Source organism: Oncorhynchus tshawytscha, linkage group LG16, assembly GCF_018296145.1.
Source record: "Oncorhynchus tshawytscha isolate Ot180627B linkage group LG16, Otsh_v2.0, whole genome shotgun sequence".
In the NCBI taxonomy this organism is placed as follows: Eukaryota; Metazoa; Chordata; class Actinopteri; order Salmoniformes; family Salmonidae; genus Oncorhynchus; species Oncorhynchus tshawytscha.
In genome coordinates this window covers 14,761,889-14,906,067 of record NC_056444.1, presented here as the reverse complement: position 1 = coordinate 14,906,067, position 144,179 = coordinate 14,761,889, and the positions used below count along the sequence as shown (strand labels likewise).

The 144,179-nt window shown below is 42.0% G+C and overlaps 4 protein-coding genes across 10 annotated transcripts; 2 read left to right on the top strand and 2 right to left on the bottom strand.

Moving 5' to 3' along the window:
* The first annotated feature begins 35,168 nt into the window (after positions 1-35,168).
* Positions 35,169-81,351, top strand: prkdc (protein kinase, DNA-activated, catalytic subunit). Its single transcript, XM_024374334.2, has 86 exons — positions 35,169-35,416; positions 36,384-36,460; positions 36,576-36,680; positions 36,786-36,860; positions 36,966-37,074; positions 37,340-37,452; positions 38,566-38,665; positions 38,833-38,888; positions 39,010-39,040; positions 39,188-39,345; positions 40,387-40,533; positions 40,735-40,899; positions 41,083-41,251; positions 41,607-41,656; positions 41,945-42,088; positions 42,521-42,670; positions 42,847-42,965; positions 43,207-43,366; positions 43,676-43,741; positions 43,838-43,957; positions 44,121-44,280; positions 44,448-44,554; positions 44,644-44,734; positions 45,106-45,269; positions 45,525-45,677; positions 47,681-47,788; positions 48,012-48,238; positions 48,372-48,466; positions 48,623-48,725; positions 48,851-48,984; positions 50,464-50,694; positions 50,871-51,097; positions 51,449-51,657; positions 51,881-52,013; positions 52,219-52,377; positions 52,701-52,904; positions 53,101-53,289; positions 53,438-53,542; positions 53,897-54,064; positions 54,614-54,741; positions 54,835-55,042; positions 55,415-55,596; positions 55,790-55,958; positions 56,569-56,634; positions 56,731-56,794; positions 56,922-57,061; positions 57,374-57,514; positions 57,819-57,938; positions 58,099-58,242; positions 60,879-61,030; positions 61,162-61,296; positions 61,868-61,979; positions 62,071-62,198; positions 62,726-62,875; positions 63,037-63,210; positions 63,401-63,499; positions 63,583-63,793; positions 64,098-64,281; positions 64,476-64,670; positions 64,892-65,007; positions 65,687-65,818; positions 66,020-66,202; positions 68,548-68,759; positions 68,949-69,087; positions 69,454-69,639; positions 73,356-73,580; positions 73,777-73,885; positions 74,068-74,170; positions 74,278-74,443; positions 74,606-74,780; positions 74,996-75,189; positions 75,285-75,465; positions 75,759-75,919; positions 76,035-76,246; positions 76,593-76,680; positions 76,807-76,950; positions 77,127-77,337; positions 77,466-77,533; positions 77,735-77,955; positions 78,182-78,274; positions 78,375-78,467; positions 78,640-78,711; positions 79,129-79,330; positions 79,694-79,882; positions 79,983-80,122; positions 80,565-81,351. Exons 1-86 carry the CDS (start codon positions 35,248-35,250, stop codon positions 80,767-80,769), a joined length of 12,372 nt encoding a protein of 4,123 aa, XP_024230102.1. The 5' UTR covers positions 35,169-35,247; the 3' UTR covers positions 80,770-81,351.
* Positions 81,352-81,394: 43 nt separating this feature from the next.
* Positions 81,395-88,898, bottom strand: LOC112234057 (GRB2-associated and regulator of MAPK protein 1-like). Of its 5 annotated transcripts, XM_042298810.1 has the most exons (7): positions 88,462-88,640; positions 88,176-88,277; positions 86,542-86,682; positions 85,556-85,686; positions 84,198-85,367; positions 83,767-83,927; positions 81,395-83,431 (listed from the first exon to the last, which is right to left on the bottom strand). In XM_042298810.1, the coding sequence occupies exons 4-7, from the start codon at positions 85,580-85,582 to the stop codon at positions 82,576-82,578; spliced, it is 2,214 nt and encodes a 737-aa protein (XP_042154744.1). In that variant the 5' UTR covers positions 85,583-85,686; positions 86,542-86,682; positions 88,176-88,277; positions 88,462-88,640; the 3' UTR covers positions 81,395-82,575. The 5 variants fall into 5 exon arrangements, with proteins under 5 accessions (XP_042154744.1, XP_042154745.1, XP_024257792.1 ...); XM_042298811.1 differs by lacking the exons at positions 88,176-88,277; positions 88,462-88,640 and adding an exon at positions 88,758-88,898; XM_024402024.2 differs by lacking the exons at positions 88,176-88,277; positions 88,462-88,640 and adding an exon at positions 87,680-88,070 and having other exon boundaries at positions 81,395-83,428.
* Positions 88,899-95,368: 6,470 nt separating this feature from the next.
* LOC112234054 (neutrophil cytosol factor 2-like) lies at positions 95,369-100,920 on the top strand. 2 transcript variants are annotated; one of them, XM_024402021.2, is made up of 15 exons: positions 95,369-95,596; positions 95,831-95,913; positions 96,291-96,399; positions 96,635-96,769; positions 97,036-97,143; positions 97,386-97,445; positions 97,573-97,616; positions 98,049-98,190; positions 98,346-98,411; positions 98,571-98,643; positions 98,760-98,803; positions 98,937-99,097; positions 99,189-99,300; positions 99,459-99,576; positions 100,233-100,920. In XM_024402021.2, the coding sequence occupies exons 1-15, from the start codon at positions 95,423-95,425 to the stop codon at positions 100,322-100,324; spliced, it is 1,521 nt and encodes a 506-aa protein (XP_024257789.1). In that variant the 5' UTR covers positions 95,369-95,422; the 3' UTR covers positions 100,325-100,920. The 2 variants fall into 2 exon arrangements, with proteins under 2 accessions (XP_024257789.1, XP_024257788.1); XM_024402020.2 differs by having other exon boundaries at positions 95,371-95,596; positions 98,757-98,803; positions 100,233-100,919.
* Positions 100,921-110,935: 10,015 nt separating this feature from the next.
* On the bottom strand, positions 110,936-119,140 carry mcur1 (mitochondrial calcium uniporter regulator 1). Of its 2 annotated transcripts, none has more exons than XM_024402019.2 (9): positions 119,068-119,140; positions 118,081-118,191; positions 117,878-117,981; positions 113,469-113,570; positions 112,691-112,732; positions 112,247-112,318; positions 112,035-112,088; positions 111,736-111,850; positions 110,936-111,327 (listed from the first exon to the last, which is right to left on the bottom strand). In XM_024402019.2, the coding sequence occupies exons 2-9, from the start codon at positions 118,148-118,150 to the stop codon at positions 111,272-111,274; spliced, it is 615 nt and encodes a 204-aa protein (XP_024257787.1). In that variant the 5' UTR covers positions 118,151-118,191; positions 119,068-119,140; the 3' UTR covers positions 110,936-111,271. The 2 variants fall into 2 exon arrangements, with proteins under 2 accessions (XP_024257787.1, XP_024257786.1); XM_024402018.2 differs by having other exon boundaries at positions 118,756-119,123.
* Positions 119,141-144,179: the final 25,039 nt, after the last annotated feature.

Here is a 144,179-nt window from a genome sequence, read left to right as displayed (position 1 = left end):
TAATGTATTTTTTATTTTATTTCAGACTACTGTGTATAAAACTGCTTCAGTTCTTAACATATCATAAACTTCCAAGACATTTAGATGTTGCAGCTATAACTTCCAGGATCTCTGACTATGTTTACAGGAAATCACAGCGAGGATACAGCAGAAAGCAAAGTGACCTGTTGACATCATGAATCATGTGAAAGTAGGTGCAGTATCTAGTGAATGGCTCATCTCCTGAATGTAAAGACTGCAATCAGCTTGAATGGATGGCTGTTTCATCAGCTTCACATTAGTAATGCAGGATTTTAAGAGCACTGTCGAGGCAATTTACATTTGAAGCACCATCCAAGTCATGGAGATGGAAATTGTAAGCCTGTAAATTGCCCGTTGCTTCATCCAATATACGCACATTTCACAGCTATGGCTCTTATTGGGGCTGTGCTCAAACAAAAAAAGGCACCTCAAATGGTCACAGGCTCCTTGAGCAATTACACTGAACAGAAATATAAACGCAACTTGCAAAAAATTAAAGATTTTACTGAATTATAGTTCATTTAAGGATATCGGTCCTTTTAAATAAATTCATTAGGCCCTAATCTATAGATTTCACTTGACTGGGAATACAGATATATGCATCCGTTGGTCACAGATACCTCAACAAAAATAGGAGTGTGGATCAGAAAACCAGTCAGTATCTGGTGTGACCACCATTTGGCTCATGAAGCACAACACCTCTCCTTCACAGAGTTGATCAGGCTGTTGATTTTTACTTGTGGAGTGTTGTCCCACTCTTCAATATACTGTGCGAAGTTGCTGGATATTAGCGGGAACTGGAACACGCTGTCGTACATGCCGATGCAAAGCATCCAAAACATGCTCAAAAGGGTGACATGTTTGGTGAGTATGCAGGCCATGGAAGAACTGGGACATTTTCAGTTTATAGGAGTTATGTACAGATCCTTGCGACATGGGGCCGTGCATTAGCATGCTGAAACGTGAGGTGATGGCGGTGGTTAAATGGCATGACAATGGGCCTCAAGATCTCGTCAAGGTATCTCTGTGCACTTTTTGACCCCTGAGGCCACGACACAAAACTTGCCACGAACATGCACGCACAATTGCTGCGTAAATGTAGAGTAGTCTGTCATTATAGCCATAAATGATGATGCATTTTCAAAATACAAGAAGATACAATACACCTGCACTTGGAGCTGAAAATCTGCGAATAATATCGTCTAGGGATATATATCATGTCACTTCTCTGGAGTCCAGAGCAAGCTAAATCATATAGCCTACTTGTAGCAGAGGTTGCAAGAATGTATGTTCTGTCTGCACCACACCATCAATTTGGAGGGCAGCCTGGCTGGAGAGTGCTCGTTGCTAGCCAGGTAGCCCTGTTCTTCTTAATAAATATCGTAATAAATTTCCAAAATGTTACATCTTCATTCCATAACACTGAAGGGAGCGCGATGTTACAGCTGCTTATCTTTAGACACATAGCCAGTAGGCACACAAACTAGGCCTATCTGAAATGTGAAAATAATCAATCAAATTGCCAGGTTGCCTATTATTTTTCTGCCAAAGATGAGTCAGTAGTAGAACTGTATTTTATATGGAGGTTAAATGTAGGCCTACTCCGTTTTTGCCTGGCAAGACTGGGGGAAAGTAAGCAAGTTCTTTCTGGTCACTAATCTGGATATGCGCTCCCACCTTTGGGTTCTGAACCATAGATGAGAATTTAATGACAACTTGTGGCCAGTGGGTTCAGAACAACAACGACAAAACATTTATTTAAAAAAAAACATATTTTGGTGGGGAATGATACTACCACCGAAAAGGGCACTTTGCAGACTGGAAGGACAAAGGTGCGTGTGCTCTGAACAGGTAGAGCCGTATCTTGGCATGTGTCTGGTGCCTCTCGCTTGGGTGGTGCCCTCGCTTGGGTGGTGCCCTCGCTTGGGTGGTGCCCTCGCTTGGGTGGTTCCCTCGCTTGGGTGGTTCCCACACTTGGGTGGTGCCCCCACTTGGGTGGTGCCCCCACTTGGGTGGTGTCCTCAAATGGGTGGTGTCCTCAAATGGGTGGTGCCCTATTACAAAAGTTTTTAATTCAACCTTGAGATAGAGATGGTATACAGTATGAAAAGTCACTTTTTTCTCTTCTAAAGTTATAAAATAGCAAGATATTTTATAAGTAAGGCAAAAGTAGTATAGGTATATCATCCAAACAAGAAGGCCTACATTAAATTGCAAAAAAAATGTTCACACAATAATTATCTTAATAATGATCCCCATGTTCTGACTATCAATGACTTCTTGGTCAAAATAGAGTAAAAATACTAGTCATTAAATTATACATGGACGGGCTATAATGCGGAAGAATAATGAACCCAAAAATAACTTCATATCATAGACTATTTCTTCTCCGACTACCAGTATTGCAGAAATAACACAACATTGAAAGAGCATGAAAAATCCAAACAATGGGGTGTTATTAATCAAACCATTAATCAACATATCAAACCACATGGATGTCCTTCATATGGAACAATAACGGACCTTTGATATGGGTTCCGTGCCAAAGGTGGAGCATTCCAGGATAAAGCCACTCCAGTATTTATTTTATATTTAACTAGGTTAAGAACAATGATAGCCTACCTCGGGCCAAACCCTAACCCGGACGATACTGGGCCAATTTTGCACCGCCCTATGGGACTCCCAATCACGGCTGGTTGTGATACAGCCTGGAATCAAACCAGGGTCTGTAATGACACCTCTAGCACTGAGATGCAGTGCCATAGACCACTGCGCCACTCGGGAGCCCGTGGTGTGTAGTCAATATTAGGACTTCATATTAGGAGTCACACAGCCATGGAGGTTGTCAAACTGTCCTAATATGGACACTGTAATCAGACCCAGCTGTAGTGGGAAGAGGAAGCATCTGTTCCTCGTGTCGCTGGTGCACCGACTACCACTCCAAATCGCTGCTTCCCACCACTTTAATCATCACTGAGTAGCCACTTTATTTAGACAACAGCTTTGGAGAGCTCAGACCTAGTGGGGGGCCCCGCAAAACTGCGGTACTCCACATCTTAATCTTAGCTAGACAGACTTGGGGATGGATATCTAATCAATCATTCAGGATAATATATTCGTACACCATATAGCCTACCATGGTGGCTTTACTGGTTTGCATCACACAATCCCAGACAATGTGTTTTTTTCAAGAGAGATGAATGCACTCTTATCAATGTATTCTGATGAAGGCCAAGATAACTGAAAAGTCAACGATTATAATCTCTTCAATGTAGAGGAGTTTTGGACTTCGAGAGTGAGAGCTGTACCTGTTTCTTCCCTGTTCTAATCACTCTACAAATAATAGCTGTGTAACGGCTACTTCAGTGAAAATGTGGGATTTGTTTGGATTCAATTCATTATAGTCGGAAGCATAAAGGGCTAGCTTAATGACTGTCCTTCTTTGTGTTGTGCCCTTTTTGAAATTAATTATGCTAATTAAAAACAAGGCACCATTGCACTTTTAAGAAGTGCAAATAGCAGCTGGCCATATTGAGCCCTAACACTAATACTAAACCATGTATTAATCCAAGTGGATTTCATTGTGGTAATAAGAACAAAACAATTCCCTTGCCATGGAGAAGTACTAAAAGAGGTGGTAAAACCCATGAGACATGTTCTTATTCTTCCTGGGGGTACTTTGTGATGCCGTGGCACATACAAGGACATTCAAAATTCAAAAGGCAATTGCACATCTGAGCTATCTTTGTTGCAGGAGCATGGTAACAGTTGAATAAGATGAGAAAAAGAAGAAACCCACACACTGCTCTTGCTAGTATCACTGCTCTTACTAGTATCACTGCTCTTGCTAGGATCACTGCTCTTGCTAAGACCACTGCTCTTACTAAGACCACTGCTCTTGCTAAGACCACTGCTCTTACTAGGATCACTGCTCTTACTAGTATCACTGCTCTTGCTAGGACCACTGCTCTTGCTAGGACCACTGCTCTTGCTAAGACCACTGCTCTTGCTAGGATCACTGCTCTTGCTAGGATCACTGCTCTTACTAGGATCACTGCTCTTGCTAGGACCACTGCTCTTGCTAGGATCACTGCTCTTGCTAGGACCACTGCTCTTGCTAGGACCACTGCTCTTGCTAGGATCACTGCTCTTGCTAGGACCACTGCTCTTGCTAAGACCACTGCTCTTGCTAGGATCACTGCTCTTGCTAGGATCACTGATTTTTATTAAGCTTGACTTATCATCCTCAAGGCCTTCGTCAGAGCTTTTACGAGGCCAATACGTAAAGCTTAATAAAAGCAGATATACAATGATATTAAAATAATGAAAAGCACACATAAGTGTATTACATTCAAATACTAGTTAACAACAATATAAGCCCAATACAATAGTGTATGTGGGTGAGTTGATGATTAGGTCATTGTATAACTCATTACACAGGATACTTTCGACTAATTCATACGATAAACACACTTTTCAGAAGGTGGATTTAGGCAAAAATATTGGAGGGCTTTAGTGTATTCAGAGACATACAAAGCACAGGCTATTTTTAGGACAGTGATTCTGTCCTTTCTGTGCTGTTGAGGAAATGAATCTATAAAACTCATATCAGTTTATGCTGTTAAGATTCTGTCAGCAATATTTATTGGGAAAGGGCCAAACAAACGGAGAGCCAACTAGTGGTTCAAGTAATTACTGTGGGTGTTTACAGAACGCACTCTGAATGTAATTTAGTGAGATATGTTTAACTAGATGGCTACTTATTTGAAATTCACCAAATTGCTGATATTGGGCAACCAAAAAGATCTCTGCATTATTGCTATCCATGTGTCCTATATCCTAATTGACTACTGAGCAAACATATAAACACAACATGTAATGTATTGGTCCCATGTTTCCTGAGCTGAAATAGAAGATCTCAGAAATGTTCCATACACACAAAAAGCTAATTTCTCTAAAATGTTATGCAGAAATTTGTTTACATCACTGTAAGTGAACATTTCTCCTTTGCCAAGATAATCCATCCACCTGACAGGTGTGACATATCAAGACTCTGATTAAAAAGCATGATCATTACACAGGTGCACCTTGTGCTGGTGACAACAAAAGGCCACTAAAATGTGCAGTTGTCACACAACACAATGCCACAGATGTCTCAAGTTCTGAGGGAGTGTGCAAAAGGCATCCTGACTGCAGGAATGTCCACCAGAGCTGTTAACTTTTCTCTACCATAAGCAGCCTCTAAAGTCATTTTAGAGAATTTGGCAAAAACAAACACCAAAATATAGTTTTTGGGTGGAGTTTTCCTTTAAGTCCCCTGCTCAAGGGCACTTCAACAGATAATTAGTTTGGGGATTTGAACCAGCAACCTTTCAGTTGCTGGCCTAACCCTCTTATCCACTAGGCTACCTGCCGCCACAAATACAAAATCTTACACTAATTGCAATATACTGTGCCTGTGAGATTTGATATGGGTTTATTGTACAAATGTATATTGCGAATCATTAATTGTCTTCAGAATAATTGCTTTAGAGAACAACAATTCTCTTAGGTCCTTAATCAAGCGAACATGGGTTATCTTCTACCTCTAATCTCAAATCAAATTTTCAGACCAGTACAAACATCAATGTGAATGGGCATAGAGCAGTTAAAAAAACAACAACATAAAAATAGTTTAAAAAGCAGTTTCTCCATTTTGAGACATGGCTGATGACATTTAGTGATGACACAGTCTGCGAAAAGGCTTCCTAAACAATTAATGTGAAGGAATAGTCCCCAATGAAAATGTTTCCCAGGAAGTATCTGTCAGACATCGCCCCAATTGTCCTCATTGTCTGTCTGAGAGCTTATTAGAATAGCTGTTAAATGCCCCCTAATTGGAAATCAACTCTGCACCCTCTTGTTTCTGTTGGTGAAACAAGACGTCCACAGCGTCCCTTATTATCCCTCACATTTGAATTAATTACTGGAATTAGGGGCTTCCCGTTTCAGAGGATTGACTCAATGCTGAAAGCTCAATGTAGCCCACATCCAAATATGAAATGTGAATATGCACCATTCAAATGAATAGGTGTAACTCTGTTTTGCTCCTAAAATGCTGTGGCAACAAGACACTCATTGGAAATGTTCCGTAGCAGAGTTAAAAATTGGAGATAGATTGTGGAGCTGCCAAATTCAATAAGCTACAACTACATTGATTTTCAAACGGCATGAATGTCAAGGATGAAGCTACAAATAGTTTAAACTGGTTATAAACCGTAGGTGATTCAGTGCTTGTTTATTTGATTGGATCTTGAGGTGGAGGTGAGGGGTAGATCAACCTACAGGTGATTTACTTATCACTTTGCCTAGGATATCAAACAAGAGCTGAATTCCTAGAGGGCACAGTGACAGGCCCTCTGAGTTATTATCTTCTGTACACATCCTGAATAATGACACAAGCGCTTCATTCCAACGTTCCAATATTGACGCATTTACGCTCCATTCTAACGGTCCAATATTGACATTTAAGCTCCATTCTAACATTCCAATATTGACACGTTTACGCTCCATTCTAACGTTCCAATATTGACACGTTTACGCTCCATTCTAACGTTCCAATATTGACATTTAAGCTCCATTCTAACATTCCAATAGACACGCTTGCGCTCCATTCTAACATTCCAATATTGACACATTTACGCTCCATTCTAACATTCCAATATTGAAACAACTGCTCCTTTCCAACGTTCCAATAGACACAAATGTTCCATCCCAACGTTCCAATATTGACAGAAATGCTCCATTCTAACGTTCCAATATGGACACAAATGTTCCATTCTAAAGTGATGATATTGACACAAACGCTCCATTCTAACGTTCCAATATGGACACAAATGTTCCATTCTAACGTTCCAATATTGACACGTTTACACTCCATTCTAATGTTCCAATGTTGACACTTCTGCTTGCTCCTTGTGGTCTAGGCCGGCTTACTGTTGCAAAGGACTTTGAATACATTTGATTGATTGGTTTACACATCTGCTCCACGTGGAACACAGACCTGCGACACTAAAGACTCACAGAATACTGAGGCGGTTACTCATCTAGACCTGCATTGAGGCTATGACCAGATCGATATCTGTGCTGTAGACGGCTTTGTGGTAGACTAGCTCCTTCAGTAGCCTGTCTCCATGATGAATGAGTCTAAGACCGAACAGACAACTGAAATTAGACAGTGTTATCAATGCCCCAAGTCTTTTCATAAAGTGGTGTTGAGCAAAGAAATTAAAACAGAGTACTATGAAAAGTTTTAGAGGACAATGCTATGACTGAGAATGTCATTTAAAAGGCTAGGGGGCAGTATTTTGACGTCCGGATGAAAAGCGTTCCCAAAGTAAACTGCCTGTTACTCAGGCCCAGAAGCTAGGATATGCATATATAATAATGTCGGTGAGTATAACAGAACTGATTTGGCAGCCGAAACCCCGAGGACAAACCATCCAGGGAAATTGAGGTCATAGGATTTCCCAATGGTTTCTATGGGATACCCTTATTATTAGGAACCTGGTTAGTGTTCCTATGGCTTCCACTAGATGTCAACTATCTTTAGAAATTGGTCAATGTTTTTCTTTTGAGAAATTAAGAAGTAGTGCTATTCATTCCATGTGTCACTCTGAAGGTCCCTACTATTCTTGTGCGCGTGAACAGGAGCGCGCTCCGTGTTATTTTTCTTCGGTATTCGGTATAACTCTTAAATTTTATCGATTATTTACATTTTAGGATACCTGAGGTTGGATAAGGAACGTTGTTTGAAATGTTTGGACCAAGTTTACAGGTAACTTAGATACTTTGTAGTATTTCTGAATAAAAACCGACAAATAAATTGACATTTTGGGGGTATAAAGAAGGAATTTATCAAACAAAACGACCATTCACTGAGACACTTGGGATTGCAAAAAGAAAAAAATCTTCAAAGGTAAGGCATTTATTATATTGTTATTTCTGACTTGTGTCGCACCTTCCTGGTTGAAAAATGATTTTCATGTGTTTGTATGCAGGGCGCTGTCCTTAGATAATCACATGGTCTGCTTTCGCTGTAAAGCCTTTTTGAAATCTGACAGTGTTTGGATTAAAATAATTTAATAGTGGATCAATTAAAAATCGAAATACATTTAAGGTGATTTTACAATATGATAAAATCCTAAATACATTTAAGGTGATTTTACAATATGATAAAATCCTAAATATCAGCAAGTATGTAGCCTATATGGAAAACATTCAGCTTGCCGCTCACATCTCTCGCCATAACCGCAGGTCAATAGAGGATAAAGATATAAAGCTGTATGTCTCCTCCTCCTCATCCCTCTACTGATACACATGAATCATTTAGGTCTTGGTAGACAGCACAGCGACCCCCTTTGAAAGAGAATGAACGCATTGTATATTTCACCCGTTCATTATGCTGTAAATGGAATCTCCCCAGGTATACCGAAGACTTTGAATTCACAAACATGTAACATCAGTCTGGTATAGTAACCCTTCAATGAGTTCACATAACCATGAATAACGGAGAGAAGAGTTAACGCCTTCATACAACACCCACCATTTTGTCCAAAGCCAACCAGCCCTACCGATTACATTTTTTTACATCATTATTTGCTATTAACATGCTCTTTGGATTAAAAATATTCCTTACAAATGTACAAAAGGTAGACAAGATAGGTTAATAAGAGATAGGTGAAAACAACGGTAGCTTTGCACACACTCAAAGGGACACATGAGCGGCACATTTATTCATGAGTGAAGTCAATGCTCCTGGGTTCTGTAATGAACACGAGGGAGACGAGGGAGCTGGTTTCAAGTGCAGAGCGCAGCAGATGTTTAATGCAAGGGACCATAGGAGGAGGCAGGTAGCTGGGTCCAGGGGCAGGCAGAAAGTCATACATGGTAGGTCCAAAAATGGCAACAGTACAGGCAGGAAATAGGCAAAAGGCGTTGTGAGTGAGGCAGGCAAAAACTATCATACACGGGAGGCGAGAAGGATGGGGCGGGGAAAACAGCACTCCAAAAACATGTCTCAAAAACAAACAATACCTCACAGTGATAGGGTGCAAGGAACTGAACTAAATAGTGTGGGATGATGACATGTAGGTGTGTGAACAGGTGATTAGAATTCTGGTGATAGCCAAGCAAGTTCCCATCTGCTGCTATGGTTGGTTGGCTATAGCTAAAGCAGTGGTCTGTGATCCATTCCTCTCAATAAATGCATAAACTAAATATAGTTTGTCATTCAGGGTCCACATTGCATTAAAATGGACCTTTCTAGCTAGCCAGCTCCTCATTTAAACTAGCCAACCCTTCATTTGACCCATTATTTTTAACATTAGTAATTTAGCAGACGCTCTTATCCTGAGCGACTTACACAGAGGGGCAGCTGCTCGGGACAGAGGGGCAGCTGCTCGGGACAGAGGGGCTCTGGCGCCTCTGGGCTGACTGGCGGCTCCTGGCAGACTGGCGGCTCCTGGCAGACTGGCGGCTCCTGGCAGACTGGCGGCACTGGCGGCGCTGGGCAGACGGGCGGCGCTGGGCAGACGGGCGGCGCTGGGCAGACGGGCGGCGCTGGGCAGACGGGAGGCGCTGGGCAGACGGTGGCACTGGCGGCGCTGGGCAGACGGGTGGCACTGGAGGCGCTGGACTGAGTAGCTCTCGTAGCGCCGAACAGGCGGGAGACTCTGGTTGCGCTGGATTAGCGGGAGACTCCGGCAGCGCTGGAGAGGCGAGGCGCACTGTAGGCTGCGTGGTGCTGGCACTGGTGGTACTGGGCCAAGGACACGCACAGGAAGCCTGGTGGGGGGAGCTGCTACCGGAGGGCTGGGGTGTGGAGGTGGTACTGGATAGACCGGACCGTGCAGGCGCACTGGAGCTCTTGAGCAACGAGCCTGCCCAACCTTACCCGGTTGAATGGTCCCGGTCGCCCTGCCAGTGCGGCGAGGTGGAATAGCCCGCACTGGGCTATGCAGGCGAACCGGGGACACCTTGCGCAAAGCTGGTGCCATGTAAGCCGGGACAAGGAGACGCACTGGAGACCAGCTGCGTAGAACCGGCGTCATGGCACTTGGCTCAATGCTCACTCTAGCCCGGCCGATACACGGAGCTGGAATGTACCGCACCGGGCTATGCACCTGCACTGGGGACACTGTGCGCTTCACAGCATAACAAGGTGCCTGTCCGGTCTCGCTTCCGTCCACCCGCCGTGCTTGCTTCACCAACTCCATTTTCCGATAACCTTCCGCGCACTGCTCCATCGAATCCCAGGCGGGCTCCGGCACTCTCCCTGGGTCGACCACCCACTTGTCTATCTCTACCCAAGAAGTATAGTCCATACTCTTGCAGTCCAAACCGTACTCCCATGTCCATTCCTGTTTGCGTTGCTGTTGCCCGTTACCACGCCGCTTGGTCCTGTTGTGGTGGGTGATTCTGTAACGGTTCTCTTTAGCTGAAGGAGAGGCGGACCAAAATGCGGCGTGATGATGATTCATGTTTGTTTAATAAAGGAAAACTATACATGAATAAACTACAAAACAATGAAATGTGAGCACTCAAAACAGCCCTATCTGGTGCAAAACACAGAGACAGGAACAATCACCCACAAACACACAGTGAAACCCAGGCTACCTAAATATGGTTCCCAATCAGAGACAATGACGAACACCTGCCTCTGATTGAGAACCATATCAGGCCAAACATAGAACTAGACAAACTAGACAATAAACATAGAATGCCCAACCAGATCACACCCTGACCAACCAAAACATAGAAACATACAAAGCAAACTATGGTCAGGGTGTGACAATAGGGCTATATGAGCCCAAGCACGAAAAAAAAAAACGGAATTAAAATAATGGTTGTGCGTTATACAATACATAGCCTACCACATATTACATGGCAGAAAAAAATAAGAAAAAATACAGATTTAAGATATCTTTGGTACATAATTAGTCTAGCCTAAATTAAACAAATTCAGAGTTAGCCTACAATTATAGTGAATTTGTATTTTTTGATTTTGAATAGCCTAGTAATAGGGCATTTTGTATATTTTCATAATTAATAGGCTGACACATAACCTTTAGCTACAGAATATCTCACCACCATATGTTTCCATCTCCTCCCCTCTCTCCTTCATTCCTTTCTCAAGTGCACAGAGAGAGGGCCTGTCAACAGTTTCATGAAATATGTTGTGAAATATCATTGTGAAAGCATGTTACTATCCAAATTCCCCAACAGATTTAACTTGGTTTCCCAAATTAAGCACTGGGTAGCTGCAGGAACAGGGTTAGAGAGCCCATGACATACAGAGTTTGGGCAGAATATCACTTGTCGCGCTATTCAATGGCATATGAATGCCATTTAAAAAATATAGATATATTATCTTACCCATTTGATAATGTGCCATTCTAAATTAAATTGAGAATGTAAGGTCATATTTGGCGCATGTGACACATACAATTTGATTTGAATAGTCTGATGGGTGAAAATATGATCACTTGATGAGAGAACAACGCAGCCCGAGGCAAGGAATAGAGCACAAGCTTTTTTCCCGACTTTCTCAAATTATCAACAGCCTATAGTCACATCACGCACCCCATCTATCTTTTTTTTTTTCACAACTCAAGTTTCCAAATAACTCTAAATCTAGCATATAGGACCTGTTTCAAATGATCATGATTTATGCTCAACATAGCCACTTCATATGCACACTCTCGCTCCAGAATGGGAAAAATAACCTTTCTACTATATTCAATATTATTCTTACTATAAAATCACATAATATAAAATAATGGCAGGAACTTATAAGCAAATATTGTCTGCTAAATGAACAAACCTACAGCCTATGGCATGAAGCATAGACAGAACATACAGTAGGCCAACTCATATTCTGTTCTTCTGAAATACATTTTCTTCATATCATGTTTCTTTAGACCTGCCTAAAATAAATAATGGATTTATTGTGATGGTGTATATTCAATTGATTTATTAGACTTTTTAAAGTGTACATGTTCTTAAAGAGCACATCAGAGGCTTGTATGTGTGGAGGCCTGGAGATGCTAAATGTGTTTTGTTAATTAACAGTTAATTACTGTGAGACCGGCAATATTTTGCATGACAATAACCGTCTGTCAAAATGTCATGACCGCCACAGCCCTAGGTTTGGCTTTGGCTTTTTCATTAGCTTTGATATTCCGATTGATTTGAGATTATCCAATCGCTGATTAAATTGTTTTGGACAATGCCCATCATTTTGACGTCAGTAAAAAAACATTTCTAGGATGGCAGTTTCAGGCAATGTTTAGAGCGATCGATAGAGCAGGGGAATTCAATTCAGGATCAGTCGTCAGGCAAACACACCTCCCCATAATAATAATGACATTTCATGTATGCATATTAACTATGGCAAATATTGAAGCTGACATTTGAGGTAAACAATTAGTAGCTAATTAAACTTTAAAATAAGTCTCTGAAGCTGCATGCATGCGCAAATATCCAACTTTGGATTGAAATCCTAATTATTGGTGGACAGCATACACATGAGTAGTGAGACTAATATTAGCAGGCTAACCCTACTTAACCTTTTCTGCAACACACATTCATATTGTTTGGCCTATTGACCAATTGTAATGACACATGGTATTTTATTTCTATAGGGCATAAGACAAATACAGCAATAACGTATAGCCTAATACAATATACTGCAGTGGGCTAAATCCGGGTCAAACGGAGTGTTTCTTGGTAATCTTAAACTAATCTACTTTGAAACAAAAGTACAGTCGTGGACAAAAGTTTTGAGAATGACACAAATATTAATTTTCACAGTCTGCTGCCTCAGTTTGTATGATGGCAATTTTCATATATTCCAGAATGTTATGAAGAGTGATCAGATGAATTGCAATTAATTGCAAAGTCCCTCTTTGCCATGCAAATGAACTGAATCCACGAAAAACATTTCCACTGCATTTCAGCCCTGCCACAAAAGGACCAGCTGACATCATGTCAGTGATTCTCTCGTTAACACAGGTGTGAGTGTTGACGAGGACAAGGCTGGAGATCACTCTGTCATGCTGATTGAGTTCGAATAACAGACTGGAAGCTTCAAAAGGAGGGTGGTGATTGGAATCATTGTTCTTCCTCTGTCAACCATGGTTTCCTGCAAGGAAACACATGCCGTCATCATTGCTTTTGCACAAAAAGGGCTTCACAGGCAAGGATATTGCTGCCAGTAAGATTGCACCTAAAACAACCATTTATCGGATCATCAAGAACTTCAAGGAGAGTGGTTCAATTGTTGTGAAGAAGGCTTCAGGGTGCCCAAGAAAGTCCAGCAAGCGCCAGTATCGTCACCTAAAGTTGATTCAGCTGCGGGATCGGGGCAACACCCGTACAGAGCTTGCTCAGGAATGGCAGCAGACAGATGTGAGTGCATCTGCATGCACAGTGAGGCGAAGACTTTTGGAGTATGGCCTGGTGTCAAGAAGGGCAGCAAAGAAGCCACTTCTCTCCAGGAAAAACATCAGGGACAGACCGATATTCTGCAAAAGGTACAGGGATTGGACTGCTGAGGACTGGGGTAAAGTCATTTTCTCTGATGAATTCCCTTTCTGATTGTTTGGGGCATCCGGAAAAAAGCTTGTCCGGAGAAGACAAGGTGAGAGCTACCATCAGTCCTGTGTCATGCCAACAGTAAAGCATCCTGAGACCATTCATATGTGGGGTTGCTTCTCGCCCAAGGGAGTGGGCTCACTCACAATTTTGCCTAAGAACACAGCCATGAATAAAGAATGGTACCAACACATCCTCTGAGAGCAACTTCTCCCAACCATCCAGGAACAGTTTGGTGACAAAACAATTCCTTTTCTAGCATGATGGAGCACCTTGCCGTAAGGCAAAAGTGATAACTAAGTGACTCGGGGAACAAAACATCAATGTTTTGGGTCCATGGCCAGGAAACTCCCCAGACCTCAATCCCATTGAGAACTTGTGGTCAATCCTCAAGAGGAGGGTGGAAATACAAAAACCCACAAATTCTGACAAACTCCAAGCATTGATTATGCAAGAATGGGCTGCCATCAGTCAGGATGTGGCCCAGAAGTTAATTGACAGCATGCCAGGGCGGATTACAGAGGTCTTGAAAAAAAAGGGTCAACACTGCAAATATTGACTCTTTGCATCAACTTCATGTAATTGTCAATAAAAGCCTTTGACACTTATGAAATGCTTCTAATTTTACTTCAATATTCCATAGTAACATCTGACAAAAAATATCTAAGGACACTGAGGCAGCAGACTTTGTGAAAATTAATTTGTGTCATTCTCCAAACTTTTGGCCATGACTGTATACACCTCACACACATGGTTATGGGCATAAGAAGAAGACACCTGTACTCAGATATAAGAGTTGAAATGTTTTACATTTATAGTTTGCATTACACTTTATATACACATCACAGAAGACTGAAATATAACAAAACACTTTGACATAGAAACATCAGATTTAATGTGTTAAATTATTGAATGGAATGTTTATTTTTTTATTATAAATTTGCAACAAATTCTAAAAACCTGTTTTAGCTTTGTCATTATGGGGTATTGTGTGTAGATTGATAATAATATTTTTTTTAAATGACATTTTAGGATAAGGGTATCGTATCAACATGGAACGTATCAAACGCATCAACATGTGAAATAAGTCAGGTGGTCTGAATTCTTTCAGAATGCACTCTAATGTTTTGTTTTATCAAAAAATGTCATTTTCTGAGAAAAGTGGTGGAAAATATGATATTCTTAATATAAAAACAAAATTAGGTATGATATAAACTCCAGACTGCCCTTCACCGTCACACTCAGCTCTGAAGCATCCTGGGGTGTTGCTTCCGTTTTTTGTAGAGTAAATGATCGTACATTTATAGACAGGGAACATTCTTGCCATGACCTTTAAAACCCCTAGTTTTTAATGCAATGGTGTGTTGTTATTACCCAGCCTATTTCTCATGTAATAATTTTGTTGAATTAAATCTATGTATAAATATGTAATTAAAGAAATTGCTGCAAGCAAAGGCTGCACTTCAGATGCTGGTAAATTGGCTTCTTAAAATCAAGTGATTTGTTTATTTTATTTCCATGACATAACATCTGGCAGATTTTTTGACAAGTCTGCCACCTCTCTTTGACACCCTAGTCCCTCCTGCTGAAGTTTCTGTGACAAGGAGCTCTGCAATTCTGTAACATCTGTCATGTAGACATAATTAAAGCCGCCAAGTTTCCCCAACAAGCTGCACAGCACACAGGTCCGAACAGAATGACAGACACTGGAGACACTTGAAATATCAACATGTATTATTATCTGCTAGCCAGCCAGAGCAACAAGAGACAGAGGAGCTTTCAGTGTTGCTCTGTTGACAGTAGTCCTCTGATACAACCATTTAGCATAATTACTTCAACTCATTTATATTTGTCTGTGGGGAAACTAAATCAAATGACTGACAGACTGGAGAAAATGGTTCAGTTTTGTAATTAATGGCGCATGTCCAGGGGAGTAGCCTAAATGTTTGCAACCAACAATGGAACAGATTGTGGCAGACTGAGCTTCATATTGTGTTTTGTGCTTCTTGTCACTTTCTTTCCAACTTTCCAATCTTGTCAGTTTCTTGAAAGCTGGCAATGTAAACACAGTGAAGGCAGTTGGCAAAAAAATCACAGATTCCCTCAAGAGCTAAGTACAAATCTCCTCCCTTTCGTTTTTGCTGTCTTCGTGAGGTGAAATTAGATGGAAAGTGTTATGGGACAGCAGTGAGAGAACAACTGAGAACGTTAGTCAAAAGGTGAATTATGTTTGAATTACAGGTTCAGACTGACTGTCTTGCCACCTAACAGTTTTCTGTTCCTGTGACTTGCTGAGCTGAACATGAAGGGAGATATTATTTTCTGTTGACTTTAGAGATGAGGTTTAAAGGCTTTAGGGGCCTTGTAAAGATTTGCCTGATCGTTGTTTACTATTCCTGTTCCACTTCACATATCAGTCTGGCTTTCCTATTCATTCAAACCGCTTGAGCATACATCTGTAATGAAGTGCATTATTTAATATTGATTTGTCAGCAATTGGATCACCTTCAACCAATCAGAGGATGACCTAATTCAAAGCATAGTGTGTTTGGCTATAATATTTCAATATTATTATTGTTAGCAAGTTACTCACTATGACTGACGTAGCCAGCTATAGACCCAATGATTCAACTGTTGACACCATGTTTGTCTGATTTTTACACCAAGTCCAGTGAAGCAAACTCTGGATGAGAGATGTTTGTATGAGTTCAACACAACTTCCAACTTCTATGTGATGCTGACCTAAAATGGATGCTGTTCTCATACGGAGCCATGTGGATGTCGATACTTTATGCCAGTGTTGGATGACAGGTACAGCAGGACATAATTATGCGGCAACCAATGTCAGAATGAGCTGTGGGAGCCAACGTATTGACAGTAATCCTGCATCCGTATCCTGGGCACGGTGTCTCCTGAATGTTGTGCCGGGACGAGGGGGAAAGAGGGGGAGGAAGGGAAAGAGGGGGAGGAAATTACAGAACGTGTCATCGAAGTTGCAGATGCTGGAGGTTAATGACATATCAGTGATGATTGCTATGTGTGATAATACTTTCCACTTTTTCTCATGAGCCTCAATCAACTCAACACAAACCTTGGGAGAATATCTGTCCCTCAGTGAAAAAGCCATGATCACAAAGACAAGGGAATTTCCCCAATAATACATTTGAAAGCTCCTGCACCTGTTCCTGACTGTCACATCGCGGCCAGAAAAACAGAGAGCCTCAGTGGGCTTTTAGGATCCAGACCCCGATTCCCCCCGGCTTCACGTCTCCGTTCTACTCAAAATCCTCAGCAAAGGTTCAATTTAGGACACAGAATTCTTGGCAGTGTTGAAGACTACTGTCAAAAAACTATTATCTGCTGCGCACTATCTGTTATAATACATTAGGTCCAATGACTACTTATAGAAAACAAAAGCCCTTTTTATGTTGTTTTTCCTCCTACTCAAACTCATTTATCTAAGACAACGTGCTGATAATTAATGTTCTGTTTAGCAAACAAAATGCATCAAATACATTCAATCTGTCACAATGCCAGTGAAAATAGAACAGTTCATTTGTCCAAAATTGCGTGCGCTGTGCATTGTTCATTTCAGTGAGTTTATTTTTGTTTTGATGAGCCAGAGTGCTAGAAGTTGAAACGCACATCGTAAAGTGCTGCTAGTGTGTTCTCTTGTTGATTTTGTCTGTTCGCAGAATCTATCAGAAGAAGGAGACGCATTTAACATGTGCTTCTATTTCCACCTTCAGAGTCTTCTCTACCAAAGGAAAGGAATTAGATTGTGAAATAAGTGCATAGAAAAAACACATGAACAAATGTGAGTTGGACTCTCCCTCAAATGTGAGTTGGACTCTCCCTCAAATGTGAGTTGGATTCTCCCTCAAATGTGAGTTGGATTCTCCCTCAAATGTGAGTTGGATTCTCCCTCAAATGTGAGTTGGATTCTCCCTCAAATGTGAGTTGGATTCTCCCTCAAATGTGAGTTGGACTCTCCCTCAAATGTGAGTTGGATTCTCCCTCAAATGTGAGTTGGATTCTCCCTCAAATGTGAGTTGGACTCTCCCTCAAATGTGAGTTGGATTCTCCCTCAAATGTGAGTTCTCCCTCAAATGTGAGTTGGACTCTCCCTCCTCAAATGTGAGTTGGATTCTCCCTCAAATGTGAGTTGGACTCTCCCTCAAATGTGAGTTGGATTCTCCCTCAAATGTGAGTTGGACTCTCCCTCAAATGTGAGTTGGATTCTCCCTCAAATGTGAGTTGGACTCTCCCTCAAATGTGAGTTGGATTCTCCCTCAAATGTTGAGTTGGATTCTCCCTCAAATGTGAGTTGGAGTGAGTTGGATTCTCCCTCCCCTCAAATGTGAGTTGGATTCTCCCTCAAATGTGAGTTGGATTCTCCCTCAAAGGTGAGTTGGATTCTCCCTCAAATGTGAGTTGGATTCTCCCTCAAAGGAGAGTTGGATTCTCCCTCAAAGGTGAGTTGGATTCTCCCTCAAAGGAGAGTTGGATTCTCCCTCAAAGGTGAGTTGGATTCTCCCTCAAAGATGAGTTGGATTCTCCCTCAAAGATGAGTTGGATTCTCCCTCAAATGTAAATTGGATTCTCACTCAAATGTGTGTTGGCTCATCCCCAAAATAACATTAAAGATTATCACCGCAAATCTGGAAATTATATGGTGCTCTTTTCCACTCTTTTTCTATTGTGGCATATAGCCGGAGCAACAGAATTGATGGCCAGGGATGTTGACTTTGGTTTGTGATGTCGCTTTAAGACAACAGAACTTCTGTCTGTGACATTCAGGACACCTTGCCACAGAGTTCAGGAGAAAGTAGGGCACAGACTGGTAAAGAAGAAAGAAAAAAGAGATCAAATCCTATTGGTCACATACACAGTTTAGCAGATGTTATAGCGGGTGCAGTGAAATGCTTATGTTACTAGCTCCTAACAATGCCGTAAAATGTCAAACAAGCACACAAATATTTACACAAAAAAATAACAACACAAAAAAGGTCGGAACGAATCCAAATAACAACCCAAATAGCACTGTAACAGTAAACCAAATGCAATCTATATGTATATACCAGATGAATAAATGAAAGAGACAGAGAGAGAGAGAGAGAGAGTGAGAGATGGGCACAGCAGCAAAGGGTTGAAAATGAAGCACTATATTCCACTCCTTGCGACAGTTTCATTAGCAGAAACCTTTGTCCCAGGAATCAGATCACACCATTCCCAGCAATACCACCGCCCACCCCGCCATGACTTTCAGATGCCTGAAAAGTTTGAGCAGAGACAGTGCGAGAGCACGGGAGCACCTCTATTAGGTTGAGGTATGTTTATTGTGCTAGGTATTGATTAAGGCCTAACTCTTTTTCCTTGAGCTTGTGAACTCATTTGAATCAGTCTTTCTTTTGGCCTTTGTGCCTACCAAAAAGAAAATCGAACTGAGGTGAGATTGAGAAGACTACTGCACTGTTGTATCAAATCTGCCATTATGATATATAGCGACTGAGGCTGTGCTTCTGGTGTTCTGGAGGTTGCAATGTGACCCAAAGAACAGAGCAGTCAGAGAACAGTACAGAAAACAAATTACCCAAGATACAGTGCATACGGAAAGTATTCAGACCCCTTGACTTTTTCCACATTTTGATAAGTTACAGCCTTATTCTAAAGTTGATTCAACTGTTTTTTCCCCTCATCAATCTACACACAATACCCCATAATGATGAAACAAAAACAGGTTTAGACATTTTTGCTAATTTAGAACAAATAAAAAACGGAAATATTACATTTACATAAGTATTCAGACCCTTTACTCAGTACTTTGTTGAAGCACCTTTGGCAGCCTCAAGTCTTATTGGGTATAAGGCTGAATACCTTCCAAATGGACTGTGCTGTACACTCTACTAGACTGATCACAGAGGCTCTGATGTCATGTCACCCCGTCCCAAGCGTCTTGGTAATGACAGACATGTCCAATTGGCTGGCACCTCTCCCCTGGTCACACCTGACATGCTTCAGTGACCTCTGGGCGAACTCCACCACCACGTAACTCCTCCTCCTTTATTCTGACAGCACAGAGCTGGGTCATGTTCATTAGACTAGCAACAGAAAACATGTCAAAGTATTTTGCGACGGGTAACTAAAATGGTAGTGCCTCCATGTTTCAGTAAAATGTTTCCTGTTCAAATCAGATTGTATATGTCATACACTTCATAAACAACAGGTATAGAGCAGGGATCTCCAACCCTGTCTCTAGAGAGCTACCATCCAGTAGGTTTTGTAACTAACCTGATTTAGTTTATCAGTCAGCTAATTATTAGAATCGTTAGATTGGGGTTGGAGTGAAAACTTACAGGACGTTAGCTCTCCAGGAACAGGGTTGGAGAGCCCTGGTGTAGGCTAACAGTGAAACACTTACCTATGGGCCCTTCACAACAATGCAGAGTGAAAAATTATATAAAAAATTATAACACAAGGAATAAATACACAATGAGTAATGATAACTTGGCTGTATACCATAGCTGTGGTACCAGTACAGAGTTGATGTGCAATGGCGAAATTCTATCCAGGAAGAGCGGTCGGCGGTGCACGTGCCGTGGAAGCCGCTCAGCCGAGGAGGAGAAAAGTATAGTTGTTGACCAATCACAGTAGAAAACATAGTCTGCGTGGTGATACGTCCAACAGCAGGACCAGCTAACTTGCCCACTCTTGCTAGCTAACACTATCAGTTTAGAGTCACGTTTGGGTGACTGGAGTCTTTGAATTTCTAGGACCTTCCTCTGACACCGCCTGGTATAGAGGTCCTGGATGGCAGAGAGCTCGGACCCAGTGATGTCCTGGGCCGTACACACTACCCTCTGTTGCGCCTTGCGGACGGATGACAAGCAGTTTCCATACCAAGCAGCTGTAGAACTTTTTGAGGATCTGAGGGCCCATGACAAATCTTATCAGCCTCCTGAGGGGGAAGTATTTCCGTGCCTTCTTCATGACTGTGTCGGTGTGTATGAACCATGTTAATTCCTTAGTGAAGTGGACACCGAGGAACTTGAGGCTCTCGACCAGCTCCGTCGATGGGGGCATCGTGTCGTGAGCAAACTTAATGATAGTGCTGGAGTCGTGCACGGCCACACAGTTGTGGGTGAATAGGGAGCACAGGAGAGAACAAAGCACATATCCCTGAGGGGCCCCCGTGGCAGATGTGTTGCCTAGCCCCACTGCCTGGGGGACAGCTCATCACATTGGTAACTTATTTTTAAAATGTATTTTACCAGGTAAGTTGACTGAGAACACGTTCTCATTTAGAGCAACAACCTGGGGAATAGTTACAGTGGAGAGGAGGGGGATGAATGAGCCACTTGTAAACTGGGGATTATTAGGTGACCGTGATTGTTTGAGGGCCAGATTGGGAATTTAGCCAGGACACCAGAGTTAACACCCCTATGATAAGTGCCATGGGATCTTTAATGACCTCAGAGAGTCAGGACACCTGTTTAACTTCCCATCCAAAAAACAGCACCCTACACAGGGCAGTGTCCCCATTCACTGCCCTGGGGAATTGGGATATTTTTTAGACCAGAGGAAAGAGTGCCTCCTACTGGCCCTCCAACACCACTTCCAGTAGCATCTGGTCTCCCATCCAGGGACTGACCAGCCCCAACCCTGCTTAGCTTCAGAAGCAAGCCAGCAGTGGTATGCTGTTGCTTTAATGAACATCCATTCACTGTACTGGGCCTCGCCACATAAGGTTTGCAGGCATGTTTATAACCGAGAGAGGGATGGACACTGATGTCAGGGACCATGGCAAAACAAACATAATAGAGGAGTGATGATGGTTGCCATTAGAGTTCTTACTGATACAAGTAAAAAGACCCTATCTGGAAAAGAACAGGAGAGCTCTATGCCTTTAGGCTTCACGATACAGTAGTATCAATCGATGTGAGTTTTTAATTTTCTAAATGGCTTTTTATAGTGATATTGCTGGGGTCTAGGAGCCTTGGCCTCAGCGACTGGTGATATTGCTGGGGTCTAGGAGCCTTGGCCTCAGCGACTGGTGATATTGCTGGGGTCTAGGAGCCTTGGCCTCAGAGAGTGGTAAATATTGCTGGGGTCTAAAAGTACGTTTTTGACTACTCCTACTGTTTTGCGAAGGTGTTGCAGTGTAACTGACGCCCGGCCCAGAAAACAATTTCCATAGATGGCCACAGAGAAGTCCTAAAATTCCTAATAAGATACTTTAGTCATCACCTTTGTGCAGAAGACATCCATTTTTTTCCTCCCATCACTCACAGCCGAAGATATTAACATTTTATATTCATCCAACGTCTGCCATGTGTTTGGATGATGTGATGACTTTGTTGCTACTCGCGCTTCTCCCTGTGCGCACTGAATGCTAGTGTGCATGTGATGTTGGTCCGTATAAACCGGATGCAACCCGGATATAGACGTGAATGAATCGGCATATGCGAAAGTGAGTAGATTATCTTGAAAACAATGGTCGGACATCTTGGACGCAGTCTCCAGTTCTTCTGATATCCCAGTGGTGCTCACTAGTCTCTCTGGTGGCCCTCATCTCTAAGGTGAAACCTCACCTTTTTTTTGGGACAAAATGTTATGTTCTTTTTTTGAGGTTACAGGTACATTATTAATTTCAAATTATATGTTTATAAAACATGTACACATAGGCTGCCACTCAAAAATAAATAAAGAAGAAATACAGAGTAAGTGATAATAAATGCAATATAAAGAGTGGCCCTCCACCCCCAACCTTCCATCCCATTCCCCCCAACCATGTCTCAATCTAACGATCTTAATGTCAAGTAATCCAACACTCTACTCTGTCTCTGTTTTGATCGCTATTCAATGAATTATAATCACATCCAGGAGGTGTTCCCTCTTCTTTTCCATTGATCTTCTCTGCATGCTCTGCTAGAAAGTCACCTCAATATAGTCCCACAGTGTTATCTCCTAACTCCAAATGTGTATGTGAAGGGCATCACATCTCTGATGGTAGAGTTGATAAAGACAGAGGCTTGGTTGGGCCTAACTGTTTAAATCAGATTAAATGTAGGCCCGGCTGAATGCCCTGGCTACACAGACACTCTTTCCTGAGGGCTAAAAACAAAAGTCATCCATTGAAAACATATCCCGATACAGTATCCCAACAAAGGCAAGCTAACCAACGAGAAAGATCATGGTTATGGCGTGTATATTGAACATGTTATCCTTAATTCAAGACACAAGCAACAGCCATTATATCTCATGATTTAGCCCCTTGCATCCAATGACTACCATTTTTGATCCATTGTGATACCATTATAATTTAATTGAGTAGCACTTCATATTCTCTTTTACAAGCTAATGATTGCACTGCTCAGGATTTACTAGACATGACCGAGTAAAATGGAAAGCAATCATGCTTACTCATGATCAAGCTGAACATGAGACAGTTTATTGTTTAATGGGATAACCTGTCAAAACAACAAAGATGTATATTAACATCTCCTTTAATTGAACTTAGGAGTAACATTTAGCATCAACTGTGTATTTTTCGCTTCATAATCAGTCACATAACTGAAATGGTGTTCTGTAGGATGGTGAATGATTTCATTCCGAGGGTTCTTAAAATTCAGAGCTGATCTTGAAGAATGTCTCAGGACCGAAGCTAATTAAAGATGAATGAGCCTCCGAACTTTAAAGGGGCAATCTGCAGTTCGAACAATAACGTGGTCAACCCCGCCTCTGTTTTGGTAAAAAGCTGAGGGATGAAGAAAAGAGTGATAGAAAGAGCTATGGATGTAAGGACTGATTATCTGTCAGGCCCTGGCCATAAAGAGGCTTTTATTCTCTATTTTGATTAGGCCAGGGTGTGACTAGGGTGGGCATTCTATGTTCATTTTCTATGTTTTGGATTTCTGTGTTGTTTGGCCAGTATGGTTCTCAATCAGAGGCAGCTGTCTATCGTTGTCTCTGATTGAGAACCATACTTAGGTACCCTGTTTCCACCTGTGTGTTGTGGGTAGTTCATTTCTGTTTTAGTGTGGTTTGCAACTGACGGAGCTGTTTCTGTTGTTGCTTCTTGTATAGTGTTCAGCTTTACCATTAAAATGACCAACACGTGCTGTGCTTTGGTCCTCACCTTACATTATCCATTACATTTTTTATTTTTAACCATGTTTTGAGTCTATAGAGTGTTCGTTTACATTTGCTTTGTTTACAAACAATAGAGTAAAATAAGCTTTATATTTTGGGTTCTGATGGGGTACGACAGTTGAACAAAGCTCCTGATACATTTACAAGTTATACTGTATATTTTTAAGAATCAATGGGTATATATCATTCATTTAAAAGTCCAAAAATGAATGTAGTAATCACAGATTGCCTCGAGTTGTGTACTAAAATAATATTGTAAAAAAGCTCTGATTATGAAGGAGGTTTCTTGACAATCACTGTTAGACTGTATGGAGATTAGTAAGAAATAGCTTTACAATATGGGTTACAATAATTTCAATGTGATAGTCAATAGATACTTTGGCCTCATTATACGGAAGATGAAATTACATAGTAGGTTAGTGCATGCATGCTTCCAAAGCCTGCGTGCCTTCACTGATAAAACATGCCTTCTTATAGTCAAAGATGAGGGGTAGTTTAGATTAAAATGGCACCGAGGAAGAAGGCAGATGTTTGTCCCCAACTGATTGTGTTTTTTGTTTGTTTATTTGCAACTTATATTTTTACTTATTTTGTACATAATGTTAGCACCACCGTCTCATATCAAGTTCATTTGTCTCGTGCGCCGAATACAACAGGTGTAGTAGACCTTACAGTGAAATGCTTACAGGCTCTAACCAATATTCCAAAAAAGGTGTTAGGTGAACAATAGGTAAGTAAAGAAATTAAGCAACAGTAAAAAGACAGGCTATATACAGTAGCGAGGCTATAAAAGTAGCGAGGCTACGTACAGACACCGGTTAGTCAGGCTGATTGAGGTCGTATGTACATGTAGATATGGTTAAAGTTACTATGCATATATGATGAACAGAGAGTAGCAGTGGTGTAAAAGAGGGGTTGGCGGGTTGTGGGTGGCGGGACACAATGCAGATAGCCCGGTTAGCCAATGTGAAGGAGCACTGGTTGGTCGGCCCAATTGAGGTAGTATGTACATGAATGTATAGGTAAAGTGACTATACATATATGATAAACAGAGAGTAGCAGCAGCGTAAAAGAGGGGTTGGGGGGGGACACACAATGCAAATAGTCCGGGTAGCCATTTGATTACCTGTTCAGGAGTCTTATGGCTTGGGGGTAAAAACTGTTGAGAAGCCTTTTTGTCCTAGACTTGGCAATCCGGTACCGCTTGCCATGCGTTAGTAGAGGGAACAGTCTATGACTGGGGTGGCTGAGGTCTTTGACAATTTTCAGGGCCTTCCTCTGACACCGCCTGGTGTAGAGGTCCTGGATGGCAGGCAGCTTAGCCCCAGTGATTTACTGGGCCGTACACACTACCCTCTGTGGTGCCTTGCGGTCAGAGGCCGAGCAATTGCCGTACCAGGCAGTGATGCAACCAGTCTCTCGATGTTGCAGCTGTAGAACCTTTTGAGGATCTCAGGACACATGCCAAATATTTTTAGTTTCCTAAGGGGGAATAGGCTTTGTCATACCCTCTTCATGACTGTCTTGGTGTGTTTCGACCATTCTAGTTTGTTGTTGATGTGGACACCAAGGAACTTGAAGCTCTCAACCTGCTCCACTACAGCCCTGTCAATGAGAATGGGGGTGTGCTCGGTCCTGTTTTTCCTGTAGTCCACAATCATCTCCTTTGTCTTGATCGCTTTGAGGGAGAGGTTGATGTCCTGGCACCACACAGCCAGGTCTCTGACCTCCTCCCTGTAGGCTGTCTTGTCGGTGATCAGGCCTATTACTGTTATATCATTGGCAAACTTAATGGTGTTGGAATCGTGCCTGGCTGTGCAGTTATCAGTGAACAGGGAGTACAGGAGGGGACTGAGCACACACCCCTGAGGGGCCCTTGTGTTGAGGATCAGCGTGGCAGATGTGTTGTTACCTACCCTTACCACCTGGGGGTGGCCCGTCAGGAAGTCCAGGATCCAGTTGCAGAGGGAGGTGTTGAGTCCTAGGGTTCTTAGCTTATTGATGAGCTTTGAGGGCACTATGGTGTTGATTGCTGAGCTGTAGTCCATGAATAGCATTCTCACATAGGTGTTCCATTTGCCAAGTAGTGGGAGAGGGCAGTGTGAGGTGCAATAGAGATTGCATCATCTGTGGATCTGTTTGTGCGGTATGCAAATTGGAGTAGGTCTAGGGTTAAACAGCTTCTACCCCCAAGCCATAAGACTCCTGAACACCTAATCAAATGGCTACCCAGACTATTTGCATTGGCCCCCACCACTCTTTTACAACGCTGCTACTCTCTGTTGTTATTGTCTATGCATAGTCACTTTAATAACTCTACCTACATGTACACATTACCTCAACTAACTGGTGCCCCAGCACATTGACTCTGTACCGGTACCCGCCTATAAATAGTCTTGTTATTGTTATTTTACTGCTGCTCTTTAATTACTTGTTACTTTTATTTCTTATTCTTATCCATATTTTTTAAAACTGCATTTTTGGCAAGGGGCTCGTATGTATGCATTTCACTGTAAGGTCTACAGCTGTTGTATTCAGCGCATGTGACTAATAAAATTTGATTTGGATTTGATAATCTGTCATTCCTGAGTCTTGGACATCAGTGACTTCCCATGGATTTACAGAGGCTACCCTGCTGTGAAAATGTCAATACTTTACCGCCCTCTGCTGTTCTTTGTGTGAATTTACCATTTGCCTTTTTGTAGCGAGAGGCTACATTCATACAAAACAGCGGAAATCTCGTTGTAACATTTAAAAGCAAAGTTTTGAAAAGCATTGCTGGAGAAGTATCACTTGTGTTATAGTGTATAACTTTAAAAGCAACAATTTCATAGCCTTCCTCATATTAAATAAAGGTAAAATAAATGTCAGCAATGTCTAGAAACTTCCTGTTGTCCACATCTATCTCAACGTTATCCTGATGGTAAGTGAGTGAAATACCCAGAGATATAACTTCCTGTGTAAATGACAATATCTGTAATGATAAGAAAATCTGACACCAAGCGAAAGATGTTCACTAATGTTCTCACAGCCGTAGCCAAATCCCGTACTTACTGAAGCAAGCCATTTATCCCAAAATGTATATGGAAATGCATACCGACTAAGATGAAACTGTGATCAGGGATGAGGAACATTCTCTAGAGCCACAGAGTATGAAATGACCAAGATCTTGTAGATAAAGCTTTATTTTGTTTTTCCTACTGTGCAAAACCAAGTCTTTACGATCCCATAAATAATCTTGGGTCTTTGCTTGCAGCAGTGACAGATGTGGCTTGGCTGCTACATCAAGGTGGCAGCACAGAAGCCAGCGCACCAGTGATTGATACACCCCTTTAGCTTAGTGTGGAGGAGAATGGTAATATATGCACAGTTGACATATATTGTCTAACTCAGAATGTGACGGAGGCTTAGAGACATTTCAACACCAGTTCTATATCTCACACACACAAAGCAATACTTGTTTAGAGGGGCGATGGTAAACAACATATTCAATTGTGAAACATGGATGGTAAGCACCTCTTTCCTTTCTCTTAAAACCAATACTTTAGATAAGGGATTCTCAAGAACACTGTTGTTCATGATTGATTTGTCATCACTGCCTGTTGCCAGATCCAAGTCTTTTGATTTACAGTCAACAAAAGGCTGAATCAACTTCAGGTCTAAAGCCACACACATTGTCAAAGTAATATTCCCATGACTGTCAAATGAAGAGTTTAGATTTGTTTTTGTTTTCAAATTAGTTTAATTTAGTTTGCAAATAATACTCATTATAACCTTATAATAACATTATAACCAACATGTATGGCTGTGCTTTCTCATACTCCCAGGAACAAAATAATCAACATGTTGTGAAATTAATCTAATGAGGAAACACTAATTTCACCCTCTCCAAAATGAACTGCGCAGTGATTCAGTCATTTAAATCAGAGTCAGCTAAAGTGTGAAGTGGGAAAAAGACTTTAACAGCCTTCCCTGTTTTTCATAGAGAGAGAGAGTGAGGTAGAGAGAGAGAGAGAGGTAGAGAGAGAGAGAGAGGTAGAGAGAGAGAGAGAGGTAGAGAGAGAGAGGTAGAGAGAGAGAGATAGAGAGAGAGAGAGAGAGGTAGAGATAGAGAGAGAGAGGTAGAGAGAGAGAGAGAGAGAGAGGTAGAGGTAGAGGTAGAGAGAGAGAGAGGTAGAGGTAGAGGTAGAGGTAGAGAGAGAGAGAGAGAGAGAGAGAGAGAGAGAGAGAGAGAGAGAGTGAGAGAGAGAGAGAGTGAGTGTGAGAGAGAGAGAGAGAGAGAGTGAGTGTGAGAGAGAGAGTGGGAGAAAAAGGTTCTCTTTCTCTCTCTGTGTCTCTCTCTCAAATTTTCTCACAAAGTGTATGAACTGATCCCCCAGTCTCATGCCCTGACCTAAGAGAGCCTTTTAATGTCTCTATTTGGTTTGGTCAGGGTGTGATTCTATGTTTTGTTATCTATGATTTCGTATTTCTATGTTTTGGCCGGGTATGGTTCTCAATCAGGGACAGCTGTCTATCGTTGTCTCTGATTGAGAACCATACTTAGGTAGCCCTTTTCCCACCTGTCTTTGTGGGAAGTTGACTTTGTTTAGGGTACATAGCGGTTAGCGTCACGGTTTCTTTTTGTAGTGTTTATTGTTTTGTTCGGCGTCCTTTTCCAAATAAAGAGAAAATTTACACTCACCACGCTGCACCTTGGTCCTCTTCTTTTAACGGCCATGACACACAGAGCTTTAAAATGGGCTTTGAATACTCAGAGAATGACAGGGCAGTGAGAACAACAGTACATTGATTTAGAGAGTCTCTTTTTGGTGACATGTTTTAAAGGGAAATTATGTTCAAACCTTTTCAACTGAATATTTCAGTTCTGATGAATAATTTGGGGACATCTGTTGTGTTTTTTTCCCCTAAGGTCCCTGCACATTAAAAGCTTACGCAGATTTTTCATGTTTGGGACTAATTCAGTGTATGAGGTAATGGCCTCACAACGTTGTTTTCTTCAGTTCCCGGATTCCATTAAAACAGCTTATGACTCAGACAGTGTAATATCCCATGCGGTTAAAGGTATGGGAATAGGGGTGGAATTAAGACTGACCTTTCAGTTTTTGAACATATCCTCTGGATACATTCCAATTATGCATCCCTTCTGGACATGTGCATTAGTAGTCTACAGGAAGTTTAATTTCCGTTAGAATTAATATGAACCAGAGGAATTAAACCAGTTTTACTGAAATAGCCCTTCATGATTTATTCGAAGTGACTGTGGTGTGTTTAGATTTACATAATGAGCTATAACAGCTCTAGTCAGCAATTTAGCCACATATACTATTTTATACCTGCCTTCTGGCACAAATGAACACTTAAAGGAAAACTCTACCCGAAAACAATATTTTAGTATTTGTTTCTTTAGTCCATGGTTCACATAGTCCAAAAAATATTTGCAAAATAAGATAAGTCATTTTCAAAATACAGATACATCCCAGTATGATGGATTTTGCATCAGATGATGCTGCGTTTTGCGTCATACAGTTACATATCTTGACAACATGATTGCTGACAAAGCAAAACACTTTGGGACTATATCAACAATGGACTAATGGACTGAACAAATACCAAAATATAGTTTTTGGTTGGAATTTTCCTTTAACTCTTGCATATAGCAATAAGGCAATACTTTACTAAGAATGTTGATAACACCTTCTTTAAAGCCTGCTGTCTAATGCATTATGACTTGTCATGAGCATGTATGACCCCCTTATAAAGTCTTATTCTCTTCATCTCAAATCTTGACAAAATGGCAGCCATTTCGATCATCTGAAATGTTGATACATAGAAAGACAACACGTAAGGTAATACGCCTTACTACAAGACATTAAAAAGCCTCATACATGCATGCTTTAAGTGTTGCCCAATTGTTCATCTAAATGTATTTGAAGTGCATGAATTACACTGTTGAATATCAAAACCATAATAAACGTTAACAAACATAGTGGAACCTGGCTGCAACCATATTGAAGGGCCAATATGACGGCACTGAGTTGATGATTGACGATCCCATTTCCCAGAAGAGTGCTGATGTCTAGGGATCAGTGAGCTGTGATATTACTTTACAGTAACAAACAGGAACTAAGGAGAAAAAAGCTTCGTGTTTTATGCGTCCTACTGGCCAATGTAGACCTATTAGCAGTAAGGACAGACAAAGTGACTCCTACTTTAAGACTTGTCAAATCCTTTTATTTATAGCCGTGTTTCTATAAAAAAAGTGCACTTCCGGCTCTTTATTTCGTTGCTGACGACATTGAGCTCTATATCAGTGTTTGACAGGGTAATTGGAAATGGTTGATGTACAGGCCATAGTTGTTGTTCTTGGCCAGTTGCCACAGGTTGAAAGGAACATTACTCATTCAGGATCCTTACATTTAGGCTCATAAACTGTGTGTGGAGTGGCGTTATGAGAGGAGAATGTGACCCTCAAATTAATTGGTAGTCGACTACACACAATGCAGTTGACAGGAGAATGACTCCATCTGCTGTTGGTGGGTTGTGGTACAGTGCATTCGGAAAGTATTCAGACCCCTTGACTTATTCCACATTTTGTTACGTTACAGCCTTATTCTAAAATGTATTCAATTGTTACTTTTCCTCATCCTCACAATACCCCATGGCGACAAAGTAAAAAATGGAAATATGACATTTGCATAAGTATTCAGACCCTTTACTCAGTACTTTGTTGAAGCACTTTTGACAGCAATTACAGCCTCGTCTTCTTGGGTATTACGCTACAAACTTGGCACACCTGTATTTGGGGAGTTTCTCCCATTCCTCTTTGCAGATCCTTTCAAGCTCTGTCAAGGATCTCTCTGTACTTTGCTCCACAGAGGAATTCTGGAGCTCTGTCAGAGTGACGATCGGGTTCTTGGTCACCTCCCTGAAGGCCCTTCTCCGCCGATTGCTCAGTTTGGCCGGGCGGCCAGCTCTAGGGAGAGTCTTGGTTGTTGGAAACTTCTTCCATTTAAGAATGATGGAGGCCACTGTGTTCTTGGGGACCTTCAATGCTGCAGAAATGTTTTGGTACCCTTCCCCAGATCTGTGCCTCAACACAATCCTGTCTCGGAGCTCTACAGATAATTCCTTCGACCTCATGGCTTGGTTTTTTTCTCTGACATGCACTGTCAATTGTGGGACCTTATATAGACAGGTGTGTGTTTATCCAAATCATGTCCAATCAATTGAATTGACCACAAGTGGACTCCAATCAAGTTGTAGAAACATCTCAAGGATATTCACTGGAAACAGGAGCTCAATTAAAATTTCTTGTCTCATAGCAAAGGGTTTGAATACTTCCGTAAATAAGGTATTTCTGGGGGTTTTCTCTAAAAGTTCTAAAAACTTGTTTTCACTTTGTCATTATGGGGTATTGTGTGTAGATTTGATGAGGAAATTGTTTTATTTAATCAATTTTAGAGTAAGGCTGTAACATAACAAAATGTGGGGAAAATGAAGGGGTCTGAATAGTTTCCGAATGCACTGCTATACAGAGGTTGCAGCACTACAGAATCAATGAAGTATTGAATCCTGATCTAAGTATTAGGGTCCTAAATTCATCTCCCCAAAGTATAACTATTTCATTCCACTCCATACCCCCCATGGATTTAAAAGGAATGGATTGGTGTAAGAAAAATATGGTGGAGACTACCTCTAGCCCATGCTTGGGGTGTCTAACCCATAGAGTGGTTTTAATTGATGAGGGGGAGTGAACGAGTACACACTATGGGAGAAGGGTAGAGAATCTGACTGCAGCCATTTCACAGGAGATTGGTGGCACCTTAATTGGGGAGAACGGGCTCGTGGTAATGACTGGAGGGCTATAGGTGGGATGGTATCAAATACTTCATGGTTTCCATGTGTTTGATGCCATCCCATTAGCTCCGTTCCAGCCACTTAGCAGCCTCCACTGGAATGCATTTATAAAATACAATTGTCAATTCAATTAACAACCACAAGTCCAATTCATAAAAAACATTATAAAACAATAGTGGTGTAAAGCAGCATTAATAGGTTTCACATTTCCTACAACAACAAAAATGTCCAGTGATCTCTAATTTAGAAGCCTAGAGAACAGTAGGCCCATATCCAATGTCATGCCTAGTGAATATTAAAGTTGACCATTAATATATGAATATTAAGTTGCTGTACTGAAAAATGAATGTGTTGAATGATTTTAATTACTGCATTGTTGGTTAGAGCTTGTGAGTTAAGCATTTCTTGTACTTGTCTTGCTGTGCTGTGTGGTCCGAAAAGACCGCTATTATGTTTTATTCATTTTGCGCACACGCAGAATGTCAACAGGGAACAATGATTTCCAGAGGTTGAGATGGGACGGTAACACCGGTTGCTATATGATTTACAGTAGAAAATAAAAAAGCTTTTTATTTTTATGATAGTACAAACCAAACCTGCGTATTACTCGAGGAGTGAACTTTACACTTGTTAGTGCATCACAACTGGAACTCTAACTAACCTTAGAGATGAATGTTCCAGGAAACGCACTGTTGTCGTTTCGTGCTTGTGATTAACTGACTTGCCTAGTTAAATAAAGGTATTAAAAAAAGTGGAAATCGGCGCCCCAAAAAACGATTTCAGATTGTTATGAAAACTTGAAATCGGCCATTCCGATTAATCGGTAGACCTCTACTCCAGACGGGTCAGACATAAAATATACTAGCCTTATTATAAGACATTATAAAGGGTCATGCATGCTTACAAAATGTCAGTATTACTAGCAAAAGATGAAGTGATATACACACATCTATTTTCTGTGCAGAAGATAGACCTGAAGAAGAGACCTCAGTCTGGGAACTCCTCCACCTCCAAGAGCACCTCTCCCACCCTGACCCCATCTCCATCCCCCACCCCCAAGCCTGCCCTGGGGGACTCCCTGTCCTCTGCCTCCTCCCACCCACGCTCCAAGAGCAGCGGTGGCTCCAGTAGTGGCACCATCACCGATGAGGGTGAGCCTGGGCATCTGTGTTTGGTATGAATACTTTAAAAACACACCCTTCCTCTGCTGATCTCTGCTTGTCTCTTACTACAAAAATATTAACTATACAGTATCCTGATGAACAGATGAACTATCCAGCCCATATTCGAAGAGCAAGAGGTATGTGTCATTCACACTATATCATAAGCCAAGTTGTATTTGCTACTTACTTGTTCATAGCTTACATGTCATTTCATCCAGGGTTGGGGTCAAATCCATTCAAATTCTAGTCAATTTAGGAAATATACTGAAAATCCAATTTACCTTAATGAGGAAAATGTGGAATTGGAACTTGGTTTACTTTTTGAATTGAATGGAATTGACCGCAACCCTGATTTCATCCACTCAGTCAGTCAGTCAGTCAGTCAGTGTGCATCCACTACAGGTGGATATGGAGGCTTTCTTTACTCTGACAGATGGAGATTTAAAGGAATTGGGGATTAAGACAGATGGGCCGAGGTATCAAATACTGGCAGCAATTTCTGAACTCAATGCTGGGATGTCATTTTCATTCTTTACTAAACCCCCTTTCTGTGTTCCCGGGCCTATCTATTTGTTTTATTTATATTGTGTTTAGTTACCAAAGAGGGTTCACACCTTGATACATCCAATGAAAATATAGAAATTATTATTATTCACCTGAACTTTGCTGCAGGGAGGAGAGAGGCAGATTTTGCAGTAGACCATCCACAACTTCCAGTCCTCCTTTGGCAGCAGTACCAGTAACCCCAGACCACCAGGACATCCACGCTGTGAGTGTTATGACATCACAAACCCCTATCCAGGGTGCAGGACACATGGTGTCTGAATCCAATATTACACATGTTAAAATCCCACCTATAAACCTATGTCTCCATCACTTCCTTAAATTGCATTCACAGCCTGACTGTAATTAGTAGGCATTTATGATAATCATTATGTTCTGTATTTCTCGCATTAACATCTGCTAACCATGTGTATGTGACAAATAAAATTTGATTTGATTTGATTTGATTTGATTTGATTGAAGACCAACCGTATAGGAAGTCAGAGTTGACCCTATAACCCAGGTGTGAGGAGACTCTTCTGGACGCCAGTGTTACAGAACACTCCCAGTGGGGGAGAACGCTGCAGCAAAGAACCCACTGAAGGGACCCCATGACCCACAACTGGAAGGTGGTCTGCTGCTTACCGACATAGCACAACGTGACGTGCAGCCATCCTTTATTGCCATGGCAACAGGGCTGTCATAGGGGAGATACAGTAGAGGGAGTGAGCGGGTACTAGGAAAGAAAATGTCTAGTCATGCCTTAATGGATGTGGGAGATGAAAGCCTTTAGGCTGAGATTGAGACTGTTGCGACAAGCGCTGATGATGTACGAGAGAGTGAGTGAGAACGGACTTTCAGGCCCAGTTCCCTAGATACAGATTATGTCTAGTCCTGGACTAAAAAGTACATCCAATTGAGTCTCTATTGAACATGCTTCTAAATCCAAGACTAGTCTTAATTGGAAATCTGGGAAACTGGCCCGTAATGTCTTAATGAATGTGGGAGATAAAGGTTTAAAAGGCTGGAATTAAGATTGTCGCACACTGATGATGTAAGTGATTGGAGGAATTCTGGTTTGCCAGAATGATGAGAGGGAAGATTGTCCTCATTTTTTGATTTATGTCTGATTTTTCTGTTTTTTTCAGCCTCTTTCTTTTTCCACATTCGTTTTGGCTATTTCACTATTGTAAGTCTTGTTACTAGTTACTGTACTAAGTCTAGTGATTTGTGTGTGTAAACAAAGTGGGGTTTAGTCTGATGATGAATGTAGTAACTGGCTGAACTGCCATTATTAAACCTTATGAAAAGATGGACAGTGTTCTTCTTTTGTTAGTATTCAGATTAATGCCAACCTACACATTGCTCTCTACAGACTGTAGAGTGCACACTAACTCAACTTTCTGTGTCATGGTTTTTGGCTTCCAAAATAAATAAATAAAAACCATATTTCCCCATAGGAATAGAATCGACACTCCATGCCAGTAGATTACGCTGTTTACAGTTGCATGCGTTTGGCGTTGACGACTACAGGGGTATATTCAGGATCTTTTCAGCGTTGCTTGAGCATTTGAAAACGACGATACATTTAAGGTTACTTATTAGACTTGTGACACAATCGCTACCTGTTGAAAGGCTAATCTATGCTAGAATGAAATATTATTGCAATATAAATTAGAATTTGATTGAGATTGCTACATTTTAAACAGTTGACATCTGATTTCCGGGTTTGTAACATTTTTGAACATCATGCTTGGTCGTGAATACACCTTTGATGGGAGTGTTTAAACTTCTAGATGTATTTCTGGTAGCGCGCGTATGAATGTTGTTGATGTGTTCAAAGGATAGCTAGCAGTAGCTAGATTGGTTCAACATGTCCTCCGACGACAAAGTTAAGGTTGTTGGAGGGATTCAAGGGCATCTTCTGAAACTTCATGCAGCTCTCTCAGATGGCGACACAAGAGATGCAGCGCTAAGATGTCATGACATTATCGGGGACTTGGGGCAAGAATGCATGCTAACGAACAGCGAGAACGAGCTGGGTAAGGTTCACTGTTGGTCTATATAAAGTGTGCAATATATTAACTTCAATTGTTGTCAGACCCAAACAGCATAACGTTAACTAGCTATGTAGATATCATAGCAATTTAGCTAGCAAGTATAGATTTGCGCCATGGCTTGCTAATGCTGGGGGGGTATTCATTTAGCCTATTCTGTTGCAAAACGTTTCTTAAACGGGAAGGGACCTATCTGAATTTGTCTAATATAAACTCTCGTTTTCGTTTGGAGGAAACGGTTTCTGTTGCAAAACGTTTTGCTACATAATTGGCGTAATGATTACATACCTTCCTAATGAACGAAAACTGTCTCGGATCAAGAGGCACAGACTGGGAACCTGTTTGAGACAATGGCCAGAGGCATTTTTTGAGATGCTAATAATCAGTTACACATGCGCATTGCATCCATCTTGAATGATTCCAGACGTCCCCATTCATATGTCATTTGAGATTAACTATGTAGGTAATAGTGATTTAAGACCCTAAATTAGCGTGTTTCTCAATGTTGTTTCATTCTAAGGACTAAAGAGGTCCTTACTTTTTTGTAGCTCTTGACTATCAGGCCTGCTACATCTGAGGCTCTGGTCAGCAGCATTGCATGCTTGTCCACACTATGGGAAGATCTCAGTTGCATTCTCACGTCCTCTCCTAGTCTCCTTCTCAAAACCCATTGGATGAGAGCCAGAAGTCTCTCATTTCTGATCTCCTCCTCCAATGGGTTTTGAGAAGGAGGTGAAAGGAGAGGACACGAGGAGTATGCAATTGAGATCTTCCCTAGCTTTCAACAATCCGTTGGGGTCAGGAGGGCAAGTCCACGCTGATCTATGATGCTATTCTAATTCTGTAGGGACTATACAACATAGTGTTTTTGTAAAATATAGAATGACCTATTTGTTTATGAAGTGGTGAGTGAGTGACATCAAGTAATTGATTGATTTGTTTTCTCTTGAAGCTTTACATGCATCCTTGTTGTTCTCAAATGAAGATGGGTTGCTCAACTTTCTTCGAAAATCACTGGCATGCGAAGAGGTTAGTGCAAATGAATGAGGTCAATGAAAATCTGTTCCCCAATTGAAATGTAGAAGGACAGTCCTGTTCTATTTTGTTGTTGTTGCCATGATGACTGGTTCATATTTAAATGCAGCTCCGGGATACAAGAGTTGAGACCATCAGTCTACTGGACAAGTTCTTGCAGAGGATATCTACAAGCGTCAAGGGTTGGGAGAAGACTTATGCCATTGAGATCAAGGTATGTTGTCTATTTTTTTTAAATTTGTATTTATACATTTTGAAGTTATTTTTATTTGACACCTTGGACTCCTCAGTATTAACTCCATCCTTCCTCTGTTCGTAGGACATATGCTTGGTTGTGTACACAAAGGACAAAGCTGCAAAATGCAAGACACCAACATTAGATCTCCTGATCAAGGTTAATGATTAACATGCATTCATGTGATAATGTTTTTATTGAAAACTGGTTAAATGACACCATCTTTTTACTAAATGTCAGTTTTCCATTTCCTAACTTTTATAGGTTCTCTATTTAACTAAGGACTCCAGCATTGCTCAGGACTTAAAAGTTGGTAAAATATTCGAGAAATTCTATGTCGAGCTCTCCGACAAGAACAAAATCGCAGATACAGGTGAGTGTTAATTTCCTTCTTGATGGGGGTCATATTGACAGTGTGAAAAAGCAGGTAACTTCAAGTAGGTGTCGCAGAATAGCTTTCAATAGGGCCCCACATATTCAACCATGTTTACTGACCTACCTTGTAATTCCAATGTTTCCAGTGGCATAGGAATCACTCTGTCTGCTCTCTCTATAATGCAGTATACTATAACACTAGTTTACCTGCAAGTCCTATTGACACTGATTTGTGTTTCTGATTTGTCTTATTTTTTCAAAAGTTCTCAGTAAAATCTATGAGCTCTTAGGAGTTTTGGGTGAGGTCCATCCCAGCGAAATGGTCAACCACTCAGATAAACTCTACAGAGCCTATTTAGGAGAGCTGAAACTTCAGGTACATCCCATATAAAGTAGACTAGGGGTCAGCAACAGGTGGCCCACAGGCCAAAACCGTCCCCTCAAAACAACTGTAAATTCACCAGGAATTCAGCTAAAAAGGAGTTTTATTTAGTAAATCTGTTCCCAAGTATTTCCATGAATAAAAAAAGAGACAAACATTTGTGGCCAAATATAAAGACACACTTTTCTGAAATATTTCCCTATTTCTTCTCAAATAAATATACACATTTGGCCTCCTGAGTGGCGCAGCGGTCAAAGGCGTCACTACAGACCCGGGATCGATCCCAGGATGTGTCACAACCGGCCGTGACCGGGAGTCCCATAGGGCGGTGCACAATTGGCCCAGCGTCTTCCGGGTTAGCGGAGGGTTTGGCCGGAGGGGCTTTACTTGGTTCATCACGCACTAGCGACTCCTGGTGGCGGGCGGGGTGCCTGCAGGCTGATTTTGGTCATAAGTTGAACGATATTTCCTCTGACACATTGTTGCAGCTGGCTTCCGGGTTAAGCGGGCAGGAGTTAAGAAGTGCGGTTTGGCGGGTCATGTTTCGGAAGACGCATGACTCGACCATCGCCTGTCCCGAGCACTTTGGGGAGTTGCAGCGATAGGACGATTGAAATTGGGGAGAAAAAAAAGGGGTAAAAAAAATAATATATACTTTTTAAATTTTGTCCATGTCAAATTTGTCTTTATTTTCTAAATTACAATTTTAAACTTAAGTTTACAAAAATAAAATTGGTTCTGCATTTTTGAAAATCCATAACAGGTTGTGGAGACTTATTTAAGAAATGTGCAAGGGTGTCTATCTATTTGGCCACAACTGTATGTGATCATGTCTCATTGTAATCAAAATATTAAATAATTGTTATTTTCAAGTAACAAGTTGGTCAATTTGCAGTGTACAAATTATTATAATTCTGTACCGTAAACATCCGGTCCGACAAAAATCGGCCCTCGGCTGAATCTAGTTGCCTATCCCTGCAGTAGACTGTGTGGTATTTGAGCCGTGTTCATTGTGCAATATTTAGTCCTACAGTTAAATTCCAATCGATTTTGTTGTGTGTATTGAATTTCATTTTCTTTTGGTTGCAATGTTGAAACCATTTTTAGATGACTTCATCGACAAAGGAGCCAAAGCTTACTGTTGTGGCTGGATGTTTGAGAGGGATCACGGCACTAATGGTTAATTTCACCAAGTCAGTGGAAGACGGTGTGTGTGTTTTGTGTTTATTGCCTTTACTTAACTGAATGTGTTGCTCCTGTATGGAAAGCTTTTTTTCAGTCGTAAATCTTCTGATTTCTCAGCACCAATAAAGTGACTTTGTCTTCAGGTCATCCTGTATTTTCCATATTTCATTTTTTATATTTTTTCTTTAGACCCAGGAACCTCAAAGGAAATATTTGAGTATGCCTTGAAGACAATTAGTCCTCAGGTTGGTAAAAAGTTATACAATTAGTGCTCTCAATATCCTACATGGTAGCGTACAGGTTGTCTAATGTGAGCAATAGGACTGTTCATCCTTCCGTTTATTTCACGTCCTCTCTTTTGAACAGGTGGAGATGTGCCGTTATGCTGTCACCTTTGGTAAGATTTACTGCATTGAGTGCCAAATTATTTGCTAAATCGTTTGCACTTTCATGACTACTCCTTTGTTTCCATTGCACCAGGCAATCTCAATCAAATGCAGCATTGTTTGAGCTTGACAATAAGCCATTTTTCTACGCTTTGTAGCTGGACTGCGATTGTTAGCAAAGCATGCAGCTCAATTCAGCCACTTGCTGATGGACCACTACAGAGCCTTGTTTGATGTCATGTCCAAGCTGTGTGGACACATCAACCAGGAGATGAAGAAGACCAGTTACTATGCCTTGGAGTCCTTCCTCAAACAGGTGGGCTTACCACGTCCCTGAAAGCCAGTATGTAGTTAGGGGCAATTCCATGGTAACAGAATGATGCTGATACTCTGATATTTCACTTTAAAATGTATTTAAAGCAAACGAATGAAAAACAATGTCTACAAAACAATGTCTACTGAACATTTTACAAAAACACATTTACTTGAAGAACAGTGCAGATGCAAAGTTTGGTAACAGAATGACAGAACAAACCGTAATGCAGTTCAAGAAATAAAGTTAAGAAAATATTTAAGTAAGTAAAAGTAAGTAAAAAATATTTAAGTAAACTGAAGTAAAAAATGTAATAAAAAGTAACACAATAAAATAACAACAACGAGGCTATAAACAGGGGGGACAGAGTCAGATGTCTGGGGGTACAGGTTAGTCGAGGTAATTTGTATATGTAGGTAGGGGTAAAGTGACTCTGCATAGATAATAAACAGCGAGTAGCAGCAATGTAAAAACAAAGGGAGGGGGTCAATGTAAATAATCCGGGTGGCCATTTGATAAATTGTTTTTAGTCCTAGACTTGCCGCTCTGGTATCGCTTGCCATGAGGAAGCAGAGAGCACAGTCTATGACGAGGGCGGCTAGAGTCTTAGAGCCCTAAAAATTCTCAATCTGCACGGTTCTTCAAGTAAATGTGTTTCTGTATCGTTTTCCATGGAAATCTTTTAAAGTATTCCTTGTGCATAGAGTTGTATGGTTGGTTTAACTTTGAAATCATTGGTTTTTGTTTGACCTACATTTTGAAATGGAAAAATCGGGGTCTCGTTGTCATTCTGTTACCGTGGAACTGCCGGCAGACAAATTAATGGTGCCGTTTTATTTGTTGACATTTTTTTTCGCAGTCACGCTGCACAGAAGGGCGTCAGGTCATTTGTCCCCTATACTTATTGTTTCATAAGATATAGGTCATGTTTCACTTGAGAGGATTTTTATGAATAACCGTATTTCTATTCCTTTGTTTTGCAAGCAGTAGTGTGTTTCCTTTTTTCCCTGAGAAATATAACTGTTTGTTGGATTATCGCTTTAGGTTGCTCTCCAGGTGGCAGAGAATGTTGAGGAGCACAAAGGCAAGCTCAAGTTCTTCATGCAGAAGTTCTGTGCCATAATCAAGACCATGGACTCTACTCACAAGGAGCTCTCCATTGCTATCCGTGGCTATGGGTTCTTTGCAGCGGTACGTTTCTATTTTCTCCCCTCATCCCTTTGGGCTTGTCCTGCTGGAAAAGCCACTGACTGGTTTGTTGTTATGTTGTAGTATGCTACAGTTAGTCACTCATATGTACATGCATTTGGAGTTGTGATATATTTAATTTATCCAGTGCACTGTTTATTTTGCATTACTGAACCATTTATTGTATAATTGTTGCTGTTGCAGCCATGTAAAGTGGTTTGCCCTCAAGACGTGGACCTGATGTACACAGAGCTGATCCAACGCTGCAAACAGATGTACCTCACGGAGTCCGACGGAGAGGAGGACAAAGTTTACCAGCTCCCCAGCTTCTTGGACTCCATCGCCAGTGTCATCATCCACCTAGACAAGGTAACCCCAGAACCCAGTCCAAATGAACCCCTCCCCTTCCGAAATCGTGATTTGTCAAAATAATCAGTGATGCTAAATCTAGCGCACCGCAATAATTGTTCCTATGTTCCAACCGATGTAACTTTAGTTACAGATGGTGGAGAGACTAGCATTACCATATCACTGTTTATCGTGCACCCACAGATCCCTGAGGTCTACACACCTGTGCTAGAGCGCCTCCTGGTGGTACAGATCGACAGCTTCCCTCAGTACAGCATGAGAATGCAGCCCACCTGCACTCGTGCCATCGTCAAGGTGCTTGTCGCCATGGCATCCAAGGGTCCAGTATTCTGGAGCTTCATCAGTTCTGTGGGTGAGTTGAAGAAACTGAGTCAGACTCTAGCCTATAATATATGCCATTTATGGAGGCCTTCAAAAACCATTTATAAAGCCATCATAGTTGCTTCACAAACCATTTAAGCTACAATCATTTAGGCTGTAAACAAATGCCATGCTAGGTAGAGGCTGCAAAGGGTTTTGACACAATCGCCAAAGTGCCAGATGTAAGGACATTTTTCTAAAGCCTTTGTTGTACGTGTATAGTATTAATAAAATCTATATTGACCTTATAAAGGGTTTATGAAGGCCTCATTAAGTCGTCAAAGTTGTTGTTACCATAACTTCTGATGCATCACTATGCCAGAATTGTTTTATTTTTCTCCTTTCAGTGCACCAGGGCTTGATTCGTGTTTGTTCGAAGCCAGTTGTCCTTCCTGAGGTAAGGTCATTTTGGCCCTACATTATGCCACTGTTTTAATGCTCTAATATGAGAATATCATACATTCCTTACATGGACTGTGATCTATGCGTTGTTGACCTTGTTTTCATCAACTCTACTTAGTTGCATAGTTTTGTTATTTAAATGTATACTTTAAAGGTATATTTTCATGATTGAAAGTTGGCAGGATAGTGTATTGTCAGTCAGTTGGGAGGATGGGATATTGTCAGTTGGCGGGATCAGTTGTTGTCATTGGGAACTTGCTAATGGTGGTAACTGTTCTGTTAGGAGGGGGAGAACGCTCAGAGTGTCACCGGGACTGGTGGGGAGTCTGCAGAGGCCTCTCAAATGCAGACTGGGAAATGGAGGGTTCCCTCTTGTCGCGACTACCTGGATCTATTCAGGGGTCTCTTGGACTGTGATCATCTAAAGGTGTGTGTGTGTGTGTGACCAGTTAGGGTGCTGTTCTAAGCAGATCCTGGTTAAAATAGTATTTTTCTCTTTCAGATACCTTAACTGCACGTGATTAAGCTTGGCCTGGCCCAGTAGAATAGTCCCAAAAGTGTAAACGCCACCCATTTAGCTCTGAAGGCAGGCTCTATCAAAGATGACAAATACTATTTGAACGCAGGTCTGGTTCTAAGGGGAAATATGTTTTTAATCTTCCTTGCTCAGTTTGGTTCTCTTAGCCTATTTAGTCCTCCATTAATCTCGGTTAACCCAGAACTTAAATTGTGCATCATTTGGTTAGATGCTACCATTTATGCTTACGTAGTCTGTCCATGAGAGATTAGTCCTCCACATGCAGTGTTGGTTGATTAAGTGTTCCTTGCTATCAATGACTCAAAATGTCCTCTGTTGTAGGACACTGGGTTTCTCGACAAGGGGTTTGAAACCCAGAACGCTACCCTGAGGTCTTTGAGCCGCCTGCTTTATGATGAACTGGTGAAATCCATCCTGAGGATTGTGGAGAAGCTGGACCTCTCAGTTCAGAATGTCAACACAGAGAAGGAGGTGAGACCTCTTCTGATAATAACTTTTGATTTGTGGTGAATCATTTTTTTAAACGGTCACCACTGATGTGTCCCGGCTTTAGCCGATGAATAAAGGTGTGCCACGCGTGAAAATAATTGATATTGTAAACAAATGAGAATCTCTCATTGATCAATATGTGGTTTGTGTTGTCATAGGGTCAGGATGACCAGGTCAGCAGCAGTATGGTACTGCCGTCCTCTGATCCAACAGCCCACCTCCTTCCCAACAAACCCAAGGACTTCACTGCCTTCATCAACCTGGTTGATTTCTGCAGGTACAGTACCAGTCCCCATCCACTAGCCTGGTCCCAGTGTGCTGTCTGGCGTAACAACAACTATAGAAAGCAGCTATACAGCACAGATCTGTGACTTTGTTTTTTATTCAGTGAATGGGAGGAATCCTCAATGCAGCCTAAATCATCCAGTGCTTTCAAGCCGAGTATTTGTATGCCAGTTTGGCACCTGAGTCCGTACCTCTAGTTACATTATGAGGCCTCTATCTGTTTGTCCTTGTAGTGAGTTGCTCCTGAAGAAGCGTCTGGACTATTTTGGGCAGTGGGTGTACCCTTTGAGCCACGAGCTGATCCTTCAGTCCATAAGAGCCCCGCTTGTCAGTGGCTTCTACAAGCTACTCTCTGTCTCCATGGAAGTAGCCAAGAGAATCAAGTACTTCCAGGTAAACCATGTTCATCAATTCCATCCCATTACTATGCTTTGAAAAGATGTTTGATATCATTTGCGCTGTATGCACTAGCAACTCCAGCGTCGTGGGTTTGATTCCCTCTTGGGTCATATGCACTATCTATTCAGTCACTGCACTGGATAAAAGTTTAGAACTAAAGGTTATATATGCCACAGACACAGCTGTATGTTCTGCAACTTGATGTACACGTAATGTGATGTACATATGTGATGTAAATGATGGCTGATGTACATGGGATGTGATGTACATTATGGCTGATGTACACTATACTTTCTTTAACAGGGTGTCGGACCCAAAAACGCTCAAAGCAGTGCCTGCTTTGCACTCTTCTCAAAGTTTGGAAAAGAGGTACAGCACGACTACTTTTTGAATCCATTCTAGAGCGGCGTTAAAGGCCATGTTGTTTGGTCAGCGTGATGTACTGGATGGTCACTGTCTCCTTAGGTGGCTGTGAGAATGAAGCAGTATAAAGATGAGCTCCTGGCCTCCTGCTTGACCTTCGTTCTCTCCCTTCATCATGACATAGTTGCTCTGGACATCAAGGCATACATATCCCCACTTCAGGTGGGGAGCTCCCTCTCATGAGGGTTTATTACTGGTTTACCTAAAACATTTCAAGTCAACATATAACTACCTACCTGGTACGAAGTCATGTACATGTATAGGTGCTGTTTTCAATTCATCCCAATTGATGACGTAACCGCTCTCTGGGATTGGTGTACCCCAGGTGGCTCTGAAGCTGGGCCTGAGCCATGCCCCACTGGCCAATGCAGCGCTGGACGCTCTGGAGTCGTGGTCGTCACGTATTCCCCGAGACACCATGCAGCCATACTATAGGGAGATCCTTCCCCACCTCGACGGATACCTGAAAACAGCCGCTGCTGACGGTGATTTGACCTCGCTGTCCATCCTTCTATTCTTGCTTCATCTCAGTCTGGAAAGGAAATGACAAAGAATATCTTTGTTCTATTTGGCTGTACTTCCCTCAGGGAATCTGACCTACTTGTTTGTTCGGTATGCTATAATTCTGTTTCCCTTTTTGTCTTGATTGCAGACAAGGATGAGAGCCCCTGGGAGGTGACGTCTCTATCCACGGGAAAAGAAAAAGGATACAGCAAAGTGATGGCTAAGCTCCTGAAGAGATCCAAGAAGGTTGCCATGGTAATAAGTAGTAGGAGTCATTTTCCTGGCTATAAGTAACCGAAGCATAAGTTTCTCAAATATTAATTACAGGATGTTTTGTTTGTCAGGAGGAAGCTTCTCCCATTGCCATGGTGAGGAAGAGGGTGGTGCGGTTGCTGGGACACCTGGGAGGGCAGCTGAACAGGAATCTGGTGACCGGTGAGGATCTAGATGTATTTTGCAACTACCGCTTTGATTAAACACGATGAACAAACGTGTGCGTGTGTGTGTACTGTATGTATATCTAATATGTGCGTCACAGGAGGCTGCTGAGGGGAGAATGACTCATAATAATGGCTAGAATGGAGTGAATGGAATGGTATCAACCACATGTGTTTGATGTATTTGATACCATTCTACTGATTCCGCTCCAGCCATTACCACAAGCCCACCCTCCCCAATTAAGGTGTCACCAACCTCCTGTGATGTGTTTGAACGTCTGCATATCAGATGAGGGTATGTCGACCATACCCTCATATCTTTATATATCACCTTTGGTATGTTTATATAGGATCTTATTCTCTCACCAGCGACCTCAGCCGAGGAGATGATGAAGAAGTTTGTGGCCTGGGACTCTGAGAAAAGACTGAGCTTCGCTGTGCCTTTCACTGACATGAAGCCCGTCATCTACCTCGACCCCTTTCTACCTCGCATCACAGAGCTGGCGCTGTCAACAAGTGACAGGCAAACCAAAGTATGGCCCCTCAAACTTTGTAAACAAACATATATATTTTACAAGGAAGCTAGACGGCCAAAAAAATCTGATTAAGTATATATCTGATAGACCTAATAGTTTGGGACTGTTGTGAATGTGTGCAGATCCCTGAAATAAGTAAAAAGAATATAGCTCTATACACGGCATTGAGTTGAATAGAGCCAGCACTTATCCAATGTGCACTTCTCAAGAGTTGTATTTAAAGTTGTTACTGTGTGTATGTGCTGAGTTCAGGTGGCAGCCTGTGAGTTGCTCCATAGCTTGGTGGTATACATGGTGGGCAAGGGTTCTCAGATGGTGGAAGGGAAGGAAGGCAGTCTTCCTATGTACAACCTGCACAAACGCCTGTTTCCTGTGCTGCTCCGGCTCGCCTGCGACGTGGACCAGGTTAGTCCATAAGTCTAACTCAATTCATTTCATTTATTTTAATAAAGCCCTTGTTACATTAGCAGTTGTCACAAAGGGCTATACAGATACCCAGCCTAAGCCCCCAAAAAGTGGCTAGGAAAAACTCCCTAGAAAGGCAGGAACCTAGGAAGAAACCTAGAGAGGACCTAGGCTCTAGCTGTGCCTGATGGACTTCAGACAAAACATCAGCTTAAGGCTTAATGTAGCCTTGATATATTTGTATATTTCAGTCATTTAGCAGACGCTCTTATCCAGAGCAACTTACAGGAGCAATCGGAGTGAAGTATCTTGCTCAAGGACACATCGGCAGATTTTTCACCTATCAGCTCAGGGATTCGAACCAGCAACCTTTCGGTTACTGGCCTAATGCTCTTAACCGCTAGGCTTGATGTAGCCTTCATGACCACTTTGTAAGGCCTATATATACAGCGCATTTGGAAGGTATTCAGACCCCTTCTCTTTTTCCACATTTTGTTACGTTTCAGCCTTATTCTAAAATGGATTAAATAAAAACAAATCCTCAGCAATCTACACACAATACCCCATAATGACAAAGCAAAAACTGTTTTTTGAAATGATTGCAAATGTATACAAAATAAATTAAAAAACACATACTTTATTTACATAAGTATTCAGACTCTTTGCGATGAGACTTGAAATTGAGCTCAGGTGCATCCTGTTTCCATTGATCATCCTTGAGATGTTTCTACAACTTGATTGGAGTCTACCTGTGGTAAATGCAATTGATTGGACATAATTTGGAAAGGCACACACCTGTCTATATAAGAGTCCACAGTTGACAGTGCATGTCAGAGCAAAAACCAAGCCATGAGAATTAAGGAATTGTCCGTAAGGGCCCCGAGACAGAATTGTGTCGAGGAACAGACCTGGGGAAGGGTACCAAAACAACATTTCTGCAGCATTCAAGGTCCCCAAGAACACTGTGGCCTCCATCATTCTTAAATGTAAGATGTTTGTAACCACCAAGACTCTTCCTAGGGCTGGCCTGCCTGGCCAAACTAAGCAATCGGGGGAGAAGGGCCTTGTCCATCGGGTTCTTGGTCACCTCTCTGACCAAGAACCCGATGGACAACCATCTCTTCACCACTCCTTTATGGTAGATTGGCCAGACAGAAGCCACTCCTCAGTAAAAGGCACATGACAGCCCACTTGGAGTTAGCCAAAAGGCACATAAAGGACTCTGACCATGAGAAACAAGATTCTCTTGTCTAATGAAACCAAGAATGCCAAGCGTCACGTCTGGAGGAAACCTGGCACCATCCCTACGGTGAATCATGTTGGTGGCAGCATCGTGCTTTGGGGATGTTTTTCAGCGGCAGGGACTGGGCGACTAGTCAGGATCGAGGGAAAGATGAATGGAGCAAAGTACCGAGGGATCCTTGATGAAAACCTGCTCCAAAGCCCTCAGGACCTCAGACTCGGGCCAAGGTTCACCTTCCAACAGGACAACGACCCTAAGCACACATCCAAGACAAAGCAGGAGTGGCTTCGGGACAAGTCTCTGAATGTCCTTGAGTGGATCAGCCAGAGCCCAGACCCAATCAAACATCTCTGGAGAGACCTAAAAATAGCTGTGCAGCGATGCTCCCCATCCAACCTGACAGAGCTTGAGAGGATCTGCAAAGAAAGAACTCCCCAAATACAGGTATGCCATGCTTGTAGTGTCATACCCAAAAAGACTCAAGGCTGTAATCGCTACCAAAGGTGCTTTAACGTAGTTCTGAGTAAAGGGTCTGAATACTTATATAAATGTGGTATTTCAGTATTTTTTTAATTTGCTCAATAAATTAACAGTTTTTGCTTTGTCATTATGGGGTATGGTGATTGCGGATTTTTTCTTTATCTATTTTAGAATAAGGCTATAATGTAACAAAGTGGAAAAAGTCAAGAGTGAATAGTTTCCGAATGCACTGTAGATGCTACAGAAATCATGTATTTGAACCTCAACGTTTTGTTTTCAGGTAACAAGGCAGCTCTTCGAACCACTGCTGATGCAGCTCATCCACTGGTTCACCAACAACAAGAAATTTGAAAGTCAGGACACAGTTGCTGTTTTGGAGGCTATTATGGTAATTCTCCCCCTACTGAATTTTAAATACTATTTATTTTTAATAGAATGTGAAACTGATAGCAAAAATAGTTGCAACTGCAATGTTCTTCCATGCTTTTGGTCCCATGTTGCCACAATTTGTCACAAATGTATTTCAACCAGGAGTGAATGTGTAAAACTGAAATGTACTTATTCTACAGCAGTTGTTATGAAAGGTTGCTGACGATATAGTTTTTCTTCAGGATGGCGTGATAGACCCTGTGGATAGCACACTTCGAGACTTCTGTGGCCGCTGCATTCACGAGTTCATCAAGTGGTCCATTAAACAGACCACCCCCAAGCAACAAGAGAAGAGCCCAGCCAACATCAAGTCTCTGTTCAAGCGCATCTACAGCCTGGCCCTGCATCCTAATGGTTTTAAGAGGCTGGGTGCTGCTCTGGCTTTCAACAGTATCTACCGACTATTCAGGTAAGGTCTTATTTGATTCTGTGAAGCGTGTTAGTGCAGTAAACGGGACACTCATACTAGGAAATAAAGGAAATGTGGCTAGATTGCCTACACTACAGACTGCAATTTGTTTTTGTTTGCTTTATCTGTGCAGAGAAGAGAATTCCCTGGTGGAGCAGTTTGTCTTTGAAGCACTGGTGGTATTCGTTGAAAGCCTGGGACTGGCCCATTCAGACGAGAGATCCTTGGGTAAGGATTGTCACTAAATTCCTGTTGGTGCTGTCATTCTGTTAATCATGATGTTCAATATGAACAAAAGTCCACAAAATGAAATCCAACAATATGCATCATCACGCAAATCCATATATCGCCATAAAGATGAATAAAATCCTTCTACTTCCTTAGGAACCTTGCAACAGTGTGGAAGTGCTATTGACCACCTGAAGAGGATCATCAAATACAAGGCTTCCAACCTCAATCAGCAGAACACCAAGAGGCGGATTCCAAGGTTAGCAATGTACTAGGCTGGCGCTCTTTTGGGATGGTTGCATTTTCGACTTCAAGTACACGCAACTCTGTTTTAAAGCATTTTTGACTTGTATCATTTACTAAATCTTCTCTCTTTTCCACTAGGGGCTTTCCCCCTGATGAAAATGTGTGTTTGTCCGATGTTGTTATGTGGCTTCTGGAGCAGTGTGGGCGACCTCAAACCGAGTGCCGTCACAAGTGCATGGAGCTTTTCTACGAGCTTGTGCCCCTGCTACCAGGTGAACTGTTCCTCTGTAAAAAAAAGACAAATGTGACAATAACACATTCTAACTATAGTATGTTTAAACATTTTATTTTAAACTTCTATTTATTAAGACACATTTAAATTAAAAAGGTAAAACATTTAAATGTGCAATTCTATGGCTCTGAGACAAAGGTCAAACACAATTGACCTCAAAAAGTTGTTTATTTACAGCAATATTATTCAATCAGTCAATCAATCAAATTATAAAGCCCTGGCAACACACCACATTGCACATTAAAATATTTTACCTTTTTAATTTAAATGTGTCTTAATAAATAGAAGTTTCAAATAAAACAGCAAGCAATATAGATGTAGAAGCACGGTGGCTAGGAAAAACTCTCTAGAAAGGCAGGAACCGAGGAAGAAACCTAGAGATGAACTAGGCCCTGAGGGGTGGTCAATCCTCTTCTGGCAGTGTCGGGTGGAGATTATAAGAGTACATGGCCATTAAGGCCAGATTGTTCTTCAAGATGTTCAAATGTTCATAGATGACCAGCAGGGTCTGGGGACAGCCAGGAGTCATCAGGTCAGGTAGTCCTGAGGCATGGTACTAGGGCTAGGGGGGGGGGCATGCTTACATTCACACAGGACACCAGTTAAGACCGGAGAATTACACCAGATATAACAGACTGAGCCTAGCCCCCCGGGACATAGACTCTTGCAGCATAGATACTGGAGGCTGAGATGGAGGGGGGTTGGGTGACACTGTGACCAGTGGTGTAAAGTACTTAAGTAAAAACACTTTAAAGTACTACTTAATGTAGTTTTTGGCAGTATCTGTACTTTACTTTACTATTTATAGTTTTGGCTACTTTTACTTCATTATTTTCTTTAGGAATGTAGTGTACTTTCTACTCCATACATTTTCTCTGACACCCAAAAGTACTCATTACATTTTAACAGGAAAATAGTTCAATTCACACACTTCTCAAGAGGTCATCCCTACTGCCTCTGATCTGGCGGACTCACTAAACACGAATGCTTTGTTTGTATATGAGTGTTGAACCGTGCCCCTGGCTATCCGTAAATAAAATAAAAACAAGAAAATGTTGCTGTTTGGTTTGCTTAATATAAGGAAGTGGAACTGATTTATACTTATGATACAAGTACCTTTTAGCAATTCCATTTACTTTTGATACTTAAGAATATTTTAAACCAAATACTTTTAGACCTTTACTCAAATAGTATTTTACTGTGTGACTTTTCCTTTTCAATTAAGGTATCTTTACTTTTACTCAAGTATGTCAACTGGGTACTTTTTCCACCACTGACTGTGACCCCATCTGACGATACCCTAGGACAGGGCCAACCAGGCAGGATATAACCCCACTCACTTTGCCAAAGCACAGCCCCCACATGGCTAGAGGGATATCAACAGACCACCAACTTACTACCCTGAGACGAGGCTTAGTATAGCTCACAAAGATTTTAATGGGACTTTTCTTGTCTTTAGGAGAGAGGTCTCCGTCCCAATGGCTGCAGGAGCTGTTGCAGCAGCATGGTGTGGGCTTCCTCATCTCCAGGCTGGAGGGTGGAGGGCTGCTCTCCCAGCCCACCCTCAGGCACCTGGCCGGCCCCTTCACCGTCAGGGCCGCGCTGCAGTGGATGGACCTGTTGCTGGCCGCCCTCGACTGCTACAACACATTCATCGGCCTACACATCATCAAGCCCCAGCAGATACTAGGTGAGTGAACTCACTGGTGAGCCACACTCGTATGATGAGGGACGTTGCCTGAGACATGAGGACTTTCTTTTAGCTCAGAGGGCTAACAAAGTAGCGTGACGCACAGGAGACCTGGGTTTGAATCCAATATGGTCACACTTGCATTTCAGTCACAAGTTTTTTTTCTTTATTGGAAGGCTCTGATGAGAAATCCAGCTTTTTGAATGCCTTGGGCTTCTTCCTTGCTGAACTGGCCACCAAGGAGCTGGAGGCAGCAGAGGGCTGTTTCAGAGCAGGCCAGAGAATCTCCCTTTTCAGTCCCAGAGAGAGAGACCAGTACAACTACAGCAAGTGCACCATCATTGTACGACTCATGGAGTTTGCCACGGTGGTACTGGTCAAATGCCAACAGGACTTTTGGAAGGTGAAGGATTACTTTATGTATATTTTTGGCTTTGTAGACATTTATGGGCATCTCGTTTCTGTGCTAGTGTCCAACAAGACAAAACTCTCAGTACTTCCTGGAAAATGTATGTACATAACCTCTAAATCGCTGACAATTCCCCCATGCAATCACAAGCTGCATGTATTTTTGGGGGAGGATAAAGTGTCAAAGTGTAAAATGTATCCCTTTATCAATTTCATGCCCACTGTCTCGCTGTATTGTTAATTAGGTATGGTATCACAGGTCTTCGTTTGCTGCCTTCTGGAAACTTGCAAGATTGTTTACTTGTAGAAATAAACGGATAAATACCCATTTTAACCCTGTCCCTAGTTACTGGAGAAGGATCTGTTTGACTCTGCCTTTTTGGAGCTGGTGGCTCTGACTGTCTGTGAGCCCTCGTCTATTGGCTTCAACATGGCTGACCTGGAAGTGATGAAGCACCTGCCAGAGGTGTGTGTTCCCCTGCTGAAGGCCCTGCTGGTCTCACCCTACAGAGAGGATCTGGAGGACAGCCTCAGGAAGAGGATATCCCAGCAAAGGTCTGTATGGTGTTGATTAGTCCTCTGTTTAGGTTCAGATCAGTTCAGTCCCAAACCAACCCCTATACCATTGTCGTTTCTAAGTAGCCCTTTAATCATGTTAGGTAGACAACTATGGGCTTTATAGGAGTTTTATCATTAATTTTCTTCAGGAAATCATCAGAGCACAGAGTAAATCATAGTGTAGGAATGATGATTAATAATGGGTTTGTGTTGTCTTCAGTGTGGAGGACTTGTGCAGCGTGGACCTTTACCATCCAGACACTTGTACCAGCCATGCCAATATGGAGATGCTTCTATCTGCCTGCAAACAGATTCACAAAGCAGGCTTCCTCAGCTCCCTTCTGCACAGCCAGGTACTCTTTCTTTCTCTCTTTCTTTCTTTCTCTCCTTACCCCTGTCTTACTGATCTACCTGATGCTGCTGAAACATTTAGGCCCAGCTTTACTAAGGCCAGAGTTCAATTGTTGTCTTGTAGTGCACAAATAGTAAATGTTACACACCTTCCCTCTTGTTGAAATCTCTTCACTATGTGACTGTTCTCTCTGCTGTGTGTTAAAGGATCTCAGTTACTCACAGTCCCTGGGATCCAAACTCCTCCTGGCGGTATACAAAGGCATCGCCCCCGGAGAGGAGAGGAAGGCCCTCCCTTCCATGGACGTGAGCAGCAGGAGGCTAGCCGACGGACTGGTGCAGCTGGCCTTCTCCTTGGGTGGACAGGTTGGAAACACCTAGCCTAATACAGTCTTTCCCCTAGATTGTTTTGCAGGCGGGGTGCTAAGGCCAACAGAGCAACATCCATGCCCTCTGGCAGTTTGCTGCTTACATGGCAGACTTTTTAATCTTTTTACTCTTTTTGTAAACAAACAATGTATAGCTTCCAAATATGTTTAAAACTTTAATCTCGTAGATAGTCAGTGATTGTATTCATAGCTCCAGCTATGAATTTGACAGTGGTCACAGATTGCGGCTTGACTCAAGTACTTCATCAAACTCCGTCTCTGCTACGCTTACCTGTTTGTGTTCTGTCGTCATTGTGGCAGAGTGAGCAGCTGGTAGAGCTGCTTTTGAACACCATCATGCTGTCTGTGCCTCTGGCGGGCAGCCGCAAGCAGAACTTCCTCAGCTTCTCTCATGGAGAGTACTTCTACAGCCTCTTCCAGATGACGCTCAATGCAGAGCTGCTCAGCAACCTGGATACCACCGTAACGCTGCTCATGAAAGCCGCCACCCAAAACCCTAGCATGGTGAGTAGTAGTGGTCTCATCTATATAAATGATTTAGAATCAAACCTTCGTTCAAATGTCAGGGATTGGGTTGAAAGCAAAATACACATTTCCATGACCTACCAAGAAAATAGACAAAGTATATCTCTCTCTAAGCAAGATGACCAAAAAGTGTTGTAGAATACATTTGTACATTTCTTTGGTGTCCTTGCAACAGGTTAGCGTGCTGCTGAACGGCATGCTGGACCACAGTTTCCGGGAGCGCTCGATGAGGAAGAGCCAGGGCAGTCGGCTGGTGGAGTGGATACTGCAGAGGTGGGAGCTGCTGAGGCCGTGGTGGGGCAACAACGCCTCCACGTCAGAAAGTAAAACCGCCACCCTCACATTGCTCTCCAAGGTTCTACAGGTGCAGCATAGCCAGATATATAGGCTTCTTTTCATCTTTTTAAACATGTTTTCATTGTATTTTTGTACCCAGGTTTTAGCTTGTGTTTAACCTATATGAGTTTATCTAACTGTTCATTCTAACTATATGTATATCTAATTCTGTGCAGATTGATTCATCTGTGTGCTCCAATGCCGGCCACCAAGCATTCCAACTGGTGTTCTCCACGTTCACTACTCTCATCGTTGACATGGCCCTGCCGTTGAATCTCAAGGTAAAGCATTAAGGTCGTTTTAATCAATTTAATCTTCCTGATTTTGTTTCTTGGTGTCTAAACATTTTTTTTTTTTAAAGCCCTATTTTATAAGGTATGTTCACTGAAAACCGAGTTGCTGGGGATGGGAGAAGGGTCATTTGGTAGCTGTGGATAATTAATTGGCTGTGGTAGCATGGATGGCCAGGTTGGGAACATAAGCCACACTACAATACTAAGTCCTTAATCTTGTTAACAAGTGCTATGGGATTGACTCATAGTCATGGAAAACTATCTTACCTTTAGTCAAGGGAAGAGGAAAAATGTTAATCACTGTTTTGAGTGAACTATCGCTTTAACCCCACCACTCTTCAGAGCCAGGCACTGATCATGCTGCCATTCTTCACCACCCTGCCGGAGGAGCCCCTGGCCCAGCTGCAGACGTCCCTGGAGGCACTGGTGGCATCCCACTTCCCGATGCAGTCAGACGAGTTCCCCCGTGGCTCCCTGCACCGCAACAACTACATGGACTGTCTTCGAAAGGTAAGGTCAACCAGACCTGGGTTCAAAAATGGTATTTAGGGTATTTCAATTACTTTCAAAGACATTTGGAAGTAAGTATTTCAATATTATTTATTTGAAAATACAAGTCGTTGAATATTGGAATGTATTTGTAAATACACTTGGAAATTATTTGAAAATACTCAAATACACTCCCATGTATTTAAAAATAGTATTTAACATAAGTATTAAAAATACTTAAAAATACTTCCAATAGAAGTAGAACATACTCACTATACAGAAAAATAGTAATTTTAAAAAGAAATACTCAAATACACCTGTATTTGAGCTATGGTCTGCCATCAACTTTAATGGTTATGTGCTAAGTCCCTCCAACATTGTTCTTACACCAGTCCACTTTAAATCCATAAGGGGGTGGAGAAGTGGACACTTCGGTAGACCAGTAGTGTTCTAATGGCTCAGGTGGTGGGCGCATAGTTCTTGCAACATCTGGGTTTGATTCCGGCCACATATATTTAATGATATCTTGAATTATTCTTGTACATTATCATGAATGTCAGTCCTTTTCAGTTTTTGGATGCCCTAGAACTCTCTCAAAGTCCTCTTCTGCTGAAATTAATGGCCGGAGTTCTGTGCCGCGATACAAAGCACATTATGGAGGAGTTGTTCCAAACGTGTTTCCAGAGAATTGCTAGACGGTGAGTGAGGCACTTATTTCCCCCACCGTGTTCAGATCAGTGTTTGTTTCTCCAAGTGTAAGGTGGATTGAAAACTGTTTTGTGTGTGAGCAGGTCCAGTGATGAGCGAATGGTGCAGCTGTTATGTGCCGTGTACAAGACCATCCAGCAGGGTGATGTGCCTGTCCCCTCCATGCTCCAAGCCATGCTGGAGAGAGTGCTGCTACCATTAGCCTCTTACTGCAGCCCAAAAGCCCTGGCTGAATTCTTCAGCGCTAACGTCGGTGACATCATGGCGGCGCTGCTCGCTCGCTTTACCAAGGTCTGTTGGTTGCTTTCTTGTTATCTGTATTTAATATTCTGCAGTCTTTTACTGTGGTGGAACATTAATGACAAGTGTAAAGAGCTTTGGCTTTTGTGGAATCTACAAGGTTCATTGCTTTAATCTGTTGTATGACGGGACGTGTGCTTTACTGAAAAGGTCTGAAAACATTTTAAAATAACATAGAGAACTTAGTGTTTTGGTGTAGATCTGCTGTCACGTGTAAGGCTTGAAATGTTATTTGAATGTATTTTTTTTAAATGTATTTTGTTTTTGCAGATAAACTTAATCCTAACTGAGCTTTTTCTAATGTTCTCATAGAGTTGAAAAACATTTAAACCAGTTGAAAAAAATATTTCTGACTTTTTTCAGTCCAACGAAGCGGCTTATGAGGCCCAGTTGATTAAGAAGAATGGCTGCTACAAACTGATGGAGTTGCTCTACTCTCGTCTGCCTAAAGAGGAGGTTTACTCCAAAGACTCCCAGATCAACCAGGCCTACTGTGGAACCACAGTCAAAACAGAGGGCAACGAGCTGTCAAAGACTCTCATCAAGTAAGTCCACAGATAAGTTGTATTTTTAAAGGTGCCATCCATAAAATGTTCCAAAATAGCCATCCATTAAATATATATTCACCCCTAACCTTGTCAAGGGGTAAAAAATAAATAAAATGGTACTCAATCAATTTCTCCAGTCGTCTAGTTGAATCTGTTTGTGTTGCTAAATCCAGTTGTAATTTCCCTTTAGGTCATGCTTTGAAGCCTTCACGGAAAACATGACAGGTGAAACTCAGCTCTTGGAGATCAGGAGGCAGTACCATTGTGCTGGGTATAACTGTGCCATCGCAGTCATCAGCTGTAGCTTCAACGAGACCAAGTTCTACCAAGGCTTCCTCTTCACAGAGAAACCTGAGAAGGTGATACAAAGTCGCCTGTGCTGTATTGGCAACTCCTATTGTCATGCCATACTAAAGGGTTAATTCAAACAAACTGCATTGCAGATTTTATCCAGTTGTATATTTTAAAGCAGTAAGGCCCGAGGGTGTGGTTTATGGCCAATAAACCACAGCTAAGGGCTGTTTGTCAGCACGATGCAACGTGGAGTGCCTGGACACAGCCCTTAGCTGTGGTATATTGGCCATATATCATAAACCCACGAGGTGCCTTATTGCTGTTGTAAACTGGTTACCAATGTAATTAGAGCAGTAAAAACAAGTGTTTTGTCATACCTGTGGTATACAGTCTGATATACCACAGATATAATCAGCATTCAGGGCTCGAACCACCCAGTTTATAATACAAGTTATGGCATTGTTGAATACTTGTTTCTGATTGGCATGAAGGGCATTCTAGAGTGTGCATTATAATATATACACTCAGTTTATAAAAACATATAAACTATGTACTTTTTTCCTGTGGTGAAATAAAATTGCTAAATGGTATAGGTATAGAAGTACCAGGCTCATATCACATGATCAATTCTACAATACAAATCAATAATGTATGTTCTTCTGTTCTTTCCCCCAGAATCAATTCATATTCGAGAATCTCATTGATACCCAAAGGACGTACAGATTCCCCATTGAAATTGAGGTATATTGTTTTTTTTCTCCCACTGATGAGATGACATCAGTGAGTAATCAGAGTGATGTCAGTAATCTGAGCATAGCCTTCTCATTCTCCCTATAGGTTCCTATGGAGAGGAAGAAGAAATACGTCATGATTCGGAAAGAAGTTAGCGAGGAGAACGGAGGTAGGATGAATCTGCATCTCCACCTGATATTCAGTTGAGGTTCCTTAGTATACTTCACGTTACATTGTTGGAAGTAACAGTTGTCTCTATATTTAACCTTTCTATCTGTGTTGTCTCTGCCCATCAGAGGAGCCAGTATACCTCTCCTCTCAGTCCTACATGGCTGACAGCAGTCTGAGTGAGGAGATGAGTCAGTTTGACTTCTCAACCGGAGTCCAGAGCTTCTCCTATAATCCTGCGGGGCAAAGTCGCACAGTCAGGAAGCGGGTCAGTCCGACCGCTGTCTCTCTCCATGCTCCAGGGTTGCTTTTACGTGGGTTAGAGTGTATCCATGGGAGAGACTCTTGTCCCATCCCCTAACAGGCCCCTTACCTTTATTATACACATTGCATAAGTACATATACAATATTTAAGATATCCTAAAGATATACTGAGTCAATACTTAGTGGAAGCACCTTTAGCAGAAGGAACAGCTGTGTGTCTCTTTGGATATAAATATACACAAAGAGCCTACAAACTCATTTGCACTGTTGTATCTTTTTATTGGTAAATGTTTGACTGTTTTTGGAATTACCTCAGGAGAGAGCCGAGACCATTTCGGCTCAGGAGGAGATGGTGGACCTGGAGATGGATGAACTGAACCAACACGAGTGCATGGCGGCCATGACGTCTCTGGTGGGCCACATGCAGAGGAACAACATCACTCCCAGAGTTGAACAGGTCTGCTCCATGCCACTGCTCCATTCCACACTGACCACTTAGCCCCTAAACTCCTGGCACTCTTGTAGATCTGAGAGGATTTGATAGATATAAGCATTATTATGGCTTAATCTTGCCCTCTGGTCGGCTTTTTGCAATATTGATTCCACATATCCAGCCCTCATCAGATCTACAGGGAGTAGGGGCTAGGGGTGGATTTGGAATTCTGCACAAGTCTGTCTATTGCAGTTGGAGAAAGGTTGATAGTGTATTTTGGGGATTGGGACCCATTCCAACATGTTGTCTTGTCTTCTGTGTGGTCTAGGGAGGCGTACCCAGTGAACTCCCACCCTGGATGAAGTTCCTGCAAGGAAAGTTGGCAAATCCAGCCACACCGCTAAATATCCGACTTTTCATCGCAAAGCTGATAATCAACACGGAGGAGGTGAGGCCACCCATCCTCTAACAATATCTGCCAACAATATATTTTCTCCCTGAGTTTACCCTTCATCGTTCCCATTTGTATTTCAAATCAAGATTGGCAGGTGTGGTTCCAACATACTGTTCCTGATATTTCTGATGGTTCTGACGCTGTTGTTCTGCAGGTTTTCCGTCCATACGCCAGGCTGTGGCTAGGCCCGCTCCTACAGCTGGTGGTCTCTGGGAACAACGGGGGTGAAGGGATCCACTTCATGGTGGTGGACATAGTGGTCACAGTGCTCTCCTGGATTGGACTGGCCACTCCCAAGGTTCTTTCCCGTGTCTTCTTTTCACCCCTTTTCTCATTGAGCTACACTCTATATACAAACATATGTGGACACCCCTTCCAATGATTCTGCTACAGTTGCAAAAAAAAGTATGTGAACCCTTTGGATTTACCTGCATTTCTGCATAAATTGGTCATCAAATTTGATCTGATCTTCATCTAAGTCACAACAATAGACACACACACAGTTTGCTTTAACTATTAACGCACAAACAATTATACATTTTCATGTCTTTATTGAACACACCGTGTAAACATTCACAGTGCAGGGTGGGAAAATTATGGAAAATTATGGTTTTTAATAACTGGTTGACCCTCCTTTGGCAGCAATAACCTCAAGCAAATGTTTTCTGTAATTTTGGACCATTCCTTTTTATAAAACTGTTTCAGTTTAGCAATATTTCTTCTGTTGAAGACATTCTGTTGTTGATGTACTTCTGTGTTTTGGGTCATTGTCCTGTTGCATCACCCAACCTCTGAGCTTCAATTGGCGGACAGATAGCGTAACATTCTCCTGCAAAATGTCGACAAACTTGGGAATTAATTTTTCTGTCGATGATAGCCAGCTGTCCAGGCCCTGAGGCAGCAAAGCAGCCCCAAACCATGATGCTCCCTCCACCATACTTTACAGTTGGGATGAGGTTTTGATGTTGGTGTGCTGTGCCTTTTTTTCTCCACACATAGTGTTGTGTGTTCCTTCCAAACAACTCAACTGTAGTTTCATCTGTCCACAGAATATTTTGCCAGTAGCGCTGTGGAACATCCAGATGTACTTTTACAAACTTCAGACATGCAGCAATGTTTTTTGGACAGCAGTGGCTTCTTCCGTGGTGTCCTATGAACACCATTCTTATTTAGTGTTTTACGTATCGTAGACTCATCAACAGAGATGTTAGCAAGTTCCAGAGATTTCTTTAGCTGAAATTCTCAGATTCTTCTTATCCTCATTGAGCATTCTGCACTGTGCTCTTGTAGTCATCTTTGCAGGATTGCCACTCCTAGGGAGAGTAGCAACAGAGCTGAACTTTCTCCATTTATAGACAATTTGTCTTACCGTGGACTGATGAACATCATGGCTTTTAGAGATACTTTTGTAACTCTTTCCAGCTTTACGCAAGTCAACAATTCTTAATCGTAGGTCTTCTGAGATCTCTTTTGTTCAAGGCATGGTTCATATCAGGCAATGCTTCTTGTGAATAGCAAACTCACATTTTGTGAGTGTCTTTTATAGGGCCAGGCAGCTTTAACCAACATCTCCAATCTCATCTCAGCATGCGTTTACTGTGAACACTGAGGCTGTACCAGCTTTAAGTTACAGTTTTAACAGTGGCCAAGTAGGCTTTTGTTTTCTGTTTGATCATAATGTAGGCCCACCAGAGTGGCCTACAATAAAAACAACTATGGAGAAAATGCATCCCATAACAATTTAAGATGGAAATAGCTGTTCTATCATTCAGTCTACAGTAGCAGCCAATGTGTGGTGTTCAATGTAGGCCAACATTCCATGAGACTTTTGACAAAAAAACATACAGTACAGGGCTTAACCTGTTTATCCACTTGCCCTTCAGACAAGGAGGTGACTGGAAATGTTGTTGTTTTGATGCTAGAAACCACTTTATAAAATAAAATGCATTATTATGCCCATACCATTATTACAGAGAATCAGACAAATGATCCTACCTTCTGCCTATTGGGTACTTATTCAAGCCTGTCTCAAAATACAACACTGCCCCTTTAAGACCAAAAAACCCTCTACCTGACTCTCATTTCAAAGAGAAATGTACACGTTTTGTGCTCATGTAGGAAGCAATCACTCCCCTATTGCTGACTACACATTATCTATAACTAGGCTATTAACTCACTGGATACATGCAGCTCTCACTGATCTCAAAATAAGCACATCTACTCATGACCACAGCTGTAAACACAGTCCAGTTCAAAGTAAATGGCATAAATTCATATGGCAATGGTCTATTTGCATATAGGCATTCTGCAGTTCTGATGTTCTGATTGGTTATGCCGCACCGGTCTGTGTAGAGTACGGGCTTAGAATCCTACTTCGACGCGTTCTACCTACAACATCTCTTGCATAGTTAGTTTTGTTTCGGTATGTTACATTGAAAGTGTCTAATATTGTATTGATTCGCTCACAATTGCCACAGTAAAGGGAAACGTTGATAGTGTTAACTAACAGGGAAAAGTCTAGAAATTTGAGTAAAGTTCAATCTCGTGCTTCTCTACGTGGGCTGATAATTCTTCTGAGCTCTGTGCGGTGTTCCCAGCGCGGCAGTCTTGGGCTACTGCACGCTAATGCTCAGCTTAGAGGGAACATTGACCTCAACGCCATCGAACACCTTTGGGATGAATTGGAATGCGAGCCAGGCCTAATCGTCCAACATCAGTGCCCAATGCAGCAATGTTCCAACATCTAGTGGAAAGCCTTCCCAGAAGAGTGGAGGCTGTCATAGCAGCAAAATATGGACCAACTCCATATTAATGACCATGATATTGGAATGAGATGTTCGATGAGCAGTTGTCCACATACTTTTGGTCATGATTTTTGTCCCCCCATGGGGGAAATGTTGCAGTACAGTCTTTTTATTTTTGTTGGTGTCCCAGGGCAACACCAGAGATGAAGTCCTGGCCAATCGTCTGCTGGAGTTCCTGATGAGGAACAGCTTCCACCCCAAGAGACCCGTCTTCAGACACAATCTGGAGATCATTCGCACTGTGGTGGAGTGCTGGAAGGACTGTCTGGACGTGCCCTACAAGTGAGAATGACCCTAGTACAAGCATTTAATTTCCTTTCCCACTGATTTCCCCAAGCTTTTGAAAACCTTCTCAAAAAAGTGAACTATCCTTTTAATATCAACATGCGTCCTCTTTCTTCTTTGTTGCGCAGCCTGATCTACGAGCGTTTCTGCGGCACAGACCCAAACAGTAAAGATAACTCAGTAGGACTCCAGCTGCTGGGCATCGTTCTGGCCAACAGCCTCCCTGCCTACGATGCCAGGAAGTGTGATATCGAGTACGACAGGTAAATGGGCAACCTGTGTGTCTGTCTGTCGAAAGTAAACAAATGCATCAGCTGATTAGATTGATGATGAGCATGATTGTGGTGATGATGATGAAGATTATTGTGGTGGTGATGATGATTGTGGTGATGATGATTGTGGTTATGATGATGAGCATGATTGTGGTTATGATGATGAAGAAGATTATTATGATGGTGGTGGTGATGATGATTGGGGTGATTGTGGTTATGATGATGATTGTGGTTATGATGATGAGCATGATTGTGGTGATGATGATGAAGATTATTATGATGATTGGGGTGATGATTGTGGTTATGATGATGATTGTGGTTATGATGATGAGCATGATTGTGGTGATGATGATGAAGATTATTATGGTGATGGTGGTGATGATGATGATCATGACTATTAGTATTATTAGTAGTATTATGGCATTATTTACCTTACTATTGTTGACCTTATTTTACATGGTAAACGTGATTGAAAACCCATTCCTCCATTGTGAGTGTTGCATTGAATGAGGGTACTGAGTGTTTCAGTGAATAAGGCCTGACTATGTGAAATGTGTTGCAGGTATATCCAGTCCCTGACCAACAACCTGGCCTTCACCAGATATAAGGAAGTCTACTCTGCAGCCGCTGAGATCATCGGTCTTATCTTGAAGAACATGACTGAAAAGGACAGTGTATGTTAACTTGTCCTCTTGATAATCCAAATGATGGACTTTATTTACTTTTTATTTGAACATGATTCAACGTGTTTTTTCTTTCTTTCAGCAACCTGATGCATCGCTGCTCAGTCTCACTGTAAATAAATTAAAAGATCTGAAGAAAAAAGACCTGGATGACAAATTCATTATCTGCTTGAGCAAAGTTTCCAAACACTTCCCTCCCTTTATGGACCGGTAAGGGTAGTGTTTTTATCTTGTAACTTCCTGAAACACCATGATCTAGTAAGCTAGTTCAGCCCAGGTCCATCAGTGCCTTAGGCTAAAACTGAAGTAAATAATTTAGCTAATTCACTGGATACAAAATTAACTGGGCTAAAAGTGAAGCTGCACTCCTTCACTGTCATACATTTCCGACTTACTTTGATAATGCTCCTTTTGTTAGGAAAGATTTACAGATATTTGTAGATAAACATCGGGTCACCTCGATTAGAATGGATTCTGGAGGAAGACTTCCTGGCTGGTTTGCTCTAATCAAATCTGGGCAATTACCCAGTTATTTTGATACGCAAGGCTACTTTCTAAATACACAAAGCAGCTTTATGAGAGTTTGTAAACATTTTTGCAGTACTGTTTACACCTGTTGTATCCTGTTCACATGACAAATAAAGTTGATTTTGATTTGACTTACAATAATGTGTGTGTGTGTGTGTGTGTGTGTGTGTGTGTGTGTGTGTGCGCACACACTTGTGTGTCTATATTAGGTTTGTCAACGTAGTGTCCTACCTGCTGCCGAAGCTGCACGGCATGTTGAAGACCCACTGTCTAGAGTGTGTTTTCAGCCGGGCCGAAGTCATCCCAGACATCTACCTGCTGTTGAAGACCAAGGGATTCACCCAGATCATGTCCCACAGGTTTGCACCCTACACACACACACATATATGAGGCCTGGACTAAAAAGCATGGTCAATTGGAGAATCTCCAGTATAATCGCTTTTTAGTCCAGGACCAGCCTTAATCAGTGTCAGACATAAACTCCGGTAGAAACCACATGACGTTGTTGCCGTTCTCCTAGGGATGAGGTCAGACAGAGAGTGTGTCTGGACATCATCCACAAGATCCTGGCCAAGCTGAAGCCAGCGGAGCTCCAGGAGGTCCTGGGAGCCATCACAGCATTCATCTCCCACCCCTCGCCGGCCTGCAGAGAGAGGATGTACGACATCCTCATGTGGATTCAGGATAACTACAGGTTGGTACAGTGCTCATTTTAGGACATCCTCACCGCATTGATTCAATCACCATGCCTCACGCTTACACAACAACGGTTTGATTCCTATTTGGACCCCACCACTATGCCCCCTATAATTGCTCTAATGTTGATGTTCGGGAAATTACAGATAGAATGATTGTGAAAGGCTAACGAAGTAATTTGTTTTCAGTGATGTAGAGAGTCAGTCTGACAGTGTTTCGGTGGAAGTGTTCAACGAGGCAAAGGAAACCCTGCTTCAGGGACTTACTGATGGAAACCAAGGGCTGCAGTAAGTACTTGTCTTACATGTGGCATAAAAGTAATTTCTCACAAAGTAGTGTCTGTAGCATTCTGCCTCCCCTCAATCTGCAGGCTGTACGTGCGTAACTTCTGGAGCCACGAGAAGCGCCTGCCCAAAGCCACCCTGGAGCGCATGCTGGTGTTGCTGCACTCTCTATACTCTAGTCGCATCGAGGAACACTTCCTCAGTCTGGCCACTAACCTGCTCCTGGAGATGACCAGCCAGAGTCCAGACTACACACGCAACATGTTTGAGTATCCGCTGTCCGAGTGCAAGTTCCAGGTCAGGAGACTGTAACCACCGTAGAAATCAAATAATTGATTTGTAGAGCATATTTTTAGAACATTCTATTTCTATGAAGTGACTAATATAGGCTTCAGCCTGCAAAGAATGCACATTTTGATAGATGTACTTTAACAAAACAATGTGACAGAAAAGTACATTCAAATGTATCTTTTCAGGTTTATAACATTTAAATGTGAATTCCACACATGATCACGAAAGACACAGACATCTACTACTGTGGGGAAATCTGCAATAAGACTGTAGAGCAAAGTGTTTTGATGCCGTTTTCTCTCTCTTCAAGGACTATGTGATTGATTCGAACTGGCGTCTCAGGAGCACCGTCTTAACCCCGATGTTTGTGGAAACTCAAGCCACACAGGGAGCCACGCAGGGCCTGGAGAGCTCCACGTCTCAACCAGGGACCGTGAGGAACCAGCTCCGAGCAACACAAGGCTCACTGGAGTTCAGCCAGACTCAAGCTCCCGGTATGTACGTCCCATTTCCTTCAAAAAGCCTTTGAAACTGAGATATTCAGTTGGTTGGGGTATGGGTGTGAGTTAGCTATGACTTAATAATTGTTAGCTATACATTTGAGTTAACTCTTTGATAGTGTTTAGCATGCTTGTGTTATTTGTGTGGTTACGTGCGTTTTATATTGTTTTGTTTCCCTGTATTTCAGGCCGGCGCTCCGCCTATAACTGGTTGACCGGCAGCAGCGTGGACACCCTGGCTGAGTACTCGCTGTCCTCTGAGTCCCTTTCCGCTCTACTCGTGTTCGACAAGAAGAAGCCGGCTGCTTGGAGGCCCACCGGGGACGGCTTTGGCACCAGGCGCCTCGCCTCTCCTTCTGACGAGGGTGACAGCCGCAGCAAAGGCTAGTCTCTCAAGTTTCATACCACCATTTGATGTTATTCCTTTTGTTTTAAAAATGATAACACAATAGTCTCAGAATGAACATGGACCAGGACATAAAGAATAAGAAACAGACATTTTTTGTTTTCATTGCAAAGAAAACATTTTTCTCCAAATGTGCACTTATGGATACTGTATGTCTATCAGCTGTCAATGTCCTGTTTGTCTGCTTCCCTTCACCAGCTCAGAGTGAACAACGCGCCGACATCCTGAGGCTAAGGAGACGCTTCCTCAAGGATCAAGAGAAAGTCAGCTTGGGCTTCGCCAAGAAGGAAATACGCCACCAAAGACAGGAGAAGGCAAGCGTCAAGAAAGCCCCTTTTTAAGTGAAGGAGTTATACACAGAGTGTACAAAACACTAGGAAAACCTTCCTAATATTGAGGTGCACCCCCCCTTTCCCTCAGAACAGACTCAATTCATTGGGGAATGGACTCTACAAGGTGTCAAAAACATTCCACAGGGTTGCTTGCCCATGTTGACCCGAATGTTTCCCACAGTTGTCAAGTTGGCTGGATGTGTTTTGGGTGATGGACCATTCTTGATACACATGGGGAAACTGTTGAGCGTGAGAAACTCCGTAGCGTTGCACTCAAACCAGTGCGCCTGGCACCTACTACCATATCCTGTTCAAAGGCACTTAAATATTTTGTCTTGCCATTCACCCTCTGAATGGCACACAATCCATGTCTCGTGGCTTAAAAATGCTTCTTTAACCTGTCTTAACTGTCTTTAACTTCTCTTCATCTACACTGATTTTGACATGGATCTAACAGGTGACCTCAATAAGTGATCATAGCTATTACCTGGTTTCATCTGGTCAGCCTGAAAGAGCAGGTGTTCCTAATATTTTGTACACTCAGTGTAGATCAAATCCATATTTGTTCTGTATTTGTAGTTATCTGCATTTCAATCTTTTTTTGCTTGAGTTTTATGCTGCCATTTTGTCTTCTAACTGGCCGGGTTATGTGTTAACTTAGGACAAGATGGCCGACCAGAGGCTAAGAAAGGAGGCCCAGGTCACTCTGTACCGCAGCTACAGATCCGGAGACTTGCCTGATATCCAGATCCAGCACAGTAGCCTCATCGCTCCCCTGCAGGCTCTGGCACAGGTCTGTCCCACTTCTGGATGGCCACCCCACTGTTACGTCACTTTCATTTACTATACTCACTTTACTTTTGTTTAACATTTCACTTTGGGTTGTAAAAAGTAGTGCTCTGTGTTGTGGGAGAGCAGAACACACATTTCCATCTCATCAGAGCTGGACTCAAGTTCTCCTCTACTTCATTTTATTCTAAATGTCTTTCCGCAGAGAGATCCCACTCTGGCCAAGCAGTTGTTCAGCTCTCTGTTTGCTGGTGTCCTGCAAGAAATGGACGGCTTGGAGAAGTCTAATGAGGAGAAGAAGAGGATCAAGGAGGAGCTACTGAGGGATATGAACGGGTTCCTAAGCAAGAGTACCCTTTACTTTCCTCCTTTTGTTGCATGTGTGCAGGTTCGAGACTTCTCACGTTTTTTTTCACTGTGTGTAGAGGATGGTTCAGTTGTTTTAGGTCAGTTATTTTGGTATTATTGTAGAATATTTTTCATATGTTGGCATCTGCATTTGTAACACTTGAATCTTTGCCATCTCTGCTACAGTTGAAGTCGGAAGTTTTACATACCCTTAGATTGGAGTCATTAAAACTCGTTTTTCAACCACACCACAAATGTCTTGTTAACAAACTATAGTTTTGGCAAGTCGGTTAGGACATCCACTTTGTGCATGACACAAGTAATTTTTCCAACAATTGTTTACAGACAGATTATTTAACAATTCCAGTGGGTCAGAAGTTTACATACACTAAGTTGACTGTGCCTTTAACCAGCTTGGAAAATTACAGAAAACGATGTCATGGCTTTAGAAGCTTCTGATAGGCTAATTGACATTATTTGAGTCAATTGGAGGTGTACCTGTGGATGTATTTAAAGGCCTACGTTCAAAACTCATTGCCTCTTTGCTTGACATCATGGGAAAATCAAAAGGAATCTCAGCCTCCAGTATTTATGCTGCAGTAGTTAATGTGTCGGGGGGCTAGGGTCAGTTTGTTATATCTGGAGTACCTCTCCTGTCCTATTCGGTGTCCTGCGTGAATCTAGGAGGACCTGAGCCCTAGGACCATGCCCCAGGACTACCTGACATGATGACTCCTTGCTGTCCCCAGTCCACCTGGCCGTGCTGCTGCTCCAGTTTCAACTGTTCTGCCTTATTATTATTCGACCATGCTGGTCATTTATGAACATTTGAACATCTTGGCCATGTTCTGTTATAATCTCCACCCGGCACAGCCAGAAGAGGACTGGCCACCCCACATAGCCTGGTTCCTCTCTAGGTTTCTTCCTATGTTTTGGCCTTTCTAGGGAGTTTTTCCTAGCCACCGTGCTTCTACACCTGCATTGCTTGCTGTTTGGGGTTTTAGGCTGGGTTTCTGTACAGCACTTTGAGATATCAGCTGATGTACGAAGGGCTATATAAATAAATTTGATTTGATTTGAAATCAGTCAAGACTTAAAAAAAAAAAAAAATGGTAGACCTCCAAGTCTGGTTCATCCTTGAAAGCAATTTCCAAACACCTGAAGGTACCATGTTCATCTGTACAAACAATAGCACGCAAGTATAAACGCCATGGGACCATGCAGCCATCATACCGTTCAGGAAGTAGACATTCTGTGCAAATCAATCCCAGAACAACAGCAAAGGACCTTGTGAAGATGCTGGAGGAAACGGGTACAAAAGTATCTATATCCACAGTAAAACGAGTCCTATATCGACATAACCTGAAAGGCCGCTCAGCAAGGAAGAAGCCACTGCTCCAAAACCTCCATTAAAAAAAGCCAGACTACGGTTTGCAACTGCACATGGGGACAAAGATCATACTTTTTGGAGAAATGTCCTCAGGTCTGATGAAACAAAATAGAACTGTTTGACCATAATGACCATCGTTATGTTTGGAGGAAAAAGGGGGAGGCTTACAAGCTGAGGGAACACCATCACAACTGTGAAGCACGGGGGTGGCAGCATCATGTTATGGGGGTGCTTTGCTGCAGGAGGGACTGATGCACTTCACAAAATAGATGGCCCCATGAGGCAGGAAAATTATGTGGATATATTGAAGCAACATCACAAGACATCAGTCAGGAAGTTAAAGCTTGGTCGCAAATGGGTCTTCCAAATGAACAATGACCTTAAGCACACCTCCAAAGTTGTGGCAAAATGGCTTAAGGACAACAAAGTCAAGGTATTGGAGTGGCCACCACAAAGCCCTGACCTCAATCCTATAGAAAAGTTGTGGGCAGAACTGAAAATGTGTGTACGAGCAAGGAGGCCTACAAACCTGACTCAGTTACACCAGCTCTGTCAGGAGGAATGGGCCAAAATTCACCCAACTTATTGAGGGAAGTATGTGGAAGGCTACCCGAAACGTTTGACCCAAATTAAACAATTTAAAGGCAATGCTACCAAGTACTAATTGAGTGTATGGAAACATGTGACCCACTGGGAATGTGATGAAAGAAATAAAAGCTGAAATAAATCATTCTCTCTACTATTATTCTGACATTTCACATTTTTAAAATAAAGTGGTGATCCTAACTGACCTAAGACAGGGAATTTTTACTAGGATTAAATTTCTGGAATCGTGAAAATCTGAGTTTAAATGTATTTGGCGACGGTGTATGTAAACTTCCGACTTCAACTGTATGTTGTGGGCGTGCATGTATTATTCATTGCATACAGTAAGAAAAAATGTGATTCATTCACAGAAATACCCAGTGAACAAGATGACTGGTGTGTTTTTGCAGGACATGAGCTACCAGCACAAGGATCTGCTCCAGATGCAGCCTGCAGCAGTGAGCTCCAGCTGCCTGGCCAGCCTCCAGCAGCCCACTGGCATCCTGTTGCTGGAGGAGGGCTTGGTCCAGGGCTGCAGCCCCGAAGAGCCCCCTGCCAAACGGGCCCGCGGCGGACGCAAAGAGGTCCCTCCAGACACAGAGAAATGGATTCATCTGGCAAAGTATGTAACGGTAGTTTGAGGATCTAATAAAAGGGAATCATAATTATAGGTTGGATTTATTTCTGCAGAGCCCTTTTTCCAAGTGCTAAACATGCTTTAGCTGTACACACACACACACACACCTCATCTAATACAGTACTATACATTTGAATTTGATGTGGTATTGTTTTTCCTTTTTATCTCCTCCAGACTCTACAGATCTCTAGGCGACTACGATGTCGTTCGGGGGATCTTTGGCGGCAAGATTGGGACCAAGTCCATCACATGCACTGCTCTGCAAGCGGAAGCCAGCAGCAACTATGCTGAGGCAGTGAGGCTCTACAACGAGGTAATGCATTGAGAATTGAATTGAATTAAATTGCCTCATTGAGATGTGATTATTTGTGCAAGTACATGTGTATAAAAGGAATACAGATACAACACCGACATCCAACAAATCAATGTTTTTAAGTTTGCTGGTCCTGGAGTAGATGGTACTCCTGTTACTCTATCACCCCATAGTGTATTATAAGACTTATAAGCATTCATAACAGCATTCATAACAGCTCACCGCTCCTTACAACAGTCATCGTAACTGCATTAAAGGTTATACATGCAGTCATATTGCATTACACACAGGTGGTTTATAAAAAGTGTTACCAAATGTAACACCTTTTAACGTTGATGCTCACGTTGATGTTCCTCAACGCGGCAGGCGCTCAACACGGAGTGGAGTGACGGCGAGCCCACGGACACAGAGAAGGACTTCTGGGAAATGGCGGCCCTGGAGGCATACAGCCATCTGACAGAGTGGAAGTCTCTGCAGTACTGCTCTATCGTCAACATCGACCAGGAACAGCCAGTCAACCTGGACAAGATGTGGGCAGAACCCTTCTATCAGGTAATCCCATCCCACAGAGTTGGATAGAGGGCTTGCCACAAAGCCTGCATGAGTTGTGCCATTGAAGCCTTTCACCATTTTTAAAGTAGTCAACTGGGTGGGACTTCCTATGGGGTAAGGAGGGATCATAGAATAAATGACAAGCCACAAAATTAGGTATTTGCTTTTATTTAGTCTATTTATAGTATGTACAGTGCCTTGCGAAAGTATTCGGCCCCCTTGAACTTTGCGACCTTTTGCCACATTTCAGGCTTCAAACATAAAGATATAAAACTGTATTTTTTTGTGAAGAATCAACAACAAGTGGGACACAATCATGAAGTGGAACGACATTTATTGGATATTTCAAACTTTTTTAACAAATCAAAAACTGAAAAATTGGGCGTGCAAAATTATTCAGCCCCCTTAAGTTAATACTTTGTAGCGCCACCTTTTGCTGCGATTACAGCTGTAAGTCGCTTGGGGTATGTCTCTATCAGTTTTGCACATCGAGAGACTGACATTTTTTCCCATTCCTCCTTGCAAAACAGCTCGAGCTCAGTGAGGTTGGATGGAGAGCATTTGTGAACAGCAGTTTTCAGTTCTTTCCACAGATTCTCGAATGGATTCAGGTCTGGACTTTGACTTGGCCATTCTAACACCTGGATATGTTTATTTTTGAACCATTCCATTGTAGATTTTGCTTTATGTTTTGGATCATTGTCTTGTTGGAAGACAAATCTCCGTCCCAGTCTCAGGTCTTTTGCAGACTCCATCAGGTTTTCTTCCAGAATGGTCCTGTATTTGGCTCCATCCATCTTCCCATCAATTTTAACCATCTTCCCTGTCCCTGCTGAAGAAAAGCAGGCCCAAACCATGATGCTGCCACCATGTTTGACAGTGGGGATGGTGTGTTCAGAGTGATGAGCTGTGTTGCTTTTATGCCAAACATAACGTTTTGCATTGTTGCCAAAAAGTTCAATTTTGGTTTCATCTGACCAGAGCACCTTCTTCCACATGTTTGGTGTGTCTCCCAGGTGGCTTGTGGCAAACTTTAAATGACACTTTTTATGGATATCTTTAATAAATGGCTTTCTTCTTGCCACTCTTCCATAAAGGCGAGATTTGTGCAATATACGACTGATTGTTGTCCTATGGACAGAGTCTCCCACCTCAGCTGTAGATCTCTGCAGTTCATCCAGAGTGATCATGGGCCTCTTGGCTGCATCTCTGATCAGTCTTCTCCTTGTATGAGCTGAAAGTTTAGAGGGACGGCCAGGTCTTGGTAGATTTGCAGTGGTCTGATACTCCTTCCATTTCAATATTATCGCTTGCACAGTGCTCCTTGGGATGTTTAAAGCTTGGGAAATCTTTTTGTATCCAAATCCGGCTTTAAACTTCTTCACAACAGTATCTCGGACCTGCCTGGTGTGTTCCTTGTTCTTCATGATGCTCTCTGCGCTTTTAACGGACCTCTGAGACTATCACACTGCAGGTGCATTTATACGGAGACTTGATTACACACAGGTGGATTGTATTTATCATCATTAGTCATTTAGGTCAACATTGGATCATTCAGAGATCCTCACTGAACTTCTGGAGAGAGTTTGCTGCACTGAAAGTAAAGGGGCTGAATAATTTTGCACGCCCAATTTTTCAGTTTTTGATTTGTTAAAAAAGTTTGAAATATCCAATAAATGTCGTTCCACTTCATGATTGTGTCCCACTTGTTGTTGATTCTTCACAAAAAAATACAGTTTTATATCTTTATGTTTGAAGCCTGAAATGTGGCAAAAGTTCGCAAAGTTCAAGGGGGCCGAATACTTTCGCAAGGCACTGTATGAACTATATCAAAGCTATCTACAGTAGCAGTTTGCTTTTGTCTTACACGATGGATTGGATTCATGAATGTGTGTGTTGGGTTTTGACTTGCACGATGGCTTGTAGTCATGAATGTGTGTGTGTTGGGTTTTGACTTGCATGATGGATTGTATTCAGGAATGTGTGTGTGTTGGTGTCACAAGAATTTTCAATCCCAATGATGATAACTAAACAATTATTTAAGCTTTGACCAATCCCTGAGGTTTGTAAGACCCTGGGTTTAATAAAAATGAGGCAAAGGTTGGTTCTTTATTCACGAGAATGTTCTGAAGTCCATAATACAAAGACATGTCATTTTATAACTCTCACCCCCCCTACCTACTTACACGCACACACCGACACACAAACAGTACGGGGATTACACGCACAGACACACAAACAGTAGGTGGGATGTATCTTTCCCCACAATTCACATTCCTCGTTTACCGTTCCCTCCCTCCCGAGATTAGAGGGACCTTGACAGCGTCTCTTTCCTGTCGTAAGTTTTTCCAAGTTCCAACCAGGTCAGGTCATGTATAGTTTAATTGTCCTCTGTTTTCTTTGTCACACACACATTTCTCTCCCTTACTTGTCTCGACCAAACCTTATTGGACTTTAGTCTAATTATTCTTAACCCCTAGTGACACCCCATCCCGTGAACGAGACCGTTGTCATCATCTGACACTAATTAGCATAACGCAACGGACATAAATCTTCCAAGAAAATCTTTCTATTCATGGAAATCACAAGTGAAATATATTGGAACACAGCTTAGCCTTTTGTTAATCACCCTGTCATCTTAGATTTCCAAAACATGCTATACAGCAAAAGCTAGACAAGCATTTGTGTAAGTTTATTGATAGCCTAGCATAGCATTATGCCTTGCTAGCAGCAGGCAATCTTGTCACGAAAATCAGAAAAGCAATCAAATTAAATCGTTTACCTTTGACGAACTTTGGATGTTTTCACTCACGAGACTCCCAGGTAGATAGCCAAAGTTCATTTTTTCCCAAAATATTATTTTTGTAGGCGAAATAGCTCCGTTTGTTTGTTCTTCACGTTTGGCTGAGAAATCGACCGGAAATTGCGGTCACGACAACGCCAAAGAAATATTCCAAATTAGCTCCATAATATCGACAGAAACATGGCGAACGTTGTTTATAATCAACCCTCAAGGTGTTTTTCAAATATCTATTCGGTTCTATATCAACCGGGACAATTGGTTTCTCAGTAGAAGCGATTGGAATAATGGCTACCTCTGTATTTTACGGGAGAATTTCTCTGGGAGCATCAGGTGACAATTTGCGCAATGAAGCCGCCTACGGGTATTCTTCAACGTAAATGCGTAAAACTACGTCGCAATGCTGTAGACACCTTGGGGAATACATAGAAAGTGTAATCTGGTTGATAGGGCATTCACAGCTCAATAGGGACGCATCGGAACGCAGGGCTTTCAAAAGATGAGTCACTTCCGGATTGGATTTTTCTCGGGCTTTCGCCTGTAACATCAGTTCTGTTATACTCACAGACAATATTTTTACAGTTTTGGGTACTTTAGAGTGTTTTCTATCCTAAGCTGTCAATTATATGCATATTCTAGCATCTTGTCCTGACAAAATATCCCGTTTTTAATTTGGGAACGTTATTTTTCCAAAAATGAAAATACGGCCTCCTAGTACCAACAGGTTTTAATACATTTTACATAGTCTAATAATTACGTTAGTCTAATTATTCTTATACGTGTTACATAATCTAATAATTATGTTTCAAGGTGGAATTTTTTAGTCATTACCTTTAACATGTAAATTCCCTTATCAGTTGGCTTTTGACTTGCACGATGGATTGTATTCATGAATGTGTGTGTTGGCTTTTGACAGGAAACATACCTGCAGTATATGATGCGCAGTATGTTGAAGCAGCTGCAGCTGGGGGAGAGGGACCAGGCTCTGCTCAGCTTCGTGGACAGTGCCATGAAGGTGGAAGAGCGCAAGGCCCTGCTGGAGAGCCACTACAGCCAGGAACTCAGCCTGCTCTACATCCTGCAGGAGGACTACGACCGCGCCAAGTATTACGCCAACAACTGCTTGCAGGTCTTCATGCAGGTCAGTGGCACCACAAGATGACAGATACTGCTACTGTAGATACTGCTAGTGTGCGAGGGGGGAAGGATTGTAGGAAACATGGTTAATGTCGATGGAGTAGTGCAGACAAAGTCAGTTGTCATTTAAATATGGAGGTGCCTGATCACACTCAATCACTCACTCACTTGTTCATTTCCTCTCTCATGTCTCTGTGAAGAACTACTCTAGTGTGGACTCTCTGCTGAACCGCAGCCGGTTGACCATTCTGCAGTCGGTGCAGGCGTTGACAGAGATCCAGGACTTCCTCCAGTTCATCACTGGAGAGGGTGAGTGCCCCCCAATCGCGCTAATTTTGATCTGAGGCACCATATCATCTTGCTATTTCGTGACCAACTGGGGTTCGAACCCGGGTCACCGGTGTCCACTGAGCTATCTCGCTGTTTTGATTCACCATAATATCCTGCATAGGTGACAAAATATATGTTCTATGTATCTCTTTTTGTCGTAGTTTCCATTAACTCCCTACAAAACCTCATTAGACGATGGATTGACCGCTACCCTGACGCCAAAATGGATCCGATGAATGTATGGGATGATATCATTACGTCTCGGTAAGAGGTTGTTTCTTTTTTTGAAGAAGAAAATGTATCTATATAATGCTGGGTGTGTGGTTTCTTTGTACTGTCAAAATATCCCCTTCTACCTGCCCATGGTCCAGATGTTTCTTCCTGGACAAGATATGTGAGAAGCTCAGCAACCAGGCCACTAGTGACACCATGGAGGTGGACGGGGCAGAGCTGGACCAAGCCCAGGACCTCGACACTATCGTCAAGGACTGCAAGTTTAGCATGAAGCTATGCATGGCTGACAGCGCTTGGAAACAGGTGAGATCTTAGCCTGTCTCCCGATGCTCTCCAGAACCGAGGGGCTCCTGCTCACAGCCGAGGCCATGTGTTTTTGTTTGATCATTGTCCATTGTGGATGTCCTCCCGTGGCCACACAGGAAGTGACACATTGCACCTTTTTAAAATGCTTTGTCATTCCAGAGCAACTTCCCTGTAGCCACCAAGCTGCTGAAGGAGCTCCACCGAGAGGCCAAGACTCAGAGAGGCTCGCTGCTGCGTTGGGTCCACAGCTTCAGTCGCTTCAGCCACAAACGCAGCCTGGGTCAGGGGCCCGTGGAGCAGATCGCCACCATGCTGAAGGCTATCCCACTGCTGGGTAAGATCATGGATACTTGGAGGTTTGTTATGGACTGTCCTGGGATCAATAGTGTCCAAACCATTTGCCTGAGTTTGATTAAGCCCCTCTAGTGTTGTAAAAAGGACTACATAAATCTCAATTTTATTCAGTGAGCAAGTTTGTTAAGAAAAATGGGTGCATGTTGCCTCAATGTGATGTGGTGCAGCCCTTACGTTCAGTCTTGTCCTCTATAGATGACCTTCAGGCCGAGTGCCAGAGTGCCAGCGGCCATGTTTTCAGAGACCAGAGGACCCTGTTGGGAACGTCCTACCACATCATGGCCTCGGCTGTGAGCAGGAGCCCCTCAGTTCTGGAGAGCATCGGGAGAGAGAAGGCAGACAGAGTTCTGCAGCTAGCTGGGTCTTCCTCAACAGCTAGTCAGCAGAAGGTATACAATTATGGGGCATCGTTTGTAACCTGCTGTATTTTTTTCCAAAATATGAATTCCGTGCCACATAAGAACATTTCTAACCCTTTGTGCAGGCGGTGGTAGGGCTGCAGATGCGAGCTCTGGAGTTGTTCAGTGGTGCCGTGAGGAGGGCGGATGAGGAAGTCCAGTCCTACACTCAGGAGTGTTTAGACACCAGCGGCATTGTCGAGGCCTACATGGCTCTGGCCAACTTCTGTGACCAAAGATTGCGTGAAGAGGAGCAAAGCAGTAACAGTGAGTCCCTCCAGCACCTCTGACTTTCGCCCTAGTTTCCTGGAAAGATGAGTGTACCACTATGTACGATTTGGTCCCTGGTTAGATGTAATTGTTACGCTCAGTTTTTTTTAAGCACCAGACAGTACCAGTTGTCATTGTATAATGTCTTAGTAGATTCCAGCTGAAATAGGACTGACATTTAGTTAGGGAAACCAACTATTACGGACACAGTAATCTACCCTTATTGCTGTTTAGGCAGTGACTAATCGTCTAATCACTACTAACGTGTGTATCTGGATGTTGTCTTGTAGTTAGTGATTTCCCTGAGCTGGCCACCCTGCCTGTTCACGTGGTAGAGAGCATGCTCAAAGCCCTGAAGCTAAACTCAGAAGAGGCCCGGCTCAGGTTCCCCCGTCTCCTGCAGATCATCGAGCTCTACCCTGCTGAGACTCTGGACCTCATGGCCAAAGAGGTAGGGAGCCTACCAGGGTCCGGGTCCATTCCATTTCCATAAGAAAGCTTTTCCTCAAAACACTATAGCTTTGTTTAGATTTAGCAGCTCAAAGTTTCCATGTTGTGGTTGACAGATGGTGACGGTGCCCTGCTGGCTGTTGATTGGCTGGATCAGTCAGATGATGGCCTTGTTGGACAAGCCCGAGGCTGTGGCGGTGCAGCATATGATTGGTCAGATTGCAGAGTGCTACCCCCAGGCGCTGGTCTACCCCTACATGATCAGCAGTGAGAGCTACCACTTTGAGGACTCGGCCAGTGGACACAAACACCAGGAGTTTGTCGACAGGTACTGTACTGCTTCCACCCTGGCTGTCTACTCAGCTCGCCAAAAGACCATGGATGCTGAATTTTGAATCATACTATCACATAGTAACAAATTGTGTTTACTAGACATGGATCCAGTATCAAGCAATGCCGAACAGTTCAGTGTTCACTACAGTGTATTTTATTACGCTTTGTAATACAGTCCGATATTTACCTGTATGAAATTTATTCAAAAATGACATCTGCTCATAACCTAGCCTATTCCTTTGGGATTCATTGAAACAAGCTCCACTAAGAATAATTGGTATTTCATACTAACTGTATAATAACTGCTACGGGTGATGTGTGTGTGTGTGTGTGTTGGACAGGCTCAAGTCCCTATTGGATAAAGGCGGTGCTGTGCGGGACTTTGTTGATGCCCTCCAGCAGCTAACAAACCCTGAAATGCTTTTCAAGGTAGTTGATGATTACAACATTGAAACAAGTGAACCATTTTCTTATTGCGGTCATCAGTGGTTGTTGATTCTTCTCAGTTCATTTTGAGGTGTAGATTCTGATAACATTTTCATGTGATTGTCACAGGATTGGTGGGACGATGTAAAAACTGAATGTGAGAAAACGAGTTTCGATAAGAAGAGGATGAGGAACATGTATGAAGAAATGTATTCTTCCCTCTGCGATCAGAAGTCACAAGGCCATGGCGCATTCCGCCAGAGGTTTATACAGGTTGGCATCTTCACATATCATAAAAACACAGATACAGGTATACTTGTCATATACAGTGTATTCGGAAATAATTCAGACCCTTTTTCCACATTTTGGTTCCTAATGTTTTGTATACTCAGCGTATATCATATATGTTATTATATTCCACTGAAATCACTCATTTCGGTGCACTCTAGAAATTTGCCAAGGAAGTGGAGAAGTGGTTGGGCCGAGGTGGTGCCAAGCTTTTTGAGAAGCGGAGAGACAAGGCCTTCCTGAGGCAGGTGGACACAGACCTGATCGGCTCCATGCGCGAGTCCCGGAAAGAGCCAGGGAACCTGAAGGAATACTCCCCCTGGCTGAGCGGCTTCAAAGCCGACTCACTCCGGAACGAGCTGGAAGTCCCAGGTCAGTAGGAATGCAACGTTTCTCATGTCAAGTTCTACGCAGGTGGTGCCATTTTGCTTTCCAGCCGTCACTTTATGTATAATATATGATCACCAATAGTATGTGATTTATCTCCTCTTGTCTTTTAGGGCAATATAACAGCAGATCCAAACCTTTGCCAGAGTATCATGCAAAAATTACAGGATTTGATGAAAGGGTATGATCCAAAGCTGTTATTTCCACTTCCTGTTGTTCTCTTGACCATCACTTTAGCCTCTATTTCAATTGAATGTGTTGCTGTTTGCAACCCTGAATGTTACTTCGGGGGCCTTTTTATATCTAGGCATGGATATAATCTAGGGGAAATAGTAGTAGCACTTCATTTAACTTGTGTGTGTCTGCGTTCATCCGTCCCCAGGTAAAGGTGATGAACTCCATCCGGCGGCCCAAGCGTCTGATTGTGCGCGGGGACGACGAGCGGGAGTACCCATTTTTGGTGAAGGGCGGAGAGGACCTCCGTCAGGACCAGCGCATCGAACAGCTCTTCACTGTCATGAACATCCTCCTGGCCCAGAACACCACCTGCACACACAGCAGCATGCAGCTCCGAACCTACCAGGTGGTGCCCATAACCACCAGGTAGCTTTTCATTTTATTTCAAGTGTTTTCCCAACCCAGTCCTCAGGGCCAAAATACTTTATCCATCACTAGCACAAGTGATTCAACTACTAATCATCATTGTGTAAATGGGGCAGTTTAAAATGAACAGCTGGTATTGCAGTGGCAGGGGGTCATGAAGTTATTTTCTGTTTACCAAGCAGACAGCTCCTGTACTTTTCAGTATGTTCTTGATGTATCCTTACAGAATTGGACTGATTGAGTGGATGGAGAATACCTGTACGCTAAAAGACCTGCTGCTCCGCACCAGGACTGAGGAGGAGCAGCAGACTCAAACTAGGTACAGTAGTAGCAGATATGCCAAAAACATAGAATCTACAACTGATCTCACTGACGATCTAGACAAAACAAATGTATCCTTTTGTCTTTGTTCACTGTAGACCGAAGGAAGTCTATGAAAACTGGCTCACCAAAGTCACCAAGTCAGATGCTCGTCAAATACAAGGTATCGGACGCTATGCTGAGTCTTACAAGTAAGTCAACTGAACTGTGTGTTATACTTAAACATAATAAACTCACTGACCCTGTTATTATGCATTTATCTAGTAAATATGTATCCTGGGTGTTGTGCTGTAATAAATCCTATTTATGCCTTTTTTTTTTTATAACCGTTCCATTTAAATGTATTTATGCCATCTATCACAGGATGGCAAAGCGCAATGAAACAGTTAATAATTTCATGAAGATGGAACAGCTTGTACCGGGCGATCTGCTGAGGTGGGTTTCTAATTTCTATAATGACCTACACCATTGTGTATAGATGCAGCTATCAAGCCGTTACATTTAGTAAACAAACCTTTCCTTCCTCATTTTCTTGAAGAAATCCCTGATCTGACATGGCCGGATTGGTGAAAGCTACTGTTTGTGATAGAACGGTTTACACCTATCAATTTGTTTTTGATCAGTGCTTACTTCAAGAAAGAAAGGGATGAAGGATGTTTATTAACAGGGCCCAAAGCAATGATCCTATCAATTATCATTAGAGCACACTGAAGTGGAGCAGTCTTCAGTCCAATACCAAGGGACAATCCATGTCATGAAAAGTTCCTGCACACGTAATAGAAGATTAATCCAGCGTGTGCCGGCCATACATTCTGCAAATTCAAAAAGGGCCGTTGTCAATCTTTTTTCCAGGAGAGCGTTTGTCAGGATGAGCACCACCCCCGAAGCCTTCCTCTCTCTGCGCTCCCACTTCACCAGCTCCCATGCTTTGCTCTGTATCAGCCAATGGCTCCTGGGCATCGGCGACCGTCACCTCTCCAACTTCATGATCAACATGGAGACCGGTGGTATGATCGGAATCGACTTTGGCCACGCCTTTGGTTCTGCCACACAGGTGGGCACCCCTGACGTTTTGTTTTGAGGGCAGGGATAGTGTAGAGCAGTGTTTATTAATTCTGGCACATTTTTGTGTCTTTGTACTACACACGTGATTTAAACCATCAAAGCAATTTATGAGTTGATCATTTGAATCAACTGTACAGTGGTAGGACAAAATATATATTTTCACCCATTTGGGCTTCCAGGACCAGGATTAAGACTAACTGGTGTAGTGGATAGTGCGGCCTCGTGAGTTGAATGTGCAAGCAGCTATTTATTACATTGGGTATATAAGCATAGTTTATTTTTGAATGATATTTGTACAAGTTCACATCTCTACCCCTAAGAAAATCTGGACAAATACGTTTTTCTTGCACAGTTCCTCCCCGTGCCAGAGCTGATGCCATTCCGCTTGACGAGGCAGTTTGTGAATCTGATGCAACCTATGAAACAGTCGGGCCTGATCCAGAGTGTGATGGTGCATTCATTGAGAGCCTACAGGGCCAACCCTGAGCTGCTGCTCAACACCATGGATGTGTTTGTCAAGGAGCCATCTCTGGACTGGAAGGTAGTAGTGCACGAGGTCTAGGGCCCAGCATCTATGAGTACTTTAATACAATGTGTGTACATTATGACAATGTTACTAACTGGTTTTCACTAACCCTCAGAACTTTGAGCTGAAACAGCTGAAGAAGGGAGGCACTTGGACTGAGAGCGTCAACATAAAAGAAATTAACTGGTACCCTCTACAGAAAGTCAACTTTGCCAGAAGAAAACTAGAAGGAGCAAACCCTGCCACCATAACCAGGTAGGCAATATTTCCTCAGTGGATAACTTTAATTTTTTTTTTTTTGTGTCCAGGGAGTTTTGAATTGGGTTTTCAAAGTCAGGGTGTTAACTTGTGTATATGTCTTAAGAGCTCGATTCAATCAAATCCGCATTGCACTATCTCTGTTTTGACCATGGTGAAGAGATCAGCGCAAAGTAAATGAGAGAACTTTGACCGGGATTCAGTCTAATGCAGATTAACGACCTGTGCACAATTATTTCCCTTTAAAGGCAATTTCCCCGACATTTACGGAGATAAATTTGCTGTGAAATCCACGGATGTTGGCTAAAGCAGAAATCCCTGATCAGTTAATCACAGTGCACTAGTAATTTATTAGTGCTTGTTTGAATCCCAGCCTTAGTAAACATTTCTATGGTAGGATGGCTGAATCTGGCCCTTAGTCTCTCTTGTTTGTTTTTAGTGAGGAGCTGAAGCTGGGCTTTGAGAAGGACTCTGCCTTCAAGGCCATGCAGTCTGTGGCATTGGGAAATGAGGAGCATAATGTGCGTGCCCGGCTGGGGCCCGACGGCCTGTCGGTAGAGAGCCAGGTGGACTGTCTTTTGGACCAGGCCATGGACCCCAACATTCTAGGGAGGGTCTGGGTGGGCTGGGAGCCCTGGATCTGAAATGCACATCTCTCCCAATGAGGCCCCTCCGAGACACAACTTAACTATGTTTGAATACTTTAAAAACACATCCTTCCTTGAAGTAATCACTGATTCAACAAAAATGTTTTGCATGTCAGCAATCAAGTTTAATATCACTTTCTAAATACATAAATACAGCCGGTATGACGCCTGATGCGTCATACGAAGCCCGGCTGTACTGCTGTATTTTGAAAGTTATATCTTAAACGTAATTGCTGACATACATTTTGGGACTACATCAACAATGGACTAATGAAACAAATACCAAATTATAATTTTAGGGTGGAATTTTCCTTTAAGGATCAGAGATTTCTTCAAGGGAACGAGGACGCATGTGTTCCTATAGTATTCAAACAGGACCAATGGACTGTTGCCCACGATATAGTGCTGATGTTGTTCCTTATAGATTATGAAGTCCTGTCTTCAGTCTTTTTATGATTGTTTAAAAAAAATGCTTAAATGAATTCTAACACACTCAAATTAGACACTTCATTGTTTAACTGTCTTTTTGTTTGGAAGGCACTGCATGGCAAATCATTGAATAAAACAGCAGTCCTTCGCTGTGCGTTTGCAAGGTTGTCGTCATTGTAGCTCAGGCAAAAGATAAGACGTGTCCATGTTTATTGATCATAGACAACCATAGAAAGAGTTAGGTCAAAACATAATGGGGGTTCATAAGTACGTTTTCCCATGACAGTTTGTAGATGCATTTTCCAGTTCATGGTCCTGTGCTACTGATCATTTACTGTCATAACAGTACAGTAATTTGACACACAAACACTGGAAAAATGACAAGGTGTAATGTTGCAGATAGCAATAGTCGTAACATGATTTCACGTTTCTATACATGAATCATAGACATGCTTTTTATAGCACAGTTATTTGAACGTTTTGTTACGCTTCACCACCTTGAACCCCAGCTAAATGTAGTATCGTTAATGGTCTATGGTGGGTTAAGGCAGATTAGTCTGGTCAGTCTCAAGTCAGAGAATCTGTACAATAAGGGAAGATGTTATCCCAAATTAATCCATGGCTAGTAGTTATTAAATACTCTTTAAAACCCATGTAACATATCCTTAGTTTAAATAGCAAGTTCTCCGTTTAATTTGTCAAACCATTGTCCTTTAGCAACGGTACATCCCGGTAGTTGTTTCTTGAACCCCAATGCTTCCTCTAACCATTACAAAGTCAACGTTGGTTCAAAAAAATTAAATATAGATTTAAGGACACTTGTCATGAGCTGATTCACAGTCTATTTGTACTGGCAACGGCGGTTTTACTCAAGTGCATTTCATTATGTGGAATATGAAGTTATTGTATTGGTGGTTATTACTTGCATATTAATTCAGCATTACAAGAAGCACACACACGTATAAATTAGTTAAATGCCATCGCTTGGATCGCAAACTTTCATGAATAACCTCATTGCTTTGGGTTAAAGCAAATAGTAACGGAGTTGAGGACAAACCGATATAATGACAAGTTAACACAACAAACACATCCCTGTTACAGACAACTGTAATGATTACCAGGGTTGGAGAGCTGGATTGACAAGTTAGGCAGCCACCTTCGACTGCCCTTGGTTTTCTGGCTTAACGTTGAGTGTGGGTTATTGAGGGTATATAGTCATTTATATACTATGCCCAATTCATGTGTTATCCTTCTCAAAGAACTTGAATGTGCAGAGTTGTTTCATCTGGTCAACTTCTGCTATATGAAATAACCCCCAGAATAATTTCTGGATGTGCATAGCATGAGTACAAAACATTTTGTTAAAGGGTTTGGCTATATTTTAGGCCTCCAACCTTTAATAAACTGCATGAGTTTCTTCACTTGGAGTTTGCTTAACTTGAAGTCCTCCGTCAGAATCTCCTCCGTAAGCTGCAGAAGTAGATTCCCATCGATTTTCTCTGTCACGAACGAAGACACAATGTCACCGGAAATGCCGATGAACCGTAACGATTTGGACACCTCTTCGATGGAAAGTCCAGAGAGGTTGGTGGGTGGTTGCCATTGTCCTCCGGGGGCTGGCAGGGAGGGGGAGGACAGTGGCGATAGGGGGGGATAGGAGATGGAGAAGATTTCTGTCGTGACCTGGTCGTGTTGTTGGCTGACCAGGCACTTTAGAGTGTCCTGTGCCGTATCTTCGACAGAATCTTTACATGTCTCGTTTGATTTGGGCGTCCTCGGTGGCAAGATTGGGCACGATAGGCTTTGTTTAGTGTTACATTCGTCTATCATATTGTCTCTGTACATTTCCAGGGTGTAGCTCAACGACTTGGTGCAAAACTGATTAGTGTATGAGGCTTTGTGGGATTTCAAGGGGATGGCGCTACCGCCCTTCTGCTCTTTTCTATCAAAGTCCAAAAGGCATGGCGACTTGGGCGTTCCAGAGGGTCTTTTTCTGGGATAGCTGTAGTAACTTCGACAGGGGATGGGCAGGAACTCCTCCATGCTTTGAGAATCCCCTCCACAGAAATCGTTGGGCCACGATAGTCTAGAAGGGCAGGAGAGTACACTGTCGAGAGGTGGGCTCACGTGGGATGCTGTCAGGCACTTCTTGTTGCCTTTGACCCAGTTACAGGGGTAACATACGTGGTTCTGCTCGTCTGACTCGGTCACTTCATTCTCTCCTCCACTGCTGCGAGCAAAACAAAAATACCAAAGTTAGTGAAAGAACTAGGTACAAGTTGAGTCTAAACACTGCTAAAATATTACAAAATAATGTCATAGGGCTAAATGTAGCCCTACACTCCAGACCATTGGGAGGGAAACAAGGGCTATTGACTAGTCAGCAATGTGTAAGGAAGTGTGTACATAAGTTGTTTTTTTATGGTAATTTCAATGTATCATCTAGGATCAGAATAAAATCCATAGACTGTGCAAGACCAAATCCTAAATTGAGTGGTGTGTGTGAAACATGCATTGAAGTCAAAAGGTATGTGCAAATGATGAGGCTACACATTGGGATTTTACATGCTGTGTAGGCCTGAGGAATAATAGGAGAGAGTGGGGCTTGGAGAGCGCGTTTCCGTCTGCCGAGCCTTAGCTACAGCCGGCGTTGGGGTGGACATCATCTGCTTGGAACTTCGGGGGGGAATGGGAGGGGCGTTCAAATGACGGCATTCTACCTTCACCTGGAGAGGAAGGTGAAGGTAAATCAGAAAGCCTCAAACCATTCCAAAACAGCCAGTGAAAACAAGCAATGAACAACTGCTAGGTAATTTGGGAGATGGTTTATTTTTAGCTGTGAGAGGATGTTTACACCAGTAAATAATATTTAATTGTTACAATGTAATGTCTCAAATATATATATAACATCAATATTTTCTCCAATTTGCTTGGTAGTAATACTGGAATATTAGTTGTTAAATGTAGCCATGATGATAGAATTCATGTGTACTCACAGCTTCAGACTTTGGTGGGACTGGGGGCGGAGCTAGACAGATTTCAGAGCTGACCATTGGACCCATATGACAGGAGGAGGCGGGGTATGATATGACAGCCATGGAGGTGGCGATGGTGTTGCTGGTGCCTCTTGGATCCTCGCCGCCTACACTGTGCCCTCCTCTTCCCCGACTTGATCTCAAGTGGTCCAGCCACAGCTCCTCGTAGGGAACATCAGACTTGCTCTTGTCCTCCAGCAGCTCAGGGAAGAGGTACTCTGTGTCAACTGAATCAGCCAGCACGCCCTCGGATGGCAGGAGCACCCAGTCTCCACACAGCGTCATGCAGCCCTGCAGGTTGACCTCGCTGTTGCTGTGCAGGTTGTTGCCATAGACACACACCGAGAGCCGGTGGAATGACTGGGTAAGCTCGTCACGGGCGTATGTGAGAGAGCTGGGCATGTGCGAGGGGCAGCCGTTGCTGCTACCACCACTACTCTTCTTGGGGCTCCTCCCATCAACGTCATTCCAGTCGGTCCTGACATCACGCACAGCACGGGAATAATCGTCAATGTCAAACTGCTCCTGACAGTAGGTGAACCAGCGGTGCACCATGGTGTCCAGCCACAGCTCGTTCTGAAGCAACCCTTCAGGGATGATGAACTTCGGCATGGAGGCCATGTGGAGCGGGAAGTGGACGGGGATGATCTTGTTACTGCGCAGCACGCAGCCCACCACCACCGTCTTGGTCTGGATGTTGACCAACTTGTAGCGGTGACTCTCGCGGATCAGGTGGACGTCATGCTGGTTGCGCGGCGGGCTGCCAGGCACGCTGACATTGACAGGCAGCCGGGTCTTCTCCACGATGTTGCGGATGGTGTGCTCCCCCTCCTGCATCTGAAGCTCTAGGGGGCTGCAGGTGCTGAAGCGACCCTTACACTGGAAGGGCAGGCTGACACTCTCGTTGGTCCGGTGGTTCATGCAGATGAGGCAGGGCATCTTGCCACGGCTCGCCATCTTGCTGATGGAGTTGAGCTTGCCGATTTTCTTGAAGATGGTGTTGAAGCGAGACTTCTCCTTGGACGCCTTGGCGTACAGGATCTCTGCCTGGCCCATGAGGGTGAGCTCATCACCGGTGCTTAGTGTGATGTTGTACACCTCCGTGTCCTCGTTGCATTCGCCCGAAGCCATCTGTGAGACGAGGACGTGTTGGATTGTAGTCTCATAGCCTAAAGATCACATAACTATAACCCCTGAAAACACTCCAATTGACCTCCTTATGACAATGTCACATCTGTAGATTTTGGAAATGTACATAACTAACAAGTCACTAAGGCTAACATCAACTTTTGATTAACTATCAACCAATAGCAACTGACCTTCACATTGAACGTAATTTCCTCCATGACATACACCCGTTCGGGAAATGCTTTGGCCACCTCCTCCACACTGTTAAAGTACTGCACCGGCTCCTTGACATCTCTGTCCTGCTCCAGCAGCTTAAACTGACCTACAGGAAGGGGTGGAGAGAATCAGACAGGATAGCCTGGCTGCATGTTACCTTTGTTTATGTTACTGGATAGGATAGGCCCTTTTAGTTTAGTCTGTGCTTCAAAAGGAAATATCTCTGAAATATTTCAGTGAACACACAACAAAGACCCTTTGGGAACATTGCTATCTGAATAACCCTGGTTCCCAGCAGTAGCCTCAGCCTGCACCAGGCCAAGCTTTCATTGCAACCTCAATGTTCCAGTTATGTACAGTGTTTCCGTGAATCAGTTTTACAGTCTGGCTAAGTACACTTCCCATATGCTGTGAGGCGAGAGCATTGATCATATGTCAGTCTGAGGTCCCATCGGCCAGATCAGTTGGATTGGCGCAGGCGCAGCAGAGAGTCAGTGATGTAAAAAGGGTACCGTCTGTGTAATCATTGATTCAAGCCTGAGAGGCTTTTAAGATTAGTGAAATGGGATTGTGCCTGTTCTAAACCCTGAGCAAACAGTACAATGTGCATGTTGCATATTTGATTCTAGCACAGGATTTAAAATGTACTGGTTGTACAAATCAATGCATTTTTCCTTGATTAACTTCAATGGCTTTAGAAAGGCATTGAAAAGCTTAACAATAAAATAAGCTTTTAGCAAAGATCTGTCTAATCAGTCCATGTGAAGTGTGATGTAAAATAGCTTGCTTAAATGATATGCTAGACTGTGGCAAGGGAGAGTCATAGTGAATGTTGTAAAGGTTGAGTGGGTTTAGTTTACTGATTAATATTACTCTAAGGCATTCACATACATCTGAATAAACATTGTCACGTGAACCACTGACAAAGTAGATTTAAAAATGGAACAGTGATTTGACTAACCTTCATAATGTACCGGGATCTCTATTTTGGGCCCAATGACATAATGGCCTTCCTCCAGACTGTGTGCAGTGATTGTAGTCCATTGACGACAAGAATGAATCAAGAGGTAGTCATTGTCTCGTAAGACGTCCACCAACTCACCTGGAGAAGAGAGACACTTTCATTCAAATTACACAAGTGGCAAACATCAGTCATAAAAAAATGAGGCACAATTTCACAGATTGATTTGAATACAGTAATATCAATCATTTAAATGAATAACTAGTTATCAGTCCCTCGTGAATGGTATATTTTACATGATTAACGTTAGCGTATCACCTCGTTTAATGTCGACTAAGCATTAATCTAGACTTAACTGTAGGCTAAAAATGAAAATAATAGTTTGAAATGGCTATGTAGCTAACGCTTTAAATAGAACTGTAGATGTGGCTATCATGGCCTAAACCAAATTACATTTGCTCTATTGTTTAGCTACGTTTTTGTTGGTAGCCCACTCGGACTGCATTTCACAGTATCTTTCCTGTATGCATACATGCATTGTACCAAGCAAACTAAGGAGGGCATGCGACAGAAAAAAACTATTGCAATGCATTCCTCTTTCAATTACAAATATAGCGTTATGTTTTTATTTAACTACGAAAGTCAGTTAATAACAAATTATTATTTACAATGATGGCCTACCCCGGCTAAACCCTAACGACACTGGGCCAATTGTACGCTGCCCTATGGGACTCCCAATCACGGCCGGTTGTGATACAGCCTGGAATCGAACCAGGGTCAGTATGACGCCTCTAGCACTGAGATGCAGTGCCGGGAACTTAACAATCAAGCAATGAATCTAGCTAGCTACAAGCGTTTATACATTTCTATCTTTTCAAATTTTATTAAAAAGCTAGGTAAACTTTTGCAACTTTGTTGACTAACGTTAGCTACGTTGTCAACAATGACAGAGTAGATAACTGTTAGTTCAATTGGCTAGCAACCATTAACTAGCTAACATTAGATGGCTATGCATCTTAGCTAGCTAACCTATATAGTTAGGTTGGAGGCTAGCTAGCTTAATTGGCTTATTGCCATTTTAAGCAGCGTATTAACTCGTTAACCCTTACTAAAAACAAATTGCTCAAAATGTACCTACCACTGTCCAACTTCACAATTTGGGGCAATCTATAAACACTGACAAGTCGATCTAAGGGTAAAGACGTCGTGCTCCATGATACATCTTTCAAATTGTTGTACAGCATTGATCCAAGGTCCATGTTAGCTTGTAAACAGACGACATGCGTAGCATGAACGCACCACTTCCCGGCGTTGCTGCTAGCTTTGCATTGTTTTCAGTCATGTAACCTGCACCTTTCTTTTGGTTCGATTTTGTTTATTTTGAGGTTAGCTAGCAATTTTTTTCCTGAATTGTCGCACAGCCATGTTAGCTCCGTAATAGCTAGTTGCACCTAAACTGACAGGAAATGCTGTGTATTGAAACCATAGATATCTGCACATGCCAGACGCCTACTTCTCAAACTATTCCCTTGTCTGGGTCGTCACTAGTTACCACAACCATAAACCCCGCCTATTTCTAAAATGTTACACTGCTAACCTTATGCCTAACCCTAACCTTAAAGACAAAAAAGTACCTGTTTGTTTTCATTCGTTTGTACGATATAGCCGGTTTTTACTATGGCCTGCCAGTCAGATGTTGAATTCACCGCAAGGCCAAGCTTGAGATTCAACACAAACTGGGGAATCCAAGGGAAAATATCATGAGTTAATAATTCAGGTCTTTATTTTACTTTGTGTACTACTCGAACAACTATCAGACTGACAAATATATTACGCATATAAAATATATAAACGCATATATTGTGCTTTAAATGTTATGCATATTATTTATCCACACGAGAAATAAACTAGTTAAATTACTTAAGTGGGAGCTGAAGAAGATCGGTGCCTGCAAGGTGGGGGATCAAAACAGCCAATATCCTTCTTGAGAGTCCACTTTCAACCTTATATGCCTAGGCTACTCCAGCACCATTCATGCATACATTTGTAATGCTATACTTGTAGGAGAGTGTGACCTGTTGGTCAATGTTATTAAAATATGCTTGTTTTTTTTTTAGAGAAGGTCACACAGACCCTGTCGTTTTCCACACTGTCCTTCTGTATCTAGAGATACAGTACTTTATATCTATCAAGCTATGAGCATATAGGTGGCGTACTTGATCTTGTGGATAGCCTTTCTCTTGGTCCAAGTCAGAGATAAGTCTTAGCAAAGCCAGCTGTTGCTTCTTTGAAAGGAACATGAACATCGTTTTCTCACTCTCTGTCACGTAAATAGATCAAGAAGACTGCATATGGAACGCCGTTTGGGTCTTAGGGCACGTGGTCAAAACGCGACATGTTTTATGCTACGAGTGTAAAGTAAACAGGTGCAGGCGCTAAATTAACGCCTACACTAATCAAATAAGCGCGTGCAAATGTGCTTGCAGGCTGTTCAACATGTGCTAAATAAAGCAGCAGACAAGACCTGATTCATCAATTAATTTAGGTTATTCTTACCTGGTTGGCATGCATGCACAACACAAGGTATGCTTCTACACTCGTATGTGTACCATACGGTTAAACATTGACCTACAACAGCACCGACTGTCTTAATTTCAGTGTGCGTGAGATATTTCTCTGTGTATGATGAAGTGCAGTGCAAGTTACTTGACTTTTATGAAGACAGTGATGAAACTGCAAATGGCATACATCAAACTGATGAACTGGATATTAGACGCATCACAGCCTATGCAGTAGATAATGTCAATGTCAACTTTGAAAAACACCACTCCGTTTACCAGTTATTGAGCAGTGCCAACAATCGCATTCTGAAAGCTAATTGCCCAGCTCACATAGCTCGTTAATACCGAGGTAAAGACAGTTTCAAGTTGGATATTCGCGCTTTCAAACCATTTGAGCCACAGACTCCAAATAGGTGTCATGATGTTGGAAAAATTGCACAGGTCTTATTTTCACGATTTGGACGTTAATTCGCTTTCCAACGCAAATAAACGTGGAAATGTGAGCAGCATCAAGTTTAATTAGTTAGGGAGGATAAACAAAGTACAAACTTTTTTTTTTACAATTGAATTTCAATAGCTCCTTGGTCATGTCAATTACACACCTAAGAAGCTTGCAATGGATATACACCCATATTGCATAACCTCTAGTCCTGTTTCTTCTATATTGTTGTACATTAATAATAGTTTGACAATTAGGGTTTCAGTCCAGTGTTTACCCTTTTTCTTTAATATTTATCTATAATAATTGGTAGTTCGATGTACTTCCCTGTTTTTTTTATTTTGCCACAGTATTTAACAGTACACAATAGGAGAGAGACAGATAATATCTCCTTTCATCGTTAATATCAACAACAAAGGGCAAAGTACAAGAGTTATGTTATTAATTGTCCAAAGCAGGGATGGAGAGTGAGCTAGTAAGGTAGGCTGCAGTGGGTTTGCTGGTCAATACATATACTGAACATGTAACCACAGTAATGATGGCCAGTAAATCAATGAATACAAATGTAATATTGACAAATTAAACACATTTTAGACCTTGAATCTTTTCCAACATGTCAACAGACACTTTACTTCAAGTAATTACGAAACATTTCAGTGTTAACTTTCTCTGTATCCCTGGTTGGTGTACATTTCAGAGCCTCTTCAGTATGGATGGGGTATAGCATACATTTTCTACAACAAAGACAGCACTTCCAGTTTCTGTTCTTTACTCTGTATAACTCTTTCGTCTTCATTCCTAGGCACAGCACATGGAACCACCATTGGCATGCAAAACATTCAATCTAAAACAAAGCATAAAACCCTATAAATAATATCAATGCAGTATGACAAATTAGCCATCCATTGTGTTAAATCATAAATTGTCTTACATGCTGTCACTGTTGTCAAAAGATTATAAACATGCCGGTATCGGCGTTGAAAAATCATAATCAGTCAACCTCTAATACACACAGCCTAAATTATAGGCACTGAACCATTTACAGGCAAGAATAAAAGCAGCATATAGGATCCAACCCTATCAGAGTGAATAAATGTAGTTTATTTAAATATTGACAGTTTTTCATCAGTACGTCCTTAAAGAAAGTCATATCACAGATGACAGTGCCCACCAAATCTGACAATCGAGAATGAATTGTAAGCACCAAGAGTGTGTTTGAAGTCAGTAGGTCACATATGACCAAGGAGCTGTTGAAATTAAAAAATGTTAATACATTTAAAATAGTGCGAGATGTAAATCAACAACAAAAAAAGTGTGCAATGTGTGTCTATGCCATCGGGTTAGCTACAACCAGTTTTGAAAATTGTAGGAGTAATGGTTAAAGAGCTATTGAAATTAGATTTGTCCCTAACTGCTGTTGGTGGACGTAAGGAAAACTACAGGTGAATAGCTGTCAAATATCCAACCTGAAACTGTCTTTACCTCGGTGCTCATAATGCCTGCAAGCATGCATGCGATCAGCTGTCATTGGATATTGAGACAGTTGTTTTAAAGTTCTACAGCCATGCAGTGTCTGCTTCCCGAAGAAAGGAACCGCCGAGTATTTTTTTTACTTTGAGTGGCGTGAAATTCTGCAACATTCTCTCTTCATCCAGCTGTCGATCGTCTCCTGCAAAGCTGGCCAGCTCTTACTTCATACTTCAGGTCCCTTGGGGAGACCCGTCCTGTGTCACTGAAGTGTATTTTTGAATATGAAGATAAAACGGAAGCTGCTGAGATATGTGTTTTTTCCACAACGTTGGCTGTGTTTTTGCCCAACTCGTAAGAAAGCTGAAGGAAACAACGCTCCGCATCAGATGTTTACGAGGAAGTCCAAAAGTTCACAATGAAGATGCTTCAGCGGAAACAGGACAGCTTTTTTTTGGATACCAGACCAAGCAGCTGATGGACAAACAATTGTCATCACAAAGGTCCAAGCAGCAACAGGATTTGAAGTTCTATGACACTGTCATTATATACATTGACAAGTGGTTTAATTTCTTACCAGAAAATGTAATGGTTAAACAGACCGGCTTCTATGAGTATCTCACCTTCACTGACCTGGAGCAGGTGGTGGTTGCCCTCAAAATGAAGAGTTTTTCTTTGTGCTAGCAGGGAGGAAATACAGACTGGATACCACAAAATCCACCAGTGAGAAGTGGGTGGCAGTTTTTCAAAACCTAGGGAAAGCCAACTTGATCAACATGTTCAGGATTGTCTCATTTGTCCTCAGTGTGCCAGGCTCAAATGCCTTTGTAGAGAGGATTTTCTCTGATGACCATTAAATGGTCAGACTCAAACAGATGCAGCACAGAAGCTCTGTGACAGAGCTGATCAAAAATGAACTCTAGATATCTGTGAACTGTGACTTGTCATGTAAGGACTTCTCTCTGGCTATGCAAAAGGACTGCTTGAATCAGTCGAGCAGCAAAAAATATCCATGGAAAAAGTAGATTTGGTGAGTGACTCATGCCCCCCTTTTCCTCTTTTGAAATTGTTTATTTTTTTGCTGTAAAGGTCAAAATTGTGATTTATTTGTTCGTTTATTTTGAGGTTTATTCCCAAGTTTACATAATGATACAGTTTTAGTAAAGCTATAGACTAAATGGAATATAAAAATGTTTTGCCTTCCCAATTGAATATACCTAGTGGTTAGAGAGTTGGACTAGTAACCGAAAGGTTGCAAGTTCAAATCCCTGAGCTGACAAGGTACAAATCTGTCGTTCTGCCCCTGAACAGGCAGTTAACCCACTGTTCCTAGGCCGTCATTGAAAATAAGAATTTGTTCTTAACTGACTTGCCTAGTTAAATAAAGGTTGTAAAAAAAATACCCACACCGCCATGGAATGGCACGCCACCTTTTGTCCCTTATTTGGTAGTGAGAAAGTTGACAACTCTTTGTACCCCCCAAAAAAAAAAGAAGCTGAAATATTTGCTAATAAAGAAATTAGCCAAACCCAGGATAGATTTTAGGGCCCAAAGGAGTTTTACATGGACATTTACATCAAACTTAAGAGCTGCCAACTCTCACGCATTGGCCGTGAGACACACGAATGGTCCAAGCACACCAAGACAGTTGTGAAGAGAGCACAAACAAAAGGTTTTACAGTTGCATCACTGCCTGGTTTGGCAACTGCCAGGCCTCCGACCGCAAGGCAAGGCACTACAGAGCGTAGTGCGTACTGCCCAGTACATCACTGGGGTCTAGCTTCCTGCCATCCAGAACCTCTATATCAGGCAGTGTCAGAGGAAGGCCCTAAAAATTGTCAGACTCCAGCCACCCTAGTCTTAGACTGGTACTGCTTGCCTGCGCCAAGTCTAGGTCAAAGAGGCTTCAAAACAGCTTCTACCCCCAAGAAATAAGACTCTTGAACAGCTAATCGAATGGCTACCCAGAGTATTTGCACCCCCCCATACTGGTACCCCCTTTTATGGGGCGGCAGGGTAGCCTAGTGGAGTGTTGGACTAGTAACCGGAAGGTTGTGAGTTCAAACCCCGAGCTGACAAGGTACAAATCTGTCGTTCTGCCCCTGAACAGGCAGTTAACCCACTGTTCCTAGGCCGTCATTGAAAATAAGAATGTGTTCTTAACTGACTTGCCTGGGTAAATAAAGGTAAACATTTAAATTAAATTAAATTATATAGCCCCGCTATTGTTATTTAGTGCTGCTTTTTAATTATTCGTTTTTCTTATCTATTACCTTTTGGGGGGGGGGTAGATTTTAAAACTGCATTGTTGGTTAAGGTTTTATTTCACTGTAAGGTTGTATTTGGCGCACCTATTGTATTCGGCGCATGTGGTAAATACAATTTGATTTGACCCTATTCTCACGCTCACACTCCTTACGTCGTATATCTCACGCATTGAAAAGTACTGCTTTTATTTATTTATTTTATCCATTGTATACTGCGTTAACTTTTCAACCTTTCTTCAAATAGTTTTGAAATCGGAAACTGCAATTTAACATGAAGCGGAACCTCTTGCCACAGGACTGTGAACAGCGGTACATTGAAGGATATGATTGGTTATGCATTTTAAAGAAACGCACCTCAAGATGAGAATGGAGAGAGAACGTTCTCCGCTGAGTTTATACAGAGCTACAATGCTCTAAAACAGAGTTACAATGCTACTCTTTTATGTACAATGTTGTCAACAAAATTAGGTTGCTCCTACTCCCGCGCCTATTGCAGAATGCAGCCTTTTAACAGCTGGTACTAAACTCGATTTATTCCCCTCGTTTGGTGATTGGCATTTAGTATGTGACATCGAAAAGGCAGCAGATAGACATACAGTCTGTTATAGCAGGGAAGATTGGTAGGGTGACCTGATTTGTAACTAGAAAAATAATTTTGTCAAACAGATTGTGAACCCAAAAGTTTAAGTTTGATTCTAGAGGGGGGACAATGAATATAACAATTATTTGGTTAGGGTAATCTTGTCTTCAGGAGATTTTATTACCAATGCACTTTATTTAGTGTGATCAGTTGAGCAATTCTCATTCTTAACAAAGGGCTAAAATAAAAGTTCATTTGTGTGCTTGCCAGCAACAACACCACTGTTATTCCCCACACTTACAGTAATGTATTATTCCACTTCTTCACAATATTGCCAGTGTCTGATATGTCTACTTGTGTCTTTGAAAATGAATTATATGAGGTGAAGTCTTTTTGCAAGCTATTCATGGACAATGTTCATTAAGTCCTACCAATAAGCATTGGATGGATATGAAATGCTTCAGGCCATTTTAGTATAGTGCACATGAAAGGCAGAGATAGTAGAGGGAGACTCCTAAACACGCATCATTTATCTTGTCTATGGAGAGTCAGATGATGGCAAGGATCTTCAAGTAGTAGGCATAAACCCCCTGAATATTGATATTCATTAGATTTTATTTGAAGGTTTGGTGATTGAGAAATGTATTGTTAAAACAAGAACATTTTCAAACACCTAGCACTTAGGAAACATAGATAAGGGGTGGCCAACCCTCCTGGAGAGCAAGCAGGATTTTCTTCCAGCCCTATTTTAAAGAGTTCACCAAAATTATAAAATACAAAATGTTTGTGTCTTTACCTTGAAAGCAGTATATGGACAAGAAGACTGCAATCTATGATTTGGTTACCCACTGCCACCAACCATTTAATATGAGTATTTCTTGTGCGGAGCATTCCCACTGACCTTCCCACTGTTCCTCACATTTGCCCGTTTTCCCATCTAATTTCATTACAGTCTGAATAAAGTCTCAAACCACCTAAATAAAATGTTTTAAAAAATATGAGCATACTTCAAATGGCATCCCCCAAAAGTAACAAAGTCGTAGAATTTTGAGTGTTCATTTAATGTTCAAAGCATTCGAAATACAGCTGACCTGTATTTTCCCCCCACCCTGGTCATGGGGCCTAAACCATGTAAAAATCCATAGAATTGCTGGAAATTAGCTTTAAAACAGATGCAGACAACCGTTTAGGCAAAATTTCACGCTAAGCTTTCTTCAAAAGTTGGCAACCCTGCAAATGCATGTTTATTTCAAGCACTATGTTTAGCCTCTTTATACGCACTGTTGCAGCCAACACATTTCACATTTTAACAGACAATCTTATCCAGAGCGATTAAAAAAAAAAAGGTGTCATTTTTCATACTGGTCCATCGTAGGAATTGAACCCTCAACCCTGGCGTACTGTTACAACACTAAACGGACTGGAGAGAAAAAAGGAACTGCGATTCTGCGTAATCATTACACTTCCTTCCTACCTCTGTGGGGGAAATGTGTCAGTATAAGAAGAGTGGTTTCACTTTTCTCTCGTCATATCACTGTAGCTCAGCGCCTCGACTCTATTTGGAACCATGACATTTGTGAACACTCTCAAACAGTGGGATGAGGCAGTGGCCTGTTTCGAACGCGGGGATTCCGCAGCTGCCCTTGGAACATTTCTGGACATCCAGGAAAAGAACTCCAAAATCTTTTTCAACATTGGCTGCCTACATTTGATCAATAAGAACCTAGATGCAGCTGAAAAGGTATGGCAGTTTTAACCAAATTTCATCATTAATTAAAAGACAATTCTCTCTTTCCCTGTTTTTACCAAATCAATACATCTAAGGGTTAAAGTTACTATCACATTGTAATTCAATGTTATTTTACACTTCAAAAATGCAAGTCACAGAAAAAGGGGAAGTTTAGTTTGAGTACACAATGCTTGTGGTACCATTTGATTGGAAGGAAGTCACTAAGTTTTTCTGAATATCACACAGGCTTTGGACAGATGTATCGGAAAGGATGAACACTTGGCTGTTGCATTCTTTCAAAGGGGGTTGACATTCTACAAAAAAGAAAGGCAAGACAAATCTATCATATTAGGGATGAGTGATTAGATGCATTATAATTGCTTAAAAATAGAATCCCATTCTTTCGAATGGAGTGTTAAAGGGACATTTCACAATTGTTCATATCCATCATCAGGACCACCCCAACATCAGCATGTGAAAACAGTGAGTTTCTATGATTTTATAGAGGATAAGTGTTTCCGATGACTTCATCTGGAAACATTTGACATCATCTGGTGTGAAGTTAAATTGTGAAATGTCTCTTAAAATTGATAATCGTTTTGTACAATTAAACGTAGCATATTTATTCTACATTATTCAGCTGTATATGTGTTTTACCTATAGCCGGATAGTGAATTACTTGGATACCTCCTCACTTTGCCTGCAGGTTTGAGGAGTCTTTTGCTGATTTCCAACATGCCTTCAAGGAGTTGAGGGGGAACCAGCTGATCGACTACCAACCTCTTGGTCTGAGATACAAATTATATGCTTGTGAGGTGAGATATGATGAAAATCTTGCCTTTGTAACAATGATTGGATATCGAATATGTTACGTGTATTTTAGCAACCTATCAACAGCAACATATCCCAAAAAACATCACAGTATGTATACACAGCAAAAAAAGTGCATAGGTGGATGCTACAATGTAAAGCACTTTGAGACCTGGGCAGGAAGTGCTGTATAGCTGTAATTTTACATCAACAAATGTCTGAGTGGTATCACTCCCACAGGTACTGCACAACATGGCGCTGGCCCATGCTCAGCTGGGTCAGTGGGAGAAAGCCAAGGAGAACCTCCTGACTGCTCTGAATCTCAGGACTGAGGCCAAACTCAGCCACATCGACAGAGGTCTGGAGTGCATCCTGGTCAGTGGCCCTTCTCTCTCTCAAGCCTTTTTCACACTATAATGTCGACCTCAACCATACTGTGCTGGCTTAGATATGTACTTTTTTTGTATTATTATTATTTTTTTTACATTGTTTGTTCCAGCAGCTATAGTGGATGAGTAACCAGGCCAGGCGGCTCATCTCAGTAGTGTGAGAAGTGTTTCAATGTGTATTTATTATGCATTTTCACGGCGTCTGACTGTTCAACAAAGTTGGAGATGTAAGTCCTCTGTTAATCCTTATAGAAGCAGAAGCTATTTGAGCCAGTTAAGGTCCCGGCGAAAGTGCTGTTCAAGCCAAACAAGAACTATGTAGCTGAACTGGAGAAGAAGGACTACCTGGGCAAGGCTAAGGTATCCCTATCATCTCTCTCTAAAAACATAACATGCATATTAACCAGCCCAAATGTTGCGACTTTTTAAATGTGTTTTACAACATGCATGTCTAGTACCTACTTTGTTTGAGATGTGCAATTTAAATGAGTTGTGAATAGCCTTGGGTCTTTCTTTAGGATAGCTATTTGGCAAGTTATTAGTAAGTAGGCATGTCATAAAGTATTGTTTTATGTTGAACCAGTTTTATTCTCTATCCTCAGGTTGTTTCTTCCATCGTCTTCCAGGATGAGTTCTCTGGCTTTGCTCCGTTACAGCCACAGGTGAAGTTTCATATGATTTGATGTTTTAATAGTGTCTTTAAAAACTGTCAACAATTAAAATAAGAAATTGATTGAGGAGGAATATTCAGTGTAATGTGATGTGCCATTTATTTGACGGTAAGAGTAGGTTGAAGATATTCCTACCAGACCAAAAGCGCCTGAAGTTCTGAGGTAAAGTTCATGTGATCTCAATGTTAATTGTAGGGGACACTGGGGGTGGTTTGACACTTAAAGTAACGGTCCAGTGTTTCCAGATTTCTATGAAATATGACCTATATTTAATTACAATATAAGTGAGAATTTTCCTTCCAATATCTGGTTTGGCCGTACCCCAAAAACAGAATGGTTTGGGCGTATACCAGTCATTACAAATATTAATTCACACAAGTAGACCACTGATTGGCCAGCTTAGCCAGTGTGCCAAAATGACATCATGTTCTATGAGGAAATAGCAAGCATTTTTAAAACTGTCTATTTGAGATACAAGTTTGAGGTGGGTTTTTTTTCCTACAATTTATGCTTTGGCCACATACTAGCATAGAATGATTCAACAGCATTATTTGGGTATGAGTTAAAGTAGGATATCTCTGTTGCCCCCCGCAGGGCTCTGGAGGGAGAGCCTCACACTGTCCTCTTTGAGTTTGTCCCTGAGACAAGTGATGAGTTAGCTGTGGTGCCTGGCAACATTGTCTTTGTGCTGAACAAAGGATCTGACAACTGGGCCTCTGTCATCTTCAATGAGCGAGTATGAGTACAAACATTACACTTAAAAATGCTTTATGCATGAAAAATGTGGATCTATTGTACTCATTATGCTCAAACATACTTGGTTGATTATGAGCATCTGTATTAAACAAATGATATGTGTGCAGTGAATTAATTTAAACTTTACATTTTTAGAGGGGGCTTGTTCCTTATAATTTCCTGGAGCGTTTGGAAATAACCTTGTCATCTAAGCAAGATCAGGTACATTTCTACTGTCAATATAGTGTTTATTCCTCATGACAAGATGGCATTGACTCTAACGTGTAAAGGTTGAATCCCCAAAATACTGGTAAATATAGTTTACCCCTCAATTGCTATGTTAATTGATTCCCCCTACATGGGTTGATTGCTTTCTTGTAGGATGGGACAGACAAGGATGACATCCCAGGGCCACCTAGACGAGAACCACCGAATAGACCTCAGAGAAATTCTGGTAAAGATATTTTATGTAAAAATGGAATGGAAGTTGTATAGTAAACATTTTAATTATTGGCAATGCAACATCACCTATTACAAATTACGTAACTTTTGGGGGTATTATTGCAGCAGCTTCTGCTACTGAAAATCAGAGCATTGGGGACACAAAAACAGAGGTATGAGAATAATTGAAAATCAAGTTCAAGACATGATTCACAGCATGCAATATCCAAAGCAAATATCAATTGTTTATCAGTACTCTACGCTTATACATTTGAAATATCATTGTACATTTATTTCATTCCCTAGTCTTGCCAGAGTGAAGAGTTTAGTGACCCTTCACTCTGTGTAGTGAAAGTGCACTTCACATACACCATAGCAATCTGCATGGTGCCTGGACTTCCCTACACAACAACTCTGGAGAAAATCGGTAACAAACTGGGCCTCCCTGCCACAGCAATCACCTTGAGGTATGGCACTGTTCAAACATTGGCGTCAATTTATTTCAACAATCATTACTATTACAAAACTAAGCTCAGTGTTTTTGTGATTTTTCTCAAGCTATGCCCAAATAGATTCGGGTAAAAAAGTGATTGATGAGAACACAAGGATGGAAGATGTTTGGAGCTGTGTCCACAATGGTCGTTTAACACTGTGGTGTGATCTCAAAGAGGTAATATGGTCATGTACTGTATACAATATTTGATGTCATAATAGTCTTTTGCTATGTGGATTTTTAATTTACAAATGTAATAGTCAACAAAACTTTGTTCTGACAGATGTCATCATGTGTGTACTAATGTCCCTTGTTTTATGTAATCTACACTACAGGGAGTGAGTGAGCAGCTGCAAAGCCAGACTCACCTATTGGCGCTTCATTCCTATGAGTCTTCAACTCCAGAGGATCTTGAGTTCCATCAAGGAGATACCATCTTACTTCTCTCCAAAGGTGAGCTACCCATTTCTCTGATGCGGGGCACCATTTCCACAGTGCAGAAATTGGTTGTGTCAGTGTTTTATTCTGTTATATGATATCCTGGAAGAGATGGAAACCTGCTGTTGTCTTACAGAACACAGAATTAGGGTTACAGAAGCAATAGTACATTCCCATTTTCATTATTTTCTCATGTAGGCCCCCATTTCGACATTGGGAAAATAATTTGTGTCAAGAGAGTAACTGTATCTTCTCTAATAGCTGTAGAGGCGTACATTGACTTAATTGTTATTTGAAAAAGCCTCGATCTAATGTTTTCTTAAACCCCCCCCCACAAAACAACATTTTGGTATTTATTTAATTTGTTGTCTGTTGATATAGTCCCAAAATGTTTTGCATGTCAGCAGTCAAGTTTTGAAGATATAGTATTTTCAAGAAGCAAAGTGTCACTTGTCACATCACAATGATGCGTTTTTAATCCCTTGATGCAATTGGCATCATCATGATGATGTGGCAGGTTATATCTCAAAAACTTGACTGCTGACATGCAAAATATTGTTGGGACTGTAAAACAGTGAGAGAAAAAATCATGAAACAGTTTTGGAGTGGATGTTTTTCCTTTAAAATACAGAAGCAAAAGTCAATTCCCATTTTCATGACTTTCTTTTCAGTTAATGAAGACTGGTTTGAGGGACAGTGCAACGGAAAGATTGGCATATTTCCGGCATCCTTTGTGGAAGAAGTTCCTATGAAAGATAAATAATGTAAAATGACTGTCAGGATAAGGAACAATGACTTCATAGAGATTGTGGGATTTGTTATTTCTACCTTGAGCATGAGGTCCGGGATTCTATCCGATCACGCTTTGGCAGCTATGCACCTTTTAAAGGCAATGTTCCTACATTCGTGGAAACTACATTTATGGTCCACACTGCATATGTCGGCTGACTCAGCTCAATATGGGATTGAATCCTGGCCTTTGTCTTCTAATCTGGAAACCACCAAACAAACACACAGTCAGATTTCAATATTTATGTTGAGGGGAAGGCATTTAGGTCCGAAACGTCATTACCTAAGCAAGGACTTTTCTTCATTGGGCTGATATTTATCCATTTATTTCATGTTATTGTTAAAGTGTGTTATATGTTTTAATAACCTTTTTGGCCAGCACAAATCAAGCATGCCCAGGTTTTCTACATATTTGAATAGAAATGCATTATTTTGTTTGACCTTCTTTTTACAGTTGAATTCACATACACTGAGTTTACATACACTTAGGTTGGAGTCATTAACTCGTTTTTCAACCACTCCACATATTTCTTGTTAACAAACTATAGTTTTAGCAATTGGGTTAGGACATCTACTTTGCATGACACAAGTCATTTTTTCCAACAATTGTTTACAGACAGATTATTTCACTTATAATTCACTGTGAAACAATTCCAGTTGGTCAGAAGTTTACATACACTAAGTTGACTGTGCCTTTAAACAGCTTGGAAAATTACAGAAAATGTCAAAGCTTTAAAAGCTTCTGATAGTTCTGCTAATTGACATCATTTGAGTCAATTGGAGGCGTACCTCTGGATGTATTTCAAGGCCTACCTTCAAACTACATGCATCTTTGCTTGACATCATGGGAAAATCAAAAGAAATCAGCCAAGACCCCCAACAAAAATTGTAGACCTCCACAAGTCTGGTTCATCGTTGGGAGAAATTTTCAAACACCTGAAGGTACCACGTTTAGCTGTACAAACAATAGTACGAAAGTATAAACACCATGGGAGCCGTCATACCGCTCAGGAAGGAGATGCATTCTGTCTCCTAGAGATGAATGTACTTTGGTTCAAAAAGTGCTAAATCAATCCCAGAACAACAGCAAAGGACCTTGTGAAGATGCTGGAGGAAACAGGTACAAAAGTATTTATATCCACAGTAAAACAAGTCCTATATCGACATAACCTGAAAGCCCGCCCAGCAAGGAAGAAGCCACTGCTCCAAAACCGCCATAAAAAAGCCAGACAATGGTTTGCAACTGCACATGGGGACAAAGATGGTACTTTTTGGAGAATTGTCCTCTGGTCTGATGAAACAAAAATAGAACTGTTTAGCCATAATGACCATCGTTATGTTTGGAGGAAAAAGGGGAAGGCTTGCAAGCCGAAGAACACCGTCCCAACCACGAAGCACGGGGGCGGCAGCATCATGTTGTGGGGGTGCTTTGCTGCAGGATGGACTGGTGCACTTCACAAAATAGATGGCATCATGATTTTTACTAGGATTAAATGTCAGGAATTGTGAAAAACTGAGTTTAAATGTATTTGTCTAAGGTGTATTTAAACTTCTGACTTCAACTGTATGTGCTTGTATGTATCTGACACCACAAATGGTTCCCTCAGGAACAATCTGCTATACCTAAGTTATTTTTATGTAATTGTTAAACAAATTAAACATTGTGTATAGCATGGACACAGACTATTCTGAATTGCAGTTTCAGGACCTTTTGGTGTGTGTGTGCGTGTGTGTGTGTATATGTAGCTTTCATAGCACATTTAATGTCTGCAAATATGACTGATCCAGCAGCCTATATTAAAGATTTTGAATGACAAAATCATACATAACTCTTTTCATATCTCAATTGTGATTTACAGTACATGGAGCAAACTGTTGGTGATTAAATAATAACAACAGCGATGAGTGCATTTAAGGAAAACTCCCCCCTAAAATAATTATTTGTTATCAGTTTCATGAATCCATTGTTGATATAGTCCCAAAATGTTTTGCCTGTCAGAAATCAAGTTTTCAAGATATTTAACTTTTAAAATACAGCCGGTATGAGACCTTAAACATTTGGGTGGAATTTTCCTTTAAGTCCAAGTATGTGGTCTCGCATTTTCAAAGTTTCATCTGTTACATTTGAACAGTTCTGGTTCTGTTCTTTTTGAAGACTCATATACAGTGCATTCGGAAAGTATTCAGACCTCTTTTGTAACATAACAAAACGTGGAAGAACTGTATAAACCTTTATATATGCATACTTCTTACAAAGAGATGTGGAAACACTTGAGTAAATGTGTGAGTTAAAGACATTTTCTGGTACTTCTGTTTACTTTTTAGCCAGTAATTCTGAAAGTATTGCTCACAAGCTAAAAGTGTTCCCCAAAAATGGCATCCTATGTGCACCACGTCATTCTCTTTCACGTCTCTCTCGCACTCTGCTGTGTGTGCATGTTGCTAGCTGTCACTAAAATGGCGATGGGCTGTAAACAGTCGCTTTTAAAACTTGGGATTTCATGGCTAATTGAGGTAAGAGCAGTATTCTGCTCATAGATTATGTATGAACTAAATCAAATCAAATGTATTTATATAGCCCTTCTTACATCAGCTGATATCTCAAAGTGCTGTACAGAAACCCAGCCTAAAACCCCAAACAGCAAGCAATGCAGGTGTAGAAGCACGGTGGCTAGGAAAAACTCCCTAGAAAGGCCGAAACCTAGAGGAACTAGGCTATGAGGGGTGGCCAGTCCTCTTCTGGCTGTGCCGGGTGGAGATTATAACAGAACATGGTCAAGATGTTCAAATGTTCATAAATGACCATCATGGTCAAATAATAATAATCACAGTAGTTGTCGAGGGTGCAACAGGTCAGCACCTCAGGAGTAAATGTCAGTTGACTTTTCATAGCCGATCATTGAGAGTCTCTACCGCTCCTGCTGTCTTTGGAGAGTTGAAAACAGCAGTTGACTTTTCATAGCCAATCATTGAGTATCTCTACCGCTCCTGCTGTCTTTGGAGAGTTGAAAACAGCAGGTCTGGGACAGGTAGCACGTCCGGTGAACAGGTCAGGGTTCCATAGCTGCAGGCAGAACAGTTGAAACTGGAGCAGCCGCTACACACTGTCACATCCAGCCCAAAGCGGGAGGTTTAAAAAATACTTACTAGTCGCCAAAGCTCCGGATCATGTCTTTAGTGAAGCAATTAACATCCCATCATGCTTAGCCATGTATAAAAATGCCCAGTTCCCCATTATTTTGGCTACCATGGCTAGAAGAGTTTTCATTGACTTTGAAAGAGGGGTCCCAAAAGAGCATCAGTCACCAGATCTCAACCCAATTGAACACGCATGAGACAGCATTTTCCACCACCAAAACACCAAATTATGGAATTTCTCATGGAAGAATGGTGTCGCATCCATCCAATAGAGTTCCAGACACTTGTAGAATCTATGCGGCTTATGTTAGTGTTTCCTTTATTTTGTCAGTTAGCTTAGTTATGCTATAATACTGGCCTTAAATGTCTCAGAAGATTGATTTCTTGAATTGGAATTTGTTGAGCTATGAGTCCAAGTCATCATGAAGTTTGTCATCGTTGCACCTTCGTGCCCAATAACGAACACACTGTAGTCCTCAATGGTCTGTCCACATTTCAAAACAAACTGCCTACCAAACTGATAAACGGCTTGATCACCGTTTTGACACGGAGAACTGCTGTCATTGTGTTGTCTGTGTGACTGTAGCAAAGTTCTCCGTCCACATGAAGGGTTGAGGCGGCAATGTTCGGATACTCAGAGGAAAGATGTTCCAGAAGATCATCTGAGGACAGACATTATCATGCTTTAAACCAGTATTAAATACATTGCTAAAAGGTGTTGAAAATGGCCTATCTTGTTTTAATACATTTATAAAACTGTCACTAAAATAGTATTAATCGCTCACATTCCTTTTTGAAGTATATCACAAACTGAAAGTTTCCGAGTCCTAAAAGAAGTTCAGACAATGGGACATAAGTCAGTGTGAAACATTACCAATAATGTGAGCATAGTCGACTTTGTTCAGGATGATGTGACTCTGTCTGTCGGGGTACAGCTTTCTGGAGGAGTCACATGTCTCCTCTCAAACACGTACATCACAGGGAGTCTTCTGGACTGGCTGAGGCAAGCCCTCCCGTAGTGCATGATGCAGTCCGCTCCTACATGCTCCGCTGCAACTTCATCTACACAACAACTGGAAATATCTGGAGTATTGACAATAAGGTTATAGTGATAAATCTCTTCAGATTATTACAGGCCCAGTGCAGTCAACAACTAGATTTCTGTATTTTATATATATTTTCACACTGAGGTTGGAATAATTCTGCTAATAATAATTGTGAAAATTAATATAATGCCCTTTTTAGTGTAAAAGCTGTTTGACATTTCAGCCTGTTTTTTGTAGGATGGAGTTTTGTCCTGCCCGGTAACACAGTTAATAGTCCAATGACAAAGAGTCAAGACCACTCCTGGACAGTTGTAGCAAAATTCATGCTAAAAATGTTTTCTTTTGTTTGACAATTTAAAATGGTCAAAAAAATAGTCACAGTAGTGTATTGTTACTGCATTGTTACTCAAAATGATTTGATATCAAGATTTAAAAGGGCTTTGGACCTTTTTTTAAAATGGTAAACTAATGCTTACAAATACACTAGTCTCATTCAATAACAAATACGGAAATCATAATTGGCCTACACTCTCACAAACTGTTATTCAAGTGACAAATTGTGTAGCTAGCTTGTTAGCAACTGCTTTAAGGGATAACAATCCTTACACATTTTTGAACTGATGATCATTGATGAAGTGGGTGCACCTCAGCCACGCTCAAGGTACTAAACAATATAATAACCGCCATCGATAAAAGACAGAACTGTGCAGCCATCTTCATCGACCTGGCCAAGGCATTCGACTCTGTCAATCACCATATTCTTATCGGCAGACTCAGACTCAACAGCCTTGGTTTCTCAAATGACTGCCTCGCCTGGTTCACCAACTACTTCTCAGAGTTCAGTGTGTCAAATCGGAGGGCCTGTTGTCTGGACCTCTGGCAGTCTCTGTGGGTACCACATCGTTCAATTCTCGGGCCGTTCAATTTCTCTGTATATATCAACGATGTCGCTCTTGCTGCGGGTGATTCCCTGATCCACCTCTACGCAGATGACACCATTCTGTATACATCTGGCCCTTCTTTGGGCACTGTGTTAACTAACCTCCAAATGAGCTTCAATGCCATACACCACTCCTTCTGTGGCCTACAACTGCTCTTAAACGCTTGTAAAACTAAATGCATGCTTTTCAGCCATTCGCTGCTCGCACCCGCCCGCCCGACTAGCATCACTACTCTGGACGGTTCTGACTTAGAATATGTGGACAACTACAAATACCTCGGTGTCTGGCTCGACTGTAAACTCTTCTTCCAGACTCATATTAAACATCTCCAATCCAAAATGAAATCTAGAATTGGCTTCCTATTTCGCAACAAAGCCCCCACTCACGCCGCCAAACATATCTTCGTAAAACTGACAATCCTACCGATTGTCATTTACAAAATAGCTTCCAATACTCTGCATCCAGTTTGCTGCGTAGTCTATCACAGTGCCATCCGTTCAGTAACCAAAGCCCCTTATACCACCCACCACTGCGACCTGTATGCTCTAGTTGGCTGGCCCTCGCTACATATTCATCGCCAGACCCACTGGCACTAGGTCATCTATAAGTCTATGCTAGGTAAAGCTCCGCCTTATCTCAGCTCACTGGTCACGATAACACCCACCCGTAGCATGCACTCCAGCAGGTATATCTCACTGGTCATCCCCAAAGCCAACGCCTACTTTTCCGCCTTTCCTTCCAGTTCTCTGCTGCCAATGACTGGAACGAATTGCAAAGATCGCTGGAGACTTAAATTTCCCTCACTAACTTTAAACATCAGCTATGTGAGCAGCTAACTGATCGCTGCAGCTGTAAATAGCCCACCCAATCTACCTACCTCATCCCCATATTGTTTTTATTTAATTTTCTGCTCTTTTGCACACCAGTATTTCCACTTGCTCATCTATCACTCCAGTTGTTTATTTGCTAAAATGTAATTACTTCGCTACTCTTGGCCTATTTATTACCTTACCACCTCACGCCATTTGCACACACTTTATATATACTTTTTTCCCCCTATTGTGTTGACTGTATGCTTGTTTATTCCATGTGTAACACTGTTGTTTATGTTGCACTGCTTTGCTTTATCTTGGCCAGGTCGCAGTTGTAAATAAGAACTTGTTCTCAACTAGCTTACCTGGTTAAATAAAGGTGAAATAAATGTTGTTTTTTAAGTGGCATGTCTCAATGATCTGATTGTTAACTCTGGGAATCTAGAAGAGCTCTTTCTGTTGCTGCTGAATGCTTCAGTCATTGAAATATATATTAATAGAAAATAGTTGAATTAGTGTTTCATCCCAAGGACCCAGCACCACAATCAAATGTAGCAAGTTGATAATGAAGGCTCACTGTTCTATTCCTCGCCTATGATAAATGCTGCTCCTACAGAACATGGAGTTTCTGCTGGGTATCTGCAATGTATCATGTCAATAGACTACAGTACAGCTAGATACCTAGCTCGTAAATGACGACCCAACTTGATGTCAAATCAAATAATTTAGAGGTGACCCAGGCATAGATGGTATCGAAAGCAAGTTTCTCATCAAAACACGACCACCAGTATAAAAAATTCAAACATGATAAATTGCATTATTTCTAACAGGGGAAGTTTACAAATGTAAACACGTGTAGGACCAAGGGAAATAACTTCTGGGTTGTTTCCTTCACAATAAAGGTATCCTATGCAAATGTTATTAGGGTCTAGTAAATATAAAAAACATTATGGTCAAATTATCCTATATTATAGCTTTGTTTAGTCATACATACAGTATGACTGTTTGTGTTTAGTAATTTGATACACTGCCGATTTTGCAGGTTTTCCTACTTACAAAGCATGTAGAGGTCTGTCATTTTTTATCATAGGTACACTTCAACTGTGAGAGACGGAATCTAAAACAAAAATCCAGAAATCACATTGTATGATTTTTAAGTAATTCATTTGCATTTTATTCCATGACATAAGTATTTGATCACCTACCAACCCGTAAGAATTCCAGCTCTCACAGACCTGTTAGTTTTTCTTTAAGAAGCCCTCCCCAGGTTCTATCAATGGTGTGCCCAACTTTGTTATATTTCTGACTGGATCACAAATGATGACTACTCTATTTGGTTAGACATTGAGACTTCTCTTTCAAAATACCCCTTACAGGATCTTTTATTTTTCAGAAGTTTCAAGTCTGTAGAAGATCACTGCAATAATCCCGTTACACTTAACACACTCAAAGTATGGAGGTCAGTTCAACGCTTCCTGGGAAGGTCCAAACTAACCTCTGCTCTTACCCCAATTCTTAACAACCCAGATTTCAGTCCAGGATTGCTGGATGCTGGCTTTAACTTATGGCTTAATAAGGGCATACGCAGGCTAAATGACTTATTTGCTGATAAGATTTTGTTGTCATTTGAGCAGATGGTCGAGAAATATTGACTCCCAAAGCAGGACTTTTTCCGCTTCCTACAAGTAAGACATTATATTCTGAAGAGCACCACCTTAATTGGTAACCCTGATGTGTCTGTCATTGAAAGAATGCTTTTTTTCCCACAAAGGAAAATGTCTGTAAGTCTGTTTTATGATACTTTAAGGTCCTTTTCTGCTGTCAACACACAGAGGGTGAAACAAGTGTGGGAGAAAGAATTGTCTGTTACTATTGACGAAGAGATGTGGGAGGACATTTGGAGATATGCAAAAACAATATCTATATGTAACCGTACTAGAGCAATCCAATTAAGAATAATACACAGATTGCATATATCCCCAAATTGCAGACATGCTTTTAGCCCCACTTCCTCTTCCCCCTCAGTGTCTTAAATGCAAAACTGATACAGGCACCCTAACACATTGTTTATGGTCATGTACCAAGATACTGGTCTGGCGTTCTGCAAGAAATTGAAAAGATCCTAGGGGTTGATCTAGAATTGGACCCAGTTTCTTTACTGTTAGGTCTCCCTAGTAGGCATGTTACTTCTGTCGGTAAAAGGAGGCTTTACAACATCCTTACCTTCGCAACGAGGAAAAACATCCTTTTACAGTGGATTAGTGATAAGGTTTCTTCTATTAAAGATTGGCATAAGCTACTATTTGATTGGGTTCCTCTGGAATATCTGACATGTACATTGCATTCTAAAACAGACCAGTTCTACAAAGTATGGGAACCTTATCTAAATTACCTAGAACCTGAGGTATCAGCTATTATGCTGCAAGGATTCTCTTAGAATGGCGGGGATCTATGTATTTCAGAACTACACTGTACGTTCCATGTGTGGAACCTAACCTCTTGGTTTAAACTGAGCTTTTTTGTTTAATTTCTGTTTGTAAGTTTGTTTAAAATGTATGTATTGAGAGACGCAATGATGGTGATGGGGTGAGAGATGCACCGAGCGGGAAGAGGAAAATGGTGTACGTATGTATGCGTATGTGTGTGTATATGCATGGGTATATGTGTGTGTGTATGTATGTGTATATATATGCACATAGATATGTGTAAGTGGGTGCTGTTTTTCTTGTTTTTGTTCTGTGTGCTTTGTCTCTGTTGTTGTATCTCTTAATATGGGTGAAAATTGTGAAATTCCAATAAAAATACTGTTACAAAAGAAGCCCTCCAGTTCTCCACTCTACCTGTATTAACTGCACCTGTTTGAACTTGTTACCTGTATAAAAGACACCTGTCCACACACTCAAACAGACTCCAACCTCTCCACAATGGACAAGACCAGAGAGGGTGTAAGGACATCAGGGATAAAATTGTAGACCTGCACAAGGCTGGGCTACAGGACAATAGGCAAGCAGCTTGGTGAGAAGGCAACAACTGTTGGTGCAATTATTAGAAAATGGGAGAAGTTCAAGATGACGGTCAATCACCCTCAGTCTGGGGCTCCATGCAAGATCTCACCTCGTGGGGAAGGTGAGGGATCAGCCCAGAACTACATGGCAGGACCTGGTTAATGACCTGAAAAGAGCTGGGACCACAGTCTCAAAGAAAACCATTAGGAACACACTACGCCGTCATGGATTAAAATCCTGCAGCGCACGCAAGTTCCCCCTGCTCAAGCCAGCGCATGTCCAGGCCCGTCTGAAGTTCCTCCAAACACTCGCCATGTTTCAAATCAAATCAAAATTTATTTGTCACATACACATGGTTAGCAGATGTTAATGCGAGTGTAGCGAAATGCTTGTGCTTCTAGTTCCGACAATGCAGTAATAACCATCAAGTAATCTAACTAACAATTCCAAAACTACTGTCTTATACACAGTGTAAGGGGATAAAGAATATGTACATAAGGATATATGAATGAGTGATGGTACAGAGCAGCATAGGCAAGATCCAGTAGATGGTATCGAGTACAGTATATACATATGAGATGAGTATGTAAACAAAGTGGCATAGTTAAAGTGGAGTGTTTGGAGGAAGATGAAAGATGAGTACAACCGCAAGAACACCATCCTAACCGTGAAGCATGGAGGTGGAAACATCATTCTTTGGGGATGCTTTTCTGCAAAGGGGACAGGACGACTGCACCGTATTGAGGGAGGATGGATGGGGGCCATGTATCGCAAGATCTTGGCCAACAATCTCCCTCCCTCAGTAAGAGCATTGAAGATGGGTCGTGGCTGGGTCTTCCTGCATGACAACGACCCGAAACACACAGCCAGGGCAACTAAGGAGTGGCTCCGTAAGAAGCATCTCAAGGTCCTGGAGTGGCCTAGCCAGTCTCCAGACCTGAACCCAATAGAAAATCTTTGGAGGGAGCTGAAAGTCCGTATTGCCCAGCGACAGCCCCGAAACCTGAAGGATCTGGAGAAGGTCTGTATGGAGGAGTGGGCCAAAATCCCTACTGCAATGTGTGCAAACCTGGTCAAGAACTACAGGAAACGTATGATCTCTGTAATTGCAAACAAAGGTTTCTATACCAAATATTAAGTTCTGCTTTTCTGATGTATCAAATACTTATGTCATGCAATAAAATGCAAATTAATTACTTAAAAATCATACAAATGTGATTTTCTGGATTTTTGTTTTAGATTCCGTCTCTCACAGTTGAAGTACCTATGATAAAAATTACAGACCTCTACATGCTTTGTAAGTAGGAAACACTGCCGATTTTGCAAGTTATCAAATACTTGTTCTGCCCACTGTATGTGTTGCTTTCCTTTTATACAGTTTTACAATATCTACTATGGTCATAAAGAAAATTTCATTGGACTGATGGAATGTGTGTTCCAATGACTCACGAGTCCCGTAGTGTCTACTACAGTTAAAATATACAGAGCTGCATCTTACTGGCTACATAGCCGGAAATGCACTTTAGACAGCATGGCAATTAAAGTATATATCGCTGCATTTTTACAACATACTTCTCAAACACAACATACACAGGTTCCTTGCTTAACAGTGCATGTACAAACAAATACATATGTCAGGATTCTATCTTTAAATTACATGTCATTTATTTTGTAGGGTACTCTATGAAAACACAACCAATTAAAAATCCTATAAAAAATGTTGGATAGTGGTTTACAAGTGCAGCCTTTCGCATTTCATGGTTTGCTGGGTTCATCTTCTAAATCATAAGTCATTGGTCCTCAGAAATATCAATGTCAATCAACATCAAAGCATTTGATCTGTCTTCATGCCATCAGTCAGTGGTTGTTTGTTCCTATTGCGATTGACTATTTATCAAACACAAAATGGTGGCAGTTCAAATGGGTTATTTTTGAGCTACAGTGGTCCAGATGACCAGCTCTTCCTGTACTCCCCGGAGTCACATCCAGATGCGATAGAATCCGAGAACCACAGTGAGACAAGTGAAGACTGAACCTGAAAGACATGAGGAGTCCGTCAGTCAGAACTTGTTTATGGACAAAAGTGACGTTTAGTTGACCAGAACCAGAGATACTAATTGTGTATCTATTTCATTCGAGGAACATAATGTTATCCATCATTTATAGTATTTTTATTGAGCAAATAATCTTTACGTATTGGCCTCGAGGCATTCGTCAGAGATTTCCTCAATCAGAAAAAGCTCTGACGAAGGCCTTGAGGCCAATGCAAAGCTTAATAAAGAGCAGTGATGCTAGCAAGAGCAGTCTGCGGGTTTCCTCTTTTTTTCTCATCTTATTCATCTTGCCATGCACCTGCAACAAAGATAGCTCAGATGTGCGAGTGCCTTTTAAATATTGAACAAATAAGACTAATGCATGGATACATGAATGACACTCTTCTTACCTGCAAGGTATTTGATAGTATCAAGTTTGTGAGCTTCCAACATGGTTTTCAATCCTGCCACTTCAGTGTCGATTTTCATATTGGACCGAGTCAAATGACAATTTTGCTCAGCATTCTACAGCAGACAGATTTGGCTATTATTCACAAACCACAGATAATATTCTCATCATAACAACTAAATAACAAATACAAGGTGAAAAGACATCATTGAGATGGGTGTTACACATGCAAGGTGAATGAAGTAACCCGGTAAGAGCTCTAAAGTAGAATGGTTTAATCATAATGTACAGTATACAGACCATTTCCATTATCTCGGTCCGACTTTCCATGAGTCTCTTCTCATGCTCTGATTTCTGAAAATCAAATAGTCTATCAGAGTCGAAACTGTGCTGTCAAATTTGCATTAAATATTGATAAGAGCAAGATATACTGTATGTAATAAGCAAAGCATCACACCTTCATCCTATGAATACTACTGTAAAAAACATCATTGTAATACTAAGACATTTACCATTTCTTTCATGCTGCTTTTTTCCGAATTCATATCCAAGATATTGTCAAAGCGGACTTTATTCATCACATCCTGCGACAGAGAAAAAGGAGGCATTCCGTCATTCAAACACTCTCAATGGTTCTGAAGTGCTGTTAAAGGCTGCAATCCAAACTGATCATCGCTCTGTTTCACAAAGAGTCATACTTTGTAAAGTTTTCTATATCTATACACGGTGTACACGCAAAATCATCACAAACAGATGAAATGTTAGCAGCAACATGTGGGTGATCTGCAGACATTTTCACAGAAATTAAACCATAAGCTAAAAAATATATTATAATTTATTTGGTAAATAATTTCGGCATCACTGTACCTTCAGGGTTATAGTTTATTCGCCGTTAGTCAGCCCCTGCTCGTGATTTTTATTCGACACAGAAATTAAACCACCTTAAAACAACTTACAGCCAGTTGCACCTTCAGTTGCAGTAGCTCTACCTTGACTTTCTGTAAGAAAAGATGAATCAATTCATTGATCTACTTCAAATGCCTGACTTTAAGGAAATAACATGGCCCCCCCAAAAATTCCATCCACTGTATCAGTCATGTGACCACAGAGGGAGCAATCCTATGTTTTCAGTTCAGATCAAGTGAAAGAAAAGATGCAAGGTGAAGAGACAACTTTAAACTATTGACATGCAACCAGTATGACCTGGGACACCACATGTGTGGACTCTCCATAGGATGTACTTGATGTCAGTGATTGGCCAGAGTCCACACACCGTCACTGTTCAAATGACAAGGAAGAACACTGACTCCCACTGGAAAATAAGTAACAAGGAATATATATAAGGTAATCCTAACCCTCATGTGTCACATCACGGGACCCTCTTCCCACTGGGCACACACTGGTTGAATCAATGTTTCCTCATCAATTAAATTAAATTATGTTGAACCAGCGTTGAATAGATGTTGAAATGACATCTGTAAAGGAGTAGACATAAAAGGCTCCCTGATGTGCTTCAAGTGATGATAGGATTAGAGCACAGGAGGTTGGTGGCACCTCAATTGTAGAGGACGGGCTCGTGGTAATGGCTGGAACGGAGTCAGTGGAATGGTATCAAATACATGGTTCCAGGTATTTGATGCAATTCCATTTGCACCGTTCCGGCCATTATTACGAGCCCGTCCTCCCCTCAGCAGCCTCCTGTGGATTAGAGAACTCCTACAAATTAATACTCACCTCATTCTCTGCCAGCAAAGTAGAGAACTCACTCTTTTCAAGGATAATCATGTCCTTTTTCACCGATGCAATTTGGGAAAACACCCTCTGCAACATGATCTCCTGCAATTCATGGCCACAGCGAGTCAGTCTCATTATTTACTTACATGTATTATCAATATTTGACTAATATATATATATATATATACATACATATATACACACACACACACACACACACGCAAAAGTATGTGGGACACCCCTTCAAATTAGTGGATTTGGCTATTTCAGCTGAAGCGCATAACAGTCGTCTGTCCTTGGTTGCAACACTTACTACCGAGTTCCAAACTGCCTCTGGAAACAACTGTTCGTCGGGAGTTTCATGAAATGGGTTTCCATGGACAAGCAGCCACACACAAGCCTAAGATCAACATGCACAATGCCAAGCGTTGACTGGAGTGGTGTAAAGCTTCGCCGCCATTGGGACTGTGAAACAGTAGAAACACCTTCTCTGGAGTGATGAATCACGCTCCACCATCTGGCAGTCCGGCGGAAGAATCTGGGTTTGGCGGATGCCAGGAGAACGCTACCTGCTCGAATGCAGAGTGCCAACTATAATGTTTGGTGGAGGTGGAATAATGGTCTGGGGCTGATTTTCATGGTATGAACTAGGCCCCTTAGTTCCAGTGAAGTGAGATCTTAACAATACAGCATACAATGAGATTCTAGACAATTCTGTGCTTCCAACTTTGTAGCAAAAGTTTGGGGAAGGCCTTTCCTGTTTCAGCATGACAATGCCCCTGTGCACAAAGCGAGATCCATACAGAAATGGTTTGTCGAGATTGGTGTGGAAGAACTTGACTGGCCTGCACAGAGCCCTGACCTCCACCCCATCAAACACCTTTGGGATGAATTGGAACTCCGACTCCGAGCCAGGCCATATCACCCAACATCAGTGCCCGACCTCACTAATGCTCGTGGCTGAATGGAAGCAAGTCCCAGCAGCAATGTTCAACCATCTAGTGGAAAGCCTTCCCAACAGAGTGGAGGCTGTTATAAATGAAATAAAATTGTATGTCACATGCGCTGAATACAACCTTACAGTTCAATGCTTACTCACAAGCCCTTACTCAACAATGCAGTTCTAAGAAAAATACCTCAAATAAATACATAAATAAAGTAACAAATAATTAATGAGCAGCAGTAAAATATGTGGTGAAGCCACATAAAAGTAAAATAACAATAGCAATGCTATATACAGGGGGTACTGGTATAGAGCCAATGTGCGGGGGCACCGGTTGGTTAAGGTAATTGAGGCAATATATACACTACCGTTCAAAAGTTTGGGGTGACTAAGAAATTTCCTTGTTTTGTGTCCATTAAAATAACATCAGATTGATCAGAAATACAGTGTAGACATTGTTATTGTTGTAAATGACTATTGTAGCTGGAAACGGCTGATTTTTAATGGAATATCTACAGTTGAAGTCGGAGGTTTACATACACCTTAGCCAAATACTAGAATGCCAAAGGTCTGCAAGGCTCTAATTGCTGCAAATGGAGGATTTATTGACGAAAGCAAAGTTTGAAGGACAATTATTATTTAAATTAAAAATCATTATTGATAACCTTGCCAACATCTTCACTATATTTTATATTCATTTTGCTACTCATTTCATGTATGTTTTCATGAAAAACAAGGACATTTCTAAGTGACCCCAAACTTTTGAAAGGTAGTATAAATGTGGGTAGAGTTATTAAAGTGATGTATAGATAATAACAGAGAGTAGCAGCAGCATGAAGAGGGGGGGGGGGCAATGCAAGCAGTCTGGGTAGCCATTTGATTAGATGTTCAGTAGTCTTATGGCTTGGGGGTAGAAGCTGTTTAGAAGCCTCTTAGACCTAGACTTGGCGCTCCAGTACCGCTTGCCATGCGGTAGCAGAGAAAACAATCTATGACTAAGGTGGCTGGAGTCTTAAACAGTTTTTGGGGCCTTCCTCTGACACCACCTGGTAAAGAGGTCCTGGATGGCAGGAAGCTTGGCCCCAGTGATGTACAGGGCCGTACGCACTACCCTCTGTAGTGCCTTGCAGTCGGAGGCCGAGCAGTTGCCATACCAGGCAGTGATGCAACCAGTCAGGAAGCTCTCGATGGTGCAGCTGTAGAATCTTTTGAGGATCAAATTGGAGTGGGTCTAGGGTGTCAGGCAGGGTGGAGGTGATATGGTCTTTGACTAGTCTCTCAAAGCACTTCATGATGACGGATGTGAGTGCTACGGGGCGGTAGTCGTTTAGCTCAGTTACCTTAGCTTTCTTGGGAACAGGAACAATGGTGGCCCTCTTGAAGCATGTGGGAACAGCAGACTGGTATAGGGATTGATTGAATATGTCCGTAAACACACCGGCCAGCTGGTCTGCGCATGCTCTGAGGGCGCGGCTGGGGATGCCGTCTGGGCCTGCAGCCTTGCGAGGGTTAACACGTTTAAATGTCTTACTCACCTCGGCTGCAGTGAAGGAGAGACCGCATGTTTTCATTGCAGGCCGTGTCAGTGGCACTGTATTGTCCTCAAAGCGGGCAAAAAAGTTATTTAGTCTGCCTGGGAGCAAGACATCCTGGTCCGTGACTGGGCTGGATTTCTTCCTGTAGTCCGTGATTGACTGTAGACCCTGCCACATGCCTCTTGTGTCTGAGCCGTTGAATTGAGATTCTACTTTGTCTCTGTACTGACGCTTAGCTTGTTTAATAGCCTTGCGGAGGGAATAGCTGCACTGTTTGTATTCAGTCATGTCACCAGACACCTTGCCCTGATTAAAAGCAGTGGTTCGCGCTTTCAGTTTCACACGAATGCTGCCATCAATCCACAGTTTCTGGTTAGGGAATGTTTTAATCGTTGCTATGGGAACGACATCTTCAACGCACGTTCTAATGAACTCGCACACCGAATCAGCGTATTCGTCAATGTTGTTGTCTGACGCAATACGAAACATCTCCCAGTCCACGTGATGGAAGCAGTCTTGGAGTGTGGAGTCAGCTTGGTTGGACCAGCGTTGGACAGACCTCAGCGTGGGAGCTTCTTGTTTTAGTTTCTGTCTGTAGGCAGGGATCAACAAAATGGAGTCGTGGTCAGCTTTTCCGAAAGGGGGGCGGGGCAGGGCCTTATATGCGTCGCGGAAGTTAGAGTAACAATGATCCAAGGTCTTTCCACCCCTGGTTGCGCAATCGATATGCTGATAAAATTTAGGGAGTCTTGTTTTCAGATTAGCCTTGTTAAAATCCCCAGCTACAATGAATGCAGCCTCCGGATAAATCGTTTCCAGTTTGCAGAGAGTTAAATAAAGTTTGTTCAGAGCCATCGATGTGTCTGCTTGGGGGGGATATATACGGCTGTGATTATAATCGAAGAGAATTCTCTTGGTAGATAATGAGGTCTACATTTGATTGTGAGGAATTCTAAATCAGGTGAACAGAAGGATTTGAGTTCCTGTATGTTTCTTTCATCACACCATGTCACGTTAGTCATAAGGCATACGCCCCCGCCCCTCTTCTTACCAGAAAGATGTTTGTCTCTGTCGGCGCGATGCGTGGAGAAACCCGTTGGCTGCACCACCTCGGATAGCGTCGTTCCAGTGAGCCATGTTTCCGTGAAGCAGAGAACGTTACAGTCTCTGATGTCCCTCTGGAATGCTACCCTTGCTCGGATTTCATCAACCTTGTTGTCAAGAGACTGGACATTGGCAAGAAGAATGTTAGGGAGTGGTGCACGGTGTGCCCGTCTCCGGAGTCTGACCAGAAGACCGCCTTGTTTCCCTCTTTTTCTGAGTCGTTTTTTTGGGTCGCTGCATGGAATCCACTCCGTTGTCCTGTTTGTAAGGCAGAACACAGGATCCGCGTCGCGAAAAACATATTCTTGGTCGTACTGATGGTGAGTTGACGCTGATCTTATATTCAGTAGTTCTTCTCGACTGTATGTAATGAAACCTAAGATGACCTGGGGTACTAATGTAAGAAATAACACGTAAAAAACAAAAAACTGCATAGTTTCCTAGGAACGCGAAGCGAGGCGGCCATCTCTGTCGGCGCCGGAAGTCGTTAGTAGTTGTGGAAGTAGTTGTGTGGAATTGTTAGGTTAGATTACTCGTTGGTTATTACTGCATTGTCGGAACTAGAAGCACAAGCATTTCGCTACACTCGCATTAACATCTGCTAACCATGTGTATGTGACAAATAAAATTGTTTGATTTGGATCTGAGGACCCATGTCATGTCTTTTCAGTCTCTTTTCAGTTTGAGGGGGAATAGGTTTATAGCAGCAAAGGGGGAACCAACTCCATATTAATGCCCATGACTTTGGAATGAGATGTTCAACGAGCAGGTGTCCCACATACCTTTGGTCATATACTGTATGTTGATATGAAAAAGTCCAGCCTCACCTGCTGCACTTTGGTTACCATGTCATTATAGATTAGATCCATGTTGGAGTGTGTTGTCCTGACCATCATCCTGACAATTACCTCAGCTTGCTGAGTGGTGAAGCCTGTTGATGAAAACAAAACACTAACTGGGTTCAAACCAACCACTGAATTAAATGTATGGGGGTTACTTCAAATTACACAAATAAAAAACATTTTCTAACCATTGTCTTCGAGGAGTCGAACCAATGCATGGGTATCAAAATACAGCCGTCGGTTTCCAGACTTTGTCATATCTGTTTTCAATTCATACTGAAGTATAGAGGTGCTCAGCTCTGATATCCACATAAAAGGAAAAGTTAGATGTAGCGTACAGATCATTACATGACAAATTATTTATTTATAACCACCATAGGATCCTGCATCAAATTAAGAAAATGTTATGCAAATGTACAGCCTCAGAGGGTGATATGAAGAGATACATTTAATGTATTTAATGTATTGTAGTGGCATATCTGTCCTGGTGTTGAATGCATTAACACTGGGCCTTTTTCTTTTTTAAATCTGCTCCGAAATATTCATCCAACCTCACGAGGTCACTCAAACCCCGGTTGCAATCGATTTCTACTAGTCACCACAGCCACAAAGTGCTATATTGTAAAAATTAAAACAAAAATATGCTTTTGGTCTTAATTTAAGGTTATGGTTAGATGTAGGGTTAAATATAGGGTTAGGTTAAAATCACACTTTAAGATAGGAAATTGCAGAAATGGGCGTGGTTTATGACGTTGTGGCTGTGGTAACTAGTGACGACCGTTGCAATCTGAACCCGAGCTGGCAAACTTATTTTTGATAGTGTCGTTTGTTGTCTTCTTTGCTCAGACACTGTACATACATACCTCTGACAAATAAAAAGCTCCGTTTAAAAACCTTAGTTGCGCTCACTCCCGTAAATAGTCTCATTCTCCATGTTCGTTTGTCAAGGTTGCAAGAGCCCGAATCGGTGTTACATTGTTTACAGCGCGAATGGATGCTGCTCGTCAAAATTGTGTTCAGAGAGGAACTGTTAGGTTGGAGCGCAACTGTAGTGAAACTTGCTCTGTCCCCGCGTGTCCTCTTTTCTTGCTTACTATACCAATAGTCCGAGTTTAAAGTAGATTTATTCAACCGCGAGTGAAATGCAATTCTTTGTTTCAATGACATTGTCAAACCTTTAGTTCACTTTCACTGTACTTTCCTGCCCGAGTTCCCATAAATACGTCACCACGTTGACCCTACGTTGACATAACTAGGAGGGTTTTGTTTTAAAGCAACAGTTTACTATATTTTCTTACTACGCTAATCTAGTCCTGATGCGCTTGTCAATCTTTACTGTATTTGTTGAAATTGATATAAAAAATATGCATTGTTTATTCTTGCATATGGATGTTACACATTCTTATTTTACTGTATCAAAAGCATCCTTTTGGGGTGTGGGACTGACAAGGATGAGCGGTGCCTTATGCATGATTTCTAAAGCACCTACAGGCCTAATATTGGGTTTATGAATGCTCTTTAAGCCTTAAAAGTGATGTTTAATTTACATCGGGACTGGATACAAGATTGGAAGGCAGCTCCTCAGAGAACAGAGCACGCCCCTACTCCCTGAAATGGTGCACAGGCCGTCCACTGTGTTTGGGCAACATATTCTCATCTACATCACTTGCAATGTTTGTATTTGTCATATGCCTTAGTGGAAGTCTCCCGGTTTGCTTAAATTGCTGGCACAACTGCTAGCCTGACTGTAAAGCTGTGGACAGCAACATGGAGACTACACTTGTTCCATTTGATTTAATGTAGAACCAGTTCCGTACCCTCTGTACCATCTCAGGTATTCGGGTTCGGGAGGACTCTGAAGCCAGAATATAAACAGAATACGACACAAATGATAGAATACATATTTTTCAAAAATGACTGTATTGTGAAAGCCTGGACACAATATCCGTGACAGTAGGCTATCCTATTGGATGAAGTTAAAAATCAAATCAAAATCAAATCAAATTTATTTGTCACATACACATGGTTAGCAGATGTTCATGTGAGTGTAGCGAAATGCTTGTGCTTCTAGTTCAGACAATGCAGTAATAACCAACGAGTAATCTAACCTAACAATTCCAAAACTACTACCTTATACACACAAGTGTAAAGGGATAAAGAATATGTACATAAAGATATATGAATGAGTGATGGTACAGAACGGCATAGGCAAGATGCAGTAGATGGTATCGAGTACAGTATATACATATGAGATGAGTAATGTAGGGTATGTAAACAAAGTGGCATAGTTTAAAGTGGCTAGTGATACATGTATTACATAAAGATGCAGTAGATGATATAGAGTACAGTATATACATATACATGTGAGATGAATAATGTAGGGTATGTAAACATTATATTAAGTAGCATTGTTTAAAGTGGCTAGTGATATCTTTTCCATCAATTTCCATCAATTCCCATTATTAAAGTGGCTGGAGTTGAGTCAGTGTGTTGGCAGCAGCCACTCAATGTTAGTGGTGACTGTTTAACAGTCTGATGGCCTTGAGATAGAAGCTGTTTTTCAGTCTCTCAGTCCCTGCTTTGATGCACCTGTACTGACCTCGCCTTCTGGATGATAGTGGGGTGAACAGGCAGTGGCTCGGGTGGTTGATGTCCTTGATGATCTTTATGGCTTTCCTGTGACATCGGGTGGTGTAGGTGTCTTGGAGGGCAGGTAGTTTGCCCCCGGTGATGCGTTGTGCAGACCTCACTACTCTCTGGAGAGCCTTATGGTTGTGGGCGGAGCAGTTGCCGTACCAGGCGGTGATACAGCCCGGCAGGATGCTCTTTATTGTGCATCTGTAAAAGTTTGTCAGTGCTTTTGGTGACAAGCCAAATTTCTTCAGCCTCCTGAGGTTGAAGAGGCGCTGCTGCTGGAGGCGTGCATGGCCACGCAGTCGTGGGTGAACAGGAGGACAGGAGAGGGCTCAGAACGCACCCTTGTGGGGCCCCAGTGTTGAGGATCATCGGGGTGGAGATGTTGTTACCTACCCTCACCACCTGGGGGCGGCCCGTCAGGAAGTCCAGTACCTAGTTGCACAAGGCGGGGTCGAGACCCAGGGTCTCGAGCTTGATGATGAGTTTGGAGGGTACTATGGTGTTAAATGCTGAGCTGTAGTCGATGAACAGCATTCTCACATAGGTATTCCTCTTGTCCAGATGGGTTAGGGCAGTGTACAGTGTGGTTGCGATTGTGTTGTCTGTGGACCTATTGGGGCGGTAAGCAAATTGGAGTGGGTCTAGGCTGTCAGGTAGGGTGGAGGTGATATGGTCCTTGACTAGTCTCTCAAAGCACTTCATGATGACGGAAGTGAGTGCTACGGGGCGGTAGTCGTTTAGCTCAGTTACCGTAGCTTTCTTGTGAACAGGAACAATGGTGGCCCTCTTGAAGCATGTGGGAACAGCAGACTGGGATAAGTATTGATTGAATATGTCCGTAAACACACCAGCCAGCTGGTCTGCGCATGCTCTGAGGACACGGCTGGGGATGCCGTCTGGGCCTGCAGCCTTGCGAGGGTTAACACGTTTAAATGTTTTACTCACGTCGGTTGCAGTGAAGGAGAGTCCACAGGTTTTGGTAGCAGGCCGTGTTAGTGGCACTGTATTGTCCTCAAAGCGAGCAAAGAAGTTGTTTAGTCTGTCTGGGAGCAAGACATCCTGGTCCACGAGGGGGCTGGTTTTCTTTTCGTAATCTGTGATTGACTGTAGACCCTGCCACATACCTCTTGTGTCTGAGCCGTTGAATTGCGACTCTACTTTGTCTCTATACTGACGCTTAGCTTGTTTGATTGCCTTGTGGAGGGAATAGCTACACTGTTTGTATTCGGTCATGTTTCCGGTCACCTTGCCCTGGTTAAAAGTAGTGGTTCGCGCTTTCAGTTTCGCGCGAATGCTGCCATCAATCCATGTTTTTTGCTTGGGAATGTTTTAGTTGCTGTGGGCACGACATCTTCAATGCACTTGCTAATGAACTCGCTCACCGAATCAGCGTATTCGTCAATGTTGTTGTTTGACGCAATGCGGAACATATCCCAAACCACGTGATCGAAGCAATCTTGAAGCGTGGAATCAGATTGGTCGGACCAGCGTTGAACAGACCTGAGTGCGGGAGCTTCCTGTTTTAGTCTCTGTCTATAGGCTGGGAGCAACACAATGGAGTCGTGGACAGCTTTTCCAAAAGGAGGGTGGGGAGGGCCTTATATGCGTTACAGAAGTTAGAATAACAATGATCCAGGGTTTTACCAGCCCTGGTTGCACAATCAATATGCTGATAGAATTTAGGGAGTTTTGTTTTCAGATTAGCCTTGTTAAAATCCCCGGCTACAATTAATGCAGCCTCATGATATGTGGTTTCCAGTTTACATAGAGTCAAACAAAGTTCGTTCAGGGCCGTCGATGTGTCTGCTTGGGGGGGAATATATGCGGCTGTGATGATAATCAAAGATAATTATTTTGGTAGATAATGCGGTCGACATTTGATTGTGAGGAATTCTAAGTCAGGTGAACAGAAGGACTTGAGTTCCTGTATGTTGTTATGATCACACCACGTCTTGTTAATCATAAGGCATACCCCCCCTGCCCCTCTTCTTACCAGAAAGATGCTTGTTGCTGTCGGCGCGATGCGTGAAGAAACCAGCTGGCTCTACTAACTCCGATAGCGTGTCTCGAGTCAGCCATGTTTCCGTGAAGCAAAGAACGTTACAGTCGCTTATGTCTCTCTGGAATGCTACCCTTGCTCGGATTTCATCAACCTTGTTGTCAAGAGACTGGACATTGGCGAGTAGTATGCTCGGGAGAGGTGCGCGATGTGCCCGCCTCCGGAGCCTGACCAGAAGACCGCATCGTCTGCCCCTTTTACGGCAACGTTGTTTTGGTTCGCCGGCTGGGGTCCGATCCATTGTCCTGGGTGTTGGGCAAAACACAGGATCCACTTCGGGAAAGTCGTATTCCTGGTCGTAATGATGGTGAGTTGACGTTGCTCTTATATCCAGTAGTTCCTCCCGACTGTATGTAATAAAACCTAAGATTACCTGGGGTACCAATGTAAGAAATAACACGTAAAAAAAACTAAATACTGCATAGTTTCCTAGGAACACGAAGCGAGGCGGCCATCTCTGTCGGCGCCGCAAGGTGTAGCCATCTCCTGTCTCTCCTCCTGTGGTAGTGTCTTATCCAGTATCCATCTCCTGTCTCTCCTCCTGGGGCAGTGTGTTATCCAGTATCCATCTCCTGTCTCTCCTCCTGGGGCAGTGTGTTATCTTGTAGCCATCTTAGCCATCTCCTGTCTCTCCTCCTGTGGTAGTGTCTTATCCAGTATCCATCTCCTGTCTCTCCTCCTGGGGCAGTGTGTTATCTTGTAGCCATCTTAGCCATCTCCTGTCTCTCCTCCTGTGGTAGTGTCTTATCCAGTATCCATCTCCTGTCTCTCCTCCAGGGACTGTGTGTTATCCCGTAGCATCTACCACAACCTATTGGACATGATCATTTACAGAAGGGGTCACCATTTTCAGAGTATTTTGCTAACCCTAATCGCACTGTGCTGGCTCAGATTTTTGATGTTATTTTCATCTCATCTTATCATTGTTCCAACAGCTATGGTGGATGTGCAGCCAGGCTAGCGAGTGCAGCACAGCTCAGCAAGGCTCAGTAGTGTGAAAAGGGTTGACTGATTAGACAGAATATTTTGGTATTGTCTAGATTTGTGAGAATAGGAGCAGATGATCAGAACAATACATTATTGTATCCAGGACTGTAGGAGATAGCGGGGCAATGAGGGTGAATTATTTCCTTTGTTGAGATCTGCTGCTGACATAACTGTGTTTTGTAAACACCACTGGTTTGGATATGGTCTTAGGTTACATGTATGGATTTACAAACCTTTTTTGGTGTGGGGGAGACAGTTGGAACATGGATTGTGTTAAAGTGTGAGGGTTTCAGCTTGGAACCTGAAACAAGCTGTATGTATATCTTCTCTGAATGCAACAACAAAAAAGTAGCCAGCCCAGTAAAACTTAGCCCCTTATTCTAATACATTGCCACACATAAGTTGTAGGTTGGTTGTTTGACCAACATGATGCTTAATATTGGCACAGGTATGTAACAGAAACTACTATTAAATACCGGTAAACAATTCACTTCTCCAATTCCCTCCCTCTCTCTCTCCCTCCCTCCTTGAGATTATGCCATACAACACACATTTCTCCAACCTTTTCCCCCAGCTTCAGAGGCTGGGCTACCGTTTATCTCAAACACAAATTCTGAACTGTGACTTTAAATAAATGATCTAATTTGAATGTATGCTGTCATGTCTGTGATTTCTCCCTGAGCTCCATTAGCACACTTAGGCCAGTAGTAATGCCTGGAACATGATAGTTCATTAGTTGTCCTCGACACAATGTTCCGGTAATTTAGCATATTTGAGAGGACTATGTCAGCAATCATTGGTTCAGCAGCTATTCATCTCCCTCTCAGATGTGTGAAAATAATGTAGCTAGTGGCCAGGCTACTTTATGTGAGTACCGTCATTTATTTTTGGGGTATCAGGAGGTGCAATTTCTCCGCAATTTGCGATAACCAAAGGCTGAACATTTTTAAAATAACAACTACACGCTGAGGTCATTATTAGTTACCTAATGTAACTTTGAAAAGAATCAGAATCTCCTAACTAACTTGAAGCCCGACACCATGTTAGACAGATTGCAACAAATTATGACGCAGTTTCATTGATCCAAATCATGATACGGGTGGTTATTAATAAGACCTTGGAGCTCAGCCTGGAAGATTATCATGTATTACAGCTATGGCTAATGATCTTATTGCCACAGATCTATTTTTGGATAAGCCTAAGGACCTTGTATAGGGGGCTAGTCTAGTCAGGTAGGTAGAGCTGGACTGGACATTTCACAGGCTGTGGATGGGAGAGTGGCAGGTGTGCAGCAAAGGTAAACCTACTACCGCACTGTGCATTTCTGGCACTCTGTAACTCTTCAATTACACACACACACAACGTTCTGCTTTAGGTGAATTCGTCAGAGGTGAAAATTACATTCTCGTACTGTTTAAATGCAAAGACTGAACATGGTAAATGATTTACTGTAATGTTCCAAATAAACAATGAGCATATGCTAAACAAACAACTGTGTATTGTGTTAGTATTTTGTGTTTGTCTGTATCCATATAACAAGGTATTAATGCAATCCCTGTATCACATAACATCCTGAGGTCAATATAATGAGTTCCAAATACACTTTAGATTTTCCATCCTTAGGGTATAGGACAGGTATTCCCAAACTTACCCAGCAAAGCACCGAACAACAGACAGGGACGTTGGACCATCGAAGAGGTGCAAATATGATAAGAACTACATTGATTTGGGGTTCACTTATATTGGGAGTAGTGCCTTTCCTCAGCCACAATGTATTATATGTGCAAAAGTACTCACAACTCGATGAAACCTTCACTCTTGCGCAATTAAGATGACTTTTGAATATAAGATAATATAATATAATTGCAACAGATACCATTAATAAGAATGGGCTAGAAGCATCTTATATGGTGAGCTACCGAGTGGCTAGGACAGGCAAGCCCCATACTATTGTTCCTGCTGCCGCGGATATTGCTGGAACAATGATGGGGGAAAAGGCCCAAAAAACTATACAGACAATGTCTTCATCAAACAATACTGTTTCACGACACATCAGTGACATGGCAGGAGATATTTAGAAACAATTACTGCTTCGCATACAAGCCAGTGAATTCTATGCGTTACAGCTGGATGAGTCAACAGAGGTGGCAGGCACAGCTCCTGGTATGTTCGTTACATTTATGGGGGATCAATTAAGGAAGACATCCTCTTCTGGAAACCAGGACAACAGGAGAGGATATTTTTAAAGCACTGGACAGCTTAGTGACATCAAATGGACTTTGGTGGTCAAGATGTGTTGGTATTTAATTTGTTAAATTTTTTAAAAATTTTTACCTTTATTTAACCTTTATTTAACCAGGCAAGTCAGTTAACAACACATTCTTAATTTCAATGACAGCCTGGGAACAGTGGGTTAACTGCCTGTTCAGGGGCAGAACGACAGATTTGTACCTTGTCAGCTCGGGGGTTTGAACTTGCAACCTTCCGGTTACTAGTCCACCAACTTTGCTGCAATTAAGTGATCACTTTCAGAAAACCTTTCTTGCACATGAGCAGCGATTGTATCGCATGTCTCCTTTATCACGGGTGCAGTGTTAAGTTCTCTCTGCCTTGGTTTAGTGGCATCAACATGTCCTTTGGCCAGTGCATTAGTTTGCTCGCAAATGTTTTGAACGTTTACCTTGAAGTTGTTGATTGCTCCGGTGATTCCTGCTGCATCAATGGTTCATTTCTGCATTATGTTGTACAAAACATCCACCACATGTAAGAATCGACGCTGGAGACGAAAAGCAGGTACAGGAAGTGAACATTTAATGAAACACGGATATTAAACAGAACAGGAACAGTGTCTGGACAGGGGAAAAATAACGACATCAATGCTGACACAGGGAACAAACTGAGGAGCAGACAGATATAGATGGGGTAATCAACGAAGTAATGGAGTCCAGTTGAGTCCAGTATTGTGCAGCTGCGCGTAATGATGTTGACAGGTGTGCGTAATGTAGGGCAGCCTGACGTTCTCGATCTCGAGAGAGGGAGAGCGAGAGCAGGCATGACACCTCTGCCATGACCAAGGAAAAGAACTTGAGGAGTTGCAGAAATGCTTCCTTCCAAACCTCTCATTGTTGAATAATGTTTATGTTCAATGGCCGATAAGCACCGATATGTTTTATCTCTAATTTCTCTTGATATGACAAGGTTTGAAAAGGATTTGCTAGTAGATTGTCGACTTGATTCATGATGATGACTGCTAGCTTGCTAGCTAAGATTTTGAAAGTATGATGTTGACATGATCAGTCCAATCAAAGCTACTGTAGATAGAATGAAATCAAATCACGTTATATCTGTGGCCAATGACCTTGAGCCTGCTTGGATGGGCACTTCTAATGTAACTCTATGGCAGAACCCAAAGGGCAAAAAGTTTTTAGCTCTACCAATAAGACTTGGCGGTAAAGTAGTGTCCCCATGAGTGACAGAACACTGAGCCAAACACGGCGCAACGCTCTGTATTTTTTGCTGGCTTGTCCCACCACCACTGAAAGCACTGAGCTAGGCCGAAACACCTGCCTTTTGGAGCTGCCTTACCCAAGAAAGCAAAAAAGAGACCATGTTGGTGGTACCTGGCTTTATTAACTCAATGATTTGATTTTTTTTTTACATTGTTTGCAAACTGATATGTGACACGTATTAATGCAAAAACAACAAGCAAAACAAGCAACCTAAAAATGTGGGGCTCAAAACAGCTGCCCTGAATGACGGGTCGCCACTGGTCAATACATATAAATAATTTAAATCAGATGTTACTTGATTGGAACTGTCCGGTTACTTATGTTAAGGTTACTGGAGCCGCCTGCTGGTTTAACCTTTTTAGCGCAGGCGTTCCGCAAGCGGAACCCCTCGACAACATTCCGCTGAAAAGGCAGCGCGCGAAATTCAAGTCCAATACAGCAAATGAAAGATAAACTTCTTGTTAATCTCCCCATCGTGTCCGATTTCAAAAATGCTTTACAGCGAAAGCACCACATATGATTATGTTCGATCACCGTCAAGTCAAAAAAAACACAGCAATTTTTCCAGACAAAGATAGGAGTCACAAAAAGCAGAAATATAGATCAAATTAATCACTAACCTTTGATGATCTTCATCAGATGACACTCATAGGACATCTTGTTACACAATACATGTATGTTTTGTTCGATAATGTGCGTATTTATATCCAAAAATCTCAGTTTACATTGGCCGCATTACGTGTAGTAATGTTTTGATTCCAAAACATCCGGTAATTTTACAGAAATACTTATAATAAACATTGATAAAATATACAAGTGTTATTCAAAGAATTAAAGACAGACTTCTCCTTAATGCAACTGCTGTGTCAGATTTTTAAAAAAACTTTATGGAAAAAGCATAATCTGAGAACGGCGCTCAGAGCCCAATCCTGCCAGAGAAATATCCGCCATGTTGGAGTCAACAGAAATGAGAAATAACACTATAAATATTCACTTACCTTTGATGATCTTCATCAGAAGGCACTCCCAGGAATCCCAGTTCGACAATAAATGACTGATTTGTTCCATAAAGTCCATCGTTTATGTCCAAATAGCCACTTGTTGTTAGCGTGTTCAGCCCAGTAATCCATCTTCATGAGGCGCGAGCACTTCGTCCAGACAAAAACTCAAAAGGTTCCGTTACAGGTCGTAGAAACAAGTCAAACGATGTATGGAATCAATCTTTAGGATGTTTTTAACATAAAACATCAATAATGCTCCAACCGGAGAATTCCTATGTCTGAAGAAAAGCACTGGAACGAGAGCAAACTCTGTCGGGAGCTAGCGTCACGAGCCTGAGACACTCTGCCAGACCACTGACTCAAACAGGTCTCATGAGCCCCTCCTTTATAGTAGAATCCTCAAACCAGTTTCTAAAGACGGTTGACATCTAGTGGAAGCCGTAGGAAGTGCAACTTGACTCCAAACCTCAGATTTCCCACTTCCTGGTTGGATTTGTCTCAGGTTTTCGCCTGCCATATGAGTTATGTTATACTCACAGACATCATTCAAACAGTTTTAGAAACTTCAGAGTGTTTTCTATCCAATAATAATAATAATATGCATATATTATAAGGTGACCAGATTTCTGAAATGAAAACCGGAGACATTTCCAGTTCGGCGGCCAATATATAATTAAAATATCCAATGTTATTATCTATTAAATAAAAAAGGGGGACAATTCCGGTTTCATGTATTTAGTCTAACAGGCACATTGTGATAGGCAAAGAAAACAACTATACTACAGAAACACTATAGACAAGACAGAACTGTCCGATCTGAACAGCCATTCAGTGGTCCTGCTACAATAAGAGCAGAAGAGAACATGAGCAAAATTGAAAGAACAGACAATAGTATAAGTGAAATATTGAACAACATAATAAAGAAATAAGATGCTGATGAAATTGGTAACTACATAATATACTTATACCAACCTAATCTGTATATTTCTCAGAAGAATGCGTTTTTTTCAGGATTGTTCTGTCTTTGGCCAGCTTCTCCATGAACTCCTGGCAGGGGAGGTTGATGTTTGTCTTCACAATAAGCACAGCCTTGATGGTAGGAACAGTGAACCTATTTCTTGCTGCTGTCCATAGAGCATTAATTTGGGAGAACACTCTCTCGACTGGTGCATTACCTCCAGGTAAGCACATGACAACAGAAGCTAATCTAGCCAGGTTAGTGTGTGGGATGTCATTCTCTTTGAAGTGGGTAACCACCGTGCTCCATCTCTGACTAAGCATTGTCTCCAGATGTTTTCCATTCTTCAAGCGATCCCCCCTTTAGGAACTCTTGCAGGCCAGTAACCTCGTCACACAATGCATCCTCATTGATGGTCACATTGGGGCATTTTTCCTGTAGTGTGACTGCTGCCTTCTGGATCTCTTCACGTAGAGGTTGCCTTTTTAAAAGGAGACAATGTAAATATTTTAGATTATCGGTGTGCTTTCCCCATGCTTGCAAGTAGTTCACAGCCGTAGTGAAGAATGATTGGGATGTTTTGAGAAAGCTCTCTTTAGACATGTCTCCAGCTCTCTCAGAAGTCCTCTGACCAAAACTGGAAGGAAGTTGTCATCACGTCTTGCAGTCAATTTTGCCTCAACGTTTCTCAGAATTGCAGCGGACTCCACAGCACAGCGGTCCTGGCCTCCAAGCATCTTGATCGTGTCACTGAATACGGTCAGGTTTCCATGGACAAAGTCCAGCCAAAGTTCAGTCAGTGGATCTTCGAACATTGTTCACAGGATAACAGGGCATTTGTCTTCAGAAATAAAAAAGGATTTCAATGGCACATACATTTTCAGCACTCTTTCTAGAACAGGGAGCATGGACATCCAGCGAACATTGCTGTGTCCTAAAATGTTATGGTACTCCTGGCCAACAACTCACAAAAGCCCTTCAGTCTTTCTACTTGTGAGCAGGTACACAACATTATATCCAAAGCTGTTCTGGCCGTGTTATGAATGATGTGGGCAGGACAACCTAAGCCAATCACCTCCCGCTGCAGAGCATTTTTAACTTTGGTATGGACATTGACCCTCCCCGGCCTATTCAGTCCTCCAAAGTTGGTATTTGTTGTCGGCAGAGAATGTTTTCCAGGTTACATTTTTGGATGACCACCAGGACCTCAGCTGCAATTTCCTCTGCTGTTTTTCCATTCAATTCAACAAAATCAAGCAGTTTTGTTTCCACAGATGTGTTGCCACCATATATCTTACAATATCTGACTACTATTGACAGCAACTTTACATGTCCATGATTGAACACATCAATGGACAGGGACACAAATTCAACATGGTCTAGGTCCTGTGTTACCAAAGTAGTTGCCCATGTTACTAACACGTTACTCACTATGGCGTCACATTTTGTCCTAGCACATGTAAACTTTGGCTCATAAAGCTTCCGTGTCAGTTGTGCTGTGCAGTCCATAGATCTGTAACTATGATTGTGTCGCATAGTGTGGTATGCAAAGACACCCTCCTGCACAGCTAAACCATATTCTTCTTGGGAAGGCTCTACCTTGTTGAAGAATGTGGTGACAGAGGGCATACCAACACGGCCAATCAGAGGCTTTATGCTTTTTCGTCTGTTGATGTTCTACCACTGCCGTTCTTCCCCCGCTGCCAATTGGAAAAAGAGGTATTACTAAGGTTGCTGTGAACCATTCTATCGTCTTGAGCGTATAAGCGGAAATTCTCTCATCATGTTTTTCATAAAAAGTGCATTTCCGTTTCTTGGAAAGAGTCATTGTATCTCCTCTGTCTGTTCTTCACTCTCCTTGTGTCACTCTTCTTACTCTCTTAACTTTTTCTTCTACTCCAATCTTTCTCCTCTTTTCTTAACTCGTCTTCCTTTCCTTCTCTTCACCTTTCCACCTCACTCTTCGACACTCTCCTTGCTTCACTCTTTTTACTCCCTTAATTTTTCATTCTCCTGCCTCTCCAATCTGTATTAATAAATAGCATACTATTAGATAAAATACTTTGGTTAACAGATTCCCATTGCTTTCCTAATTTTTGTATTTTATCTCTAAAACATAGTTTGGAATAATAAATTGGCAGGCTCTGTAACCATATCTTTACTTTTCCTCCTCTGTCTCCTTCACTCTTCTTCCTATCCAGTCTTCCTCCTCTCCACTGCTAATGTTATCCATGAACATTTCTAAATATATTTTCACACTACTTATAATGCAAAACCATTAAAATTGTAATCTACAAAAATATTCTCCAAATTAATTGTGCATTAATTTAATATAATCTTAACATATTTTCAAAATAGCCCATCCACTGCATGTGTACATGTGAACGTTTTTTTAACCTAGCTACCATAACAGTAGCTAGGTAACTTAGCTAGCTAACTTAACCTATTTAAAACCTTATAGAGCAAATCATCTATCTATATAATATATTGTGACATTATAACATCACTAGCTAGTATCTCAAACGATTGTATCTTACCTGACTTGAAAAGACGCTTGTGGTGATGTTGTGGATTCACTTGACACTTGCTAGCTTCTGGCCAAGTTTTCCACTGCAGTTTTCTCTAAAACTATCGCGAGCAAGTAGTTAGTAGAAGAAGAAGAGTGAATGAAGCTGCTATAGCGAGCAGCCCCCTCTGTTGGCCTAAACAAGCACAGCGCGATTGAGACGTCAACCGGTAGGCTCTGCTGCCCGGTCTTTCTTGCCAAGTAAAATATTTCACTTTGCGATCTGTTTTTAACGCACAGTTATGAACAGGGACATTTCCGGGGACAGGCCACCAAAAATGGGGACGTCTGGCCACCCTAATATATTAGCATCTGGGACAGAGTAGGAGGCAGTTCACTCTGGGCACGCTATTCATCCAAAAGTGAAAATGCTGCCCCCTATCCCAAAAAGGTTTTAAGCAAGTAATAACAGGCCAACGTTTTGTGACTGACAACGCCAATTGGTAACACATCGGCGAATCATGGACGCATAAACACTGACCAGGCTCAGTTGTTTTCAGTCTTTGTGTGTCTCCACCAGACAGAACTGTTCCGGTTGTTTTCAGTCTTTGTGTGTCTCCACCAGACAGAACTGTTCCGGTTGTTTTCAGTCTTTGTGTGTCTCCACCAGACAGAACTGTTCCGGTTGTTTTCAGTCTTTGTGTGTCTCCACCAGACAGAACTGTTCCGGTTGTTTTCAGTCTTTGTGTGTCTCCACCAGACAGAACTGTTCCGGTTGTTTTCAGTCTTTGTGTGTCTACACCAGACAACTGTTCCGGTTGTTTTCAGTCTTTGTGTGTCTACACCAGACAGAACTGTTCCGGTTGTTTTCAGTCTTTGTGTGTCTACACCAGACAACTGTTCCGGTTGTTTTCAGTCTTTGTGTGTCTACACCAGACAGAACTGTTCCGGTTGTTTTCAGTCTTTGTGTGTCTACACCAGACAGAACTGTTCCGGTTGTTTTCAGTCTTTGTGTGTCTACACCAGACAGAACTGTTCCGGTTGTTTTCAGTCTTTGTGTGTCTCCACCAGACAGAACTGTTCCGGTTGTTTTCAGTCTTTGTGTGTCTACACCAGACAGAACTGTTCCGGTTGTTTTCAGTCTTTGTGTGTCTCCACCAGACAACTGTTCCGGTTGTTTTGTTATTCAGTGTTCCATTTTGATTATATTAAAAATCATGAACACTTACCCACGCTGCACCTTGGTCCTCACCTTCTTCCACCACCGATGGCCGTTACAACATGACTGGAGACTTTGACAGAATATGTTTTAATGTGGAGGTGAAAGAAGCGCACACCTGTTTAAGAGAGGTGATGTCTAGCAGAGTAGAACACCTGTTTAAGAGAGGTGATGTCTAACAGAGTAGAACACCTGTTTAAGAGAGGTGATGTCTAACAGAGTAGAACACCTGTTTAAGAGAGGTGATGTCTAGTGGAGTAGAACACCTGTTTAAGAGAGGTGATGTCTAGCGGAGTAGAACACCTGTTTAAGAGAGGTGATGTCTAACAGAGTAGAACACCTGTTTAAGAGAGGTGATGTCTAGTGGAGTAGAACACCTGTTTAAGAGAGGTGATGTCTAACAGAGTAGAACACCTGTTTAAGAGAGGTGATGTCTAGTGGAGTAGAACACCTGTTTAAGATAGGTGATGTCTAGCAGAGTAGAACACCTGTTTAAGAGAGGTGATGTCTAGCAGAGTAGAACACCTGTTTAAGAGAGGTGATGTCTAGTGGAGTAGAACACCTGTTTAAGAGAGGTGATGTCTAGCGGAGTAGAACACCTGTTTAAGAGAGGTGATGTCTAACAGAGTAGAACACCTGTTTAAGAGGTGATGTCTAACAGAGTAGAACACCTGTTTAAGAGAGGTGATGTCTAACAGAGTAGAACACCTGTTTAAGAGAGGTGATGTCTAGCAGAGTAGAACACCTGTTTAAGAGGTGATGTCTAGCAGAGTAGAACACCTGTTTAAGAGAGGTGATGTCTAGTGGAGTAGAACACCTGTTTAAGAGAGGTGATGTCTAACAGAGTAGAACACCTGTTTAAGAGAGGTGATGTCTAGCAGAGTAGAACACCTGTTTAAGAGAGGTGATGTCTAGTGGAGTAGAACACCTGTTTAAGAGAGGTGATGTCTAACAGAGTAGAACACCTGTTTAAGAGAGGTGATGTCTAGTGGAGTAGAACACCTGTTTAAGAGAGGTGATGTCTAACAGAGTAGAACACCTGTTTAAGAGAGGTGATGTCTAGTGGAGTAGAACACCTGTTTAAGAGAGGTGATGTCTAGCAGAGTAGAACACCTGTTTAAGAGAGGTGATGTCTAGCAGAGTAGAACACCTGTTTAAGAGAGGTGATGTCTAGTGGAGTAGAACACCTGTTTAAGAGAGGTGATGTCTAACAGAGTAGAACACCTGTTTAAGAGAGGTGATGTCTAACAGAGTAGAACACCTGTTTAAGAGAGGTGATGTCTAGTGGAGTAGAACACCTGTTTAAGAGAGGTGATGTCTAGTGGAGTAGAACACCTGTTTAAGAGAGGTGATGTCTAGCAGAGTAGAACACCTGTTTAAGAGAGGTGATGTCTAGCAGAGTAGAACACCTGTTTAAGAGAGGTGATGTCTAACAGAGTAGAACACCTGTTTAAGAGAGGTGATGTCTAGTGGAGTAGAACACCTGTTTAAGAGAGGTGATGTCTAGCAGAGTAGAACACCTGTTTAAGAGAGGTGATGTCTAGTGGAGTAGAACACCTGTTTAAGAGAGGTGATGTCTAGTGGAGTAGAACACCTGTTTAAGAGAGGTGATGTCTAGCAGAGTAGAACACCTGTTTAAGAGGTGATGTCTAACAGAGTAGAACACCTGTTTAAGAGAGGTGATGTCTAACAGAGTAGAACACCTGTTTAAGAGAGGTGATGTCTAGCAGAGTAGAACACCTGTTTAAGAGAGGTGATGTCTAACAGAGTAGAACACCTGTTTAAGAGGTGATGTCTAACAGAGTAGAACACCTGTTTAAGAGAGGTGATGTCTAGCAGAGTAGAACACCTGTTTAAGAGAGGTGATGTCTAGTGGAGTAGAACACCTGTTTAAGAGAGGTGATGTCTAACAGAGTAGAACACCTGTTTAAGATAGGTGATGTCTAGTGGAGTAGAACACCTGTTTAAGAGAGGTGATGTCTAACAGAGTAGAACACCTGTTTAAGAGAGGTGATGTCTAGCAGAGTAGAACACCTGTTTAAGAGAGGTGATGTCTAGCAGAGTAGAACACCTGTTTAAGAGAGGTGATGTCTAGCGGAGTAGAACACCTGTTTAAGAGAGGTGATGTCTAGCGGAGTAGAACACCTGTTTAAGAGAGGTGATGTCTAGCAGAGTAGAACACCTGTTTAAGATAGGTGATGTCTAACAGAGTAGAACACCTGTTTAAGAGAGGTGATGTCTAGTGGAGTAGAACACCTGTTTAAGAGAGGTGACGTCTAGCGGAGTAGAACACCTGTTTAAGAGAGGTGATGTCTAGCAGAGTAGAACACCTGTTTAAGAGGTGATGTCTAGCAGAGTAGAACACCTGTTTAAGAGAGGTGATGTCTAACAGAGTAGAACACCTGTTTAAGAGAGGTGATGTCTAACAGAGTGGAGAACACCTGTTTAAGAGAGGTGATGTCTAGTGGAGTAGAACACCTGTTTAAGAGAGGTGATGTCTAGTGGAGTAGAACACCTGTTTAAGAGAGGTGATGTCTAACAGAGTAGAACACCTGTTTAAGAGAGGTGATGTCTAGCAGAGTAGAACACCTGTTTAAGAGAGGTGATGTCTAGTGGAGTAGAACACCTGTTTAAGAGAGGTGATGTCTAGTGGAGTAGAACACCTGTTTAAGAGAGGTGATGTCTAGCAGAGTAGAACACCTGTTTAAGAGGGGTGATGTCTAGCAGAGTAGAACACCTGTTTAAGAGAGGTGATGTCTAACAGAGTAGAACACCTGTTTAAGAGAGGTGATGTCTAGCGGAGTAGAACACCTGTTTAAGATAGGTGATGAAGAGAAGGAGAGTCGTAGACTCTAGGAGCTCAGATGCAGTAATTGAATAACCTACAGTAATATAGGAGCTCAGATGCAGTAATTGAATAACCTACAGTAATATAGGAGCTCAGATGCAGTAATTGAATAACCTACAGTAATATAGGAGCTCAGATGGAGTAATTGAATAACCTACAGTAATATAGGAGCTCAGATGCAGTAATTGAATAACCTACAGTAATATAGGAGCTCAGATGCAGTAATTGAATAACCTACAGTAATATAGGAGCTCAGATGCAGTAATTGAATAACCTACAGTAATATAGGAGCTCAGATGCAGTAATTGAATAACCTACAGTAATATAGGAGCTCAGATGCAGTAATTGAATAACCTACAGTAATATAGGAGCTCAGATGCAGTAATTGAATAACCTACAGTAATATAGGAGCTCAGATGCAGTAATTGAATAACCTACAGTAATATAGGAGCTCAGATGCAGTAATTGAATAACCTACAGTAATATAGGAGCTCAGATGCAGTAATTGAATAACCTACAGTAATATAGGAGCTCAGATGCAGTAATTGAATAACCTACAGTAATATAGGAGCTCAGATGGAGTAATTGAATAACCTGCAGTAATATAGGAGCTCAGATGCAGTAATTGAATAACCTACAGTAATATAGGAGCTCAGATGCAGTAATTGAATAACCTACAGTAATATAGGAGCTCAGATGCAGTAATTGAATAACCTACAGTAATATAGGAGCTCAGATGCAGTAATTGAATAACCTACAGTAATATAGGAGCTCAGATGCAGTAATTGAATAACCTACAGTAATATAGGAGCTCAGATGCAGTAATTGAATAACCTACAGTAATATAGGAGCTCAGATGCAGTAATTGAATAACCTACAGTAATATAGGAGCTCAGATGCAGTAATTGAATAACCTACAGTAATATAGGAGCTCAGATGGAGTAATTGAATAACCTGCAGTAATATAGGAGCTCAGATGGAGTAATTGAATAACCTGCAGTAATATAGGAGCTCAGATGGAGTAATTGAATAACCTACAGTAATCTTGGAGCTCAGATGCAGTAATTGAATAACCTGCAGTAATATAGGAGCTCAGATGGAGTAATTGAATAACCTACAGTAATATAGGAGCTCAGATGGAGTAATTGAATAACCTACAGTAATATAGGAGCTCAGATGGAGTAATTGAATAACCTACAGTAATATAGGAGCTCAGATGCAGTAATTGAATAACCTGCAGTAATATAGGATCTCAGATGGAGTAATTGAATAACCTGCAGTAATATAGGAGCTCAGATGCAGTAATTGAATAACCTGCAGTAATATAGGAGCTCAGATGGAGTAATTGAATAACCTGCAGTAATATAGGAGCTCAGATGCAGTAATTGAATAACCTGCAGTAATATCCAACGTTTCCACAGACAAGCTGTCCACAGACAATCTCTCTCGTTTTACTTAGTAAAACAATATTTGGAAGTTGATAAATGTGTTGGTAGTCTATAGCATAGCGTCTTCTCTTTTCAGCAGAAGCCATCTGCTTTCCAACATGTGTTGGTCGTCTATAGCATAGCGTCTTCTCTTTTCAGCAGAAGCCATCTGCTTTCCAACATGTGTTGGTAGTCTATAGCATAGCGTCTTCTCTTTTCAGCAGAAGCCATCTGCTTTCCAACATGTGTTTTTCCTAGATTGTAATCTGAAATATTGAGAAAGGTCTGTTTTGTCTGCCTGCTGTTTGTTCACTGACGCTTCGATCACACCGACAGTGTTTACATTTTGGTGACACCAGAATGACATTCATTTCCAATCAAACGCTGCGTTTGCGTTGCAGAGACAGTTGCAGAGCGTTCAGTGTGGTGCATTCGTTGGATTTATCGAACATATGCGTCAAAACTGAATGCGTGGACGGCTTGACAGAAATGGTAGCAGAAGGTGAATGTGTGGACAGAAATGGTAGCAGAAGGTGAATGTGTGGACAGAAATGGTAGCAGAAGGTGAATGTGTGGACAGGAATGGTAGCAGAAGGTGAATGTGTGGACAGGAATGGTAGCAGAAGGTGAATGTGTGGACAGAAATGGTAGCAGAAGGTGAATGTGTGGACAGAAATGGTAGCAGAAGGTGAATGTGTGGACAGAAATGGTAGCAGAAGGTGAATGTGTGGACAGAAATGGTAGCAGAAGGTGAATGTGTGGACAGAAATGGTAGCAGAAGGTGAATGTGTGGACAGAAATGGTAGCAGAAGGTGAATGTGTGGACAGAAATGGTAGCAGAAGGTGAATGTGTGGACAGAAATGGTAGCAGAAGGTGAATGTGTGGACAGAAATGGTAGCAGAAGGTGAATGTGTGGACAGAAATGGTAGCAGAAGGTGAATGTGTGGACAGAAATGGTAGCAGAAGGTGAATGTGTGGACAGAAATGGTAGCAGAAGGTGAATGTGTGGACAGAAATGGTAGCAGAAGGTGAATGTGTGGACAGAAATGGTAGCAGAAGGTGAATGTGTGGACAGAAATGGTAGCAGAAGGTGAATGTGTGGACAGAAATGGTAGCAGAAGGTGAATGTGTGGACAGAAATGGTAGCAGAAGGTGAATGTGTGGACAGAAATGGTAGCAGAAGGTGAATGTTGAACTGTTGTTGAACACAATAACAGATGAATCTGCGTATTATTTTGCCAATTGTCACTGTTGGTGTCTTCGAAGACAGATTTGCTGCACGTTCCCGACTGTAGAGTTCCTTGTTATTGGGCTACAATCCACAGCTATTTAAATATATATATTTATCCTCTGTGGCTAAATTTTAGGTCTTCTCGTGGTGTAGTAGGCTATTCTGAATAATTTAATTTATTTTTAACAGGTAATTCTTTAACTTTGGCAAATGTTTTCAATTTCAGGGTGCTGCACACTTCGCGCGATTCTATAAGGAAATAAATGATGAAGTGCAACGCTGGAGAGATGAGAGTTACAGGGTCATGTCTACCAGGGCAGAGAGATAAGAGTTGCAGGGTCATGTCTACCAGGGCAGAGAGATGAGAGTTGCAGGGTCATGTCTACCAGGGCAGAGAGATGAGAGTTGCAGGGTCATGTCTACCAGGGCAGAGAGATGAGAGTTACAGGGTCATGTCTACCAGGGCAGAGAGATGAGAGTTGCAGGGTCATGTCTACCAGGGCAGAGACATGAGAGTTACAGGGTCATGTCTACCAGGGCAGAGAGATGAGAGTTACAGGGTCATGTCTACCAGGGCAGAGAGATGAGAGTTACAGGGTCATGTCTACCAGGGCAGAGAGATGAGAGTTGCAGGGTCATGTCTACCAGGGCAGAGAGATGAGAGTTACAGGGTCATGTCTACCAGGGCAGAGAGATGAGAGTTACAGGGTCATGTCTACCAGGGCAGAGATGAGAGTTACAGGGTCATGTCTACCAGGGCAGAGAGATGAGAGTTGCAGGGTCATGTCTACCAGGGCAGAGAGATGAGAGTTGCAGGGTCATGTCTACCAGGGCAGAGAGATGAGAGTTACAGGGTCATGTCTACCAGGGCAGAGAGATGAGAGTTGCAGGGTCATGTCTACCAGGGCAGAGAGATGAGAGTTACAGGGTCATGTCTACCAGGGCAGAGAGATGAGAGTTACAGGGTCATGTCTAACAGGGCAGAGAGATGAGAGTTACAGGGTCATGTCTACCAGGGCAGAGAGAGAGAGTTACAGGGTCATGTCTACCAGGGCAGAGAGATGAGAGTTGCAGGGTCATGTCTACCATGGCAGAGAGATGAGAGTTACAGGGTCATGTCTACCAGGGCAGAGAGGGACAGAGATCATAGAAAAGGAATCTCCTTCTAGTTATGTGAGAGATACTGGCGCAATGTTCACACAGCCACGCTTTTGTCTCAAAGGTTTTGCACAAATCATAAACCCGGTCCAACCCAAATCTACTCATAGAATATTAGGCCTGGGCTGAAAATGTACTTTTCACATGTTTTTTTTGTGGGGCAGTAAAATTAACAAAGAAGCAGCTTGAATAAACTTTGATCTCTTTTGTTAGAGTGTTTACATTGCAAAAAGTGAATCAAAATGTTGATGCAACAAGAGGTTCCGGAACAAGACCTTCCAAAACCGAGGCTCAAATTAAGCACTGCGACTGGTCGCAAGTCACATGTTTGAAATGTAAGTGCTCAATGTTCCTTCCTGATTCCCTCCTAAAAATCACGAGATTTAGAAAACTCCTCATTTTAGAAATACAAATGGTATTTTATTTTGATAATCAAAAGGCAGACAGATATTTGGTATAAAAAACATTCACTTAAACAATACATTAAATATGATTTGTAAAGACAAAAGTGATTTTAAAAATTATAATTTTGAATACAACTATGTTCACCTGTCAGACAATAACATCCTCATTTATATGAAAAATAATAATATCATATTTTATAAAACAATAAATATGAACCTAAGTAAATATAACTAAAGAAAATACACTTTTCCTATTTAAATACTAAAATACTGATACAATCCTACATGGAGTAGAAAGGATTCAAAGCTTTGACAATTGCATTGATGGGTGGGTGGATAGATGGATGGATGGGTGGATGGATGGATGGATGGGTGGATGGATGGATGGGTGGGTGGATAGATGGATGGGTGGGTGGATGGATGGATAGATGGATGGATGGGTGGATGGATGGGTGGATGGATGGATGGGTGGATGGGTGGATGGATGGATTGAAGACTACTGGCATTTATCCATTGATGTTTCCTTTCTCTCTCTCATGTCACTGATCCACAGGAGGACGGTCTTGAACTCTCCGATGGCCTTGTAAATCCCATTGGTGTCCAGCTGCCAAAAGAGGGAATGAATAGTTAACAACATATCATAAACACTCTCTACTTTTGGATACTAAAGTCATAGGGGATGGAACTGATTGGATACTAAAGTCATAGGGGATGGAACTGATTGGATACTATAGTCATAGGGGATGGAATACTATAGTCATTGGGGATGGAACTGATTGGATACTAAAGTCATAGGGGATGGAACTGATTGGATACTATAGTCATAGGGGATGGAACTGATTGGATACTATAGTCATAGGGGATGGAACTGATTGGATACTATAGTCATAGGGGATGGAACTGATTGGATACTAAAGTCATAGGGGATGGAACTGATTGGATACTATAGTCATAGGGGATGGAACTGATTGGATACTAAAGTCATAGGGGATGGAACTGATTGGATACTATAGTCATAGGGGATGGAACTGATTGGATACTATAGTCATAGGGGATGGAACTGATTGGATACTATAGTCATAGGGGATGGAACTGATTGGATACTATAGTCATAGGGGATGGAACTGATTGGATACTATAGTCATAGGGGATGGAACTGATTGGATACTATAGTCATAGGGGATGGAACTGATTGGATACTATAGTCATAGGGGGATGGAACTGATTGGATACTATAGTCATAGGGGATGGAACTGATTGGATACTATAGTCATAGGGGATGGAACTGATTGGATACTATAGTCATAGGGGATGGAACTGATTGAATACTAAAGTCATAGGGGATGGAACTGGATACTATAGTCATAGGGGATGGAACTGATTGGATACTATAGTCATAGGGGATGGAACTGATTGGATACTATAGTCATAGGGGATGGAACTGATTGGATACTAAAGTCATAGGGGATGGAACTGATTGGATACTAAAGCCATAGGGGATGGAACTGATTGGATACTATAGCCATAGGGGATGGAACTGATTGGATACTATAGTCATAGGGGATGGAACTGATTGGATACTATAGGGGATGGGGGATGGAACTGATTGGATACTATAGTCATAGGGGATGGAACTGATTGGATACTATAGTCATAGGGGATGGAACTGATTGGATACTATAGTCATAGGGGATGGAACTGATTGTACTATAGAAGTCACAGAGGTGCAGATAAGAGTTCAATCTCAGGTAAATGTCAACCTATTGAGGAATCATTAAAACAGGTCAATTAGATCTAGAGATGAGTTTTGTTGTCATAAAGCATCGTGATGAGATGTGTAAGAGGGTTGGATAAGTCATATTCACCTTCTTAAATGTGTTCTCCATCTTCCTGATGGTTGTCTTGGTCCATGTTGGTCTGATTGGACACTCCACCAGCTGAAGAGAGGAAGAACAGTCAGTTGTCTTTTCTGTTTGTCTGTCCGTCTACTATATCTTACAATAACATGGGTGGGTGGTCAGTGTGTTCTGCAGGTATACAACTACATCCTTCCTGCTAGTCTACAGTAAAAGTCCCTGGAAGAACCTTCTGGGCTGCCACACTGGCAGAACCTTTGGATACAGTTGAACCTGGAACCTCTCTGAACAGGGTACTTTGAGGAACCCCATGTGTAAATGTTGGAGCCAGAACTATGTCATGTGGTGGGAGGGGTTCCATTTTGAGCCTTTTATATTGTAGAGGAATGATTAAAACAGCCAATCAGATTGGAGGTGGGGCTAAAGCATCGTGGAGATGTGGGGGTTGATTGGAGGTTCACCTTCTTAAATGGTTCTGATTGGAGGTGGGTCCATGATTGGAAGTGGGTCAGATTGAAGAAGTGGGGCTGATTGGAGGTGGGGCTGATTGGAGGTGGGGCAGATTGGAGTGGGTACAGTGGGGGCTCCATCTCCTGTGATTCTAGTTGGACACTCCACCAGCTGTAGAGAGGAAGAACAGTCAGTTGTCTTTTCTGTTTGTCTGTCCGTCTACTATATCTTACAATAACATGAGGTGGGGTGATTGGAGGTGGGGCTGATTGGAGGTGGGGCTGATTGGAACCTGGGGTCTTTGGAGGAACCCCTGATGGAAATGGGGCCAGATTGGTGGTGGGAGGGGATTGGAGGTTGGCTGATTGGAGGTGGGGCTGATTGGAGGTGGGGCTGATTGGAGGTGGGGCTGATTGGAGGTGGGGCTGATTGGAGGTGGGGCAGATTGGAGTGGGGCTGATTGGAGGTGGGGCTGATTGGAGGTGGGGCTGATTGGAGGTGGGGCTGATTGGAGGTGGGGCTGATTGGAGGTGGGGCTGATTGGAGTGGGGTGATTGGAGGTGGGGCTGATTGGAGGTGGGGCTGATTGGAGGTGGGGCTGATTGGAGGTGGGGCTGCTTGGAGGTGGGGCTGATTGGAGATGGGGCTGATTGAAGGTGGAGCAGATTGGAGGTGGGGCAGATTGGAGAATTTCAGACAATTATTTTTGGTCACCCGTTAGTGTAAATGTAGTTCCTGTTCATCATATTAAAATGTTCCTTGAATATTTATGAATATTACATATTACAATATTCATAATTTAAACATTGCTGATCACATACAGAAATAAAGTGGTAACTATTCTAACTGTGGGATTTGCATCGGCTCTTGAGGAAGTCATACACCTCTGTTAGCCTCATTGAAGCCACAACACTGTCAGTGTTTAACCTTAACATGTGATGACAATACAACAGAACAGATGAAATGACATTTCCTCTAACAGGTGGTCAAATAAAGAACTATCTTAAAGTTCAATACTCACACAAGATTGGACATCTGTTTTCAGCCTGGCCAGAAGATCCTCAAAGTGTTTGGGGTAGAGACCTTCCAAAGAGTCCTGGTTGAACACGTTGGAATAGACATCCAATATCTTGTTGATTTCCCAGATGCCAAGTTGTTTCTAAAAAATAAAATGAAAACAATTCAGGTTTTGTTGCTTTGCTTTGTTTAATAAAATGCAAAAGTAGTTCAGTAACAGTCTATGTTTTGATTTATAAATATGATTTATAAATATACCTTAGCACACGTTGTACAGATTTTGGGCAGAAGTCTTTCATATATTTTTCTGGGGAACGTCTGTAACAAAATACATTTAAATTAATTACTACGCACATAACAATACTTATTTAATGGACTTGAAACAGTATTAAAACATGTTTCTACTTACTGGTAAAGAGTTAGTGAGAGTTTGTGTTTTGTTGAGTAATTCCTTGATCAGTCTGGGAGAGACCGTCCGTTGGAGACAGTTTGGTCTGTCGCGTCGTTTCTCGCCATGAGCGCGTCCATCCAGGTGTCCAATCAGCGCCAGCAGACCAACCGTCACCAAAATCACAGCGCGCATCTTATCGGTCTTATTGTTTAGAGTCGTAATTAACGGCGAAGAGAAGAGCAGAGAATCAGAACTGTAGTTTGACAGTCTGCACCGGTTCTTTCATGTTATATACCCATCACTTCACCTTTCAAAAATTCCCACAGTCGAAACGTGATGCTTAAAAGTGTAACAACATTTCGTTTGCGCCAAATTTCCCTGGAGTGGCCAGCACGCATTGGTGCTGAGCTTGCTGTTATCTCTCTTTCTGATCTACGAAGTCCTGAGGTTAGACTTTCTTGTTTGTTGTGGTTTTGCGTTCTAGAGAGGGTTTACCACTTCGAGATTACTGGATGGATAAAACGAGGTTGAAGGTTCATGATTGGGGTTATTCCCCGTCAAGCAGCTGTAGTTCCATTGAGGTTAAGGAAGAGATGCGTCTCTGAGTATCTGATGCTCTACATCCAGT

Coding starts and splice junctions, on each gene's coding strand:
- LOC112234054 (XM_024402020.2), top strand. CDS start 95,423: ATGACATTTGTGAACACTCTCAAACAGTGGGATGAGGCAGTGGCCTGT. Junction 96,400..96,634: donor ACAAATTATATGCTTGTGAG/GTGAGATATGAT, acceptor TCACTCCCACAG/GTACTGCACAACATGGCGCT. Junction 97,144..97,385: donor ACTACCTGGGCAAGGCTAAG/GTATCCCTATCA, acceptor CTCTATCCTCAG/GTTGTTTCTTCCATCGTCTT.
- prkdc (XM_024374334.2), top strand. CDS start 35,248: ATGTCCTCCGACGACAAAGTTAAGGTTGTTGGAGGGATTCAAGGGCAT. Junction 54,065..54,613: donor ACATGGACTGTCTTCGAAAG/GTAAGGTCAACC, acceptor AGTCCTTTTCAG/TTTTTGGATGCCCTAGAACT. Junction 74,171..74,277: donor GATGATATCATTACGTCTCG/GTAAGAGGTTGT, acceptor CCCATGGTCCAG/ATGTTTCTTCCTGGACAAGA.
- LOC112234057 (XM_024402023.2), bottom strand. CDS start 87,800: ATGGACCTTGGATCAATGCTGTACAACAATTTGAAAGATGTATCATGG. Junction 83,928..84,197: donor TCCCACCAAAGTCTGAAGCT/GTGAGTACACAT, acceptor CTTCCTCTCCAG/GTGAAGGTAGAATGCCGTCA. Junction 83,432..83,766: donor TCCTCAGGCCTACACAGCAT/GTAAAATCCCAA, acceptor TTTTGCTCGCAG/CAGTGGAGGAGAGAATGAAG.
- mcur1 (XM_024402018.2), bottom strand. CDS start 119,059: ATGTCATTGAAACAAAGAATTGCATTTCACTCGCGGTTGAATAAATCT. Junction 117,982..118,080: donor TCGACTCCTCGAAGACAATG/GTTAGAAAATGT, acceptor TTTCATCAACAG/GCTTCACCACTCAGCAAGCT. Junction 112,733..113,468: donor CTTTGCTGGCAGAGAATGAG/GTGAGTATTAAT, acceptor CTTTTCTTACAG/AAAGTCAAGGTAGAGCTACT.